The 144,179-nt window shown below is 43.0% G+C and overlaps 5 protein-coding genes across 13 annotated transcripts; 1 reads left to right on the forward strand and 4 right to left on the reverse strand.

Moving 5' to 3' along the window:
* The first annotated feature begins 11,279 nt into the window (after positions 1-11,279).
* Positions 11,280-19,541, forward strand: LOC121581212 (cold-inducible RNA-binding protein B). Of its 5 annotated transcripts, XR_006003174.1 has the most exons (8): positions 11,280-11,387; positions 12,118-12,227; positions 12,317-12,423; positions 12,647-12,794; positions 12,946-13,111; positions 13,889-13,950; positions 16,617-16,716; positions 19,128-19,541. XR_006003174.1 is itself a non-coding variant. In XM_041896667.1 (7 exons), the coding sequence occupies exons 2-7, from the start codon at positions 12,128-12,130 to the stop codon at positions 14,503-14,505; spliced, it is 597 nt and encodes a 198-aa protein (XP_041752601.1). In that variant the 5' UTR covers positions 11,280-11,387; positions 12,118-12,127; the 3' UTR covers positions 14,506-15,361. The 5 variants fall into 5 exon arrangements, 3 of the variants coding, with proteins under 3 accessions (XP_041752601.1, XP_041752603.1, XP_041752602.1); XR_006003175.2 differs by lacking the exons at positions 16,617-16,716; positions 19,128-19,541 and adding an exon at positions 14,492-14,549 and having other exon boundaries at positions 13,885-13,950; XM_041896667.1 differs by lacking the exons at positions 16,617-16,716; positions 19,128-19,541 and adding an exon at positions 14,492-15,361.
* A 1,567-nt stretch (positions 19,542-21,108) lies between these two features.
* Positions 21,109-22,412, reverse strand: LOC121581576 (yjeF N-terminal domain-containing 3-like). Its single transcript, XM_041897077.1, has 4 exons — positions 22,247-22,412; positions 22,051-22,158; positions 21,832-21,945; positions 21,109-21,639 (listed from the first exon to the last, which is right to left on the reverse strand). The coding sequence occupies exons 1-4, from the start codon at positions 22,286-22,288 to the stop codon at positions 21,529-21,531; spliced, it is 375 nt and encodes a 124-aa protein (XP_041753011.1). The 5' UTR covers positions 22,289-22,412; the 3' UTR covers positions 21,109-21,528.
* A 3,190-nt stretch (positions 22,413-25,602) lies between these two features.
* Positions 25,603-29,580, reverse strand: LOC121581213 (NADH dehydrogenase [ubiquinone] 1 alpha subcomplex subunit 13). Its single transcript, XM_041896672.2, has 5 exons — positions 29,312-29,580; positions 27,824-27,902; positions 27,641-27,712; positions 26,073-26,142; positions 25,603-25,861 (listed from the first exon to the last, which is right to left on the reverse strand). Exons 1-5 carry the CDS (start codon positions 29,403-29,405, stop codon positions 25,742-25,744), a joined length of 435 nt encoding a protein of 144 aa, XP_041752606.1. The 5' UTR covers positions 29,406-29,580; the 3' UTR covers positions 25,603-25,741.
* Positions 29,581-30,972: 1,392 nt separating this feature from the next.
* Positions 30,973-97,499, reverse strand: LOC121581214 (transcriptional repressor p66 alpha-like). Of its 4 annotated transcripts, none has more exons than XM_045224730.1 (10): positions 97,330-97,499; positions 63,147-63,686; positions 56,774-56,903; positions 51,124-51,252; positions 50,653-50,814; positions 50,114-50,323; positions 41,347-41,620; positions 40,593-41,029; positions 33,833-34,067; positions 30,973-33,406 (listed from the first exon to the last, which is right to left on the reverse strand). In XM_045224730.1, the coding sequence occupies exons 2-10, from the start codon at positions 63,680-63,682 to the stop codon at positions 33,270-33,272; spliced, it is 2,250 nt and encodes a 749-aa protein (XP_045080665.1). In that variant the 5' UTR covers positions 63,683-63,686; positions 97,330-97,499; the 3' UTR covers positions 30,973-33,269. The 4 variants fall into 4 exon arrangements, with proteins under 4 accessions (XP_045080665.1, XP_045080664.1, XP_045080666.1 ...); XM_045224729.1 differs by having other exon boundaries at positions 50,114-50,302; positions 51,103-51,252; XM_045224731.1 differs by having other exon boundaries at positions 33,950-34,067; positions 51,103-51,252.
* A 12,000-nt stretch (positions 97,500-109,499) lies between these two features.
* On the reverse strand, positions 109,500-123,507 carry LOC121581215 (MAU2 chromatid cohesion factor homolog). 2 transcript variants are annotated; one of them, XM_041896674.2, is made up of 19 exons: positions 122,801-123,507; positions 122,542-122,559; positions 120,572-120,637; positions 120,065-120,160; positions 113,625-113,719; positions 113,435-113,462; positions 112,969-113,124; positions 112,485-112,631; positions 112,297-112,387; positions 112,005-112,108; positions 111,837-111,914; positions 111,622-111,687; positions 111,431-111,514; positions 111,280-111,329; positions 111,099-111,176; positions 110,799-110,910; positions 110,581-110,671; positions 110,365-110,492; positions 109,500-110,110 (listed from the first exon to the last, which is right to left on the reverse strand). In XM_041896674.2, exons 1-19 carry the CDS (start codon positions 123,032-123,034, stop codon positions 110,033-110,035), a joined length of 1,800 nt encoding a protein of 599 aa, XP_041752608.1. In that variant the 5' UTR covers positions 123,035-123,507; the 3' UTR covers positions 109,500-110,032. The 2 variants fall into 2 exon arrangements, with proteins under 2 accessions (XP_041752608.1, XP_041752607.1); XM_041896673.1 differs by having other exon boundaries at positions 111,613-111,687; positions 122,801-123,505.
* Positions 123,508-144,179: the final 20,672 nt, after the last annotated feature.

Consider the following 144,179-nt stretch of genomic DNA (forward strand, 5'->3'; position numbering starts at 1 on the left):
GCAGGGTTGAGTAACCGTGTGGTAGCCGGCTAGTGATGGCTATTTAACAGAAGCTGTTTTTCAGTCTCTCGGTCCCAGCTTTGATGCACCTGTACTGACCTCGCCTTCTGGATGATAGAGGGGTGAACAGGCCGTGGTTCGGGTGGTTGATGTCCTTGATGATCTTTTTGGCCTTCCTGTGACATCGGGTGCTGTAGGTGTCCTGGAGGGCAGGCAGTGTTCCCCCGGTGATGCGTTGGGCAGACCGCACCACCCTCTGAAGAGCCCTGCTATTGTGAGCGGTGCAGTTTCCGTACCAGGCGGTGATACAGCCCAACAGGATGCTCTCAATTGTACATCTGTAAAAGTTTGTGAGGGTCTTAGGGGCCAAGCCAAATTTCTTCAGCCTCCTGAGGTTGAAGAGGCGCTATTGCGCCTTCTTCACCACACTGTCTGTGTGGGTGGACCATTTCAGATTGTCAGTGATATGTACGCCGTGGAACTTGAAACTTTTCACCTTCTCCACTGCGGTCCCGTCGATGTGAATAGGGGCATGCTCTCTCTGTTGTCTCCTGAAGTCCACGATCAGCTCCGACATTTTGTTGAGGGAGAGGTTATTTTCCTGGCACCACTCCGCCAGGGCCCTCACCTCCTCCCTATAGGCTGTCTCGTAATTGTTGGTAATCAGACCTACTACTGTTGTCATCTGCAAACTTGATGATTGAGTTCGAGGCGTGCGTAGCCACGCAGTCATGGGTGAACAGGGAGTACAGGAGGGGGCTGAGCACTCACCCTTGTGGGGCCCCTGTGTTGAGGATCAGCGTAGTAGAGGTGTTGTATCCTACCTTCACCACCTGGGGGCGGCCCGTCAGGAAGTCCAGGACCCAGTTGCAAAGAGCGGGGTTCAGACCCAAGGCCCCGAGCTTAATGATGAGCTTGGATGGTACTATGGTGTTGAAGGCTGAGCTGTAGTCAATGAACAGCATTCTTACATAGGTATTCCTCTTGTCCAGATGGGATAGGGCAGTGTGCAGTGCGATGGTGATTGCTTCGTCTGTGGATCTATTGGGACGTTATGCAAATTGGAGTGTGTCTAGGGTGTCAGGTAAGGTGGAGGTGATATGATCCTTAACTAGCCTCTCAAAGCACTTCATGATGGCAGAAGTGAGTGCTACGGGGCGACAGTCATTTAGTTCAGTTACCTTTGCTTTCTTGGGTACAGGAACAATGGTGGACATCTTGAAGCAAGTGGGGACAGCAGACTGGGATAGGAAGAGACTGAATATGTCCGTAAAGACTCCACTGAAAAGAATGACAATTAGAAAACAATGTGCACTCTCTTACCTCCATAGCAAAATTGCCTCTACTGTAAAATAATAATCTCTCTGCAGCATCCTCTCTCAAGCATCAAAGGACTTTCTTGACAACAGTAGAGGCATGTTTTGTTAGTAGTGGAGAATGTGAGAGGGCCAGCCTATCGGTATCACTAGACTGTGAGACAGCCGGGATGGTGGGCCGAGATTGGCAGACGGGGGCTTCAGGCTAATAGTGTGTGTGTGTGTGTTTACCACAACAGTCACCAGCTTCATTAATAAGTGCATCGACGATGTCATCCCCACAGTGACCGTACGTACATATCCCAACCAGAAGCCATGGGTTACAGGCAACATCCGCACTGAGCTAAAGGCTAGAGCTACCGCTTTCAATGAGTGGGACACTAACCCGGACACTTATAAGAAATCCTGCTACGCCCTCCAACGAACCATCAAACAGGAAAGGCATCAATACAGTACTAAGATCGAATCCTACTACACCGGCTCTGACGCTCGTCGGATGTGACAGGGCTTGCAAACTATCATGGATTACAAAGTTAAACCCAGCCACGAGATACCCAGGTGCATGTGCCTACCAGACGAGCTAAATGCCTTCTATGCTCGCTTTGAGGCAAGCAACACTGAACCATGCGTGAGAGCACCAACTGTTCTGGACGACTGTGTGGTCACGCTCTCCGTAGCTGATGTAAGACCTTTAACATTTTCACGCCTGAGTTCCAAATATCTCTGACTGTCCCCACACCCTGAGATTTCTTATGCGCGTGATGTCAGAATTCACTCACTGTTCCAAAATGAGATTGTTACACAACAGGACAGTTAACCCGCGCTGCCCTCAGGCCAAGGCACGCTGCCTGCTAATAATCTATAGGCTATGCTTAAACTTGTGAATTTCGAACAGTTTGAAATGAAGTGTTTTCCGCCTCCTAAAAAAAAAATATTTGATGTAAAGTCCCCTGTTTACGGGACCTGTGTGGTTCTAGTACCGGTTCTGACTGACATTTTTGCTTATAAATCAATCTGTGGACACCGTAGATTGAAATGGCTTGCATTGAGCGGTAGCCCTCATTCTCACGGACACAGGAGTATGGCTATTGATTCTGCCTGTGTGAAGCAGGATGTGAAATCTGACACCACTTGAAGCTGGGATGTCCCTCCTACCATTTCATTCGCTCTTCCGACTGTCCATCAACTCCTGGCTGAACCCTACGTCACAGCCACTAACAGCGCATATGCCTGGAATCCTTAAATCGTAACGCAGCATAAGAGAGTGGTTTTGTCACTGTAGCACATTCAGAAATAGATTTATAGCCAGTCATCTAAAATAATTCATAGATTTGAAACAAAACCCACTTTCTGTTTGTCATAGATGGACACTATTAATATGAGATGAAAGGCGAGATAATGTCAATATAATTGCATAATGGAACTGTATTAGATTTGTATGTGAACTGTATGTCCAATTACAAAAAACCTTGTTTATTAATCATCTCACTTGTTAGCTGACGGTGAACTATGCGGCCATTGAGGACAGCAATGTCAATCAGATTGAAGAATATCTTCTTATACCACTTGATGGTTTTCCGAGCGCATGCCACAAAGCTGTTTATCATGTCTGCCTTATCCACTGCCCCCATTTCGCAATTATAGTTAAGCACACAGTCTGGTTTGATCTTTCTCTTTCCCGTCAGGTGGTCCACCTTCCCTGTGTCTCTCTCTTCTCCTGTAGCACCAAGGCATAGTGATTGGTCTCCTCCACTATGTCTCCCACCAGCTCCTCTGTCAGAAACAGCTTGAAGCACTGTCAGAATGTGATTTCTCACTGTCATACTCAGAATCATTGTCAGAATTTACAAAAATCTCCAGAATTTCCACATTTGTGAGTCGTCTCCTTTTGAAAGACATTGCTAATGCTACAGCTTAGCACACTAGCTACATACATAAACAACAACCCTGAATGGCTCCAAGTGAGTGTCAGGGGTTTCGTGATTGGCTGCCGGTGTGGTGATACTGATGATTTGTCTCCACAGATGGTTTGTTTACATAGCAGGTTAGGATAACTAACGTGGTAGGTTAGGAGAACTAACGGCAGCAAGTTAGGTGAATTAACGTAGGAGGTTAAACTCTGTAACTGTTTTAAAGTCAACATTGATCTCATGGTGAATTCCCTGAGCGGTTTCCTTCCTCTCTAGCAACTCAGTTAGGAAGGACGCCTGTATCTTTGCAGTGACTGGGTGTATTGATACACCATCCAAAATGTAATCATCATGCTCAAAGGGATATTCAATGTCTGCTTTTTAAAAATGTATCTATCAATATGTTCCCTTCTTTGCGAGGCATTTGAACACCTCCCTGGTCTTTGGGAGGTGTTTGAAATTCCCTGCTCGACTGAGGGACCTTACAGATAATTGTATGTGTGGGGTACAGAGATTAAGTAGTCATTCAAAAATCATGTTAAACACTATTATATCACACAGAGTGAGTCCATGCAACGTATGTGACTTGTTAAGCACATTTTTACTCCTGAACTTATTTCGGCTTGCCATAGCAAAGGGGTTGAATACTTATTGACTCAAGACATTTCATTTTTTATTAATTTGTAAAAATGTGGAAATACATAATTCCACTTTGACATTATAATAATATGCCATTTAGCAGACGCTTTTATCCAAAGTGACTTACAGCTTAGCCCACTAGCTACATACATAAACAACAACACTGAATGGCTCCAACTGAGTGTCAGGGGTGACACTCCCCCTGTGTGCATACATTTTTACGTATGGGTGGTCCCGGGGATCGAACCCACTACCCTGGCGTTACAAGCGCCATGCTCTACCAATTGAGCTACAGAGGACCACTATGGGGTATTGTGTGTAGGCCAGTGACAAAAAAAATATCCCTGTTCACCCATGACTGCATGGCTGCGCACGACTCCAACACCATCATTAAGTTTGCCGACTACACAACGGTGGTAGGCTTGATCACCAATGACAATGAGACAGCCTATAGGGAGGAGGTCAGAGACCTGGCAGTGTGGTGCCAGGACAACAACCTCTCCCTCAACGTCAGTAAGACAAAAGAGCTTATCGTGGATTACAGGAAACGGAGGGCCGAGCACGCCCTTATTCACATCGACAGGGCTGTAGTGGAGCTGGTAGAGAGCTTCAAGTTCCTCTGTGTCCACATCACTAAGGAATTAACATGGCCCACACACACCAACACAGTCGTGAAGAAGGCACGACAACGCCTCTTCCCCCTCAGGAGGCTGAAAAGATTTGGCATGGGCCCTCAGATCCTCAAAAAGTTATACAGCTGCACCATCGAGAGCGTCTTGACTGGCTGCAACACCACTTGGTATGGCAACTGCTTGGCATCCGACCGCAAGGCTCTACAGAGGGTAGTGCGTACAGCCCAGTACATCACTGGGTCCGATCTCCCTGCCATCCAGGACCTCTATACCAGGCGGTGTCAGAGGAAAGCCCAAAATAATTGTCAAAGACTCCAGCCACCTAAGCCACAGACTGTTCTCTCTGCTACTGCACGGCAAGCGATACCAATGCACCAAGTCTGGAAGCAACAGGACCCTGAAAAGCTTCTACCCCCAAGCCATAACTTCTAAACAAGACTGTTAAATAGCTAATGAAATGGCTACCCGGACTACCTGCATTTACCCTTTTTTGCACTAACTCTCTTGCACTGACTTTATGCCCACACACTCACACATACATACACTGACACCCCAACACACACATAGACACACACACACTTAACATGCACACACATGCATACTGATGCAACGCACACACACTCTCACACACACACACACACACACACACACTTTCACACTCACCACACGTGCTGCTGCTAGTCACTTTACCCCTACCTATATTTACAGTACATAGCTACTTCAATTACCTCGTACCCCTGCACATTGACTTGGTACTGGTACTCCCTGTATATAGCCATGTTATTTTCTACTTCCTATATATAGCCATATTATATTCTACTTCCTATATATAGCCATGTTATTTTTACTCGTTATTCATTGTGTCACTATTTCTATTTTAATTTTAATTTTAATCTTATCTTTAACACTGCATTGTTGGAAAAGGACCCGTAAGCATTTCACTGTTAGTTTACACCTGTTGTCTACGAATAAAAATGTATTTAGATTAAATGTTTGATTCAATAAACAGTGGATATGTTTGTGATGCATTGAATGTCTCTGGATAGATTTGAACAATCTAGACCAGTATTCATAATATGCTGATCTAGAATAAGATTATATGGACAGGGGGGACCTGGTCCTAGATCAGCACTTTTACTCTGAGACACTTTATGAATATGGGCACAGATTTCCATCATGATTGCTTACTTTATCATCACAACATTGAATCAAAATTATTGAGTTGGTATTTGTTTGTCCCCCCTTTGTCACATAATTAAATAGAATATTTATATTGTATCTCATTACTCCTCTGGTCTCAGTAAACCGTTTCCCCATTAAGTAGCTCATTCGGATGGGTGAGGATAACATTTGGCAGTTATTTTGAATACAATGTTATTTTAACAGATATTTTTTTTTAAATAAACATTTTATGTGTAAAACTAGAAGCCATACAGGAAGGGAGGAGGGAGGAGGAAGATTAAGAAAGTGTGAGGACATCTAAGGACATAGAAGAATCCAGCTTTTCATACTGTCTGCCAGCAGAGAGCACTGTTGCACCATTTGGGGTATCGAGAGGAACACTTTGATGATGTACTTTGTGAAAAGAGAAAGGAATGGAAAAGTTCCACATTCCACATGTAAAGGATTAGATAGATAATGAAATACTTCAAAACTTCAGGACCTGCATTGTAATTGATGATTTTGCTGCCATTTAGAACACTGTCCCTCATGCTGCACCTATAGCCTGCCCTAAACCCCAACAACTTTACATTTACTGTATCTTCTGTGGAGGTTTTGCTGTTAATTTAAATGGCGATATCTTGGCCACATGGCCAGCATTGTCTCATTTCCATTCACACAATCAAGAGTTGACTGTGAATGGGACAGCCATCCACCCCAGTGTGTCTCACATTGTATTTAGTGATGTGAGGGATGGTCCCTTCTTTGTTGTTCTAGATTTGGGGGGGTAGATCTTTCACCAACTACCGACTGTCACCCCTGTAGGAACAATTATCCAAAGTACAGTCATGAACCTGAAGGGACCAACCTTCCCTGGTGGGGCGAAGAACCTTTCACACTTCCAAACAAAAACAACTCTTTGTGCATGTAAATCTTGGTGGGACAAACAAACAAACAAAAATTGAGATGCATGCCAACAAAGCCACTACACAACACAACACTAAACAATACATTAATTGCACTATAACGGTGACAAATGGTGCCCACAAACTGTTAGGGCCTACATAAAGCTGTCCCAACAGCAGAATCCCAACAGCAGTCCCAACACCTTACCGCTGCTACACCTGGCTACCAGCGGAGCCTTGTCTGGCAGCGAAACAGTTCATTCAGCCTCACTTACTGCCTTTTAAAAAAACATAGCTGATGTGGCTGACTTGCTTAAACAAATGTGGTTTCTACTGACAATTGAGATGTACAAACTATGGCATAAGGGGATGACAAGCAGATAAGAGGCAATCCGTAATTTCAATTAAGACATTAATGAGCGAGCTAGGACGGACGTAGTCAATATAACTATTTGTTCAGCACTTTTGAAATGTACAGCGACAGAATTCAGAACATGGGCCGTTCTTAAAGTATTCTCCCTGTACACCAAGTCAGAACTGTAGGATAAATAAAGGGGGCATATAAGCAGACAATGAAAGCTCTAACAATATTCGATGATTACATTTCTCTAAAACAGGTTATAGGCTACATTTGCACCACCAAGTCAGAACAGTAGGTGAAATTAAGAGGGGAAAATAGACCAAATTATTAGGGTGAGGCACATGGGCTACTAACAGCTTACTACACAACATACACTTAGTATTACTTTCTAAGCTACAGTATACATATCTCCCTGGCATATTACATCGTTTATGCAGCAGCGTACAATACATTTTTGGACTCACCTTGTTGTGCTGTGCTGACTTGAACAGGAAGGTGGCACGACAGTCCTTTGTGGGCAAATTCTGTCATCAAACTTTGTCATCAAAGTTTGGCATTCTCTGGATTTATGGTGCTTTCAAGACAACTGCGAACTCGGAAAAAAACAAGGTAGAATCATGATGACGTCAGTGATCTTCAGGTCGTAGCTCTAGAAAGAGGCCCGAGTTCCCGACTTACAATTCCAAGTTGGATGACCGTTCAAATCGTATTTTCCCAGTCAGAGCTCGTTTTTTTCCCGAGTTCCCAGTTGTCTTAAACTCACTTAAGTCAGATTTCCCAGTTCCGAGTGAACAGTTGTTTTGAGCGCGGCAGAAATCATGCTGGATTGACAGCATGGCCAATGTTGAATGTTTATAATTTTAAGCTTGGAAAAGAGACCCTTAAACCAAGACTTTGGACCACCCACTGATCCATTTGCGATTTCCAACTTGTTGTGTAATGTTTATGTCCAATGGCTGATGAGCACCGATACGTTTTATCTATAATTTCTCTTCATGATTTCTCTTCATATGATAAGGATTAAAAATGATTTTCCAGTAGATTGTCGACTTGATTCATGATGATGACTGCTAGCTAAGATTTTGAAAGTATTATGTTGACATGATCAGTCCATTCAAAGCTACTGTAGATATAACGTGATTTGACGTCATTTTATCTGTGGCCAATGACCTTGAGCCTTCTTGGATGGGCACTTCCATTGTAACTCTATGGCAGCACACAAGGGGCTTGAATTTCCGAACTCTACCCTTAGATTTGGCGGTGACTAGTGTCCCCATGAGTGACAGAACCAGTGGCGGCTCCTGAAAAAATTCTCAGGAGGGGCAATTTTTCTGATGATTTAGGTGACCTACACACGTGCACGAGTCCGTGCACGCGATTCCAGATATCTTTACCTCTGAATAAACTGCCTTTATTATACCATATCCACCCTGTCCAAAGTCTCTACTTGGTCTCAGTTCTCCAGTAAACTTGTGATTATCAACAGTACACAACGGTAACAAACAATTGGGGGGAACTCACGGGGCAGATAGTAACCACTTAAAAAGAAGCGATTCCCAAACCTTCCATAACAAAGCCATCACCTACAGAGAGATGAACTTGGAGAAGAGTCCCCTAAGTAAGCTTGTCCTGGGCCTCTGTTCACAAACACAAACAGACCCCACACAGCCCCAGGACAACAACAACAACAACAACAACAACACAATTAGACCCAACCAAATCATGAGAAAACAAAAAGAGAATTACTTGACACATTGGAAAGAACAAACAAAAAAACAGAGCAAACTAGAATGCTATTTGGCCCTAAACAGAGAGTACACAGTGGCAGAATACCTGACCACTGTGACTGACCCAAACTTAATGAAAGCTTTGACTATGTACAGACTCAGTGACCATAGCCTTGCTATTGAGAAAGGCCGCCGTAGGCAGACCTGGCTCTCAAGAGAAGACAGGCTATGTGCACACTGCCCACAAAATGAGGTGGAAACTGAGCTGCACTTCCTAACCTCCTGCCAAATGTATGACCATATTAGAGACACATATTTCCCTCAGATTACAGCGATCCACAAAGAATTCGAAAACAAACCCAATTTTGATAAACTCCCTTATCTACTGGGTGAAAAACCACAGTGTGCCATCACAGCTGCAAGATTTGTGACCTGTTGCCACAAGAAAAGGGCAACCAGTGAAGAACAAACACCATTGTAAATACAACCCATATTTATGTTTATTTATTTTCCCATTTGTACTTTAACTATTTGCACATTGTAACAACACTGTATATATACATAATATGACATTTGAAATGTCTTTATTCTTTTGAAACTTCTGAGTGTAATGTTTACTGTTAATATTTATTGTTTATTTCACTTTTGTTTACTATCTACTTCCCTTGCTTTGGCAATGTTAACACACGTTTCCCATGCCAATAAAGCCCTTAAATTGAATTGAATTGATAGTAAGGTCGCAATGACACAGAAAGCAGTTCAATGTCGGGGTACAGAGTCGCTCTCTTACCAGGATCGCGGTCCGCTCTGACCAGGGTGAAGGTGGCCGGCTCCACTTCTCTGTCCGGGACTCATCCAGCCAAGTCTCCCAGCTGTATTGGGATTCAGCTGCCAGCAGCGTTTTCATTATTTAGTCCGTTCGTAGACGGGTATGTACACGATCAACAAGATCAGTCCAAAACCAACCACTGGAAATCCATGGTTGGCAGAATGTTTGTAAACTAAGTCTACAAATTAAAAACATAAAATAACGCCGCACTGCAGGTCGCAACATAGACGCTGATAGCCGCCATTGTCTTAGTTACGTTCAACGTTACGTCACGTATGACGAGCGCGTAAGTGCAAGCCCACAGACACCCATAGAGAATGTATTGAAAGCTTTGAAATGTGAAAAAATAGATTTTACATGACAGGCTATGAGAGACTTCTGGGCGATTTTCAACTTGACTGAAATCGCCCCAAAAACGGGCGGGGCCATTTGAAGCACGACTTTAGCCTGATTTGACATTTAGTGGCTGGCAGATCAGACGTGAACACTGATAACTGCTGTTGCCGTGATATAATTGATTAGAAAAAAAATCCCTTCCTTTTTCCGTTTGGCAGTGCGTCGCCCATATCGCCCTATTGAACAAGCCGTCCCTGGACAGAACACTGAGCCAATTGTGGCGCAACTAAAGAACATTACCAACCCCTACGGTCTGTATTTTCCGCTGGCTGCCCCACCACCACCACCACCACCACAGAAAGCACTGAGCTAGGCTGAAACAACTGCATTTTGGAGCTGCCTTCCTCAAGAAAGCAAAAAAGAGACCATGTTTGTATGCGGCTTTATTAACTCAATGATTATTTTATTTTTTTCATTGCTTGCAAACTGATATGTGACATATATTAATGCAAAAATTAACATGCAAAACAGGCAACCCCACCTGCCCTGAATGACGGGTTGCCACTGATCTCTTCATCTTTCCAACTTCATTTTCCCTCTCAAAAAGGAAGAATAAAGAAGGTGATATAGAGGATCTCAGAGTAGGCAAGACAGAGATTTAAATATCTGCATTTTGTATAATGTCTTCTGTTTGCTAAATCCCCCTCACACACCTGCAAAAAAGTGCACGCACACACACACACACAGTCACAAGTGTAACGACCGTTCATAATTCAAAGAAATGTTGTGCAAAAGAGTTTAGAAACAATTTGCCTCTCCCACTCCTAACTATAAATGGAAAATCAAGTTATGTGACAAAAGTGGTCTACATTCCATTGTATCTTCTGCTGACCCAAGTGTAGTCTGAGATTGGCCTCATCTTATTACATCTCTCATGTTTAATCTTTTGGGAAAGTAGATACAGGCCAATGCCAAAGTTCAAACAATTCTGTAGAGGGATGCAGGCCTGCATCAAAATGTTGCAAGGTCTGATAGAAAGAAAAAAAATCATATGTAATGAATGAAAGATGTAAAGGAAAGAGTACTCAGAGAGTCCTTACTATTTTTTTTGTTTCAAGAATACTTTAGGAAGAAAAGCACAGTAGCTTGACTACAGTAGCAGAAACAAATAAAAAAGTATATGTGTCATACATGCAGAAAAAGTGCCATGCTTGCAGAAAAAGTGGACTGTGGGATACATGGACACAATTATAATTATTTGTCTCATTTCCACCTTAGGACAAATGTTTTAAAAAGTTGCCTAAATAAAACTAGTGTCTGCTTAATTGATAAATAGCAAACTCATATATTATTGAATAGCTGTTATAATTTCATCAATTCGTTGGATCCGGTCATTTTCAATAGAAGGTTACCGCCAAAAAGATGTGTTCATATTAAAATAAGACAAAATCACGCCCCCCCCAAACTCATTTAAATACTTCGCCAGCACTCTTCACCGAGTACGCGCTTCCATTTCTTTTGCGACGACGTGCCTCTCCAAGCACCAGCTCTTCTCGTTTGTCGGTAAAAAGGTACATTTTTATGAAAGTTTGTATATTTCTGAATATACAATGTTGTTATGATATTCTAAATAATATTTCATGTGTAAATGACAGATGACTTGAGTTATTGTTAAATGAACTTGGTTGGAATGCGGCTTTAACGTTAGCTGTTATCTAACATTAGCTAGCTATTTTTCACACGCACCAATTTGCCAGTTTACTTAAGCTGTGAAAATGTGTACGGGTTATATTAACATCTATTAAACACAATGCGGGTGTTTCACCTTTTTTTTTTCTTATTGCAAATATATAATTTATCTTATCTTTACCTACGCTAATTCTCAACGTCATTGTAAAGATGGCTGCATCTGTCTTCTTTAGCCAGGTAGTTTAGCACCAGGGGCGAAGCAGGCCAACAACGTGGTGCAAAATGGCGCTACATCCTTGGCCTGCTTTTTTCCAACATGCATTTAGCCATACTCATTTAGCCCCCTTAATCTGTTGTCCAAGTCGTAACACGTTATGTCAAATAACATTTAAATGGTTATTTGCCTGAATTCGGATAACAATGTACAGCAAACTAACTACAGCACCTTGGTTGGCCTAACGGTAGCAAGCTAATTCTGTGGTGCGCAATGTGGGTCAGACAATAGCTCGCGCACATGACGTGACCTACACTTCCAACTCCTAGCTACAGGTATCGGGTACACAATGTAAATAAGTAGGGGCTTTTATTTGACCCGGACTTTTTCCCCTGCAGACAAGGAATCATGTCCGATGAAGGAAAACTTTTCGTCGGTGGCCTGAGCTTCGACACCACAGAGGAATCTCTGGCAGAAGCTTTCGCCAAATATGGAAACATCGCAAAAGGTGCGTTCTAGCCAGGTCTTTTATTTGGTAAGTGATAGCTGACTAACGTTACTTCCAGAAATGTTTAATTTCCGGGTTTTCTCGCGCAGTTGATGTCATCAGGGATAAAGAAACGGGAAGGTCTCGTGGATTCGGCTTCGTAAAGTACGATAATGCCGATGATGCAAAGGACGCATTGGAGGGAATGAACGGCAAGGTATATCGGTATCGCTGCTTATATTTACCAATTATTGGAACTATTTTTTTATAACCTTAATGACTTCACTGACTAGACAACTAAGAAAGCATATGAACCAAAGTTATTTCTGGTTATCATATCAAAGTTGGCCAGCTAATTTATTAATCCTGATAACTCATTATCCCATTATGAAAAGCCACATTTTTATTGACCCACACTGAGCAACTCTTGTCTCTTGCAGTCTGTCGATGGCAGGACCATTCGTGTGGATGAAGCGGGCAAGGGTGGCGGTCGCTCTGGAGGCGGCGGCGGAGGCGGTGGATTCAGAGGTTCCAGAGGCGGTGGCGGATATGGTGGTGGAGGTGGCTATGGAGGGGGGAGAGGAAGAGGTGGGCGAGTTAACTCGCGTGGTATGGGCAGGCAATATGCAAGATGGTGTGCTCCCCATCATCCATTAGCATTTTGTCTTGCCCTCCCTCTTTGCTGTAGTTGTATTTCAGTGTGAGTTTGTTTTGAAGTGTTGTGCTTGTTTGTTCCCAGGTGGCGGAGGATATGGTGGCGGTGACAGGGGATATGGTGAGAGGAGCTATGGTGGTGGAGACCGCAGCTATGGAGGTGGAGACCGGAGTTACGGGGGTGGCGGTGGATACAGGAGCGGCGGTGGCGGAGGATACTCTTCTGGTGGCGGAGGATACAGAGACAATAGGTGAGGCGACCAATTGGATTTTATCGCATTCAAAAATTGGTGTTTGTAGACATTTCCCTCTTGCATCATTTACAATGGACTGTGTTAGTGAATGATTAACTGACACTAGAAATTCCATTTAGCTCAGGTTTTTTGAGGCCAACGTGTCATTTTTCTATAGAGAAATCAAATCATTCACGAGACATCAAGTCAATAGCTGTGGGACGCTGGGCTAAATGGAGTTGTAGTTTTCATTTTGAGCAAGTTTTCAACCTAGTTCAGCGCTGAAACTTGGTAATTAACTACAATGACCGTGTTTGTTGGGCAGTTTTTTTCTAACTCTGAGGCAGTGGTTTCTAAATGATTTCACATGTGCCAAAATAAGCCCAATGGGATATCATGCATTGTTGGGGCAAAGACATGATCATCTCGTCATTGTATACAGTTCACTGGACGGATAGGCCTACACTTTTATGCATGTTAGGTTGGATGCACACATAAGAGGGGGAGCAGAAATGGGACTATTACTTAAAAGAAGTCATCAAATTAACTACAATATATATATATATATATATACCTGCTATCTTATTTCAGAGTAATCTTCTATTGTCTAGTCAATGTGGACCTGACAGACAATGGAATATTTTCAATGTTTTGGCAATTGAATGCTTGGCTTTGGAATTTACATTTAAAGCGTTTATAATACAATTCAAACAGTGATCATTTAATGGCTGACCTGACCTCGAAGCACTAATGGACAGGGACCTTACCTATATTTCTTTTTTCCTCCAATGTTAGGGGCCAGGGAAGCTACGGGGACCGCTCTGGGGGTTCCTATAGAGACAGCTACGACAGCTATGGTATGTCTGAGTAATGTATTTGTTTCTTGCTTCATAGGCCTAGGCTGTGTTAGAACACTTCCTGATTCCAAGGTTCTGGACTTGAATCTTTTACTAGGTTGCTGATGAATAGTATAGAATGAGATATAGTTTACTTCGGTGTACCTTCCCTCCTACTCTGAACTCATTCATACCAATCTACAGGAGAATACATTTCCTCTATCTTACACCAGCACAGTTCATATAGGAACCCCCCAAGTTGGTTGAACTATTTGGGGCTGTTTACTGCAGGGCTCTTAACCCTATTCCTGGAGAGCTACTTACTATCCTGGAAGTTTTCGCTCCAACTCTAATCTAGCACACCTGATTCTAATAATTAAGCTGGCAGACTCAGGTTAGTTACAACTGGTTGGAGTGACTCTACAGGAGGGTGGCTCTCAGGAACATTGTTTGGAGAACCCTGGTTTAGTGGGTAACTGGGGATGTTATCAAGATCAAATGTTCGTGAAACTTGTTTCCTAAACTCAGTGTCTTTACCTGTGTGCCCACTTCTTGTCCTCAGCTGCACACGAGTAAAAAATCTGCCCCCGATTCAAGATCATCCCTTGGCTGGCTGTATTTAAAAAGCTCAAGAAATTTGTCCACGTGTTGTTGACCTGATTTTTGTAGTCCTATTCTGTGTTTAAGTAGCTCGGCGTCTTTAAATTTAGCCATGAGTTTTGGCCATTAATTTACCAACCATGTTTAAAAAGTTAATGTTCTCTAAACGATGCATCTCAATTTGCTCTTATGGCATTTAGTTCTATTGATAAAGTATAATGTCTGACTTGTTGGTGCTGTAAAAACAAACGTTGCTTCACATGGCTGTTTGTATATAAACACCCACTGTTCTTTACATTCTACGCCCTGTCCCTATCAGCACTGACATCACCATTTAAATCCTTGATATTAATATTGTGGACATCAATGAGGCTTGTTTACCTTTGTTTTAAACGAGAATATCCGACCTACCTCCTGCCAAGTTTTAAACTGAGTGAAAAAGAAAATTATTATTTTGACAAAACCTCTATACAATTGAGGTTCTTAAAATAGCTGAGGGTCCTGTATGTTCAGTTTCCAAAAAGAGTGAATTCCCTTCAGACTGGTGAAAATGCACACCTGATGTGGCTGGCTGTTCATGAAGTTGCAAATTGCAACATGCTACAGTCTGCCCACGGTATCTTGTTATTTTGCTCTGCTCAATGCCTGCATTTTTTAAATGTACTTGTTATAATCGATGGAACACAAAGATGATCCAAATGTTACACCTCTTGCCCAATAATATTCCACCTGGGAACGATTTTGTACTTTATGTTCTTTGTATCATCAACATTGAAGATTATTTTGTCAATTTTGGCTTCATGGAGCCTATTAAAACGATTTGTTGAAAATACTTTCTTGTGCCTTGAACATACTTATGGGGGAATTGGCTGGTTTATTGTCAGTGATTCAGGTACCTTCATAGTGTTTCCCTTTTACGTGGGGCTTTACAGCTACTTTCTATGGTATAGAAACTTCCCAAAAGTGAGAACAAGAACTTTGAAATTTTACTGAAATTCATAGGAAGTGACATGGTTCCAGTATTTGTCTAGTCTTTGGGCCTATTTAAGTGATGCTTCTCTGATGGCTTATGTTCCCACTTTGTCTTTGAGGCAAGTGTGGTGTTTGCCTTTTTGAGTGGCTAACGGTGAGTGGGGTACTGGTAGTCTAAAGTACAAATATAGTTAATGCACCTTTCCACTTTTCCTCAAAGCAAAATTTCACTGAAGTATTGTTCTCATTTTCTGATGGATTGCTGCTGCAGGGCACATTAGCAGTGGTTGGTAAATGGTACTATAATCCTCTAGTTGTAGTTTCCAAATGGGCAGTTCAGTATAACTTGATACGTTTCAATAGTTTGGCAAACAGTGCTAAGAGACATGCCTATGACATTGAGGGGTACATTTCAACCTCTATTGGGTTGACTTGTGGCCTACTAATACTGGGGGAGTAGGAGGTGTTGGACCTGTTAATGCTTCATTGCTCAGCTACAGAAAATGCCTACAAGTCCTTGGAGAATGAAGTGTTGCGCCTACCAACAAGTGCTCGTCAGAAGTGAAAGCTGCTCTCTTGCCTAGTTCATTTGTGGAGAATCGATATAGGCCAGTTCACGTGAGGTAAACTCCTTTTGCTCTCCTGCTCACATCCTTCAAACTGAGTTCTCATTTTATTTCCAGAAATATTTTGTTAGCCATTGTTCCCCCCTCTGCTGCAAAGATTGCCACAGTCCAACATCCCCTGGCCACTTCTGAATTTCAGAACTCTACACTCTTAAATCCACAGAACAACTGTTCCCCCTCTTGAAATGTGCCTTAGCGAAATGACCTTTCACATGGCCTCAGTCCGATTACTCTTGCGTCATATCCGCCATGTATTGCAGTCCTTCAGAAATTCTCAATTATGATCACCTCAATTGTCCCTCCTTTCAGGCCTGACTTACAACCTGTTTTTGTTTTTTTCCACCCCTCTTGTTTTTTTTTTTATAGTGTGGTTCTGAGCATTGTGTACAAAAGTCTGGGTAGATGACAATGTTATGAAACTGTTGCTTGCCAAAGTATTGCTGTTATTTTTGTAAGCTTCTGTTCTAATCTCATGACTCTTCTTGTTAGGGTGAATTTACCCTCTGGAGACTAACCTGTCCTGAACTCTCCAGTGTGTCAGATGGTGACGAGCCGGAATTGCAGTTACTGCTGCAGCTAAACTGACCAGGTTTGTCTAGAGCCCCCTATTGTTTACGAGCGGACGTTTACCGTTATTTTATATTTTAACTGAAAGATGAGACCCGTGGCACAGTTTTTTTCCAAAAGTCATCTATCTGGTTTTCGGCTATCGGATAAGATTAAATGCATAGAAATAGAACGGGGTCCCCATTCAAATCAATGATTTGTCTGTTCTATACATTTAATCCTATCCGGTAGGTGAAATCCAGATACATTTTTGACAAACTAGGCCCAGAGTTTACCCATGTTGCACAACGATTGAAGTAAAGTCATCGTTTTAGTCGAAAGTATGTTCTTTTTGGGCTTGAAGTTGGAAATGCAAAGGTTTATTTTCCAGTGACAATGCTGTGCTTTATCATTTCATATATGTTAGTACTTGTCAGTCTTTATTTTCAGGGCTGGGTTTTAATGTTACCACTCACCAGCATGGCATTGTTTATTAATCAAACACCTTAAGTTATTTGCGACTGATCCAAACAGCTTTTCATCATAGCCTACACTTGGCCGCCTGAGCCATGGAGCAAATTAAAATGGGTGCAAACTTGTTTTTGCCCCAAGAATGGTTTTGCTTCATTGTGATTCATTGCTTTGGTGCAGCTTAACCACAAGTGTCTTATTCTGTAATGAACAGGCAACTATTTTGTTGTGCTGTTATATTTTATTGGCGTTTCGGGTCTTTTGTGACGTGCATGAGCAAAGTCATTGTAGCTGATCATTTCACTTCCGCTGTGAGAACCATGAGCACAGGCTGGCTTGGCTTTGCTGTGCCGGAGCCTACCATATACAAGGTAGAAAAACACATGTGAGCCATGGCACAAATTACAATAGGGTTTGAAAACAACTTGTTTTTGCACCTTTTACCAGCGGCAAGCTAGCAGTTGTGTCCTGACTCTGGTCATTAAAAATCCTTCACCTAGTTGAGGTTTCTCCGGTCCATGTGGCAATCACTTTATTTCCCACTCCCAATTCGTGAATATGTATACTGAACAAAAATATAAACATGCAACAATTTCAAAGATTTTACTGAGTTATTATAAGGAAATCAGTCAATTTGAAATTAATAGGCCCTAATCTATGGATTTCACATGCATCTGTTGGTCACAGATACCTTAAGGTAGGGGCATGGATCAGAACCACTCAGTATCTTGTGTGACCACCATTTTGCTTCCATAAAGCGTGACTCATCTCCTTTGCATAGAGCTGATCAGGCTGATTCTGGCCTGTGGCATGTTGTCCCAATGTTCAATGGCTGTGCGAAGTTGCTGGATATTTGCGGGAACTGGAACACACTGTCGTAGACGTTGATCCAGAGTATCCCAAACATGCTCAAATGGGTGCCATGTTTGAGTATGCAGGCGACGGCAGAACTGGGACATTTTCAGCTTCCAGGAATTGTGTACAAATCCTTGTGACATGGGGCTGTGCATTATCATACTGAAACGTGATGGTGGCGGATGAATGGCACGACAACGGGCCTCAGGATCTTGTCACAGTATTTCTGTGCGTTCAAATTGCCATCGATAAAATGCAATTATGTTCGTTGTCCATAGCTTATGCCTGCCCATACATAACCCTTCCGCCACCATGGGGCACAGTGTTCACAACGTTGACATCAGCAAACCGCTCGCCCATACACGTGGTCTTTAGTTGTGGGGCTGTTTGGACATACTGCCAAATTCTCTAAAATGATGTTTGAGGTGGCTTATGGTAGAAATTAACAAAATTATCTCGCAACAGCTGTGGTGGACAAAACTGCACATTCTAGTGTCCTTTTATTGTCCCCAGCACAAGCTGCATGCATCTGTGTAATGATCATGTTTAAGCCGTTTCTTGATTATGCCACACCTGTCAGGATTATCTTGGCAAATGAGAAATGCTCACTAACAGGGATGTAAACAAATTTGAGCACAACATTGGAGAGGAGCTTTTTGTGCGTATGGGATCTTTTATTTTTGCTTATGGGACCGACACATGTTGCGTAAAACGCAATGGAACCTAAACAAGCATTTCCACTCTAGGGCAGGAATTGTCTATGGGTGACATTGCCCTCTGGTGGGCTCCTTTTCTTTTTAAAGGGGCATAATCTATAATGAAGTCCCCAAATGGAAACTAGGTGAATTGCAACAACACTGACTACAAACAACGCTTCCCCCGCAACCTCGTTGGAGACTCGCTCTTTAGTCTTCTGCTTTTGTCCACTGCTTTTGGTTTTGATAACGAGACGGACTAGCTTTGGTTGATAAATAGGACTGCACATTTAGAAGGCAATTTTTCATTAGAATGCAAAAAATATTAAATTTTAAGTGTATCCATTAAGCAGTCACTGTTCTAATGCTCTGACAATACATTTTATGCAATACATTGATTATAATTGGTTTCTTTCTTTCGTCTCAATTCCAGTGTATGGCGGGGTGTGAGTGTGCGCAGAAGTGGAGTCCATACATCAGCCCAGAAATCTGCATTGGCAGACAGCTGTCTCTAATGCAGTCACTGGGGCGGAAGAATTTTGTACCAAAAAATTCCTATGAATGATCGTGAACAAGTAAGATCCTACAAGCTGCACCTCATTTGGGAAACTGCTGGTAGGGGATGGAATTTCGCTATGGGATGCAATACTGACATGTTACAGAATAGACGCAATAAAAATGCGCTTCTGTTTTAATGAGTTTCAACATTTCGCATTTAGTTGTTGGTGTTCATGGCTCTTGAAACATGTTGGAGCATGTTTCAATGTAATCAGTTTGTATATGGTGATGTATTGTGAATTCAAGTATCTTCAATAAAGGTGCAAATCATTAACAGTGCCCAATCCCATATTGGCTATCTATCAATTATTTCTCTTTTAGGATATAGATGGGGTCAAACCTCAATTTTGTGAGTCTTTCAATTAGACATTGAATTAATGTTCAACCATTGACATGTACTCATGTTAGTTTGTGAACCTCTTGTGCAATGCCCTTTTAGTGTTCACTTGACACATTTTCCACGTGTCATCACAAAACATGAACACTGATAAATGTAACAGCTCAAATTTATTTTGGCAAACTTAACACCATGTTACATCTTGTACAGTAACTCAATAAAATCTTTGAAATTGGTGTATATTAAACTAGAATACACACTAGCATAGTAAACCAGAATACACTATATATACTACAATCCCTTGAATGTGTAGTACTTACTTTAGAATGTGGTAGTATACCTAAATACACTACAGTATTTAATTTGCATATAGCCTGCCCCTTCCCCATATTGCAATTTGTGCCACCCAATAAGTGAAAAACCTACATACCAAGTATAGACCACATTGTTTTCCCTACAGGTTATAGTTGAGCTTCTGCTCTTTTCTGTCTGTTCAGACCCATGTCCTACCTACTACACAGGAGGCTTTCTCCTTCAGGAAACCTATGGTAAAACTAAAACCCAGTGCTTAATTTGTAAATTGGTAGGTGCCGGAAGAGAGAGAGTGGGGTGACCTGGGAATCTGTGAGGTACCAGAACGCATGAAAGAAATCACTTTTATAATAAAGCATTGCATTATCGCTTTTGCGTACTGGTATAGAGCAGAGAGGCGCTTGCAGATGGGGAACATCTTTGGTGGCCTAGGGTCTGGATTTTTAGCAACGCATTTCATACAATTCTACATTTTAGATGACTGGAGACTTTAGCAGAATCTTTGTTAATACCTCACCAATGATCGAAATGACAGGCTATACTTCGACTCTGAGATCAATGAAAACGACATTGTCTTGAATCAATCAATAGCTTAGGTCTGTGGAGACACGTACAATATGAGGAAATTATAGTCCTAAAAAAGCTTTCCAGTTTCACTGACTCGCAGCACACTCACCTGTGAGGGCCGATGCGCTCGTGCCAAAAGCTTATCTCTCGTTTTACTTTGTAAAACAATTCTCTTCGCTCAATAGGTCTATTTGGAAGTTGATAACTTGGTAGCCTACAGACATTAGTCTTCTCCTTTCAGCAGGATCTGTGTTTTTGCGGAAGGCCTGTTTTGGCTGACAGTATATAACTTTGGCAAATGTATTTCAATTTATCAGGGGTGCTGCGGCACCTCCAGCGGCTATGTTTCTATAAGGAAATAAATGATTAAGTGTAACGCTGGAAAGATGAGTTTCATGCTCATGTCTCTCAGCAGGGAGAGGGATGAAAGAAAGTGAATCTCATTCTAGTTCTGTGAGATGGAGGCGCACTTCTCTCACACCACAGTGATGGCCACGCGTTGGTCTATATAGGCTACAATGTTGTGCAAACCATAAACCCGGGCCAGCCCAACACGAATCAATTCTTAGAATATCAGGCACTGTTTTCACAATACATTTTTTAGGGGACAGCCAGAAGAATTACAGAGGAGCAATTTGAATTAACTCTGCTTTAATTATAATTTTTACATTGCGAACAGTGAAAATAATGTTTAATGTCAGGAGAGGTACTGGATCCTGGCAAATGGGTTCCAGAACGAAACAGTCCAAAACTGAGCGGTGCTGGATCCTGTTCCGGCAGGATCCGGCTCAAATTAAGCACTGGTATATGTCTGAGTTTATCTTATACTGTACTGGCAGTAAAAGAACACATCACGGCATCATCAGACAAGTCCATGGTATCAGTCCAACCCTATCAAATAACACTAACCTTGGATAGCTTTTTAGGCCCCTGGTAATCCTGCAGGTAGATATCATATCAAGCATTTTATTATTGATTAGGCTGTCTTGATGCTCTCAGCCAGGTTTGTGTATATGTTGTGGTCACCTGAGGGGATGTCCATGCTGGCGATGGGGATGCTTCAGTGTCTGAGGGAGCGCAAGATGTGCTGTAGGACTCTATCAGATGGCTCTGTCTCCGGCCCCAAGATGGCATCCACCCCCAGTTTATATGCATAGTTTATAAGTTGCACCTGTAGGACAAGACAAATACATGTCAGTCAGACCACTAACAAGTAGAAATGCATTCACACAAAACTGTTATGTGAACATTCCTCATTTTAGTCTCTAGTTTCTGTTCCCAATATCATGGTACGGTATGTAATCGGCCAGACAATAAAAATGAACCTTAGTTAGCGTTAGTTGATTCATAGTAGTTCCCTTACCTCTGCGGGGAGAAATGAGAGGAAAGAGATGTCAGTTCTTTCACACTGTACTGTAAAGTCCCGGTGCATGGCCAGAATAGAGCGCTTAGGGTAGTACACCGTGGGTATATAGTCCTGACACAAATACAGAGATAAGTGGAGAAGAAGAGGGACTGGGTGTCAAGGAAGTACCTTTTAGTTAGTTCAGAAAAACACGTGCTCCACTGGCACGTTACTCACAAACATGCGTAGGTGGCAAGTGCAGGCCAGGCCAATAAAGCCATTCTGACTGGGACCACAGATCACCAAGACCGTAGGACGCCTCTTTAGGGAACTCAGGGGGAAGGCCTGTACACGAGAATGAAGTTGTATATTCATGTTATTCAATTCCCTAGTTCAAAACTACCCTAAATAGGTAAGAAGGGACAGCACAGACCTTGGTGATAGCGATGGCACAGGCATGGCCCCAGATTTCCATCAGCTGCTGCGGTCCAAAGTGATTCTCTCCCAGCAACTCTGCTGCCTCCTCATTACTGGGGGAGAGAGAGATCAGGAGGAACAGTTGGAGAGATAGAGATCACTTAAGTGTCCTTTAGGAGGTAAAACTCTAGAGGGGGGTGTTACAGTATATCACTGCTGTCTAATCAATGGCCACTGTGTGAGATCAGGAAGCAAGGAGCTGAACTTTCAGTGCATCCTGCTCTAATAGTAAGCTCTATTAACAGCATATACACAGTGTACAAAACATTAGGAACAACTTCCTAATATTGAGTTGCACCCCCTTCTGCCCTTAGAACAGCCTCAATTCCACAGGGATGCTTGGCCCATGTCGACTCCAATGCTTCCCACAGTTGTCAAGTTAGCTGGATGTCCTTTGGGTGGTGGACCATTCTTGATACACAAGGGAAACTGTTGAGTGTGAAAAACCCAGCAGCGTTGCAGTTCTTGAAACACTCAAACCGGTGCGCCTGGCACCTACTACCATACCCCGTTCAAAGGCACTTAAATCTTTTTTCTTGCCTTTCACCCTCTGAATGGCACACATACACACTCCATGTCTCAAGGCTTTAAAATCCTTCTTTAACATGTCTCCTCCCCTTCATCTACACCAGGGATCATTAACTAGATACAGCCACGGGCTGATTTTTTTCTTGATTGGATGGTCAGGGGCCAGAACATAATTACAAATAATTTGTAGACTAAATTGACTGCAAGAAGCCCAAACAGATCATATTTGACTAAAACATAATTCCATATGATCACGTGTCTCTCTATTATGCATGGAAATACTTGGGAACAGATTTCCCAAATAAAACACTTGGAGCCGAATTCCTGGTGTAACAAAAAAAAAGTATGTCCAACATTGAACATTTAATTGAAAAACATTTGGGGAGCTCAGAAAACATGGGGGGCAAAATAAAACGACCCAGAGCTGCCAGTTGGGAAACCCTGATCTACACTGATTGAAGTGGATTTAACAGGTGACATCAATAAGTGATCATAGCTCACACCTGGATAGTCTGTCATGGAAAGAGCAGGTGTCCTTAATGTTTTGTATACCCATTAGGAATGAGTTATGCTGGAGGGTATCTAGCACTGCTTCTTTGCCCCAGATTGGAAGCCGGTGGTGGGTAGGGGAAACAAAGGGGAGTGTGACATGGAGGGCTGGACTGCTGCAACTGGTTCCTCTAAAGCAGGGTTCTTCAATTCCGGTCCTGGAGGGCCGAAACACTTCTGTTTTTTATTTCTACCTGGTAGTTAATTGCACTCACCTGGTGTCCCAGGTCTGAATTAGCCCCTGATTAGAAGGAGAGGATGAAAAACAGAGGTGTTTCGGCCCTCCAGGACCGGAATTGAAGAACCCTGCTCTAAAGGTTTCTTCCTCCATAGGGAGTTTTTTCTTTGTCTGATGTTGTACTAAACTTGCTCTTTTAGAGGTTTAGAGGATTGGTTAGGAATTCTGTGAAAACAAATATTTTTAAACACTACTAAATTTGAATTAGATTGAAGGGCTGATTCAAAAGAGAACATCTAAAACCAGGTAAAGACCTCCCAACCCCTCTACTAATCCCTATGGGGCCACAGTAATCCTCAGATGTCACACAGTGGGATTATTCATAAAATACGATCAATCTGACACCTGTCTGTCAAATTTTTTACAAGAATATTCACATAAATACTTGTAACAGGAATGTGAGAATTTTTAGAGAATTACAGCAAATCATAATGTGGAAACAAGAGTAGCTACATGAGTGAGATGGTGTTCAGTCTCACCTGAGGTAGCAGAGAGGCTTTCTGGGCATTTCCTCCAGGTCAGAACAGCTGTAGTTCATCTTCAGAATGTGTGACAAATTGGTATTTTGTTTGTCTCGTCTCTCAAACTCACAGTGATGCACACCTCCTGTCTTGAGTGTTGATGCCCTTTCAGGACTCAACCTGGGTGAATCTGATTGGTTCAAAGTAAACAGCTCAGTCCAACTAAGATAAAGTAAGGGGTAACATACCGCTGGAAAGCAAAGCAGCTGGGAGGGGTATGTGGGTGTGTGCCATATGCAGGTACCTAGTTACCAATTTTCAAGATCCCACTGATGAACCGGACATCAAAGCATTGAGCTCTCTCACTCCATCTGCACACATAATGAAGCAGTGTTTCCAACAGAAGATAGGTGTGTCATCCAGAGACAGCAAGAGGCTGAAAAGAACTCAAGGAAAGGGCATCTGTCACGGTTTTTTCTTTCAGTGTGAATGTTGAACATAGTATAGGTGTAGTGATCTTTGTTGAATGGGACAAAATAACTGAGAAAGACATTTCCACTGGAGCAGATGTAGGATCAGTGTTTTATTTAATTTAAATGTATTGTATTTTAAAACATACAATCTACCTGCAGTGAAGCCGCTCAACATTTACATTACATTCAGTCATCTAGCAGACACACCCATCCAGAGCGACCCACAGGAGCAACCAGGGTCAAGCGCCCTGCCCAAGGGCACGTGGACAGATCTCCAGCCAAGTCAAATCGGGACCCAAACCAGAGACCTATCGGCCACCAACCCAAGCCCCCAACCGCCAGGCCAACCATCCGAGACCCATCCACAGCTGTCAACATCCTGGTCCTCAAATTAAACTGGTTTACTTTCCTATTTATGTTATTTTTGTACCTCCGCCAGTTGATCCTTTATATTGGGCAGACAGACCAGTTCCCTACCTCTTGCCCCAATCTTAACTATAAGGAAATAATAAATAACATGCACAACTGGCTTAAGATCAGAGATGTTGGCCTGTTTGGACTGGATTTTAGTTGCAAATAGAGAAGCAATGTGTAGTTGATAGACACGGTTCTCCACATGACAGAGGCATGTCTGTTCTACACAACACATTTCTATAATGCAGCTGGGCATTCTGTTACATAGAGTGCTCCTGAATAAGCTTGGAGATGGTCCATGCCTCCACTGACCGCTGCACAGTCAGGCTTCCTGTTGTAACAAGTGCCAGCACAATGAAGAGCAGCTTAACACGGGGCAATTTCCACATTGCATGGACAACATCTTTGCCTATTCTATTGCATATTGTTATAAGGGAAGAATTGTTGTCATGTGCTTTGAAAATGTGCTTACATGTTGGGTATATTACACACTTTCACTAACCTGAAAAAATTAAATAAAAAGCATCACCTCGATGACATAACCATGTAGGCCTGCCTATAGAATTTAATATACCGGTATTCAAGATCCTGTTTATCCTGTAATATTCCTTCAGTAATTAAAATAAACAAAACCGACAGAGAATCAGTATGGGGTACAGAAAAGATAACTTTAATATAGAACATTTACAAGCTGTGTGGAGTTGTGGACTCCGATCAACAGGGTACTGGCTGTGGCTGGGATGGTAGCGGAGGTGTACTGGAGTGACACGGTTGGACTGGGGGGGCGGCTACACGTACCACAGGAAGCCAAAGCGCTTGTGGAGAAGCTCTTCCCGGGGTCGAAGGTTAAACAGCTCCTCTGTGAGGGGGGCCACCCAGCGGTCTGTGTGGAAGACATTCTCGCCCACCTAGACGGAAACACAAGCACAAAGAGGAGCTTAGTATTCATCATCACCGTAGAATAAGCAGCATTGCAGTTATTTGCTATTCTTGCTTTCATTTTAGTGCAGATTCTAGAACATTTTGAACTAAAAACTACCATTTGCAGCTTCATGACAATTGACAAATAAAACAAACATCTGTCTGTCTAGACTGAAATGGAACCAAGCTTCTCTTTACCTTCCAGCCAGGGACATCTTTCATTACAACTGCTTCCTCCTCCAGATTCTCCCTCAGCATTCGTAGTTGCCTAGTGAGAAAAAAAAATCTGCTAAATTCAGGGCTCCTAAAACAGATCATTCATGGGCAGTAGCTAGGTTTCCATCCAATTGGCGACAGATTTATGTGAATATTCTAAATTATGCATAAAGAAAATATGCACGTTTCCCCACAGGTGGTGTGTTTCCACCAAATTGACTTAAAAAATCCTTGCGTGCCTACTCTGGTCTTTGCACGTTCGCTCTAGCCAATAGCTCGCAGATACAGTGCGGGTATGTGCAGGTAGGCTAGTCTACATGATGAGATTATTATGTATAAGAGTGAGAGTATTTATATTTTTCAAATGGCAGTCAAGCATCGACCATCATGTCAACAGAATAAAACCCTTGATATTTATTGGAAAGGAGCATCAAGCTCATCACCCGTGCACTTTCCCCACCATGTGAAGTTCCTCATAACTTATTTCATTGGTAGCCTAAACTGTTACGAGTCGTAACTCCAACTTTACTTCGGTATGATGGTTATTATATCAATATTTGCACATAAAGGCGTTTCCACCACCATTTCTCACATTATTAATTTTACCAACATAAAAAGATCCAACCATGTCGAACGAAATTATCTGTCGGCATTTATAAAATTGTACCGAAACGTCCTGTTTCCATCACAATTGGCGAAATAAATGTTTTATACGGTATGAATTTACTCGCATAAAAACTGGATGGAAACATGGTTCATGTTGGGTTTAGTTATTTGAACAGGTAATATATTACATATTCCTTGTTGCATTACTTTACAGTATTACTTTGTGTGGAATATAACTTGTTATATTCATGAAAAAAATCTCACCGTTTGTCTAATGGAGGGAGCAAGGCGAGCCGCCAAAGATAGGCTACTTACTAACTCAGGTTTGATCACTAGTTTCTCCTTTCATCTGTGGCGTTGCTTTCCTGTGGTAGTCTACAAGTGCTGCGCTATCATATCGGCTGCTTAATTAGCCATATATACTGTAAGCAAAACATCTGTACAGATTTCCTCGCGAGCTGCCAGTTCTGGTTATAGACCTCACGCAGGCTAAATGGACCCATAGAGCTGTATAGAGTACGTCCTCTATGGCCTTTGCTATCACAGAAGCGATCAATGGCAAAGATCAGAGATGCGCCCTCTATACATTTTCATGGAGGCAACTGTCATTACATTTCTCCAAACAGCCTTTCTCCACTTGCTCGAAAACTAAATGAGGAAACATGTCAAGATCGGATCATGCAAACGCTCGCCCGGTAGAGATATTATTCTTAAAGTAAAGCACGCGTTAGTTGACAAAGTAACTGTAATAATTTTACCCAATTAGGAAAACGAATGCTTTACTTTACTCCCTTACTCATAAAAGTAATCTGATTACATAATGCGTTAACTCCAACACTGTTCATGGGCAAAATTGGTAAATCACCTTTACCCCTGTTGAAGTAGCCTTTGATTATCACGTGTGCATGTGTCTCTCTCTCTCTCAACGTTGGTGCTTTTCTTACCTCCGGTCCTGCTCTGCTTGCAGCAAAGGCAGAAGAGCTATCCTTGCTTCCAGCTCCTCAATCTGCAACCGCCTACAACACACCAGCAGAACATATAAGGACATTGACCAACAAGAACCAATCACAATGATCTGAATTGGTACAATGAATCAGTGACATTAACTGGATTATGGCAATTCTTACCTCCTCTCCCTGTTCCATTTGAAGAGTCTCCAATAACCGAAACACATGACACCAACTCCAATGGCGAGCATGCTATACCCTGAAAATGAGAATGTATATTAATTGTCTGCCATTTATTTCAGCAAGATAAGAATCTCCACAACCAATTTGACCACTAATGCAACTCGCCTAATCAGTTTTCCATCCAACCTTTTTATGCCAGTAATATCACTTGAATACACATTAGCTTTAAAGCGGCAATATGTAACTTTTTGGGTGACCCGACCAAATTCACATAGAAAGTTGAGTTATACATCTGTTATTCGCTCTGAAAGCAAGTCTAAGAAGCCATAGATCTATTCTATGTGTGCTATTTCTATGCTTTCCATGCTTAGGATTCATTTTTTAAATCTTTTACTTTCAGTTTTGTACACCAGCTTCAAACAGCTGAAAATCTAATATTGTTGGTTATGGAAAACATATTTCATATCGGTTTAGATTGTACAATGATTCTCTACACTATACTTGCTAGTGTTGTCACAAACTGAAATTAGGCAAACTGTCATGAACAGTGCTTGTGCCCATAGAAATGGTGGTGGGGGGGGGGCAATGCTGGAAGGGGGGCCTGAGTGAAAAAGTTTGGGAACACCTGATGTAGGCTATCCTACCTGCACTTTATCTGCGAGTTGTTGGCTAGAGCGCATGTGCCAATATACCAGAGTGGGCACACACTATATAACGCAACATCTTTTGTAGAGAAAACCATCAGTAGAGTTGAAAATGCGATGGAAACCCATTTAACTTGTATTGTTTTATTCGGTCCATGGGAATTTCACCGCAAAATGTATTGTTATGTGCACTACGTAATCATGCAAAGCCTTTTATCCGCAACAAGTCAATTTGATGGAAACACATCTCTGGTGGGAAAATGCACATTGTTTTTATGCGGATTTTTGAATATTCGCATGAAAATCTGTCGCCAATTGGATGGAAACCTAGCTACTACTGTTTTGTTGTTAGATCTATTAAGTTGAACTTGGACTGATCTGCAAATTGTTTACATTACTGCACCATGCATGGCATACATTCTAATAATGAAGCCAACACAACCCTAATTTTCAAACAACTGACAAGGGGGAATGCACATGTACAAGATGTTTCACTGATTAGACCTCACCATAAAGCTAGGCAACTGATTAGTTAGCCAGCTAACGTTAGCTAGCTAAACTAGTTGGCGCTATGCGGTGAAATGTTAGCGCAGCTAAGCTAGCAAGCTAAACGAACCAACTAGTTAGCAACTACACTTTGCTACATCGGTTGCCATATGAATAAAGTACAATACTGGGATAATAAACATGGCAACGACTATTTAACATGTAGAAGAAATAGCTAATATCACTAGCTAGCTAAAATATTAAACTTGTTAGCCACTAGCATTAGCGTCCTTGTTTGACTGTAAAATGATCTACTCAAAACTTCACCCATTACAAATATAACTAGTATACTGACCAGAAAGTCCCCGTTTCGGGAGATTTCTCTTGTAATCGACAGGGCCATAACCTCCCGGAGGAGGCATGTCCTGCTTCACCTTGGACGCCGCCATCTTCCACTCCTTCCCTTCTCCAAAACAGACCGGAACGTGACGGTTTTGACTAGGTGGTATACGGCTGAGCTATAAGGTATACAGCTACGACCGGAAGTGACTTTTTCGTAGAAGGTTACGCTTCGAACACACCGACTGTACTTTTGCGTTTTGCTACACCAGAAGTACATTCATTTCCAATGGAACGCTGCGTTTGCCTTACAGCATTGCGTTGCAGAGGCAGTTGCTGTTGGTTCTGTGTGGTGCAAACCCCAAACAGCAAGCAATGCATATGTAGAAGCACGGTGGCTAGGAAAAACTCCCTAGAAAGGCAGAAACCTAGAGAGGAACCAGCCTCTGAGGGGTGGCCCCTTCTGGCTGTGCAAGGTGGAGATTATAACAGTACATGGCCATTAAGGCCAGATTTTTCTCCAAGATGTTCAAACGTTCATAGATGACCAGCAGGGTCAAATAACAATCACAGTGGTTGTAGAGGTTGCAACAGGTCAGTACATCAGGAGTAAATGTCACTTGGCTTTTCATAACCAGGCATTTAGAGGTTGAAATAGCAGGTGCGGTAGAGAGAGAGAGAGAGTTGAAAACAGCAAGTCTGGGACAAGGTAGCACCATTTCTTTCAAGCCTTCAACACATACAGTTTGATGCATATGTTCGATAACACCTCGATCACACCGACAGCATCATTGCATTTTGGTACACCAGAAGTACATTATTTTCCAATGGAAATGGTAGCAGAAGGTGAATGTTGATCTTTTGTTGCACACATATCAAGATGAATCTGGGTACCATTTTGCGCAATGACGTTGTAGGTGTGATCGAGGTGTAAATCCAATGTATGCACCACACAGAACATACTGCCTCTGCAAGGCAATGCTGCAAGGCAAACGCAGCGTTCCATTGGAAATTAATCTACTTCTGGTGTACCAAAACGCAAGAACGCTGTCGGTGTAATCGAGGCGTTAGGATCATTTGTGCAGCAGGTTAGAATAATTGAGGTTGCAGGTTAGGAGAATTAGGTTATGTTAGGAAAAAGGTTAGGGTTAGGTAAAATGCTATCCTAACCTGCTACGAAGTCACTTTCGGTTATTGTTGTACTTCATCTAGCCACAACTGAGCGTGACATCATATTAGTCTACGGCGACAAGCCACAGGAGCTGAATGGGCTCTATCGCCCCCGGCCGAGCAAAAGTGTCATGGAAAATCAAGCCCTGAAAAATAATGCTATGACTGGCAGAATCAACAATTTAATGACACATTCCCACTAAATGAAAGGGTTCAAATTACTTGTATTTGTATTATTACTTCTTGGAGTTCAGAAACATTAAACCAAACCAATTGGACCATCAGTTTCCATGAAGGGATGGGAGGGTTACGCTTGACAGTGAAGAGCCCAAGCTACCCTAAGAAACAGGGAGGTTACTGGCGGTCAGTGTTGTGTAGGGGTTCTGTGAGCCAACTTCAGTTCTTGCACTGGGTGTAATGTTTTTCATAGTTCTCAGCGATGGCATCTGAACTAGCACTGAAAATGATTACCTAAACAATTTTGACAGCAGTAGACAGAAACCCAAACACAGATGTTAATTCATTTATAAACCACATAGCAGGCCTATGGAACTTTTACAGAAGAGAATTACAGTATTATAAAGAGAACAAAACTGAGAAGAGAGTATGAGACTGTACTTGAGGAAGTAAAGGAGCACTGTAGTAAACCCAGTTACCTCACCACAGGCCTGTCTGGGATACAAGTTATTGGTCCTGATGCCAAGCATACAAAATCAATGAGTGATTTCAATATAGGACATGTTTATTCTCTCCTCTGTCTTTTGTACATCCTCAAATCTGTTAAACTTCACCAAAGAGTTGCTGTACCTAACCAAGCTTCATGACGTGGCAACCAGAAACCTAAACTTGAGATGTACCCGAGCAGGTGACAATACCTGCAATGTAAACTTTTTTAAATCACCAGATGAGAACATTTTGTAAAATGACTGGTGTCATTGATTGCTACCGTAGGTTTGACCATATTAAACCAAATACGATCAATATTCAATTACTTTATCAGACCAATGATGCTCGTGTATTGACATTTGATGAGTCTTAACCTTTTCAGCAAACATATGGAAACTTTGATCAATTATCAAAACTGAACAAATTCACTAAATCATCAGGAAAATTGAAAATCGGTGCAAAACAGAGAAAAGATCTGGGATATGACTCCTGTGAGTCTATAATTTTTTTATGTGTCATTTTTTTATTTTATTTTTATAATCTTGTGTCTTCCACTGAAACTTTGTTTGCATGTAATCAGACAGTCTTTATTATACCACTAGTTCTCTTTACAGACATGTTATTACACATATTAAGGGACAACTCGGAATTGAATAATGGAAAACCAAAGCAGAGGCTACAGACAAAAATATAATAAAGAGATCCTCTCTGTGTTCTGCTTATGTGAAACATATGAATGGAGAGAAGCACTGTCAAACTCTGTAAATAGCTGAATAACATACATGGTGGGGCAAAAAGCTTCACTTAAAAAAAATAAAAAATTGTGTATGAGGCTATTAATTGTTCAGTTGTTAAAACCATAACATCAGGACAGGAATTGTTCATTTATACATCAGTCCCAAAAAATAACCAATAACTTACTGTAAATACAAAAAAAAATCCAAATCAACTGCTACTGAGGTTATGTACTGAAAACATCACTGCTCAGTTTTTCCTTTTAACTTAAAGGATCATTTTCCTTTTCTATAAGCAAATAGCATGTTATAGAAGGGTCTAGACACTTCTTTTGCAATTTCACTTGTTTTTGAGAAACTTTCCCCAACAGCGATTAAATTCCTCATCCTCATTGTGCCGTACGGGGGCTATGAAAAAACATGAACAAATGCTCCAAAAACACCAAAGTCCTTTTAGAAACTGAAAAGCTCTATAGTGATGCAGGTCTTTAGATGTTGTTGCTCGAGTCGCAACAAAATGGAATATAACGTTGAGGATAAAGTTCGGAATGACACAATTTCATGTGTACAACGTCTAAAGTCCTGCATCACTATACTGAGAGCATTTCTGTATTTGGATGTTTTTGGAGCATTTGTTCATGTTTTTTCAGAGCCCCCGTACTGCACAATGAACATGAGGAAGTGAATCGCTGGTTCGGGGTAAGTAAAAAAATTAAAAAAGGGAAATAGCAAAAGTGTCTGGACCCTTCTATAGAACATGCCATTTACATCAAAAATAGAGATTTGGTTCTCATTTTAAGAGAATGTTTGTTGGAGATCATGTTTTTTTTCTTTTATCTTTTTTTGGGGTACTCTTGAATATAAGGCAAACAGTTCAAGCTAGTCAGTCATTTCATCTTGAACGCACCCCAACAGTTTGTCTGCATCCCATTGCTGAGTCTATGATGACAGAATCGGCTCATTGTTCCGTCCAATAGGTAAAGAGCCATACATCGTTTTTATGATGGGATATCAACGCACAGTTGGCAGAACGCCAACATGAGTTATTGAGAGAAAAGCAACATTCTCAAACCATCATGAACTCGCAGACATCATGGCTGACGAACATATTGAAGGAAGCCCTTTATGCTTTTTTTTCCTTTTTTTTTTCTCTCGAGTTCGGAGTAAATCGCTGTTTATGCACACTGATCAAACATCAGTGAACTTCATAAGAAACAATAGAGTTGAAAAACAACATATGAGAAACAAACACTATAAAAAAAAAAAAAGGACAATGTTTCTCCTAACAAGTTTGACGACTGCGTTTTCATAACTGTCCTCAGGGTGGGGCTGTAGACTGCATTGTTGGCATTGACAACAGTAGCTATTGGTAAAAGGTTATTGATAATGGTAATGAGTATGAGATTATTTCCATGTGTTAGCCGTCTGGGAGATGGAGCGCGAGGGGATCATGTCCAGGAGGTACTCTCTCTGGCGGGCGTCCACTGTGGACGAGGTCTTATGGACTGGCAGGCTGGGGTTCACATAGGCCATGGTCACACCTGCAGAGAAAGAGTGGAGAGGGGTCAGTCTCTGAATGGGAGGGTCCACTGAACAGAATAACACACACACACACACAAAACACGTCAATAACATTGATATCATAGCAGAAATAAGGAAACAGAGCATTGTGGACACAGAGAGCAGTCAGATGCCTAGTCCAAAACCAATCCCTAGCCTCTTACGCAGGTGTAAGCACTATTGTGATGCCTCCATCTAACCCTCAGATGGGTGTAAAGGAGCTTCAGCCATATTGCTTAAATACTTGTAGTTATTCATTCAGACCTGCAAACACCACAGTGGAGGTGACTAGTAAAACGGGCTAGGGGATGTTTTTGGACATGACAAAAGTCCAGGCTGTAGAGGTAGAAGTTGGGGGGCCAGTGTGGTATGATGGTGGGTTGGGGTCCCGGACGGGATTAGTCTACCTGTGTTGAGGTTGTTCTGCTTCCTCCATGCAGTGGCTTGGCCGCTACCACTGCTGCTGTTCCCACTGGAGCTGCCCTTTGAACTCTGGGCAGCGGGGCGCACATGGGCATGCTTACCTGGCCGGCTGACCAAGGCTGCAGCGGCCACTGCGCTCTGCAGCTGAGAGGAGGAGGAGAAAGAGTGGGACACGCCCCTCACCCCCACAGACGGGACACCGCCACGGGAGAGCTGGCCCTGAGGTGGAGGGGAGGGGGGAGAAGGAAAAATAATATTGAGTGACAAGTGACAACATCTGTGTGACAAGAACAGACCACACAAGCCAAGGGAACCATTGGGCTCTTGGATAAAATGTTTATTTTTGGGTCAATTTCAGCAGACATTTTGCAGATAGGGAGGTTCAAGTCCGTAGTGAGACACCATGGTAGAATGGAGGGATGTATTGAATGGAGACAAGCAGTAAACACACCAATAGACTGCAGAGTTCAGAATCCCCAGTGGTACATGTGACGAGATTTGACGAGATTTGACGTGACTTCCGTCTCGCTTCCGCATTGTCTCCGTACTGCTGTGCTGTTTTGTTGCTACTTGGCTACCTGCCAAACTATTCACGTTTTACTTTTAATAAACGTTTAATCAATCTTTGTGTTCAACAAATTTACCAACTTTTTAGTTTTGTCCTCACTCATCTTTTTTCGTTAAACTTTTTCACCCCGGACGTTTATCCCGAGACAGAAGAGTCATTTTCCTGTACGTTTTAGCTGCCAACTTTACGTTATTTTCCTTTTTTCCATCGCAACTTTTTTCCCTTATTCAACTTTTTCACTCCGGACGCTTTATCTGGACATGGTTCATCAACATCTTCAACAGCCGAAGCTAAGTAGTAACATTAACATGATGTCTTCTAATTGCAGTCGCTGTACTCATAATATACAGGAGAACGATCGCCTTACGGCGAAAATAGCTGTGCTACAAGCCCAGCTTCAGACGCATGTCGTTAGGCAAGGGTAATCTCAGTGTAGGAAAGGAAGAAACAGCGTCTGTGCCACCAGTAAGTACAGACAGTAACGTTAGTATAAATCCCCCCCGCACAGTCCCCCGCAGCCGGACAACTTTCTCATGGCTTCTGGAGGGAAATACTGTTGGAATGCTCAACCGGTGTCGCTCATTCAGCCGACAGAAACCTTCAACCGGTTTTCCCCATTATGTAGCGAGTCGGAGTCTGAGTCTGAGTCTTCTCTAGTCTCTACTCCTCCCGTTACGGGGTCTGAGACGCGAAGGCTCCCACCATTAGCTCTGACAAATTGAAAACCCTAGTCATTGGCGACTCCATTACCCGCAGTATTAGACTTAAAACGAATCACCCAGCGATCATACACTGTTTACCAGGGGGCAGGGCTACCGACGTTAAGGCTAATCTAAAGATGGTGCTGGCTAAAGCTAAAACTGGCGAGTGTAGAGAGTATAGAGATATTGTTATCCACGTCGGCACCAACGATGTTAGGATGAAACAGTCAGAGGTCACCAAGTGCAACATAGCTTCAGCTTGTAAATCAGCTAGAAAGATGTGTCGGCATCGAGTAATTGTCTCTGGCCCCCTCCCAGTTAGGGGAAGTGACGAGCTCTACAGCAGAGTCTCAGCACTTAATCGCTGGTTGAAAACTGTTTTCTGCCCCTCCCAAAAGATAACATTTGTGGATAATTGGCCCTCTTTCTGGGACTCACCCACAAACAGGACCAAGCCTGACCTGCTGAGGAGTGACGGACTCCATCCTAGCTGGAGGGGTGCTCTCCTCTTATCTACCAACATAGATAGGGCTCTAACTCCTCTAGCCCCACAGTGAAATAGGGTGCAGGCCAGGCAGCAGGCTGTTAGCCAACCTGCCAGCTTAGTGGAGTCTGCCAATAGCACAGTCAGTGTAGTCAGCTCAGCCATACCCATTGAGACTGTGTCTGTGCCTCGACCTAGGTTGGGCAAAACTAAACATGGCGGTGTTCACCCTAGCAATCTTATTAGGATAAAGACCTCCTCCATTCCTGCTATTATTGAAAGAGATCGTGATACCTCACATCTCAAAATAGGGTTACTTAATGTTAGATCCCTCACTTCAAAGGCAGTCATAGTCAATGAACTAATCACTGATCATAATCTCGATGTGATTGGCCTGACTGAAACATGGCTTAAGCCTGATGAATTTGCTGTGTTAAATGAGGCCTCACCTCCTGGTTACACTAGTGACCATATTCCCCGTGCATCCCGCAAAGGCGGAGGTGTTGCTAACATTTACGATAGCAAATTTCAATTTACAAAAAAAAAATGGCGTTTTCATCTTTTGAGCTTCTAGTCATGAAATCTATGCAGCCTACTCAATCACTTTTTATAGCTACTGTTTACAGGCCTCCTGGGCCATATACAGCGTTCCTCTCTGAGTTTCCTGAATTCCTATCAGACCTTGTAGTCATAGCAGATCATATTCTAATTTTTGGTGATTTTAATATTCACATGGAGAAGTCCACAGACCCACTCCAAAAGTCTTTCGGAGCCATTATCGACTCAGTGGGTTTTGTCCAACATGTCTCTGGACCTACTCACTGCCACAGTCATACTCTGGACCTAGTTTTGTCCCATGGAATAAATGTTGTAGATCTTAATGTTTTTCCACAAAATCCTGGACTATCGGACCACCATTTTATTACATTTGCAATCGCAACAAATAATCTGCTCAGACCCCAACCAAGGAGCATCAAAAGTCGTGCTATAAATTCTCAAACAACACAAAAATTCATTGATGCCCTTCCAGACTCCTTCTGCCTACCCAAGGACGTCAGAGGACAAAAATCAGTTAACCACTTAACTGAGGAACTCAATTTAACCTTGCGCAATACCCTAGATGCAGTTGCACCCCTAAAAACGAAAAAACATTTGTCATAAGAAACTAGCTCCCTGGTATACAGAAAATACCCGAGCTTTGAAGCAAGCTTCCAGGAAATTGGAACGGAAATGGCGCCACACCAAACTGGAAGTCTTCCGACTAGCTTGGAAAGACAGTACCGTGCAGTACCGAAGAGCCCTCACTGCTGCTCGATCATCCTACTTTTCCAACTTAATTGAGGAAAATAAGAACAATCCAAAATTTCTTTTTGATACTGTTGCAAAGCTAACTAAAAGCAGCATTCCCCAAGAGAGGATGGCTTTCACTTCAGCAGTGATAAATTCATGAACTTCTTTGAGGAAAAGATCATGACCATTAGAAAGCAAATTACGGACTCCTCTTTGAATCTGCGTATTCCTCCAGGGCTTAGCTGTCCTGGATCTGCACAGCTCTGCGAGGGCCTGGGATCGGGAGAGACACTTAAGTGTTTTAGTACCATATCTCTTGACACAATGATGAAAATAATCATGGCCTCTAAACCTTCAAGCTGCATACTGGATCCTATTCCTACTAAACTGCTGAAGGAGCTGCTTCCTGTGCTTGGCCCTCCTATGTTGAACATAATAAACAGCTCTCTATCCACCGGATGTGTACCAAACTCACTAAAAGTGGCAGTGATAAAGCCTCTCTTGAAAAAGCCAAACCTTGACCCGGAAAATATAAAAAACTATCGGCCTATATCGAATCTTCCATTCCTCTCAAAAATTTTAGAAAAAGCTGTTGCGCAGCAACTCACTGCCTTTCTGAAGACAAACAATGTATACGAAATGCTTCAGTCTGGTTTTAGACCCCATCATAGCACTGAGACTGCACTTGTGAAGGTGGTAAATGACCTTTTAATGGCGTCAGACCGAGGCTCTGCATCTGTCCTCGTGCTACTAGACCTTAGTGCTGCCTTTGACACCATCGATCACCACATTCTTTTGGAGAGACTGGAAACCCAAATTGGTCTACACGGACAAGTTCTGGCCTGGTTTAGATCCTACCTGTCGGAAAGATATCAGTTTGTCTCTGTGAATGGTCTGTCCTCCGACAAATCAACTGTACATTTCGGTGTTCCTCAAGGTTCCGTTTTAGGACCACTATTGTTTTCACTATATATTTTACCTCTTGGGGATGTTATTCGAAAACATAATGTTAACTTTCACTGCTATGCGGATGACACACAGCTGTACATTTCAATGAAACATGGTGAAGCCCCAAAATTGCCCTCGCTAGAAGCCTGTGTTTCAGACATAAGGAAGTGGATGGCTGAAAACTTTTTACTTTTAAACTCGGACAAAACAGAGATGCTTGTTCTAGGTCCCAAGAAACAAAGAGATCTTCTGTTAAATCTGACAATTCATCTAGATGGTTGTAAAGTCGTCTCAAATAAAACTGTGAAGGACCTCGGTGTTACTCTTGACCCTGATCTCTCTTTTGACGAACATATCAAGACTGTTTCAAGGACAGCTTTTTTCCATCTACGTAACATTGCAAAAATCAGAAATGTTCTGTCCAAAAATGATGCAGAAAAATTAATCCATGCATTTGTTACTTCTAGGTTAGACTACTGCAATGCTCTATTTTCCGGCTACCCGGATAAAGCACTAAATAAACTTCAGTTAGTGCTAAATACGGCTGCTAGAATCCTGACTAGAACCAAGAAATTTGATCATATTACTCCAGTGCTAGCTTCCCTACACTGGCTTCCTGTTAAGGCAAGGGCTGATTTCAAGGTTTTACTGTTAACCTATAAAGCGTTACATGGGCTTGCTCCTACCTATCTTTCCGAGTTGGTCCTGCCGTACATACCAATACGTACGCTACGGTCACAAGACGCAGGCCTCCTAATTGTCCCTAGAATTTCTAAGCAAACAGCGGGAGGCAGGGCTTTCTCCTATAGATCTCCATTTTTATGGAACAGTTTGCCTACCCATGTGAGAGACGCAGACTCGGTCTCAACCTTTAAGTCTTTACTGAAGACTTATCTCTTCAGTAGGTCATATGATTGAGTGTAGTCTGGCCCAGGAGTGTGAAGGTGAACGGAAAGGCTGGAGCAACGAACAGCCCTTGCTGTCTCTGCCGGGCCGGTTCCCCTCTCCACTGGGGTTCTCTGCCTCTAACCCTGTTGCAGGGGCTGAGTCACTGACTTGCTGGTGCTCTTTCATGCCGTCCCTGGGAGGGGTGCGTCACTTGAGTGGGTTGAGTTACTGACGTGATCTTCCTGTCTGGGTTGGCGCCCCCCTTGGTTTGTGCTGTGGTGGAGACCTCTGTGGGCTATACTCGGCCTTGTCTCAGGATTGTAAGTTGGTGGTTGGGGATATCCCTCTAGTGGTGCGGGGGCTGTGCTTTGGCGGAGTGGGTGGGGTTATATCCTTCCTGTTTGGCCCTGTCCGGGGTTTCTTCGGATGGGGCCACAGTGTCTCCGGACCGCTCCTGTCTCAGCCTCCAGTATTTATGCTGCAGTAGTTTATGTGTCGGGGGGCTGGGGTTAGTTGGTTATACCTGGAGTACTTCTCCTGTCTTATCCAGTGTCCTGTGTGAATTTAAGTATGCTCTCTCTAATTCTCTCGTTCTCTCTTTCTCTCTGAGAACCTGAGCCCTAGGACCATACGTCAGGACTACCGGGCATGATGACACCTTGCTGTCCCCAGTCCGCCTGGCCTTGCTGCTATTCCAGTTTCAACTGTTCTGCCTGCGGCTACGAAACCCCTACCTGTCCCAGACCTGCTGTTTTCAACTCTTTAATGATCGGCTATGAAAAGCCAACTGAGAGACCTGAGCCCTAGGACCATACGTCGGGACTACCGGCCGTGGTGACTCCTTGCTGTCCCCAGTCCGCCTGGCCTTGCTGCTATTCCAGTTTCAACTGTTCTGCCTGCGGTTATGGAACCCCTACCTGTCCCAGACCTGCTGTTTTCAACTCTTAATGATCGGCTATGAAAAGCCAACTGAGATTTATTCCTGATTATTATTTGACCATGCTTGTCACTTATGAACATTTTTGAACATCTTGGCATGGTTCTGTTATAATCTCCACCCGGCACAGCCAGAAGAGGACTGGCCACCCCTCATAGCCTGGTTCCTCTCTAGGTTTCTTCCTAGGCTTTCGCCTTTCTAGGGAGTTTTTCCTAGCCACCGTGCTTCTACACCTGCATTACTAGCTGTTTGGGGTTTTAGGCTGGGTTTCTGTACAGCACTTCGAGATATTAGCTGATGTAAGAAGGGCTATATAAAATAAAATTGATTGATTGATTGATGTATTGCAAGAGGAAATGGTAGAATTACTATTTACTGGGAAAGATGGGGTGATCTGTGGCTGTCTGAAGGTTGGAATGAATGAGTGTTGGAATAAATACATACACACATGCATAGTATACATGTTTGAGGTCCTCCAATCAGGGGTGAGGGTGGGGATGCGTTTAGTTCTGTATGTTTAGTGTTTTGGTTTCACGCTGTGACTGGTGTGTGTGCTGGTCCTGGTGGTTATGGGTGCGCTTGCTTCCATGCCCGCCCGCCCGTCGGCGGGTCTTGGTCCTTCCCGCCCTTGGAAAATCCCTTTCAGCCGGGGGCTTCGCCCTGCCAGCATCTCGGGGCGGGTGAGGGCGAGCGTACCCACTGATCAGAGCACCAACTGATGGGAGCAGCCATTTGTATTAAGCAGCCTTTTGTATTGATTTTGTATTGTAGTTGTTAAAAAATTAAAAAGGAACCATATGTACGAGAATATTATAACCGTCTGTATCTAATTGAATGTGATAGGACCTGTAATTGAGTGTGACAGTGCCTGGAGTGGCACAGGTGATGATGTGAGTTTCAGGGAACTGCTGAGAAGTGTCACCCCTACCTGTTTGATGTTGGTGGAGTGGTGGCGTGCGATGCTCTGTCCTCTGTTGTGCTGCTGGTGCAGAGAGGAGGCCCTAGCCTGGGCCTGAGCCTGAGCCTGTTTCAGCTGCTGGGACACTAGATGCTCCGCCTTCACCGACGGAGAGGAGGAGGAGGAAGAGGAAGAGGGGGTGTGAGAGACGGGGGACGCAGCCTGCTGGAAGATCTGCTGCTCTATCTCCTGTTCCTGCTGCAGGGCCTTGACAAATGCAGCCTTCAGCCTATTGGTGTGCTCAGCCTTCAAGGCCTTCTTCTGATTGGAGGACATGCAGTCTGCACAGAGGATGGTCCCGCCCTTGGCTTTGTCTTGCCTCCAACGGCAGGTAAAATCAGTGCTGCACTGGGTGCAGGTGAAGGGCTCTTTGATGGCAGGCTTGACTGGGGGCATCCCTGTTTTAGCTGGGGTGGATAGAAAGGATAGCGGGGGGGGGTTAGACAGCGGACAGAAGAACACTGGTTTCAATATAAAGCCTACTGATCAAATGCTGCTCGAGGTAAGAAAAAATCATCAAGGGGGAGGAAACCCATCTGAGCGGTATTGTAATGTTAGTGTTTGAATCTCTGCTGGAGTAGTGATATTATTGTGTAAATGAAGCGTCTGTAATATGATGGAATACTGTATGTAGTGTTTATAACAGTGTAATGTGTTTGCACCTCTGCCACCTCTGATGGTATAGTGTTATATAGTGTTTACACAAGCATAATATGTATAGTACCTCTCATCATGGAGTCCAGCAGGTTCTGCACCACATCCTCCAGGCCCACCAGGTAGATGAACTCGTTGTTGGCTGCCGAGGGCAGGAAGTTTAGCTCTGGGGTGGGAAGTTTGGGAGGAGGGATCTCCAGAAGGGTCTTCTCCAGCTGCTTACGCAGGGCTAGCTTAGCCGCAGCCTGACAGGCGGCAGAAGAGTCGTTCACGTTGACCACAGACACACTGCTGTTTCCAGACTGGGAGGTAATAGAAGGAACCTTCATGTTGGTTGGGGAGGCCTGGGGGAGAGAGAGGAATGAGAAGGGGTTGAGAGGGAGAAAGAAGGGTGTAAGAAATAGAGGAGACAAGTGGGGAGGTGTCCAGTTGAGGTTTGATGTCACGCAAATACAGCATGACAGATCAGATTAATTAAAACTGTTGCAAATTCAGGGGGAAAGGGTAGCTGAGTTTGAGTGGTTCAATATATCTGAAACATGAATGCAACTGGGTTGATTAATCAAATCTGCAAGTCTCAAATGCACCACTCTATGATCCTGCACAAGCCAGAGATTCTGCACAAGCTAGCTGGCTACAGTTTGTGTGCACACTACAGGGAAGGCCAGAAAAGGTGCAACAGTATTGAGTGGCTAGCTAGATAATTAGAAATTGCTAAAAGTATACATGCAAAAAGTTACTTCGTGCAATATGTTGATATCATAGACAGTAGGTTGAGACGTGATAAATATTGTTTTGACTTGTGTAGTATCGGGTCAATGCTGGCAATTATTGCTGATAAACAAAGGAGTCCGCTCATACTGAACCTTTGATCATAAGTTTTATTCATATCACAAGAATTCAGCATGAGGTTACAGGTGTCAAGATCACCCGGAGAACGGCGTCCCAGATTGCAATGGCCGCTCTAACCTCTTCTTCGCTTTTACCCAGTATATATAATCTTCCCAAGATATGGGTGGCTCCCTCTACTGTCCAATCCCCTGGCTACAACACACACTTCCTGTCTGTTGTATGTGGCGTTACACTAAAACATTCCCTCTTGACACTAAAATAAACATCCTCAAAGGTTCCACTTAAAACCATTAAGAAAGTCATAATCTTAATACACTACACTTGCTACATGACATGGACAAGTACTGTATCTTGCTAGCAAGCTCGCGCTAGCAATGCTAGCTAGCTAGCAATGAAAAAGTTCAGACAACATCATGCTATGAGTTTATTAAATGCATTGCGTGTGTGTTATAATTTATAATTATATAAATTATCATATTTTATGTAATTTACCGTAACCTTTTGACCATACTTTTCGGTGAAAAAAAATGGAGATCAGTAGTTGTGCCATTTTCGAGATTAGGCAAGTGCGACCCACATCTAGTGGGCATCAGCTGATCGCAACCAGAATGTTGCAAAAACTTCACGCATTTAATCTTTCATAAACAAGATCTGTTTTCAAATTCAATGCACTTTTCGTCAAATGATTACTACTACTATTAGAGCTTCCTCTCCCAACTTCACAAAATTATTGCTAGTAATTGCTTAAATTACGTATCTAACGTTAAAGGTAAAATCCACCAAAAAACAATTTGGGTATTTTTTTAATTAGTCTACTGATACAGTAGATAAAGTCCTCAAATGTTTTGCATGTCAGCAGTCAAGTTTTCAAGATATTGAACTTTCAAGAAGCAAAGTATCACCTGCCACGTCATCGGTACTTTAGTCCTCCATAACATTTTTTGTTATGGAGTTGAAAAAGTTTTACTTTAATATTTAAAGCAAAGCAGTTACATCTAGTCAAAGTTAAAATAATTGGTCTGATTACTTTGATAGACTACTTTATCAACCTTTATAACTTTGGATTGTGTGGCAGTTAGATCACAAAAATGTCTAAACTACAGTTGTTGTGTGTGAAAACTGAAAGAAGAAAGACAAAGTGATCTTCTGTCAGAAGATGGGAATAAAGGGCACGATCATGTGGACAACACTCTTAGGAAAGCAAAGCAACTCTGAATCATATTCATGTTGTGGGTTTCAGATAAATAGATGCACGATTTACTTTTGTAAAACGTTCAGTGTAAATGAAGTTTGATTTTAGTTGAATGATAATGTAATGATTAGAAAGTTTTCGGCTATTATTTGGGGAGAGGAATATGATGGTACATCTAGTGATGACAGCTGTTTAAAAGTATTTTTGTGGTAGTTGAAGAACTATGTAGAATACGTTTGTATGTAGACCTACTGATAGCTAGCTGTAGTTCTCTCTAATAAATAAACTCTTTAGGCTAACAGAGATCACTGAAAAGTACATTTCCTGAAGAAAATGTTGTGTGCTTGCTAGCTTGTTTTAAAGTATGTATGGTTTTAAAATACGTTATAGTAGTGGTAGTGTCTGCAGTAGTAATGGTGGTGACTGGTTATGCAGTGCGTTCAGAAAGTATTCACACCCCTGGACTTTTCCCACATTTTGTTGTGTTACAGAGTGGGACTAAAATGGATTTTCATTTTAATTAAATGGAAAATAAAACACTAATATATTTTGATTAGATAAGTATTCAACCCCATGTTAGAATCACCGTTGGCACCGATTACAGCTGTGAGTCTTTCTGGGTAAGTCTCTAAGAGCTTTGCAAACCTGGATTGTAAAATTTTTGCCCATTATTATTTTTTAAAATTATTCAAGCTCCTGAAGTTGGTTGTTGATCATTGCTAGCCAGCCATTTTCAAGTCTTGCCATAGATTTTCAAGCCGATTTAAGTCAAAACTGTAACTAGGCCAGTCAGGAACATTCAATGTCGTCTTGGTAAGTAACTCCACTGTATATTTGGCCTTCCGTTTAAGGTTATTGTCCTGCTGAAAGGTGGATTTGTCTCCCAGTGTCTGTTGGAAAGCAGACTGAACCAGGTTTTTCCTCTAGGACTTTGCCTATGCTTAGCTCAATTCCTTTTAATGTTATCCTAATCTTTGTCCTAGTTGGATTTGCCCCAAACATAATGCTTTGTATTCAGGACAAAAAAATGTTGTGCCCACATTTTTTGTAGTATTACTTTAGTGCCTTATTGCAAACAGGATGCACGTTTTGGAATATTTCTTCTATACAGGCTTCCTTCTTTTCACGCTGTCATTTAGGTTAATATTGTGGAGTAACCACAATGTTGTTGATCCATCCTCAGTTTTCTCCTATCACAGCCATTTAACTCTGTAACTGGTTTAAAATCACCATTGGCCTCATTGTGAAATCCCTGAGTGGTTTCCTTCCTCTCCGTCAACTGAGTTAGGAAGGACGCCTGTATCTTTGTAGTGATTGGGTGTATTGATACACCAACCAAAGTGTAATTAATAACTTCCCCATGCTCAAAGGGATATTCAATGTCTGCTTTTTATTTTAACCCATCTACCAATAGGTGCCCTTCTTTGCGAGGCATTAGAAAACGTCCCTGGTCTTTGTGGTTGAATCTGTGCTTGAAATTCACTGCTCGACTGAGGGAACATACAGATAATTGTATGTGTGGGGTACAGAGATCGGTAGTCATTTAAAAATCATGTTAAACACCATTATTGACCACAGAGTTAGTCCAGGCAACGTATTATCTGACTTGTTATGCACATTTTTACTCTTGAAGTTATTTAGGCTTGCCATACACTATCATGAATCTAGCAAATACGTTTTGTGGGTTAGAGTGCAGTATTTATTTAGTTACAAAGCAAAAAACGTTTGTTAGCATGTTTCTCACACTGGCTTTAGCCATGGAGGGAGCAGGCCTGCCAAAACAACTTTTGTCCAGCAACAACTGCCTCGGACAACAACTGCCACCGTTCACTCTCTTCATATTTCCCCCAATCACTTCTCATTGTACTTCTTTCAATTTTCACACACAACAACTGTAGTTTAGACACTGACCACAATCACACAACTACTGACCACAACTGCTGACCACAACCTCACAAAAACTGACCACAATCACACAACAATTACTGACCACAACTACTGACTGCAATCACTGACCACAACCACACAACTAGTGGCCACACAACTACTGAACACAACCACACACTACTGACCACAACTACTGACCACAATTACTGACCACAACCACACAACTAGTGACCACACAACTACTGAACCACAAAACTACTGACTACAACTCCTGACCACAACCACACAACTAATGACCACAACTACTGACCACAACCACACCACTACTGGAATAACTTACAGAGCTCTCTGAAATTAGATGCTCTGGTCCCCATGGATCAGTTCAGAGTAATGATCGGAGACCTCTATGTTGATAAATGTGTCAGTTCTTCTTAATATGTTTTGTAATTTTTTATATTGTATGTGTTTATGCAGAGCCTATCTGTAAAATAGACCCTAGTCTCAGTATGATTTCCCTGTCCAAAATATATATATCATTTTTACAAAAACACCACTCCTGACCACAACTACTTAACACCACTCCTGACCACAACTCCCCACCACAACCAAACTACTGACCACAACCACACAACTATTGACCACAAAACTACTGAACCACACAACTAATGACCACAACAGAATTACTGACCACAACTACACAGTAGGGCCCAAATAACCTGCAACACAACCACACAATTATTGACCTCAACTGCTGACCATACAACTACTGACCACAACTACACAACCAATGACAATAACTAGTGACCTCACCTAGTGACCACAACTACTGCTCTGGTCTGCACTAGCTCCGACCCAGCTCTGGTTCAGCTCTGGTCCTGGGTGTAGCTTGCTAGCTCTGGTTCGCACTAGCTCTGGTCTGCACTATACATTATAACTACTTAAATGTGCATAAATTAGCATATAATAGCCACCAACAATACTTCTAACTCTCTAACTGTTCAAGCTAGAGACACCAAACCAACTTTCACATGTTCAGGCTATCCTATCCTATCAACCAATCAATCAATCAATCAATCATTTTCTCAATCTACCTACTATTTCAACTATAACCAGTCACCACCATTACTACTGCAGGAACTACCACTACTATAACTCTTTTCAAAACCATACATACTTTAAAACAAGTTAGCAAGAAAACATTTTCTTCAGGAAATTTACTTTTCAGTGATCACTGTTAGCCTAAAGAGTTTATTTATTAGCTAGAACTACAGCTAGCTATCAGTAGGTCTACATACAAACCTATTCTACATACAGTGGCTTGCAAAAGTATTCACCCCTCTTGGCAGTTTTCCTATTTTGTTGCCTTACAACCTGGAATTAAAATGGATTTTTGGGGAGGTTTGTATCATTTGATTTACACAACATGCCTACCACTTTGAAGATGCAAAATATATTATTTTGGGAAACAAACAAGAAATAAGACAAAAAAAACCTGAGCGTGCATAACTATTCACCCCCCCAAAGTCAATACTTTGTAGAGCCACCTTTTGCAGCAATTACAGCTGCAAGTCTCTTGGGGTATGTCTATAAGCTTGGCACATCTAGCCACTGTGATTTTTGCCCATTCTTTAAGGCAAAACTGCTCCAGCTCCTTCAAGTTGGATGGGTTCCGCTGGTGTACAGCAATCTTTAAGTCATACCAAAGATTCTCAATTGGATTGAGGTCTGGGCTTTGACTAGGCCATTCCAAGACATTTAAATGTTTCCCCTTAAACCACTAGAGTGTTGCTATAGCAGTTTGCTTAGGGTCATTGTCCTGCTGGAAGGTGAACCTCCGTCCCAGTCTCAAATCTTTGGAAGACAAACAGGTTTCCCTCAAGAATTTCCCTGTATTTAGCACCATCCACCATTCCTTCAATTCTGACCAGTTTCCCAGTCCCTGCCGATGAAAAACATCCCCACAGAATGATGTTGTCACCACCATGCTTCATTGTGGGGATGGTGTTCTCGCGGTGATGAGAGGTGTTGGGTTTGCGCCAGACAGCGTTTTCCTTGATGGCCAAAAAGCTCAATTTTAGTCTCATCTGACCAGAGTACCTTCTTCCATATGTTTGGGGAGTCTCCCACATGGCTTTTGGCGAACACCAAATGTGTTTGCTTATTTTTTTCTGTAAGCAATGGCTTTTTTCTGGCCACTCTTCCGTAAAGTCCAGCTCCGTGGAGTGTATGGCTTAAGGTGGTCCTATGGACAGATACTCCAATCTCTGCTGTGGAGCTTTGCAGCTCCTTCAGGGTTATCTTTGGTCTCTTTGTTGCCTCTCTGATTAATGCACTCCTTGCCTGGTCTGTGAGTTTTGGTGGGCGGCCCTCTCTTGGCAGGTTTGTTGTGGTGCCATATTCTTTCCATTTTTAAATAATGGATTTAATGGTGCTCCGTGGGATGTTCAAATTTTCAGATATATTTTTATAACCCAACCCTGATCTGTACTTCTCCACAACTTGTCCCTGACCTGTTTGGAGAGCTCCTTGGTCTTCATGGTGCCGCTTGCTTGGTGGTGCCCCTTGCTTAGTGGTGTTGCAGACTCTGGGGCCTTTCAGAACAGGTGTATATATACTGAGATCATGTAACACTTAGATTGCACACACAGGTGGAATTTATTTAACTAATTATGTGACTTCTGAAGGTAATTGGTTGCACCAGATCTTATTTAGGGGCTTCATAGCAAAGGGTTTGAATACATATGCACGCACCACTTTTCCGTTATTTATTTTGTATAATTTTAAATTATATTTTTCATTTCACTTCACCAATTTGACTATTTTGTTTATGTCCATTACATGAAATCCAAATAAAAATCCATTTAAATTACAGGTTGTAATGCAACAAAATAGGAAAAACGTCAAGGGGGATGAATACTTTTGCAAGGCACTGTAGTTATTCAACTACCAAGAAAATACTTTTAAAGAGTTGTCATCACTAGATGTACCATCATATTTCCCAAATAATAGCCTGAAGTTCTAATCATTACATCATCATTCAACGAAAATCAAACTTCATTTACACTGAACGTTTTACAAAAGTAAATTGTGCATCTATTTATCTGAAACCCACAGCATGAAGGATTCAGAGTTGCTTTGCTTTCCTAAGAGTGTTGTCCACATGATCGTGCCCTTTAAGATCACTTTGTCTTTCTTCTTTCAGTTTTCACACACAACAACTGTAGTTTAGACATTTTTCTGATCGAACTGCCCCCACCCAATCCAAAGTAATAAGGTTGATAGTGTGGTCTATCAAAGTAATCAGACCAATTACCAATTTACTACTGCTACGTCTGCTAAAATGACTAAAATGTAAAAATGTCCCACCAATTGTACTTCATGTACAATTACCATCTAGTTATTATTATTATTATTATTATTATTATTATTATTATTCGGAACACTACTCCTCTTAACCGTTTAAATTAGAAACGCCATTCAAACTTTAAAACGTGCAGACTGGTCTGGAATAGTGTGCTTGCACACAACTTTTTGATACTATCTATATTTATTAAACTATTACACTTTTATAAAACTTCATCCAGATTCATGGGATTTCTTTAACATTCTAAAGCTTCCATTGTGACATCATGACTTCCAACATTCCATTCACTGTGAACGTAATAATGTAAATGTGGACACAAATCAGCTACTTTGACCACTTTCCCAACAAGTTAGACAAAAAGTGTATGAAATCTTCCTCTACTTCTCTTCTATTAAAATCAGAAATTGGAACAAAAGTATTTCATACCGTTCAAACAATACAGCTGTTTTACTAACCACGTCAATTACATTTCCTCTAACTTTTTATTTAAAAATATGACATTTTGACCACTTTCCCAACAAGTTAGACAAAAAAGTAGAGGGTATGCCATATTGGTCTACTTCTCTGCTATTCAAATCTGGAATCAGAACAGAATTATATTCTACCAATCAAAAGTTATAGTTGTTTGTCGGCTTTTAGAGTGACGAAAACTAGCTAGCTAATGCCAGCTAACAGCGCTCTCATGTCTCGTCATTGAGCAGCCCAAACGGAGCCATTGCTATGGATACCAGGGCATTTCAACAGCAAAAAAATCTCCTCTTTCACCATCTAAGCTATCAACTCCAAACCAACGTTGAGATGTTCAGACAGACCCTACTTAGATTGCTTGTCAAAATATTTTTGATACTATATACTTTTTGAACTATAACCATTTAAAATGTGCGTAAATTAACATGGGTTTGAATGAGAACCATAGGAATCCTATTAAAACTGGTCCTGCTCCTTAGCCAATTAAGCTACAAGACCAACTTCAAAACATTCAGGCTACCCTAACTTCAAGTTCTTTAGAATCTTTATCAACTACATACATTGACATTTGCATAAATTAGCATAAAGCAACTCACCAACAGTAACTATTGAACCGTTCAAGCTAGATACACCAAACCATTTTTCACATGTTCAGGCTATCCTATCCACTGCCACAAAAATACTGAAGGAAGTCACACAATTTATATTCATGGAATATTACCATCTAGTTGTTATTATTATTATCATCACAAACTTGATGCTCTTAAAGAGGCAGTGTACAATTCTCAATGCAATACATCTCAACAGGAAAATAGTGCTTTTAAATCATGTAGAAACCTAATATTCCACAAATTACTTTCTAATTTCAATGACAGGTATTTGTATCAACATTTTAGGCTTTTATAATAAACAAATGTATTTACAGGGTTACATATTAGTTTCGAGGGCACAACATGTGCTTCAGAAGTAGCTAGAATTCATATAGGCTGTATTTGAATCGATAAAAAAAAAATAAACGTATTTTCTGGTGCTACCAATTAAACATTTTAATTTAGAGCCCTGCCTCTGACCCACCTGTGAGATGTTGACCAGCAGGCTGGCATTGTTGACGTTTCCCACCCTGATGAGGCCAGACTGCATGAGGCCTCTCTGGGCCTGGGAGCCGGGTACGTTGGCCCTGGGGGCCAGCAGCAGGGGAGGGGGGCCAGAGCCCCCAGAGCCAGACCCTGACAGTTGCTGTTGCTGCCGGAGAGACTGGATCTGCTGAGGAGACACAGCAATTGGCTACAAAGGACAGAGATGGGAGACAGGGGAGAGAATTGGAGAGAGTAGACCGAGGAGGAGAAGAGGGAAAGGGCATGGATAGAGAGGGCCAACATTGGACAGAGAGAGGGCATATAGAAAAGGGCATGTGTCGGTCAACAAAAGACAGAAAAGGATGAGGGCGCAATATGTGAGGAAGGGTGGAGAGATAAGGGGGGGGTGAGAGAAACAAAGAGAGAGAGAGAGAAAAGAAAACAGGTGAGCGTAGTCTAAGACACAAAAAGTAATTAGTAGTGAGAATTGATATTAGCTGATGACCAGTTTGGCAGGTAGATTGTGGCCTGTCTTACCTTTGCCCCTCTGACCAGGGGTGGCATAATGATCTGGGAGTTGTGGGAGCCATGTTTGGAGGAGATCTGCTGCCCGCCCCTCACCAGAGGAGGAGGAATGACTGTGCCCGAACTCCTACGGATCAGAGATGGAGGAGCCGCAGAACCTGACAATACTGAGGGCTGTGGAACAAGACAGAGATGGAGAGAATGAGCTGGGTATGTGTGTGTCTATTTGTAAGTGTTTGGAGGTATGCATCTGGATGAGTGTATATGTTTACCTGTGTGGCTTTTTCTGTATTGTGTGTGTGTGTGTGTGTATGTGTGTGAGCAAGCGAGAGAGAGAGAGAGACTGTGATCTGAACTCCAGTTTTCCGCTCTTGGAAACCAAATTCCTTCTTGGGCAGAGGGTGACACTGATTTTATGTCACAGGCAGGGCTACCTCATCACGACAGATGAGTCCAACTCACCTTGGCTACATGTGTCCATACCTTCTGCAGTGTGTCCTTCTGTATCTGGCTCTGGCGTAGTTTCTTCAGCAGCACCAGCTTGGCCCCCTCCAACCTCAGCTCCTCTTTCAACTGCTTTATGATGCGATCCCTCTCCTCTGGACTGCTCTTCTACACACAGACACCAGATAAAGACCAGTTAGACCAGAGAGAGAGAGACCAGTGCAGCAGACAGAGAGACCAGGGCTTATATCCACAAAGCATCTCACAGTAGGAGTGCTGATCTCAGATCTGTCCATCCAATCTTATTCATTATGATCTAAAAATAAAAACTGATGCTACATTAGCACTCCTACTCTAATATGCTTTGTAGATACAGGCCCTGGGCCCGGATTTTAAAAAGTTATTTAGAGTAGGAGTGCTGATCTAGGATCAGATGGCCAGAGAAGGAACATGTTACAAGGAACATCATGGGAGGTCAAAAAAATGTCTGGTATACTTCCAATAAAATTGTATTGGTCCCGTACACATATTTTGCAGATGTTATCGCAGGTATAGTGAAACGCTTATGGTCCTAGCTCCAACAGTGCAGTAATACCAAACAATACAAAACAATACACATAAATCAAAAAATAAAAATAAAGGAATTAAGCAATATTAAAACGAGCAATGTCAGAGACCGGAATATAAATATACACTACCGGTTAAAAGTTTTAGAACACCTACTCATTCAAGGGTTTTTCGTTATTTTTACTATTTTCAACATTATAGGAAAATAGTAAAGACATCAAAACTATGAAATAACACATATGGAATCATGTAGTAACCAAAAAAGTGTTAAACAAATCAAAATATATTTTATATTTGAGATTCTTCAAATAGCCACCCTTTGCCTTGATGACAGCTTTGCACACTCATGGCATTCTCTCAACCAGCTTCATGAGGCAGTCAACTGGAATGCATTTCAATTAACAGGTGTGCCTTCTTAAAAGTGAATTTCTTAATGCGTTTCAGCCAATCAGTTGTGTTGTGACAAGGTAGGGGGGGTACACAGAAGATAGCCCTATTTGATAAAAGCCCAAGTCCATATTATGGCAAGAACAGCTCAAATAAGCAAAGAGAAATGACAGTCCATCATTACTTTAAGACATGAAGATCAGTCAATACGGAAAATGTCAAGAACTTTGAACGTTTCTTCCAGTGCAGTCGAAAAAACCATCAAGCACTATGATGAAACTGGCTCTCATGAGGACCGCCATAGGAATGGAAGACCCAGAGTGCCCTCTGCTGCAGAGGATAAGTTAATTAGAGTTACCAGCCTCAGAAAATCCAGCCCAAATAAATGCTTCCCAGAGTTCAAGTAACAGACACTCAACATCAACTGTTCAGAGGAGACTGCATGAGTCAGGCCTTCATGGTCGATTTGCTGCAAAGAAACCACTACTAAAGGACACCAATAAGAAGAAGAGACCTGCTTGGGCCAATAAACACGAGCAATGGACATTAGACCAGTGGAAATGTGTCCTTTGGTCTGGAGTCCAAATTGGAGATTTTTGGTTCCAACCGCCGTGTCTTTGTGAGACGCGGTGTGGATGAACTGATGATCTCTGCATGTGTATATCCCACTGTAAAGCATGGAGGAGTAGGTGTTATGGTGTGGGGGTGCTTTGCTGGTGACACTGTCTGTGATTTATATAGAATTCAAGGCACACTTAACCAGCATGGCTACCACAGCATTCTGCAGCGATACGCCATCCCATCTGCTTTGGGCTTAGGGGGACTATCGTTTGTTTTTCAACAGGACAATGACCCAACACACCTCCAGGCTGTGTAAGGGCTATTTTACCAAGAAGGAGAGTGATGGAGTGCTGCATCAGATGACCTGGCCTCCACAATCCCCTGACCTCAACCAAATTGAGATGGTTTGGGATGAGTTGGACTGCAGAGTGAAGGAAAAGCAGCATATGTGGGAACTCCTTCAAGACTGTTGGAAAAGCATTCCAGGTGAAGCTGGTTGAGAGAATGCCAAGAGTGTGCAAAGCTGTCGTCAAGGCAAAAGGTGGCTATTTGAAGAATCTCAAATATAAAATACATTTGGATTTGTTTAACACTTTTTTGGTTACTACATGATTCCATGTTTTATTTCATAGTTTTGTTGTCTTCACTATTGTAGAAAATAGTAAAAATAAAGAAAAACCCTTGAATGAGTAAGTGTTCTAAAACTTTTGACCGGTAGTGTATATGTATAGAACGTGGTCTCAGAGCATTTCATATTATTCTGAACATAAATCCGAGACACTCCATTTAGTATATGTTACGTTTCGTATGGTATGGTATGTATTAATATGTGGATGTCCATCATCCATTTCGTATGATATGTTATGAAATACAATTCGTATGATACTGTTTGTTACGAATTGCAATTAGTTCAATACAAATTGTTACGAATTTGCAAAATGTACAATATGTTACGAATTTGCTAAACGTATATGTTACAATTTCCAATTTGTTGTGGCTAACTTTGGCTAGGTGGCTAACGTTAACTAGCTCTAGGGGTTAGGGTTTAAGGTTAGGAGTTAGGTTAAAGGGTTGTGGTTAGGGATAGTCTTAGGGGAAGGGTTAGCTAACAAGCTAAGTAGTTGCAAAGTAGCTAAATAGTAGTTGCAAAGTAGTTAATTAGCTAAAATGCAAAAGTTGTCTGTGATGAGATTCGAACACGCAACCTTTTGGTTGCAAGACCTTCGCGTTATACCTTGCCTTAAGTAACCTTCTATCTTATGTAACCATACCAAACATAACATATCATACTAATTTTGAGTGTCCCGGATTGACATTTACTATGCTACGTCTAGTCTCAGTGTATGAATAGAAAAGGTGTATACAGCAATAGTTACATAGGATGAGCCTTCTCTAGAATACAGTATACAGTGATCCCTCGCCACTTCGCGGTTCACTTATCGCGGATTCGCTATTTCGCGGATTTTCATAATGCATTTTTTTTTTTTTGGTGCATTGTGCTCTGCATTCTGATTCGCTAAAAACTCACTCCCGCTTCTTGTATCAAAACATGCTACGAATTGTGCTATCATTTTGTCGTCTCGTGCAGTTATGTGTACGTACATAAAACAGCTTGGCAAATTTACATTAAGTTGGCCAAATTATCTTGTAATTTCGAACATCTCCTAATGAAATGGGACCCTTTGATGAGCCGTTCGTTACAGTTCTCCAACGTAATCGATGGTGGCATGTCGGTGTACAAGGATCTTTTTGCAAAGAAGAAAAAAGAGCGACAACAGCTGCCTATCACTATGTTCTTCTCCCGAACAAACACACCTGCACCGCGGGCTTCAGAAGAAGAGAACACTGCAGAGCGCAGTCAGGATGCAGCGGCCCAGTCTGAAGAGCAGTGAAACGGCCTACACGTGAGTCACTGTATTTGTATACATGTAATAGTTGCTAATTGTAAAAAAAAAAAAGTTTTCTATTTCGCGGATTTCACTTATCGCGGGTCATTTTCGGAACGTAACCCCCGCGATAAACGAGGGATTACTGTATACAGTGCATTCTGAAGTATTCAGACCCGTTGACTTGTTGTTACGTTACAGCCTTATTCTAAAATGGATTTGTTTGATTGTTTTCCTCATCAATCTACACACAATACCCCATAATGACAAAGCGAAAAACAGGTTTCTAGAAAGTTTTGCAAATAAAAATAAATAAATAAATACCTTCTTTACATAAGCGTCTGCTAAATGACTAAAATGTAATGTAAATGTATTCAGACCCTTTGCTAGGAGACTCCAAATTGAGCTCAGGTGCATCCTGTTTCCATTGATCATCCTTGAGATGTTTCTACAACTTGATGGTAGAGAATTGATCCAAATAGCTCCCTCCTCAATATCCTCCCCTATTCCCCCTGTCCCAAAAGACTCCTGTTCATTAACACTCTTCAATGACTTGATAATGTGCTATACATACAGTGCATTCGGAAAATATTCAGACCCCTTCCCCTTTTCCACAGTATGTTACGTTACAGCCTTATTCTAAAATGGATCAAATTAAAAATGTACCCTCATCAATCTACACACAATATATCATAATGACAAAGCGAAAACAGGTTTTTAGAATAAAAACAGATACCTTATTTGCATAAGTATTCAGACCGTTTGCGATGACACTCGGAATTGACCTCAGGTGCATCCTGTTTCCATTAATCATCCTTGAGATGTTTCTACAACTTGATTGGAGTCCACCTGTGGTAAATTCAATTGATTGGACATGATTTGGAAAGGCACACACCTGTCTATATAAGGTCCCACAGTTGACAGTGTGTGTCAGAGCCAAAACCAAGCCATGAGGTCGAATGAATTGTCCATTGAGCTCCGAGACAGGATTGTGTCGAGGCACAGATCTGGGGAAGGGTACCAAAACATTTCTGCAGCATTGAAGGTCCCCACAACACAGTGGCTCCATCATTCTTAAATGGAAGAAGTTTGGCACCACCAAGACTCTTCCTAGAGCTGGCCACCCAGCCAAACTGAGCAATCAGGGGAGAAGGGCCTTGGTCAGGGAGGTGACCAAGAACCCGATGGTCACACTGACAGAGCTCCAGAGTTCCTCTGTGGAGATGGGAGAACCTTCTCAGCAGCACTCCACCAATCAGGCCTTTATGGTAAAGTGGCCAGACGGAAGCCACTCCTCAGTAAAATACACATGACAGCCCGCTTGGAGTTTGCCAAAAAGCACCTAAAAGGACTATCAGACCATGAGAAACAAGATTATCTGGTCTGATGAAACCAATATTGAACTCTTTGGCCTGAATGCCAAGAGTCACGTCTGAAGGAAACCTGGCACCATCCCTACGATGAAGCATGGTGGTGGCAGCATCATGCTGTGGGGATGTTATTCAGCGGCAGGGACTGGGAGACTAGTTAGGATCAAGGGAAAGATGAACGGAGCAAAGTACAGAGAGATCCTTGATGAAAACCTGCTCCAGTGCTCTCAGAACCACAGACTGGGAGGAAGGTTCACCTTCCAAACAGAACGACGACCCTAAACACACAGCCAAGACAACGCAGGAGTGGCTTCGGGACAAGTCTCTGAATGTCCTTGAGTGGCCCAGCCAGAGCCCGGACTTGAACCCGATCTAACATCTCTGGAGAGACCTGAAAATAGCTGTGCAGCGAGGCTTTCCATCCAACCTGACAGAGCTTGAGAGGATCTGCAGAGAAGAATGGGAGAAACTCCCCAAGTATAGGTGTGTCAAGCTTGTAGCGTCATACCCAAGAAGACTCAAGGCTGTAATCGCTGCCAAAGGTGCTTCAACAAAGTACTGAGTAAAGGGTCTGAATACTTATGTAAACGGTTTATTTAAGTTTGTTATTTGTAATACATTTGCTAAAATTTATTTGCTTGGTCATTATGAGGTATTGTGTGTATATTGATGTGGGAAAAAAACCAATTAAATTCATTTTAGAATAAGGCTGTAACGTAAGGGGTCTGAATACTTTCCGAATGCACTGTACATAAATGGGTAAAAAAAACATTGTAACATTATTAAAGTGACCAGTGTTCAATGACTATGTACATAGGGCATCAGTCTCTAAGGTGCAGGGTTAAGTACCAGGTGGTAACCGGCAAGAAACAGTGACTAAAGTTCAGGGCAGGGTAGTAGTATAGTTATTTCACTAACCATAAGTAGGTCTGTGTCCAGCTCCTTGAGGTGGTTCAAGCCGTTCATCGGGGGACTGCAGGAGTCATTATCCGACAGGACGATGACATCATCGTCTGGGGACAGGGGACACTTCTCCCTCTTTAAAGTTCTAATCGAAAAAGAAAAGAGAGATTAATATACAAAAATTAAATTGAATCTGAAATTGGGTAAAAAAAATAAGTGTAGTAACCCATGTTGTCCAGAAGATGGTAACAAGTGTAAATTCATAATATCTTCTGTTATGTAGTTTCACTTCTCAGAAAGTGGCACCTCAACAATAGAGATATAGATATCACTTGGCTAGCCTCCTTGCTTCCCATAGATTCACTAATAATGTAGGCCTACACATCAGATGTAGCCTACATATATATATATTTTTACCCATATTTTACCAGGTAAATTGACTGAGAACACATTCTCACTTACAGCAACGACCTGGGGAATAGTTACAGGGGAGAGGAGGGGGGATGAATGAGCCAATATCTTATCCATACTCAGATACAGTGCATTCGGAAAGTATTCAGACCCCTAGACTCTTTCCACATTTCGTTACGTTACAGCCTTATTCTAAATGGATGAAATAGTTTTTCCCCCTCAATCTACACACAATACCCTATAATGACAAAGCAAAAACTAACATTTACATAAGTATTCAGACCCTTTACTCAGTACTTTGTTGAAGCACCTTTGGCAGCGATTACAGCCTAGAGTATTCTTGGGTATGACGCTACATGCTTGACACATCTGTAATTGGGAACTTTCTCAATTTCTTCTCTGCAGATCCTCTCCAGCTCTGTCAGGTTGGATGGGGAGCGTCGCTGCACAGCTATTTTCAGGTCTCTCCAGAGATGTTAGATCGGGTTCAAGTCCGGGCTCTGGCTGGGCCACTCAAGGACATTCAGAGACTTCTCCCGAAGCCACCCCTGCGTTGTCTTGGCTGTGTGCTTAGGGTCGTTGTCCTGTTGGAAGGTGAACCTTCACCTCCCTGACCAAGGCCCTTCTCCCCCGATTGCTCAGTTTGGCCGGGCGGCCAGCTCTAGGAAGGGTTTTGGTGGTTCCAAACTTCTTCCATTTAATAATGATGGGGGCCACTGTGTTCTTGGGGACCTTCAATGCTGCAGAAATGTTTTGGTATCCTTCCCCAGATCTGTGCCTCGGCACAATCCTGTCTCAGAGCTCTACGGACAATTCCTTCGACCTCATGGCTTGGTTTTTGTTCTGACACACACTGTCAACTGTGGGACCTTATATAGACAGGTGTGTGCCTTTCCAAATCATGTCCAATCAATTGAATTTACCACAGGTGGACTCCAATCAAGTTGTAGAAACATCTCAAGGATGATTAATGGAAACAGGATGCACCTGAGGTCAATTCCGAGTGTCATCGCAAATGGTCTGAATACTTATGCAAATAAGGTATCTGTTTTTATTCTAAAAACCTGTTTTCGCTTTGTCATTATGAGATATTGTGTGTAGATTGATGAGGGTACATTTTTTATTTGATCCATTTTAGAATAAGGCTGTAACGTAATATACTGTGGAAAAGGGGAAGGGGTCTGAATACTTTCCGAATGCACTGTATGTATAGCACATTATCAAGTCATTGAAGAGTGTTAATGAACAGGAGTCTTTTGGGACAGGGGAATAGGGGAGGATATTGAGGAGGGAGCTATTTGGATCAATTCTCCGTTATCTACAGTGCGTCTACAAAAGCAGACAGCCAGCAGCAGCTCCCCCTTCCCCTCAACCCCTCTTTTTCATAAACAAAAAGTTTTTATTTTATAATTTCTTGCACACTCAGTGGACTCTAGTACCCACACACTCAGACATACTTCATTGACACTAAAACACACACAACATACACTCACACACTACATACACTCACACACTACATACACACACACACACACACACACACACTTTCACACTAATCAAATCAAATTTTATTTGTCACATGCGTCGAATACAACAGGTGTAGACCTTACCGTGAAATGCTTACTTACAAGCCCTTAACCAACAATGCGGTTCAAGAAAGAGTTAAGAAAATATTTACTAAATAAACTAAAGTAACACAATAAAATGACAATAAATAGTCCGGGTGGCCATTTGATTAATTGTTCAACAGTCTTATGGCTTGGGGGTAGAAGCTGTTAAGGAGCCTTTTGGACCTAGACTTGGTGCTCCGGTACAGCTTGCTGTGCGGTAGCAGAGAGAACAGTCTATGACTTGGGTGACTGGAGTCTTTGACAATTTTTGGGGCCTTCCTCTGACACCGCCTAGTATATAGGTCCTGGATGGCAGGAAGCTTGGCCCCAGTTATGTACTGGGCCGTACGCACTACCCTCTGTAGCACCTTACGGTCGGATACCGAGCAGTTGCCATACCAGATGGTGATGCAACCGGTCAGGATGCTCTCGATTGTGCAGCTGTATAACGTTTTGAGGATCTGGGGACCCATGCCAAATCTTTTCAGTCTCCTGAGGGGGAAAAAGTGTTGTCGTGCCCTCTTCACGACTGTCTTGGTGTGTTTGGACCATGATAGTTTGTTGGTGATGTGGACACCAAGGAACTTGAAACTCTCTACCCGCTCCACTGCAGCCCCGTCGATGTTAATGGGGGCCTGTTCGGCTCTCCTTTTCCTGTAGTCTACGATCAGCTCCTTTGTCTTGCTCACATTGAGGGAGAGGTTGTTGTCCTGGCACCACACTGCCAGGTCTCTGACCTCCTCCCTATAGGCTGTCTCATCGTTGTCGGTGATTAGGCCTACCACTGTTGTGTCGTCAGCAAACTTAATGATGGTGTTGGAGTCGTGCTTGGCCACGCAGTCGTGGGTGAACAGGGAGTACAGGAGGGGACTAAGTACGAACCCCTGAGGGGCCCCAGTGTTGAGGATCAGAGTGGCAGATGTGTTGTTGCCTACCCTTACCACCTGGGGGAGTCCCGTCAGGAAGTCTAGGATCCAGTTGCAGAGGGAGGTGTTTAGTCCCAGGGTCCTTAGCTTAGTGATGAGCTTTGTGGGCACTATGGTGTTGAACGCTGAGCTGTAGTCAATGATCAGCATTCTCACATAGGTGTTCCTTTTGTCCAGGTGGGAAAGGGCAGTGTGGAGTGTGATTGAGATTGCGTCATCTGTGGATCTGTTGGGGCAGTATATGCAAATTGGAGTGGGTCTAGGGTTTCCGGGATGATGGTGTTGATGTGAGCCATGACCAGCCTTTCAAAGCACTTCATGGCTACCGACGTGAGTGCTATGGGGCGGTAGTCATTTATGCAGGTTACCTTCGCTTTCATGGGCACAGGGACTATGGTGGTCTGCTTGAAACATGTTGGTATTACAGACTCAGTCAGAGACATGTTGAAAATGTCAGTGAAGACACTTGCCAGTTGGTCCACGCATGCTCTGTGTACATGTCCTGGTAATCAGTCTGGCCCCGCGGCCTTGTGAATGTTGACCTGTTTAAAAGGTCTTGCTCACATCGGCTACGGAGAGCGCGATCACACAGTCGTCCGGAACAGCTGGTGCTCTCATGCATGCTTCAGTCTTACTTGCCTCGAAGCGATCGTAAAAAGGCATTTAGCTCGTCTGGTAGGCTCGCGTAACTGGGCAGCTCGCGGCTGGGTTTCCCTTTGTAGTCTGTAATAGTTTGCAAGCCCTGCCACATCCGACGAGCGTCAGAGCCAGTGTAGTAGTATTCAATCTTAGTCTTGTATTGACGCTTTGCCTGTTTGATGGTTCGTCTGAGGGCATAGCAGGATTTCTTATAAGCGTCCGGATTAGTATCCCGCTCCTTAAAAGCGGCAGCTCTAACCTTTAGCTCGGTGCGGATGTTGCCTGTAATCCATGGCTTCTGGTTGGGATATGTACGTACGGTCACTGTGGGGACGACGTTGTCGATGCACTTTTTGATGAAGCCGGTGACTGAGGTGATATACTCCTCAAAGCCATTGGATGAATCCTGGAACATATTCCAGTCTGTGCTAGCAAAACAGTCCTGTAGCGAATCATCCGCGTCATCTGACCACTTGCTTTAGTTTTTCTTGTAAGCAGGAATCAGGAGGACAGAATTATGGTCAGATTTTCCAAATGGAGGTTGAGGGAGAGCTTTGTATGCGCCTCTGTGTGTGGAGTAAAGGTGGTTTAGAGTTTTTTTCCCCTCTGGTTGCTCATGTGACATGCTGGTAGAAATTAGGCAAAATGGATTGAAGTTTGCCTGCATTAAAGTCCCTGGCCACTAGGAGCGCCGCTTCTGGATGAGCATTTCCTTGTTTGCTTATGGCCTTATACAGCTCGTTGAGTGTGGTCTTAGTGCCAGCATCGGTTTGTGGTGGTAAATAGACGGCTACGAATAATATAGATGAGAACTCTCTTGGTAAATAGTGTGGTTTACAGCTTATCATGAGGTACTCCACCTCAGGCGAGCAATACCTTGAGACTTCTTTAATATTAGACATCGCGCACCAGCTGTTATTGACAAATAGACACACACCCACACCCCATCTAACCAGACGTATCTGCTCTGTCCTGCCGATGCACGGAAAACCCAGCCAGCTGTATAATCTATGTGTCGTTGTTCAGCCACGACTCGGTGAAACATAAGATATTACAGTTTTTAATGTCCCGCTGATAGGATAGTCTTGATCGTAGATCATCCAGTTTATTTTCCAGTGATTGCACGTTGGCCAATAGAACGGATTGTAAAGGCGGTTTACCCACTCGCCGACGAATTCTCACAAGGCACCCAGACCACGGCCCCCTGTATTTCTGTCTTTTCTTCACGCGAATGACGGGATTTGGGCCTGGTCTCGGGGAAGCAGTATATCCTTCGCGTCGGACTCATTAAAGAAAAAAATATTTGTCCAGTTCGAGGTGAGTAATCGTACAAAATAAGTTACAAACAATGTGAAAAAACTAACAAAATAAAACGGCAGCCATTATCCATTACGCTGCTGCTACTCTGTTTATTATCTATCCTGATTGCCTAGTCACTTTTTCCCCTACCCACGTGTACATACTGTATTACCTGAATTACCTCAACTACCTCGCACCCCTAGCACATTGACTCGGTACCGGTACTCCTTTTATATAGTCTCGTTATTCTTATTGTATTGTGTTACTATTTCCTTTTTTGTTTTTACAAATTGTCGTACTTTTTAACTGCATTGTTGGGAAAGGGCTCGTAGTAAGCATTTTATGGTAAATTCTACACCCATTGTATTCGGCACTTGACAAATAAAATTCGATTTGTATGAAAAATGTATGCACTCACTAACTGTAAGTCGCTCTGGATAATAGCGTCTGCTAAATGACTAAAATGTTTTTTTTTTTAATTATAACGAGTAGCAGTGTTTGTATTGGAAGGCTACCAGTTTATATTTGTTGTATGTTAGACCTAGGTCAAAAACCTTGTGTGGGCTTGCCCGTTGCCACTAGTCTAATGACATTCTGTTTGAGTTTAATAATAATAATATGCCATTTAGCAGACGCTTTTATCCAAAGCGACTTACAGTCATGCGTGCATACATTTTTGTGTATGGGTGGTCCCGGGGATCGAACCCACTACCTTGGCGTTACAAGCGCCGTGCTCTACCAGCTGAGCTACAGAGGACCAGTTTGATCAGCATCAATGAAATGTGGATTGCTGTAAACCTTTATCGATATGAATAACCCAGTTTAGACTGGAAAATGAAAGTTAGATGTAGAGTAAATGATGAATTCTAATGAGACGGATTGTCAATTCTCAGAAGTGGGCATTACAATAAGCAGCCTCGTCCTCCTCAGGGCTTAGCACCTTGAGAGTGTGTGTGTGCATGTGTGTCGCCCCATTACCACTTCCTGTGGATTAATCACTCATCCAAAGCAGGTCACATGACCCTCCACTCAGGCATCATCACGTGACCCTGCCTCTCACACCGCCCCCCCTCCCCTCACTGTTCCTTCCACTGTGGAAACCATGGCAATGGCTGGTTGGAACCGGTTTGTGACACACAGGCTTCATTTTGTGGAGGGGAGTTTTAGGGTTCAGGTGGTGACAGGGGAAAATGGAGGGAGGGCCAGGCACTGGAAGTTTTGAAGGACAGTTTTCTTTTGAAAAATAAAAATAAAACTGCCCCCCCCCTCCTTGCCCCCCACACCGCAAATAGTAGGTACTCCGTTCAATAAGAGCAATGAAGATTCCAATTACAAAATCTTCTTAAAAACAACTTTCTTTTTATCTCATTGATCTCTCACTACGCCCCCCCCCCCTGACCTCAAGTCAGTTTTGAATGGCATAGAGTAAATGGTACTAGAACTATAGTAAAAGGAGCTTCTCTCACATCAGTTTTTAGGAGAATAAATACAGTGTGGTCTCACCCTCTAGACGTGCTCATATCCAGCGCCTGCTCTCTTGTCTGGACCTCCACTTTAATGGTAGCCTTCACCTCCGTTGCTGCCATCATACCACTAGCCACCTTCGGTTCCGACCGCACAGTCCTGTTCCGCCCATCTAGAGGCACCACCCCCTTCACCCTGACCCGGTCGCTGTGGTCATTCCACTCAGTCCGGTTGTCTAAGCTCGGTTCTGACCATTTCGGGGCCCGGTCCCGCTCTGGCTCCTTTGTTGGTTGGGACGGTAACACTAGCGGTAATGTTAACTGGGGTAGTTCTGGTTCCTTCTCAGGCTTGACCACAGGTTTAAACTGGTCTAGGTCATCTTTTGTGGTTTCGGGTTGTGGTTGTGGTTTAGTTGAGCTCTCATCATCCTGGTCTGGAGCTCCAGTCTCTGCCCGGTCTAATTTGGGCTTCTTGCTGTCGGACTCAGTGGGAGGGGCTTCGGAATCAGGGGACGGGACTTCTCTCCCCAGCGCCCTCTTCTGACTGCGCGTCTGACGAACAGCCTCCTCAGACATCCCCCTACAAAGAGACGGACAGAAGACGAGTTGGTCAGACATTCACTTGAATAGACAAAGCTGACATCAATAGACAGTAAAGCATATAGCCTTGGACCAGGATGGGTATAGCTGACCTCAAATCAGTTGTAAAACAAAGTGTATAGAACTTGGACAGGCATAGCTGACCTTGAATCCATTTTTAGAGATAAAGCCCAGATGACCTTGAAGCATTTACTGAGGACAGAGGCAAAACACCACGCCAGATTCAGTCCCTCTCTATTAAGCTAGCTAAGTGGGCACCAGATGCTGTCCTGTGGGACAGAATGGAGAGAGACTTACAGTAGTTCCCTCTCTCCCTCTCTCTCACTCTTGTCTGTCAATGGGACTGATGGCTATGGGATTGGAACACACATGACCACCTTGGTGCCAGCTACCCAGATGCTAGCTGGTCTTAATCCCTGCTTCCCATTTATACACACACACACACGCATGCATGCACGCACACACAGAGGAAGACAGCTATAGGGAAACAGTTAGACAGACAGACGAGGTGCCAGGAAACAAGTAGAGAGACTTGACTAGACTGAGACAAGACTAGACTGTCTGTAGGAGATACTCCGAGACTAATCACAGTCATACTAACAGACAGACAGACACTATAGACAGACAGTACAGTGAGGAGTTGTGTCCTGCGTCATACATGCGGACTGGGGTCCCAATGCTGACCTCCATAAATAAACAGAACACTCACTCAGGCCCCTTGTCTGCCCAGTGACGCACGGCAGGAAGCTACGGCTTTGGGAAAAAACAGCCACATTAACCAGAATAGGGTAGTTTGGCGGCAAACATGCAGCACACACTGCCACACTCATTACTGTACCTGGGCCACACACACACATACATCTCATCTGATAAAAGAAAGCTGACTCAAGTTTTTTTTCAACCTCTCTGACATCACTGAGGCACACATGACCCTTCCCAGGATTCATAGGGAGACAAAGCACTTTTTCTAAGAACCAGTCTAAACCGGTTGGCGAGTGATTGTGTGTGAGCATGTGTGTGTATGTGTGTGTGTGAGAGAGAGAGAGAGAGAGAGAGAGAGAGAGAGAGAGAAGCAGTTTTTAACCCTTTGAGTGCCAGAACGGAAACTCAGTTTCTACACTAACAGACGCTTGTATAAGTGGTAGGGCGTGAGAGAGAGGGGGGAGTGACGAGAGGGAGGGGGAAAGACAAGGGGGGGGTGAGGGCGGTAGCATTCCAAAACACACGTCTGCCGGGAAGATGAGGGAAGAAGAAAAGGAGGGAGGGAGGGAGGGAGGAATGAAACGCCCAAAATACTGATGCACACTCATGTCTGCTGCTGTCACCACTACAACTCTGGGTAGAACTTTTCTGTAGGCACTAGGTAGTAGGGCCTACAAGGCACATGTCTAGGATCAGCTCACTCTCCCCAAATCCTAAACTCATCTATTAGGGCAGAAAATGCAAAACTGACTTCAGATTAGTGTCTAGAGCAGGGATGTCAAACTCATTTTCCATGCTCCCTGACTGTCTATCAATGTAGGTCCATTATCATTTCTACACAGTTTCGATTTGGTTTTAGTCATTTAAAAGTATATTTAGTTCATTTCCCACCCCCCTCGCGGGGCTGTACGTTTGACACCCCTGGTCTAAAGGCTACTTGATCCTATTGTTACAGTGAAAAGTGCAATGTCACTGTCTACAGAGTGTAGTGGAAGTTGACCCTATCAGCAGCCGGTCCAAGGGCAGTTCAGCTTTTTAAAAGGGAAGGTCAGGATCTGAACGACTTAATGGCTGACAGGTTTCAGGTTACATCTCTATGGCAGCTCACACACATCCACCAAGATGATATATCCATCCATCAGAAAGCTCTCCCCCTTCGCCACACACAGGAAAGGCCTACATTGGCATGATCTTCATTATCTCCACCATCACCATCACAGACCTTTGGAAGTCTACCGCTGGTTCTCTTATACAACAGTTATCAGCCAATAACAACACACAATCAGGCCCCTGCACAATAACCTAACGTAGCAGGCGTATATGAAACGCCTGAAACTACATGCCCCACATTCTGGTCATGACGAGAATATTTTTTTTTTTTTAAACTGTTGGGGGAGGTTCTCTTCTGCAGTGTTCAACAAATCGAGTAAATGTGAAGGAGGAGTTAAGATGAGGTGTCGCAATTCCGGATGGAAACCCCTTCAGAGAGCCAGCTAGCAAACGTGCCGTAGCTAACTGCTATATGTTTCACCGTGGACTGTAACCAGCGAGGCGCACGTCCAAAAGCACAAGTTGAGTCACAGGCTCGCTTCCTTTTCCCCTGAAAACCAGACTTCTGCACAACCACCACCGACCAATAGGAGATAACACGGTGTCTCCGTCTGCAACTCCGCATCTGTTTGTTTTGTGGCATTTCAGTCCTTTGTCTCCGTGACCTCTTGTCCTTCCTGACCAAATGCTACTCTTTTTGTTTACTCCACTGTATGTCCCTGTCTAACTAGGCCTAATTGTATACAAGATGTTGAAGATAAAATAAAACTTGCTTTATTTTATTGAGTATCGTACCTTATAATTTTTTCATGATATCCAAGTATCAACTTTAGGACATCAACACACAACAAAAGGCTACTTGACAGGTTGATTCCAACTATAGGATACAGATGTAGGTATGCTATGCAATGATATTGCAGATTTTCCAAGATCAGATAATCAGCAAAAACTCAGTCTCTGCTGTAGCTATCATGTCCAAGCCCAGGTCCAGTTTGGATTCTGTAGCCTAAAACCAGACTGAGTAATCACTTCTTCTCAGCAGCAGTTATCTGCAGCCGCATCAGTCTTCAGCCTGCTGTTTACTCACTAATACAGACCTTAACCCTGGTGAGAATATATTTTTTCTATCCACACTGCGGGATTCGACCCATCTCAATGGATCTATGCAGAGCCACACATTACGATAGCTCTAGAATCAACGATGGGCCTGGCTATAGCCAAAATAAGGCTCCCTTAAAACACATGTAATCTTTAAAGATGACAAACACACAGGGGGACTGAGACCCTTCTCTATGTATCAAACCATATGTCTAATCTGCTCTTTCAGACTAGATTTTAGGCCTATAATGACAGACAAAAAGACAAACAGACATTTTTTGTCACACACTCTTAATAACCCTTTCCGCCGCCTAATTGATCGGCTAACGGATGAGATGGGGTTTTACATAGTGTGTGAGTGGCAGATCTTCAGAGTCTTAAGGCGTCAGCATGCTTCAGTGTGCTCGCATACTCCATTAAAATACCTTCGCTTGAAAAATTAGAAAAAGGTGGCAATAGTACTGTTTGTCCATTTTGAGATGCCATAGCCAGTATACACTTCCTCAAAATAGTCCGAATTAATTTAAGATAACTCAAGAAATCTGTCATTAATTTTGACGTTTCTGTGGAGGAGATCTTAGTTGCGCAATTTTACATCCAACTAAGATGTTTGGTGCAGTATTTCGCAATGAAAAAATTTGCATGAAAACGAGTTGTCTCCTTGAATTACAACAAAGACTTTATTGAATAATCCCTACTGTTGACCAATCACCGATGAAGGGGCGTAGACTTCGGCTCCGAACTTTGGCTTGCCTCAAGAAAAAATGTAATGTGCGCAAAGAGCCGAAAAAACCCTTACTGAATTACAAAACGTCACAAAATGTTGTCGTAATATATGCACGAACATCTTCCGAACTGTTTCGGTTGGGAAGCATGCGGACGCCTTCAGCCAGCCCTGTGTCTGTGTGGGGTCAGGGCCAACACAGAGGAGCCAAAAGTTGGGCCTTTCACCATAGGCTTTAACATGTTAAACCTATGTCCAATGGTATGTTGGACAGAAAAGTTGGTCAAAGGTGATAGTAGAGAGAAAATGTATAGTATTTCAACGAGCTGCTTGGATGAGCTACAGTACCTCTCTCTGAGCTACTTCAACATTCTACACTGATAGCTGACGGCTAGGTTTTTCGGAACTGTGCAATTCAATGGTTTACTTTTCGAGCATCTCTCTGAATGCTGCAAGTAAACTACACAGAGTCTAGAATTTGAATTGCTGGCATCATTGCATTTGCATAATAAAAATTTACATAACGGCATTGTTGGGTAGATTACTTTTTAAATGTGATCAGTTACAGTTACTAGTTACCTGTCCAAAATCGCAATCAGTAATGTAACGTTTGGATTACCCAAATTTAGTAACATAATCGGATTACTTTATGTTACTTTTAGATTACTTTCCCCTTAAGAGGCGCAGGTTAGCGTTTTTCGTCATGAATCTTGTTCTGGTGGTCACTAGCTGGCACTGCCCCAAGTCATAAAATCAGATTTTTTAAAACCCTAACCACACTGCTAACCCTAATGCTTAACCCTAACCTTAAATTAAAAACCAAAAAAGCACATTTTTGTTTTCAGAATTTTTACAATATACCCATTATGACTTTACAGCTGGCCCATTTAGAGGAAATCGCTCAGTTCTGCCTAAAGGACAAAACTCATCCCAATAAACTTCAACCTGCTTAAGAGGCATTAAAAGAAGACCAAAATGAATATTACCAACTGAACAACATCTATTCCAGGATAAATCAATGTTCGAGTTTACATAGCTGGCCATAAATGGATGTTGCATTTTACTTTATGGGTTGGTTCTGTAGGCTTCTTCTAACCCATTGCTTTCTACTACAGATAAGCCTAATAATACGATTAGGCTAGATCTTTACATAAAAAAAATCTGATTTCCAGTCGTTCCAACTAATTGAATACCCCTTGATCTTCAAGAATAGGACTTGGAAATATCGATTGTAGGAGTCAAAAGGCCCTTTAAAGAAGAATTGTAATTTATGATTAATTTGAAGGATATGCATTATTATTTAGATGAGCTTCCCATATTATGGCTACTTATTTACCTGAGCCATAATTGACCGCTTGAACCCGCCCACTCTACTGGGAAGCAAAAGTCAATATGGGGAGGTAGTTTAGGAAGCTAGGGGGGAAGTCCTAGCACTGGTTGGAGGCTACACAATTTCCAACCACCACCAACATTTCATATTATACTTTACACATAACACACTGATGTACTCCCGAGTGGCGCAGTGGTCTAAGGCTGTGCCACTAGAGATCCTGGTTCGAATCCAGGCTCTGTCGTAGCCGGCCGCGACCGGGAGACCCATGGGGCGGCGCACAATTGGCCCAGCGTCGTCCAGGGTAGGGGAGGGCATGGCGTTTGCAACGCCAGGGTTGTGGGTTCGATTCCCATGGGGGGCCAGTATGAAAAAATTAAAAAATAATGTATGCACTCACTAACTGTAAGTCGCTCTGGATAAGAGCGTCTGCTAAATGACTAAAATGTAAAAATACGGATACGATAACTACATGGAATAAATAAATGTTTGCAAATGCTGTTGATTGTTGCTACTTGTGGGGATTGTGAATATTATGAAATAGTTTAAATGTGTTTGTCGTTCTAGGCTGCTCAATGCCTGCTCATGGAATGGAAACACTAAATCAGTGTGCCTGATCAACACAACTGAAACAAATACTAGATTGCAAATACAAAGTTTGGATTGCAAATTATCGTGATTGAAGTGTGACTTTGCGTAAATGATGGATGACAAAACCGAAGATAATAATAATAAATAATATGCCATTTAGCAGACGCTTTTATCCAAAGCGACTTACAGTCGTGCGTGCATACATTTTTTGTGTATGGGTGGTCCCGGGGATGACATGGAAAAAAATTGTGCCAATGGCTGCAGAGCAAAAACGGACTAAGTTTTGCCCTACAAGGAAACATATTAAAATAAAAGCGCTCATGGTTAATAAAGAAAATGTTGACTAAGTTACTTTTCTTGCGGATGGGTTTCAAAGTATACTGAATGAATTCATACAGCATAAATCCGTTCAAGCTCTATTATTAGATGATGACAAGGGATTGGTTTGACCCCCAAATTATAAGGTTTGATGGATTTCTGGATAATGTGGATAAATAAGTTGGTGATGCAAAATCTCTGACCACTGAACATCCCCCTGAAATAGATGTCGATGACAGTGCATCAAAAAACTCTAGGAGACCCTCAAAAGCTTCATCCACAACTTCAAGTAGGATACGAGCTGAAGCTAAAAGAGCTGCTCTCTTGGCCAAGGCAGAAGCACTCAGAAGCAAAAATACTAGCTGAGCTAAAAGCCAAAAAGGAAAACCTGAAAATGCAAGCCCAAATAGCAGCATCTAATGCCAAAGTCAAAGTTCTGGAAGAACATGAAGATTCCTTACAAATGGGAACAAAGACGCCAAAGGATGGTATGAATTTATTTCATGAGGAGTCCAGAAGAATGAGGCCTCTTAGAACCCTGGAAAAGTTCAATCCATCTTCTGTGGAGAACTCACCAGAGGAGGATGAAATGTACACTAGTCCTCACCTGAACCCAAAGCGCAGTAAAGACGTATGGCCTAGGAGTAGCCACCAGCATATATCATTATTGCCAGCAGGTGGCACCAATATGCCAAACAATTCTGAGCAGGTTATATTTGCTGATGTTCTACACAGACAAAGCAAAGTGACTGAACCCATTGTAAAGCAGCAAAGGTTGTCACTACTTCCTGTCAGAGAAATTCCGGTATTTACAGGTGACCCACTTCAATAACAGTCATTCATAAGAACCTTTGAGCACAGTATTGACAGCAAAGCTGACAGCAGTCAAGACAAGCTTTATTTCTTAGAGCAATATACAAAATGGTCAAGCAAGAGAACTAGTCCGCAGCTGTCATCATATGGAACCTGGGGTGGGTTACAGGGAAGCTAGGAGGCTATTAGAACAGCATTGTGGAAATGGAATGAGAATATCAACTGCTTACATGGAGAAAGCTTTGGGCTGGTCTGCCATTGAAACTGAGGATGGTAATGCTCTTCACGCATACACACTTTTCTGGCGAGGATGCTGCAATGCTATGCAACATATTGGATTTATGGATTAAATGAATATCACCTCAAACATGAGAATAATCATTTTAAAATTACCATTCAAACTTAAGAGACAAGTGGAGATCTGTAGCCTGTGATATTCAAGAATGAACTAACAAACAAGATTGTTTCAGAAACCTTGTGCTTTTCATTGAGAGCCAGGCCTGCATCACCTCTGATCCAGTTTTTGGAGATATCCAAGACCCTTTCAATGGGAATAGAACTCCAAAACCCAAACCCTAAAACCAAAGCTTCCGCTGAAGTCAGGAAGCAAGGGAAGCTATGCTACACTTGTCAGTCCTGTGACTGAAAAAGAGAAACCTCACCAAAGTGAAAAGGAAACAAGTCAGAAGGTTGCACTGTAGAAACCATGCATGTTCTGTTCTGGCAACCACACTATGGAAGCATGCAAAAGGATGTCAAAGCCACATAAAGAAAAGGTTGAGTTTCTGAGGTATAAAGGCATCTGCTTTGGATGCTTGATTAAAGGTCATATGAGCAAAGATTGCACGAGGAAATTAACATGTGATATTTGTGAGAAGAAAACACCCCAGTGTGCTACACACTAAAGTGGAGGAGAGAGTTGAAAGTTCTTCCAGAGAGTCTGCTGGAGAGACAACTGAGGACACTGTGTGCAATGCTATGGTTTCTCTTTCCACAAGTGGCCACACTGGGGCCGGCAACAAAGGCTGTAGTTTCGCCATCGTGCCTGTGCAAATCAAACATTAAAGAAAGAAAACTAAATCATACAGACCTATGCTTTTTTAGATCCCGGCAGCTCAGCAACATTCTGTACGGAGAAGCTTATGTCAGATCTCAATGTCAGGGGAAAGAGAACGGGCATTCTGTTAAAGACAATGGGACAGAGGAAACCAGTGGGCTGTTACAAAACAAACGGACTTGAGGTATGTGGTCTTCGAACTTCGAGAGGTATACACTGATAGCGAAATTCCTGTCACAAAGGAAAGTATCCCCTTACAAGATCACATCAGGTAATGGTCATATTTGAATGAGGTCACTCTTTAACAGTATTGATGCAAATGTGGGACTTCTCATTGGTGTTAATGCCCCCAAGGCATTAGAGCCCTGGAGAATCATTAGGAGTCAAGGGGTGGTAAATGGACCACTCGGCAGCAGTAGCTGTCATGATGGAAACGACGGGCCATGTGTGGCAGTGAACAGAGTATCAGTTGAGAGCTTAGAACAGCTGCTGATCAAACATTACAACAGAGACTTTCCAGAGCAAGTTCACAATGAAAAAAGATAATCATCTGTTGAAGACCAGTGCTTCCTTCAAATTGCATCTAACTCTGTTACACTTAAAGAAGGACACTACCACCTTCAACTACCCTTTCGGAAGGAGAAAGTGAATATGCCACACAATCGCCACATTGCAGAGCAACGTGCTCACAACCTCTAAAGGAATTTTGAAAATAACAAAGTGTTCTTCGAGGACTATAAAGGATTTCTAAATGATGTGCTAAAGCAAGGGCACGCAGAAAAGGTGCCTCAGAACCAGCTTCTCCAGCAGGATGGATCAGTGTGGTACATCCCACACCATTGGGTGTAACACCCAACAAAGAAAAATATCAGTGTTTTTTGACTGTAATGCTTTGTTCAAGGGCACTTCACTCAACAAAGAGCTGCTGCAAGGCCCAAATCTTTCAAACACCCTCCTAGGCGTTCTGCTGAGGTTTCGCAAGGAGCCCATTGCTGTAATGGCTGAAATAGAGGGCATATTTCACCAGGTCAGAGTATCCCCACAAGATGTGGACTTCCTGTGATTCTTCTGGTGGCCTGATGGAGACACAAGCCAACCACTGGCTGAGTACCGGATGACAGTTCATCTGTTTGGAGCGGTCTCCTCTACCAGTTGTGCTAGTTTTGCACTAAAGAAAACCGCAGATGACAACAGGGATAAGTACGATGATAAGATCAGTAAAACTGTAAAAATTAACTTTTATGTGGACAACCTTCTAAAATCAGTGCCCTCAGAATGTGAAGCTATCACTCTTGTCAAGGATCTGATGGCAGTCTGTGCAGAAGGAGGATTTAAGCTCACAAAATGGATCAGCAACAGCCGTGCTGTCCTGGGCTCATTGCCTGAAGAGAGAGCCAAGGATGTTAAGGAGCTCGACCTGGATAGAGAGACCTTACCAGTAGACAAAGCACTTGCAGTGCAGTGGGACCTCTCCATCAGAACAGCCATGAAAGACCAAACTATCACCAGAAGAGGCATACTATTAGTCGTCTGCTCTGTGTATGACCCTCTAGGATCTTTGGCTTCATTTGTCCTGACTGGAAGAAAAATACTCCAAGCGCTATGTAGACTAGACTGTGGATGGGATAGGGAGATCCCAGCGGTCTTTGCTGTGCAGTAGAGGAAATGGCTTTTTGATTTAGAACAATTGACTTGTTTCCATGTGTCCAGATGTATTAAACCTGCTGGTTATGGAAAAGTAAACGACCATCCCCAGGCTGGAGTTGGGGCTGCTGTTTTGGCTGTGAGGATGGATTCAATGCTGAGAGATGAGCATGAAATCAAGTTGGAGGAGTCTGTATTCTGGACATTTCAAATGAATCAAGAAGATTCCACACATTCGTCTTAGTCATAAGGGAAAGGTCCAGACCCTCTCAATTGAGGTACGGGACATCAAAGCTCAACCCAGCAGATGATGCTCCTCGAGGAATGAATGCAGAGACATTTCTCCAATCAAAGCGATGGATAACTGGCCCAGAATTTCTGTTAAAGGGTGAGGTTCAATGGCCAAAACTGCAAGGGGAAATCAAAGAGATTTCAGTAGATGACCCAGAGGACAAGAAGATCACTGTGAATCATGTAACAGTCAAGGGACTTCAGGATCCAACAGCCACACTGCTGGAACACTTCTCTGAGTGGAGGTGTTTTTAAAGAGATGTAGCTAGGCTACTGAAAGTAAGATTTGTTCTGCAGCAACTGTGTCAGAAAAGAACTGACACAAAGTTAAAATGAAAAGGCTGTAGAAAAGCATATGAAGTAGTTCAGAGCTTTTTGGGTGCGCAAAGCTTGTCTGTTAAGGACATGACACAGGCTGAGAAATCCATTGTAAGATGCAGCCAGTGGCAATCTTTCCCTCAGGAGATTGCTGATCTGAAGGAATATGGGCATGTCAAAAGACTGGATTCTATTCTGCAGGATGGACTACTGAGAGTTCGAGGAAGGTTGAGGAGGGCTGCAATGCCAGAGGATATCAAATATCCTGTCATTCCTGGTAAAGGCAGCCACCTCGCCACATTCATCTTGAGAAACATACACAAGCAGATTATACACAGTGGACGGAATCATATGCTCTCCAAATTAAGACAGAGGTATTGGATAGTGCATGCTAACTCTGCTACAAGAAAGATCTTAAAATAATGGCTAACCTCCCCAAGAGCCGTGTATCACCTGACCTGCCACCATTTACATGTGAGCACGGACTACTTTGGACCGATAGAGGTGAAGCGTGGCCGCTGAAGGGATTGAATCATGGAAAGATTCAAAATAACTTGTTGCCTGATGGAATAAAGTGGGTATTCAACCCACCCACTGGATCCCACCACAGAGGTGTGTGGGAGCGACTGATCCATCAGGTGAAGTCCATACTAACATCGGCCCTGAGACAGCAGCCATTGGATGAAGAAGGCATGCAAACAGCTTTATGTGAAGTGGAAGCCATCTTGAAAGATCGCCCAATTACTGCTGTATCTGACGATCCCAATGACCTTGAAGCTCTCACGCCTAATCACTTACTGCAGTTGAAAGGAAAACCCATCATGCCACCTGGACTATTCAGGAAGGACGACTCATATTCCAGACGGAGATGGAGACAGATACAATACCTTGTGGATCTGTTCTGGACTAGATGGATAAGGGAGAACCTTCCTTTGATGCAAGAAAGGCAAAAGTGGAACCTCAAGAAAAGGAGTCTCAGAACAGATGATTTGGTGCTTATCGTGGACAGCACAACACCCAGGGAAACTTGGATGATGGGAAGGGTCATTAAACCTATTCAGGACTCAACGGGTCATGTAAGGAGCATAGTCCTTAAGACCAAAACATCTGTCTTGGAATGACCCATCACCAAGCTATGCTCCAGGAAGTAGCAGATTATTAAATATACCCGAAAAGTACACCCTCATTCAGAATTATGGATTAAATAGCTTTTGGGGTGTACAGTATGATATTAGGAAGAAAGAAGAAATTGAGTTTTGAATATGAAGATTTACAGTGCATTCGGAAAGTATTCAGACACCTTGACTTTTTCCACATTTTGTTCCTTTACAGCCTTTTTCTCAAATTGATGAAGTTGTTTTTTCCCCCTCATCAATCTACACACAATACCCCATATTCAGACCCTTTACTCAGTACTTTGTTGAAGCATCTTTGGCAGCGATTACAGCCTAGAGTCTTCTTGGGTATGAGGCTACAAGCTTGGCACACCTGTATTTGGGGAGTTTCTCCCATTCTTCTCTGCAGATCCTCTCAAGCTTTGTCAGGTTGGATGGGGAGCGTTGCTGCACAGCTATTTTCAGGTCTCTCCAGAGATGTTAGATCGGGTTCAAGTCCGGGCTCTGGCTAGGCCACTCAAAGACTTGTCCCGAAGCCACTCCTGCGTTGTCTTGGCTGTGTGCTTTGGAGCAGGTTTTCATCAAGGATCTCTCTGTACTTTGCTCCGTTCATATTTGCCTCGATCCTGACTGGTCTCCCAGTCCCTGCCGCTGAAAAACATCCCCACAGCATGATGCTGCCACCACCATGCTTCACCGTAGGGATGGTGCCAGGTTTTCTCCATGCGTGAAGCTTGGCATTCAGGCCAAAGAGTTGAATCTTGGTTTCATCAGACCAGAGAATCTTGTTTCTCATGGTCTGAGAGTCTTTAAGTGTCTTTTGGCAAACTCCAAGTGGACTGTCATGTGCCTTTTACTGAGGAGTGGCTTCTGTCTGGCCACTCTACCATAAAGGCCTGATTGGTGGAGTGCTGCAGAGATGGTTGTCCTTCTGGAAGGTTCTCCCATCTCCACAGAGGAACTCTAGAGCTCTGTCAGAGTGACCATCGGGTTATTGGTCACCTCCCTGACCAAGGCCCTTCTCCCCCAATTGCTCAGTTTGGCCGGGCGGCCAGCTCTAGGAAGGGTCTTGGTGTTTCCAAACTACTTCCATTTAAGAATGATGGAGGCCACTGTGTTATTGGGGACCTTCAATGCTGCAGAAATGTGCTGGTACCCTTCCCCAGATCTGTGCCTCGACACAATCCTGTCTCGGAGCTCTACGGACAATTCCTTCGACCTCATGGCTTGGTTTTTGCTCTGACATGCACTGTCAACTGTGGGACCTTATATAGACAGGTGTGTGCCTTTCCAGATCATTTCCAATCAATTGGATTTACCACAGGTGGACTCCAATCAAGTTGTAGAAACATCTCAAAGATGATCAATTGAAACAGGATGCACCTGAGCTCAATTTGGAGTCTCGTAGCAAAGGGTCTGAATACTTATGTAAATAAGGTATCTGTTTTTTATTTTGTATACATTTGCAAACATTTCTAAAAACCAGTTTTTGCCTTGTCATTATGGGATATTTTGTGTAGATTGCTGGAAAAAAAATGTTTTAATCAATTTTAGAATAAAGACTAACGTAACAAAATGTGGAAAAAGTCAAGGGGTATGAATACTTTCCAAAAATCAAATCAAATCAAATTTTATTGGTCACATGCGCCGAATACAACAGGTGCAGACATTACAGTGAAATGCTTACTTACAGCCCTTAACCAACAGTGCATTTATTTTAAACAAAAAAAGTAAAAATAAAACAACAACAAAAAAAAGTGTTGAGAAAAAAAAGAGCAGAAGTAAAATAAAGTGACAGTAGGGAGGCTATATATACAGGGGGGTACCGTTGCAGAGTCAATGTGCGGGGGCACCGGCTAGTTGAGGTAGTTGAGGTAATATGTACATGTGGGTAGAGATAAAGTGACTATGCATAAATACTTAACAGAGTAGCAGCAGCGTAAAAAGGATGGGGTGGGGGGGCAGTGCAAATAGTCCGGGTAGCCATGATTAGCTGTTCAGGAGTCTTATGGCTTGGGGGTAGAAGCTGTTGAGAAGTCTTTTGGACCTAGACTTGGCACTCCGGTACCGCTTGCCGTGCGGTAGCAGAGAGAACAGTCTATGACTAGGGTGGCTGGAGTCTGACAATTTTGAGGGCCTTCCTCTGACACAGCCTGGTATAGAGGTCCTGGATGGCAGGAAGCTTTGCCCCAGTGATGTACTGGGCCGTACGCACTACCCTCTGTAGTGCCTTGCGGTCGGAGGCCAAGCAGTTGCCATACCAGGCGGTGATGCAAACAGTCAGGATGCTCTCGATGGTGCAGCTGTAGAATTTTTTGAGGATCTGAGGACCCATGCCAAATCTTTTTAGTCTCCTGAGGGGGAATAGGCTTTGTCGTGCCCTCTTCACGACTGTCTTGGTGTGTTTGGACCATGATAGTTCGTTGGTGATGTGGACACCAAGGAACTTGAAGCTCTCAACCTGTTCCACTACAGCCCCGTCGATGAGAATGGGGGCGTGCTCAGTCCTCTTTTTTTTCCCCTGTAGTCCACAATCATCTCCTTTGTCTTGGTCACGTTGAGGGAGAGGTTGTTGTCCTGGCACCACACGGCCAGATCTCTGACCTCCTCCCTATAGGCTGTCTCATCGTTGTCGGTGATCAGGCCTACCACTGTTGTGTCGTCGGCAAACTTAATGATGGTGTTGGAGTCGTGCCTGGCCATGCAGTCATGGGTGAACAGAGAGTACAGGAGGGGACTGAGCACGCACCCCTGAGGGGCCCCCGTGTTGAGGATCAGTGTGGCAGATGTGTTGTTACCTACCCTTACCACCTGGGGGTGGCCCGTCAGGAAGTCCAGGATCCAGTTGCAGAGGGAGGTGTTTAGTCCCAGGATCCTTAGCTTAGTGATGAGCTTAGAGGGCACTATGGTGTTGAATGCTGAGCTGTAGTCAATGAATAGCATTCTCACGTAGGTGTTCCTCTTGTCCAGGTGGGAAAGGGCAGTGTGGAGTGCAATAGAGATTGCATCATCTGTGGATCTGTTGGGGCGGTATATGCAAATTGGAGTGGGTCTAGGGTTTCTGGGATAATGCTGTTGATGTGAGCCATGACCAGCCTTTCAAAGCACTTCATGGCTACAGACGTCAGTGCTACGGGTCGGTAGTCATTTAGGCAGGTTATCTTAGAGTCCTTGGGCACGGGGACTATGGTCGTCTGCTTGAAACATGTTGGTATTACAGACTCAGTCAGGGACATGTTGAAAATGTCAGTGAAGACACTTGCCAGTTGGTCAGCACATGCTCAGAGTACACGTCCTGGTAATCCGTCTGGCCCTGCGGCCTTGTGAATGTTGACCTGCTTAAAAGTCTTACTCACATCGGCTACGGAGAGCGTGATCACATAGTCATCCGGAACAGCTGGTGCTCTCATGCATGCTTCAGTGTTGCTTGCCTCGAGCGAGCATAGAAGTGGTTTAGCTCGTCTGGTAGGCTTGTGTCACTGGGCAGCTCGCGGCTGTGCTTCCCTTTGTAGTCTGTAATAGTTTTCAAGCCCTGCCACATCCGACGAGCGTCAGAGCCAGTGTAGTACGATTCAATCTTAGACCTGTATTGACTCTTTGCCTGTTTGATGGTTCGTCGGAGGTCATAGCGGGATTTCTCATAAGCGTCCGGGTTAGAGTCCCGTTCCTTGAAAGCGGCAGCTCTACCCTTTAGCTCAGTGCGGATGTTTCCTGTAATCCATGGCTTCTGGTTGGGGTATGTACGTACGGTCACTGTGGGGACGACATCATCGATGCACTTATTGATGAAGCCAGTGACTGATGTGGTGTACTCCTCAATGCTGTCTGAAGAATCCCGAACATGTTCCAGTCTGTGCTAGCAAAACAGTCCTGTAGCTTAGCATCTGCGTCATCTGACCACTTTTTTATTAACCGAAAGTCACTGGTGCTTCCTGCTTTAGTTTTTGCTTATAAGCAGGAATCAGGAGGATAGAGTTATGGTCAGATTTGCCAAATGGAGGGCGAGGGAGAGCTTTGTATGCGTCTCTGTGTGTGGAGTAAAGGTGGTCTAGAGTTTTTTTCCCTCTGGTTGCACATTTAACATGCTGGTAGAAATTAGGTAGAACGGATTTAAGTTTCCCTGCATTAAAGTCCCGGCCACTAGGGAGCGCTGCATCTGGATGAGCGTTTTCCTGTTGATTAATGGCCTTGTACAACTCATTCAGTGCAATCTTAATGCCAGCATTGGTTTGTGGTGGTAAATAGACAGCTATGAAAAATATAGATGAAAACTCTCTTGGTAAATAGTGTGGTCTACAGCTTATCATAAGATACTCTACCTCAGGCGAGCAAAACCTCGAGACTTCCTTAGTATTTGGTTTTGTGCACCAGCTGTTGTTTACAAATATACACAGACCGCCACCCTTGTCTTACCGGAGTCAGCCGTTCTGTCCTGCCGATGTAGCGTATAGCCTGCTAGCTGAATGTTATCATTGTCGTCGTTCAGCCACGACTCGGTGAAACATAATATATTACAGTTTTTAATGTCCCGTTGGTAGGATAACCGTAATCTTAAGTCGTCCACTTTATTTTCAAAAGATTGAACGTTGGCTAATAGGATTGATGGAAGAGGCAGTTTACTCGCTCGCCGTCGGATCCTTACAAGGCACCCCGATCTGCGTCCACGATATCTCTGTCTCTTCCTCACGCGAATGACGGGGATTTGGGCCTTGTCGGGTGTCTGTATGATATCCTTCGCGGCCGCCTCGTTGAAGAAAAAATCTTCGTCCAATACGAGGTGAGTAATCGCTGTCCTGATATCCAGAAGCTCTTTTTGGTTATAAGAGACAATGGCAGAAACATTATGTACAAAATAAATTACAAATAACGCGGAAAAACACACATAATAGTACAATTGGTTAGAGGGCTGTAAAACGGCAGCCATCTTCTCCGGCGCCACTTCAGGCACTGAAAGCACTGTAAGTTATGGCTCCTTGAAGATTTCAGTTGAAAATATAATTGTTTTGTTAATGGCAGCCACAATTAGGGGCCGGTAATGTAGGAGCCAAAAGGCTTACAATTACAATTTATGATGAAAGGATATGCATTATTATTTAGATGAGCTTCCCATATTATGGTTACTTATTTACCTGAGCCATGATTGACCGCTTGAATCCGCCCACTCTACTGGGAAGCAAAAGCCAATATGGGGAGGTAGTTTAGGAAGCTAGGGGGGAAGTCCTAGCACTGGTTGGAGGCTACCACAGGAGGTTGGTGGCACCTTAATTGGGGAGCACGGGTTCGTGGTAATAGCTGGAGTGGAATTAGTGGAATGGTATCAAATACATCAAACACGTGTTTGATGCCATTCCATTTGCTCCGTTCAGGCCTTTTTTATGAGCCGTTCTCCCCTCAGCAGCCTCCTGTGGAGGATACAGTTTTCAATCACCACTAACCACCACCAACAAAATGTAATATTATACTTTACAAATAACACACTGATGTACAAAAGGCATTGCATTGTTCTTGAAAGTTTAATTTTGTTATGAATGAAGACGTGTGGCAAACTACGGAACCCTGGATCTAAAGGAGAACAAAGGAACAAAAGGTGCATTGAAATTTAATCAACTATTGCTAGGGCAGTGGTTAATTTAGACTTTGATGCCACTACATAGATTAGCCAAATTGTTTTACCTGAGCATAACCCAAAAACGAAGGACTAATTAGCCTACTCTGTAGTTTATTTTGTTGTCATGGAGGACTGATTGGGCTCATTGCTTCGAGTTGAAAAATAAATGCTGCTCTCGGAATGGCATGCTTTGAGCACTACCAAAAAGTGCTTTTTGCATGTGAAAAATGAATGCCAAATGCTGCATTTTCTATAGTCCTATTGTTTACGTTTTTGTTGGTGACACTTTGATATCTCGATAATTTGCAGCGGTTTAAGTCTATCAAAAGTGAGCGAGTTTGAGTATGTGTCCGTTTAATCAGCACAAATAAGATTGAGCAATAAAAGCCCCACTCTTGGTGTTATTAAATTAAACTAGTTTTTGACAGTATGGAGAACAATCCCACAGGGGAGTTTAGAAGGGAGGAACTCCCTCAAACTTTTATTCCATAGGCTGGGATCTGCACTATGCAGATGTTGCAAGAGCACATTTTATAGTGGCTGTCCACTTGGGCATATTCATTACACTGATTCTGCTGAAAAACGTATCTTAAATGGAAGCCAACAGAACGGGGAGGGACCTAACTGAATTTGTCCAATAGAAACTCTAGTTTTGCCCTGTTTGCTTCTGTTCTTCTGTTCTTAAATGGTAAACTGTTTCCTTAATTAATACACTCCTGGTCGCAAAAACAATAATTGATAGGCAGCTTAAACTGCTTCAATTCAACCATTTTGGGTTAAAATACAAATACATTTGTGAACAGCCATCAACAACAACCACTTCCATCCATAACGTGCAAATAACTAAATGTGATTCACATCAATGCGCTATGCAGCCTAGATATCAATAATAAATTATATTCGTATCACCGTAGGCTACACCACTGCTGTCGTCCTTACCACCAAGCGCTTATTCAAGTTGGATAATCTTTGGATGCTGACAGAAGTTGCACCATCGGAAGACAGCTTGGACTGTAGCCTACAAAAGCCTAGTCCTGCTCTTTTCTAGATCCATCAAACACATTTGGTGCGTCATCATAGTGGTCTCTGACTTGTGGTCAGACTCGCTTAGGCGGAACAAACCTAAACTTTCACCTTTTTTCAATGCTGATTTTAATGTCATTGAGAAAACAGAAAGGTGTCAATTTATTCGCAAACATCCGTTCTGAATTTAAAAGTAATCCTAGAAGTAATCATCTAGTCTTACCAAATTTTAGCTGGTAACGTAAGGGATTTCAGTTAGTGTTTTGCAATCCGTTAGGCCTACATGTAACAGGATTACATGTAATCCATTGCTCCCCAACCCTGCATACCGGCAGGCTAACGGCAATTGAGTTGAGAACCAGTATCAGACACACACACAAAAAAATCCACCAGGATAAGTGTTTGTTTAGACCAGGGGTTCTCAAACTGTTTGGGGCAGGGGGCCCTTTTTGTGATAGCAAATTCATCGTTGACCCCCTTGTAATTAGATTTTTTTTTTTTTTTATCTGGCCAACCCCTCTTTGAGAACCCCTGGTTTAGACAATGTAATTAGTGTCTGGGACAGGGCTCTAAAGTGCGACGAATCTGGTCGAATATGCATCTAAATATTTTGCTCTGCAACCCGCAGTTCATTTGGGATCACCAATGCGACAAAAAATAAATCTAATATACAGTACCTTCAGAAAGTATTGGCAAATCTGACCATAATTGAATCCTACTACACCGGTTCTCACGCTCGTCGGATGTGGCAGGGCTTGCAAACTATTACGGACTACAAATGGAAACCCAGCCGCGAGCTGCCCAGTGACTCGAGCCTACCAGACAGGCTAAATGCCTTTTATGCTCGCTTCGAGGCAAACAACACTGAAGCATGCATGAGAGCATCAGCTGTTCCAGACAACTGTGTGATCACGCTCTCCGTATCCGATGTGAGTAAGACCTTTAAACAGGTCAACATTCACAAGGCCGCAGGGCCCGACGGATTACCAGGATGTGTACTCAGAGCATGCGCGGACCAACTGGCAAGTGTCTTTACTGACATTTTCAACCTCTCCCTGACTGAGTCTGTAATACCTACATGTTTCAAGATACAAAGATCACGCCACAGACCACCATAGTCCCTGTGCCCAAGAACACGAAGGTAACCTGCCTAAATGACTACCGCCCCGTAGCACTCACACCGGTAGCCATGAGGTGCTTTGAAATGCTGATCATGGCTCACATCAACACCATCATCCCGGAAACCCTAGAACCACTCCAATTCGCATACCACCCCAACAGATCCACAGATGACGCAATCTCAATCGCACTCCACACTGCCCTTTCCCACCTGGGCAAAAGGAAAACCTATGTGACAATGCTGTTCATTGACTACAGCTCAACGTTCAACACCATAGTGCCCACAAAGCTAATCACTAAACTAAGGACCCTGGGACTAAACACCTCCCTCTGCAACTGGATCCTGGACTTCTTGACAGGCCGCCCCCAGGTGGTAAGGGTAGGCAATAACACATCTGCCACGCTGATCCTCAACACGGGGGCCCAGCAGGGGTGCGTGCTCCTGTACTCCCTGTTCACCCACGACAGCGTGGCGAAGCACAACTAAAACACCCTCATTAAGTTTGCTGACGACACAACAGTGGTAGGCCTGATCACCGATAACGATGAGACAGCCTATAGGGAGGAGGTCAGAGACCTGGCAGTGTGGTGCCAGGACAACAACCTCTCCCTCAACATGAGCAAGACAAAGAAGCTGATCGTGGAATACAAGCCTCAATACTATACGTGCTCAGCCATGCATTGAACAGTATTTTTTGCGAACAGTAAATGAGTTCTATTACTTGCCTAAATTATGACTATCCAATCTACTCATCACATTAGGAATAGTAGGCTATCTTACATAAGTCTGCAAATGTGATGAAGCAAGGAATACTTTATTTTAAAAAGATGAATTTTTATGGTGACAATTTGCTTACCCAAACTTAACTCACGCACCGCCTATGCATAGGCTAGTGATTTTGCTGTTCGTTACTTGTTTTGCTGTTCGTTACTTGTTCTATTCATCCCGGGGGCTGCACCAAAATGCCAAAATGCCGATACCCGGAGAAGAGGTAGGAGTGGGGACCTAGTCAGACTCAGGCAGTGTGCATACCATCCACCACTTCCGAGTATATTACTCGATAACGTTCAGTCCCTGGACAAGAAAGTAGACGAGCTCAGGGCGAGGATATCCTTCCAGAGAGACATCAGGGACTGTAACATACTCTGTTTTACGGAATCATGGCTCTCTCTGGATATATCGTCCCTGTCCATTCAGCCAGCGGGGTTCTCTATCCATCGCGTGGACAGGAAGAAAGAACTCTCTGGGAAAAAGAAAGGTGGAGGGGTTTGTTTCATGATTAACAACTCATGGTGTGATTATGTTAACGTGCAGGAACCAAGAACAATGAGACAGCCTACAGGGAGGAGCCTGGCGGAGTAGTACCAGGAAAATAACCTCAACAAAACGAAGGAGCTGATCGTGGATTTACAGGGAAAGCAGAGAGAACATGCACCCATCCACATCGACGGATCGCAGTGGAGAGGATCAAAAGTTTCAAGTTCCTCGCCATGCACATCACTGACAACCTGAAATGATCCCTTCTAGTGTTGTCACGATACCAGTATCGCAATACTAGGAAGTAAGGAAGCAAAGGAAACAAAACATGAAGCGGACTAAATCTCTTGTCCTAATGTTGGAAAAAACAGCCTTCCTTATGTTGTCACCCAGAGTCATTTGCTTATTTTGCAAGCTATAGCACAATATTTTACAAAAGTAGGTTTCGTAGTATCACAATACCACACAGACAGCGTGGTGAAGAAGCCGCAACAGTGGCTCTTCAACCTCAGGAGGCTGAAGAAATTCAGCTTGGCCCCTAAGACCCTCACGAACTTCTACAGATACACCATTGAGAGCATCCTGTTGGGCTGTATCACCGCCTGGTATGGCAATTGCACTGTCCGCAACCGCAGGGATCTCCAGAGGGTGGTGCAGTCAGCCCAACGCATCACTGGGGTCACACTGCCTGCCCTCCAGGACATCTATAGCACCGGTGTCACAGGAAGGCCAAGAAGATCATCAAGGACCTCAGCCACCCGAGTCACAGCCTGTTCACCCGCTACCATCTAGAAGGCAGAGACAGTTCAGGTGCATCAAAGCTGGGACCGAGAGACTGAGAATCAGCTTCTATCTCCAGGCCATCAGACTGTTAAACAGTCACCACTAGCCTTAGTCACTGTTACTAGCTGGCTACCACCCAGTACTATACCTGCACCTTAGAGACTGCTGCCCTATGTACATAGTCATTGAATACTGGTAACTTTAATAAAATGTTCACATACTGTTTTACCCTATGTACATAGTCATTGAATACTGGTAACTTTAATAAAATGTTCACATACTGTTTTACCGACTTTATATGTACAGTGCATTCGGAAAATATTCAGACCTCTTCCCTTTCCCCTCATCAATCTACACACAATACCCCATAATGACGAAGTGAAAAAAGGTTTTAAGAAATTTTTGAAAATGTATTCAAAATAAAAAAAACAGAAATACCTTATTTACATAAGTATTCAGACCCTTTGCTATGAGACTACTCAAAATTGAGCTCAGGTGCATCCTGTTTCCATTGATCATCCTTGAGATGTTTCTACAACTTGGAGTCCACCTGTGGTAAATTCTATTGATTGGACATGATTTGGAAAGGTACACACCTTTGTCCGTAGAGCTCCGAGACAGGATTGTGTCGAGGCACAGATCTGGGGAAGGGTACCAAAACAATACTGCAGCATTGAAGGTCCCCAAAACACAGTGCCCTCCATCATTCTTCAATGGAAGAAGTTTTAAACAACCAGGACTCTTCCTAGAGCTGGCCACCCGGCAAAACTGAGCAATCCGGGGAGAAGGGCCTTGGTCAGGGAGGTGACCAAGAACCCAATGGTCACTCTGACAGAGCTCCAGAGTTCCTCTGTGGAGATGGGAGAACCTTTCAGAAGGACAACCATCTTTGCAGCAGTCCACCAATCAGGCCTTTATGGTAGAGTGGCCAGACGGAAGCCACTCCTCAGTAAAGGCACATGACAGCCCGCTTGGAGTTGGCCAAAAGGCACCTAAAGGACTCTCAGACCATGAAAAACAAGATTATCTGGTTTGATAAAACCAAGATTGAACTCTTTGGCCTGAATGCCAATTGTCACGTCTGGAAGAAACCTGGCACCATCCCTACAGTGAAGCATTGTGGTGGCAGCATCATGCTGTGGGGATGTTTTTCAGCGGCAGGGACTGGGAGACTAGTCAGGATTAAGGGAAAGATAAACGGAGCAAAGTACAGAGAGATCCTTGATGAAAACCTGCTCCAGAGCACTCAGGACCTCAGACTGGGGCGAAGGTTCACCTTCCAACAGGACAACGACCCTAAGCACACAGCCAAGACAACGCAGGAGTGGCTTCGGGACAAGTCTCTGAATGTCCTTGAGTGGCCCATCCAGAGCCCGGAATTGAACCTGATCGAACATCTCTCGAGAGACCTGAAAATAGCTGTACAGCGACGCTCCCCATCCAACCTGAGAGCTTGAGAGGATCTGCAGAGAAGAATGAGAGAATCTCCCCAAATACAGGTGTGCCAATATATATATATATATATATATATACACACACACACACACACACACACACACACACACACACACACACACACACACACACATACTACCAGTCAAAAGTTTGGGCACACCTATTCATTCAAGGGTTCTTCTTTATTTTTACTATTTTATACATTGTAGAATAATAGTGAAGACATCAAAACTACTTAATAACACATATGGAATCATATGGTAACCAAAATATATTTTATATTTGAGATTATTCAAATAGCCACCCTTTGCCTTGATGACAGCTTTGCACGCTCTTAGCATTCTCTCAACCAGCTTCATGAGGTAGTCACCTGGAATGCATTTCAATTAACAGGTGTGCCTTAAGTTAATTTGTGGAATTTCTTTCCTTCTTAGTGTGTTTGAGCCAACCAGTTGTAATGTGATAAGGTAGGGTGGGTATAGAGAAAATAGCCCTATTTGGTAAAAGACCAAGTCCATATTATGGCAAGAACAGCTCAAATAATCAAAGAGAAATGACAGTCCATCATTACTTTAAGACATGAAGGTCAGTCAATATGGAACATTTCAAGAACTTTGAACGTTTCTTCAAGTGCAGTCGCAAAAACCATCAAGCGCTATGATGAAACTGGCTCTCATGAGGACCGCCACAGGAATGGAAGACCCAGAGTTACCTCTGCTGCAGAGGATAAGTTCATTAGAGTTACCAGCCTCAGAAATTGCAGCCCAAATAAATACTTCAGAGTTCAAGTCACAGACACATCTCAACATCAACTGTTCAGAGGGGACAGTGTGAATCAGGCCTTCATGGTCGAATTGCTGCAAAGAAACCACTACTAAAGGACACCAATAAGAAAAAGAGACCTGCTTGGGCCAAGAAACATGAGCAATGGACATTAGACCGGTGGAAATGTGTCCTTTGGTCTGGAGTCCAAATTGGAGATTCTTGGTTCCAACCGCCGTGTCTTCGTGAGAAGCTGTGTGGGTGAACGGATGATCTCCGCATGTGTATTTCCCACCGTAAAGCAAGGATGAGGAAGTGTTATGGTGTGGGGGTGCTTTGCTGGTGACACTGTCAGTGATTTATTTAGAATTCAAGGCACACTTAACCAGCATGGCTACCACAGCATTCTCCAGTGATACGCCATCCCATCTGGTTTGGGCTTAGTAGGACTATAATTTGTTTTTTCAACAAGACAATGACCCAACACACCTCCAGGCTGTGTAAGGGCTATTTTACCAAGAAGGAGTGTAATGGAGTGCTGCATCAGATGACCTGGCCTCCACAATCACCCGACCTCAACCCAATTGAGATGGTTTGGGATGAGTCGGATGGCAGAGTGAAGGAAAAGCCGCCAACAAGTGCTCAGCATATGTGGGAACTCCTTCAAGACTGTTGGAAAAGCATTCCAGGTGAAGCTGGTTGAGAGAATGCAAAGAGTGTGCAAAGCTGTCATAAAGGCAAAGGGTGGCTATTTGAAGAATCTCAAATCTCAAATATATTTTGATTTGTTTAACACTTCTTTGGTTACTACATGATTCCATATGTGTTATTTCATAGTTTTGATGTCTTCACTATTATTCTACAATGTAGAAAATAGTTTTAAAAAATATGCATGTTTTTATTACTGCACTGTTGGAGCTAGAAACACAAGCATTTCGCTGCACCTGCAATAACATCTGTAAATCTGTGTACGCGACCAATAAACTTTGATTTGAAAAACTAGCAAATCTGTTCTGAAAACAAACTGAAACTAAACTGAATTCAAAAAATCATAAAATAAAAAAACTAATAGAAATAAAAACGAATCTAAAAACACAAACCTATAACGGTAGCTAACTTAGTTCCGTACATATGTGGGCAACCGCGGCATTCAAATGAGGCTGCAATGAAAACTAATGGGACTGTTGCAACTGTGTTGGCATCAAAATCCGGGATGTGAACTAAGTTTCGATTCAGCGTTGATTGACATGGTAATGGCCCATAAGTATTGGAGAAAAGTTTTTTTTTAAATGACCCCGCTGACGCTGTACGTTAAAGTGTCACATGTCACGACGTAACGTACGGCACACATTATTCAGTCATTCTGTGCCGTATAGCCTCTTTCCACCAGGTGTAGCGCTTCTCTCGCAGATTAAAAACATTAATTATCAATGGTGAGTGTAAAGTTAATTACTTGTGAGTTCATCAATAGTTAATTCAATCAATTGTAAATGTTTTGCGTAATCACTGCGAGCCATCATGACTCTCAAAACGTGACACCCACAGTTTAATTGTGAAGATAAATTTAGCGCCGCCCTAAAAACCTTATTCAAATTCGACACAAACCTTCAAATAGGTATGTAATGAGACATTATATAAACTATTTTTAGTGTTTTATTTACATTTTAGAGGTGATAAGTTGGACAAATCAGGTGAAAAAAGCCGGTTCCCCACATGACAGATCTCTCCCTTTCACTATGACGCCGTAGCTTTCACTTCCCCACCTGCCTTTTTTTTTTTTTTTTTTATTTAACCTTTATTTAACCAGGTAAGCCAGTTGAGAACAGGTTCTCATTTACAACTGCGACCTGGCCAAGATAAAGCAAAGCAGTGCAATAAAAACAACACAGAGTTACATATGGGGTAAAAAACATAAAGTCAAAAATACAACAGAAAATATATATACAGTATGTGCAAAATAGCAAGTTATGGAGGTAAGGCAATAAATAGGCTATAGAGCAAAATAATTACAATATTATTAACACTGGAATGCTAGATGTGCAAGAGATTATGTGCAAATAGAGATACTGGGGTGCAAAAGAGCAAAATAAATAACAATATAGGGATGAGGTAGTTGGGTGGGCTAATTTCAGATGGGCTGTGTACAGGTGCAGTGATCGGTAAGGTGCTCTGACAACTGATGCTTAAAGTTATTGAGGGAGATAAGAGTCTCCAGCTTCAGAGATTTTTGCAATTCGTTCCAGTCATTGGCAGCAGAGAACTGGAAGGGAATGGCGGCCAAAGGAGGTGTTGGCTTTGGGAATGACCAGTGAGATATACCTGCTGGAGCGCAGACTACGGGTGGGTGCTGCTATGGTGACCAATGAGCTAAGATAAGGCGGGGATTTGCCTAGCAGTGATTTATAGATGGCCTGGAGCCAGTGGGTTTGACGACCGAACATGTAGTGAGGACCAGCCAACAAGAGCGTACAGGTCACAGTGGTGGGTAGTGTATGGGGCTTTGGAGACAAAACGGATGGCACTGTGATAGACTACATCCAATTTGCTGAGTAGAGTGTTGGAGGCTATTTTGTAAATGACATCGCCGAAGTCAAGGATCGGTAGGATAGTCAGTTTTACGAGGGCATGTTTGGCAGCATGAGTGAAGGAGGCTTTGTTGCGAAATAGGAAGCCGATTCTAGATTTAACTTTGGATTGGAGATTCTTTATGTGAGTCTGGAAGTTGAGTTTACAGTCATTTTTAAAAAGACCCGGAGGAGCTCCATTGCTTTCTTCGATCATGCAGAGACAAGCAGCATGAAGGTCTCGTCATTGACTTCGCTAGAAAGGGGAGAAAATGTGCCCTACAATGGTATTCATATTACAGTTGACCTGGAAGTATTATGTTTTTTGGGCACTAAAATAAGGTCAAATGTACGGAACGGTGCGATGTACAAAAGTGTGTTAGCTACCGTTAATAACCTTGGCTTGCACCATTACTACAGCCTAAACTGCTTGTTTCTAGCCCAAACAGTTCAAAAGATCTGACCTATATTACAGGCGCAATGTTTTTTTCTTCCTGTCGAGGATTGGGTGCATTTTACATTCATGTCACAGGTCATTCATGTCACGGGTCATTCTACAACTATTTGCGGGCCATTAACCATTTGTTTTACACCTTGTTCAGTCATGTTTGTTACCTCATTAGCTAGCTAGCTACCAACCTGGTAACTTGATATCCAAACATATGGGGACAGAGAAAGAAAGGAAAAGGGATAGCTTCTTCAGGAGATCAATGATCATAGCAATGAATGAATGACAAACTGGTTAAATCAACGTTGTTTCAACAGAATTTGTCAACATATTGTGACGTGGAATCTACGTGGAAAATACATTGGATTTGAAAAACCTCAACTGTTGTTGTGAGGGTAAAATTTCAACCACAGGATTATGTCATCATGGTAACCAATTTTCAACATAGACAAACCATGTAAAAAAAATTGAATTTGTACTTTTGAAACATTAGATCTTCAATGTAATATCCACTATAAGAAAAAAAAACAATTGGCTGGGCAGCACCTCCTACTGGAGAGTTAATCTATCTACAACTCTGTAGCTCAATTGGTAGAGCATGGCGCTTGTAATGCCAGGGTACTGGGTTCGATCCCCGGGACCACCCATACGTAGAAATGTATGCACACGACTGTAAGTCTCTTTGGATAAAAGCGTCTGCTAAATGGCATATTATTATATTATTATAACTATCCCTTCGGTGTCCAATCCAGGGTTCTAACCAAGCCCAGCCCTGCTTAGCTTTGATATTTGTCACTGACTATTACCAATGTGCTATCGTGAGAATGATTGTTGGAAAATCTCCACTTAATAGTCACTGTTGCTATCGAAGTCATTCCAAAGGATAGGTTCTACAGAACAAATTAAATGGAACTATACTTTATCATATATCATAAATGTTGCTATTTAGACCTATTTAGCAATCAAAACTAACTGTATTTCAAGTGCATTTAAAGTTTGATTTAGTCCTATTCTTTAACTTTGATTTTTGGTTGAAATGGAGATGTGAATTTAAAAAACTGGAATTAAAGCCAGACTCTGTGGCACAGATGGAACTATCCAAGCAGAAGATACATCTCCTTCAAATGTTGATGTTTGGTTGCATTGACAACCAAACACAATTCAATATCACCTTTGCAATACGGTAAATAGCCTATTAACTTGTCGACAAGTTAACAAATGATATGTTGGATTCACGTCTCCATCTCAACCAAAAATACAAGTTAAAGAATAGGATTAAGCCAGTGGCTCAGATGGAACTATCCAAGCAGTAGATACATCTCCTTTAAATGTTGATATTTGGTTGTGTTGTCAACCAAACACAATTCAATTCTACTTTTGTAAGATAGCCTTAACATTAGGCTATTGACCATCTTACAAACTAATATAACAGTATTTTATTCAAACTTAAAAAATGAGTCCATGGCCACATTTAGAGTTTACTGTAACAATAAATGTCTTCTTATCTAATCATAGAAAGTGTGCATGTTCAGGGTCGCAGGTCTGTGGAAATCTTCACAATTGCTATAATTTGCACAGAATCTCAAACGGCATTGATCACATGCAACATGTACTGTACTTTAAGGTAATCTCAACTAACTGCAATTTACTTTTTATTTTTTTTATTTTTAGTAATTTAGCAGACGCTCTTATCCAGAGCGACTTACAGTTTGAGTGCATACATTATTATATACTTTTTTTTTTTTCCATACTGGGCCCCCCGTGGGAATCGAACCCTGAGCTACATCTCTGCCGGCCATTCCCTCCCCTACCCTGGACGACGCTGGGCCAATTGTGCGCCGCCCCATGGGTCTCCCGGTCGCGGCCGGCTACGACAGAGCCTGGATTCGAACCAGGATCTCTAGTGGCACAGACCACTGCGCCACTCGGGAGGCCATCCAGGTCATTTGGTTGTGCTATTACATCAAGCACAGTAGTAACACATTAAGTTGTTGTATAAATAAACAACATCTGAAATTGTACTCCCATTTAAACTTTGGTGTGCTTTTAAAATGGTTGAAGGCTAAACCACAAATTAGACATTGATTTTCCATTGGAATTTGATTGTGCTTTTAGATGGTTGAAGGCATAGTGATAACACATTGGGAATTCAACAAACTTTTTGAAGTTTCTTTTTGAAGTGTGTGAAAATAGGTTGGAATCTCATTGATCATCATATCTACCAAATATTACCCAATTTGCCAGGTTGAAATTACGTGGTGTGCCCAGTGGGAGATCATATGTCATCATCACAAACTTGACACTCTTAAAAAGACATCGTACAATTTTCAATATAATGCTTCTCAACAGGAAAATAGTGCTTTTACATAATGTAGAAACCTAATATTCCACAAATGACTTTTATATTTTAATGACAGGTATTTGTATCAACAATTTAGTTTTTTTTTTAAATAAACAAACAAACGTATTGACAGGGTTACATATTAGTTTATAGCAGGGGTGTCAAACGTCCGGCCCGCGGGCCGGATCAGGCCCGCAAACGGGTTTAATCCGGCCCGCGAGATGATTTTGAAAATAAAAATAAAAAAATAAAATAAAATGTAATAATAATAATTTTGTAAAGTATAAAAATGCGCTGCAATTTTTCAATAAAACAAACTGCTGTTCCAATTGCGTCCACTGGATGGCGCAATAGCAATTGTGTTAAGCAAGCAAACTGTTTATACCGGGGCAGAGCAAGTAGGTCAAGCACGTGCAGCCAATGAGCTACTTTGTTTTGCCCGCGATATTTATTACGGCTTCTACTTTTAACATTATGTGCTTTGGCACCCTCATTGCCCCAATATGTCTCTGTCAAAAAAGAGAAAAGTGGACGCAGAGTGCAGAGTGTTCCAAGAAAAATGGTCATCCTATTTATTCACGGAATTGAATGGGAAAGCTGTATGTTTGGTGTGTTCAGAGCATGTTGCAGTGAGGTGAATGAACTGTTGGCGGGTCTGAAGAAACAGCAGTCTGTGTTTACTCACAGCCGAGACATCAGTGACGCTGCAGTGAAAGCTAGCTACCTCATTGCTAATGAAATCGCAGTGGCTTCAAAACCATTTAGTGAGGGTGAATTTGTAAAAACATGCATGATGAAGGCAGCGGAGATTGTGTGCCCTGAAAAGCGGCAGGCTTTTGCAAATATCAGCCTGACAAGAAACACAGTTGCAGACAGGATTTCCGATCTTTCAGTGGATTTGGACAGCCAGTTGAAGCAAAAAGTAAAGTCATTTATTGCGTTTTCGGTTGCAGTTGATGAAAGCACGGACATTACAGATGTTGCACAACTGGCCATTTTCATCCAGCGGAGTTGATGACACATTGACCGTCACCGAGGAGTTCGTGGAGTTGGTGCCGATGACAGATACAACGACAGCAGCTGATATTTTTACCGCACTCGATCGGGCGCGCTGGACAGGGTCGGAGTGGACTGGTCCCGCGCTGTCAGCCTGGCTACAGATGGTGCGCCCTCAATGATCGGGAAAAAAGCAGGCGTTGTGACAAAGTTCAGAGAGAAAGTGCAATCTGCAAATGGAGGACGTGATTTTTGACTTTTCACTGTATTTTGCACCAGGAGGCTTTGTGTTGCAAGTCATTAAAGATGGATAACGTCATGAAGGTGGTCATCCAAACTGTTAATTTCATCCGATCCAGAAGCCTGAATCACCGTCAGTTTGACAGCCTTCTCAGAGAGAAAGACCACATCTATGGCCTGCCATACCACACCGAGGTAAGATGGTTAAGCCGAGGTGCTGTGCTGAGGCGTTTCTTTGATTTACGAGAAGAAATTGAACAGTTCATGGAAGAAAAGGGCAAACCAGTGTTAGAATTTCATTCCGCAGAATGGATGCAGGACCTTGCATTAATGGTGGATGTTACAGAGCACCTGAATAACTTGAACAAACAGCTACAAGGGCGCAACAAAGTTGTCACGCAGTATTATGACTGCATACGTTCTTTCAAGTTGAAGCTGTCATTGTGGGAGACGCAACTTGCCGGTGGTGATGCAGCTCACTTCCCCTGTCTGAAAAATGTGTGCGCGACCCAACATGTGGCAGACATGAAGCGGTTCAAAGATAAAATAACGGGACTGTTACGGGAGTTTGAGCAACGCTTTCAGATTTATGTTTATATGTTTTTATGTTGATGTGCTATTGTTTTTAATTGATTTTATTTTATTTGTATATTTAACCTATTCTTGACTCTGTGGTTCTTGCACTTGTTTGGGGAACAGGATTTCATTCTTTTTATCTACATTTCTGCCTGAGAAATGACACCCTGATATAGTTCTGTGATCTGTGATATACTTCTGTGAATCACTGAGGCATCGTGTGTTTGTGTGTTCTTTTTCTTTAGAATTTTCAAATAAACTTGACGTGTTTTATGATTAATAGTGATGTTGTGCTTGTACTATTTTGGAGACACTGTCCTCAGGCTCCAGCTTTATGTTGTATGTTGATCATATTAAAACAAAGAAAACAATCTGAAGTTATTGTTTTTAAGTTATATATATACCATGATTTTTCCGGTCCGGCCCACTTGGGAATAGATTTTCCTCCATGTGGCCCCTGAGCTAAAATGAGTTTGACACCCCTGGTTTATAGGGAACAACATGGGATGTAGCTCAGTTGGTAGAGCATGGCATTTGCAACGCCAGGGTTGTGGGTTCGATTCCCACGGGGGGTATACAAAAATAATGTATGCACTCACTAACTGTAAGTCGCTCTGGATAAGAGTGTCTGCTAAATGACGTAAAAAAATAAAAAATAAAAATAAACATGGATTAGCTAGAATCAGAATTATCTAGAATTCCTTTAGGGGCAATTCCACAGTTAAGGAATTACGCTTTGACTCTCTTTAAAATATATGACAAACAAAAACCATTGATTTCAAAGTTTAACAAACCGTACCACTTGGTAATGGAATTTCAAGGCACAAGGCAATGTTTCTTAAACTTACAGAATGTAAAAATGTTCTCCAAAACGAAATATAAAAAAGTGTTCATATTAGTTGGCAGGGGTCTTTATCAACATTGTGCTTTGATATATTTCTGAATACTTTTTCTGGTAGATGTTTTCGAAGACCCTTTTTCCATGTTTTTTCAGAAATCAAAGCCTTTACTTATGCCTAATTTCTAAGATGGGAAATTGTTGAAAAATGTATCCCAAAAATATATACTCAGCTTTCACTTGACACCCAATTTGATATGCTCCTATGAATTTCACGTTGGTGATCATGGGTCCTTTTCGATGGAAATTCCCATAGGCTATATCTAAATCGATTTAAAAAATATTAAATGTTATCTTGTGCTCTTAATATTTGATATGCATTTCCACACTATGAAGTTGGAATAATACTGTGAAAATTACGATAATGCCCTTTTAGTGTAAGAGCTGTTTGAAAAGACCGCCTGAAATTTCAGCCTGCCAGGTGATACAAAGTCTCTACTCTGGCACTCTCCATCCAAGTCCATATTACAATGTGCCCAGAATGTCTCACTGGCAATGTGAGGACAACTATAAGGTCCTCTTGATTAAAGAAGCCCCCGTCAGAGAGGAAGAGGCAAAGCAAGAGGTTGGAATCTCACCAAAATCTGTCCAAAATAAGCCCAATGCGTTTCTATGGGTTTATTTTGAACCTATGCTTGTTGCCTGCCTTCCTGCCTTTGGGACAACGACTCCCATTGCTAGGGCGGAGACCTGAGCATCTCATCATTGTATACAGATCTCTGCCTCCGTTGGGGGGCTTATCAATGCAACCATGTGATATCACATTGCAAAGAACCCCCAAAGCTATTGTTCTGATGAACAACTGATTGACCATTCCAAAACCTTTCTTTTACATCACTCTAGAAGCCCTAAGAGAAACCAGTTAGCACTACAGCAGGCAGATAGCCTTATCATGCAAACCATTTTCATATGCTAATTGTTGAAAAAACAGGAGCCTGTAGTGTACTACTTGGTTACACATAACTAGGGGCCTGAGAATTTCCTGACTATGTGACCTGACCAGGAAAAACTCAGGACACATACCCAGAGGCTACTCTTTGTTGACACTCTGGCTACAAGAATCATCAGTATGAAATATGTGAACAAAAAAGCACATTAGGCCTATTCCTTTCTGACCAGCCGAAAGAAAACTGAACACACCTGAGAGGTGTATAGGTACCGGTCACTGACAACTGAACAAAACTCACGGAATATGTGCATGCAGTACAAAGTGACAGAGGCTGGCTCAGATACATTTGCACCGCACCAGCCGACTCATACCGCTAGGCTGGAGAGAAAGAGTGTGTGAGTTTGTGTAAATGTGTGTGCGTTCAGCTTTAAGAGGAGGAAGACCATGGTCGTCGCAGAAGTAGGAAGATTACCAGGGACTCTTATTTTGATACAGTAGAACAGTGGCAGCCTGTAGGGTTAAGTGCCACGACTAGGGCAGGGGCTCAAACCAAGGAACAAATACCGTCCACCATTACTCCACCGTCAAACCCCCATTAACCATAAGAATTCCGAACATGCAAACTCCCCCCTTTAAAAACTAAACATAGCCCACGCTGTATTCTGACCGGCGTTACGTTCGACCACAGCATGTGTATAAATCGCGCAACCATCAAAATAACCTAGCTGCCAGCTAGCATAAATAATGCCAATGAATTATCATTAGCCACCTTGCTAGCTTAACGTTACTAGCTACCAGTACCTGTCCAGTTATTTATTTGCCCAGAAAAGTGAAACACCAACACGCACTTAACGAAACCGCAACTTGGTGCATTTACATGGAAAGCTAAACTTGAGTTATGGTAACTACGTTTTTTTGTATTACAAAATAAACAACAACCAGGTACCCGGAACTACGATCAAGCCAATCAAGTAATAACCTAACGTAGCAACCGTAAATTAAACAAGTAGCTACTGGAACGTTAACTGGGGCTAGCTTGCCTTCGTTGGGGAGAAGGTGGCCAGGGGAAAATGTCAACTCCAAAGCTGACAAAATGTCTTAGCTTTCTATTTAAATAATAGTATAACAAATTACATGTGTTTAGTAATTCGTGATAAGGAATATTCGCATTGGCAAGCTATCTACCTGGGTTGTCAAAAAGATAACTAAGTAGCTAGCCAAGTAAGGTTTGCGAAGTGCTGCTCTAAAAAGAATTCGAACTCCCTGTCCACGACCAGACACTCGACAATCCAGATTCAGATTGACAGTCTCTGTTCGGTCGACCCCATTCTAAAATTATATTGGCAAAGTGACATTAAAATACGAAATGTCGTCAAACTATGTGTGGACACAACAATAAAACCTCGAGATGCAACTTCTATAAACGTATGAAGCCCGTTCCCAACAGTAGCGCTTTCACTCTGCATGAGAAGTGCTACTTTTCAACAGCCCATCAGCTTCTCTATCGTCACAGATAGGTGGAGGAAGAGGAGCTGGCTCGCGATAAGTCCGAATAAAAGGCTTCCCTCAATCCACTTCCCCAAAAAACTTCGGGACACCTCAATCAACTTACTCGGTCGATTCAACAGCGATCCGTCGACTGCAGGTAGTCCAAGGTATTTAGGGTGACAATCTGCTCCGATTATTCGATGTATTTTTTTTAATTCAGGGTATACCCTGTATTTTTTCGGCCCTCCCGGCTGCCGCCTCTGTTGCCAAATAATGCGCTTCTCAACACACATGGAGCTGCGGCGTCACCGCAGTGGGCATGCGCGCTTCAACACGCCAGGGGGACCAAGTGCATATCTATAACCACTGACCATCAAGGGGCAAAGCAGCACCACCATGCCAGGGTCCCCTAGGTCTTGTGGTTGCTTCTTGCCTTCAATACCTGTAACAGCTGATCCAGGATCTGAATGGCCATAGTGAGGCAATACAGAAGCAAAGTGTCTCAACATCAGCAATATCATACCATCGTGAATAGCCTGCCCTTGGGCATGTATGGTTGAGACCCAAATGGGAAATGACCACAGCTCACCTAAATTCATCCTCTGTGTGAGAGAGAAGTGGGGAGATTTAAGTTGCCTCTACAAACAGATCTCAGATCAGCTTAGTTTACCTTGCTCTGCCCATATGCTACCCATACTGACCTTAGACCAGTGTCAACTTCATCCTACTCCAAAGTACTCAGGTTGTGTGTGTGTGTGTGTGTGGGGTTGGGGGGTGTAGCCTAGCTCCAAAAGGTTGCTGGTTTGAATTCCTGAGCCGACTAGGTGAAAAATCTGTCGATGTGCCTTTGAGCAAGGCACTTAACCCAAGTTGCTCCTGTAAATCGCTTTGGATAAGAGCATCTGCTAAATGAATAAAACATACATTTAATGTTAGTTATGGATTAGGCTGTGCTTATGGGCAACTCTTACCTGAAGTACAAAAGGCCCCTGATATATCCTGTAAGATGCAGGGTAGTCTTATCTTTGGCCCTAAATTGCTACACACATCTCTATCATCTCTTCACAGGTTTCTGTGTCTGCTAGTGTCAGAGTTGTGCTTGTGATGTAAGTTTGTTCATGTTATGTTCCCCTTTTATAAGTCCCCTTACATTTCCTGACTCCTTCTCTCTCTGACTCACTCTCCCTGTTTTTTTCTCTATTTATAGTAAGCATTAGTGAGAAAACAGACCACATTCATTATGCGTCTTTCATAAAGACGTGAAAATGTGAATGAATGCTCTCTGCTAAATATTAATCAACCACAACACATTATAATGATCAATCGATGAGAACAAAGAACCACGTCCTAATTTCAGATTCACACAGAGTTTCTTTCACTGTGGTCTGGTCAGGACTGTGGCTTCTCTACTCTCCCTGCATGAGGTAATGGCCGCCAGAAACAACATGACAGCTTCAACTTAATTCCCATTAAGTACTGTAACAAAGCACAAAGTAGCTGTCGCAGTCACGATCAGCCCCACTCACTATTTGGCAGGAAGTGGCTTCCTCCTCATAGCTTTGCTAAGAAGACACCTATTACCTAATAAGTATCAGTGGCTAGTATCACACTCACAGCAGTGCCTTGGAATATCTCCTCCCTCCTCCTCCTCTCCCTTTCATTCTCTCTCTCTTCCTCGCTTTCCAAGCTCATTTCTTTTCACTCTATCCTTTCAAAAACCATTGGAGGGTAAACATTTGCATTGAGATGAAGCAGATTCTATGTGGGGGTATTGGTGTTTTTCTCCTACCCTTTCAGTGGAGGTGTCTGAGGGGGTAGAAGTGGCCTCTACACTCTGATACAGGTTCAGATATCTTGTCATCTCCCTAACAGTTAAGATTTAGATCAGGGGTAGGGTAGTCAGATCCTAGACCTGCGGTTAAGTGCAACTTCTACCTTAAACTGCGGTGTCACAGTCTCAGCTCTGCAAATCAGACATAAAGAGAATCATGTGACTAGTCTCTGAAGGACTGATCTCAGTAACTGGCTCATGTCCGCTCGAGGTAGAAGATGCCTCTAACTACAGATGTAGGATCAGTTTACGCCACTACAACCCTAGCCATAGTAGTACGGCATATTTTCCACCTTGACGGCTCAGGTATTCGAACCAGTGACCTTTTGCTGTGGGTTTCTGAGGTTACTGGCCCAATGCCCAACCATTAGGGGATGGTAATATGTGACCCTGTTTCAGTACGGGGGTACTTCTACCGACTTCTTCAGTGTCAATGTGGTAGCACAACCATGAGATACATCTCAAATGTCTTTCCTTGATTCCTTGTGTCCTTGATTCCTCAACCTCCTTCTCAAAACACATTGGAGGAGAAGGTCCGAGGGGAGGAACCTACGTTTTTTGAAAGAGGTTGAGGAATCAAGGACACTGAGAAATAAGGTAAGACTAATAATAATATGCCATTTAGCAGACGCTTTTATCCAAAGCGACTTACAGTCATGCGTGCATACATTTTTGTGTATGGGTGGTCCCGGGGATCGAACCCACTACCTTGGCGTTACAAGCGCCGTGCTCTACCAGCTGAGCTACAGAGGACCACTAGAGATTTATAGGGAATAAGAATTAGAATTCTGTGTACAACAACCTCAAATACAGATTGTACGCCACACAGCCAAGAGACAGGGCCACTGGTATTTAGGGTGACAATCTGCTCAGATTATTCAATGTCTTTTTTATATTTCAGGGGATAGCCTGTATTTTTTCTGCCCTCCCCACTGCTGCCTCTGTTGACAAATAATGTGCTTCTCAACACACATGGAGCTGCGGCGTCACCACAGTGGGCATGCGCGCTTCAACACGCCAGGGGACCAAGCACATCTATAACCACTGACCATCAAGGGACAAAGCAACACCACCATGCCAGGGTCCGCTAGGTCTTGTGGTTGCTTCTTGCCTTCAATACCAGAAACAGCTGACCCAGGATTCGACTTGCTTTTTAGCCTAAAATGGCCATAGTGAGGACTTGAATAGGTAAAACTGATCACAGATCAGTTGCCATAGGCATGGGTCTGAGGAGCCCTATTCGCATATACAGTGAAGGATGCCATATCCCCTTCTCTCTTCATAACAGGTCAGAAGACAATACAGAAGCAAAATGTCTCAACATCAGCAATATCATACCATCGTGAATAGCCTGCCCTTGGGCATGTATGATTGAGACCCCACCCTTGGTATAATGTTCAATTTCAGTGTTCTAATCTAGTTCATCTCCAAATGGGAAATGACCACAGCTCACCTAAATTCATGCTCTGTGTGAGAGGGAAGTGAGAAGATGCCTGAATTTAAGTTGCCTCTACAAACAGATCTCAGATCAGCTTAGTTTACCTTGCTCTGCCCAAATGCTAACCATACTGACCTTAGACCAGTGTCAACTTCATCCTACTCCAAAGTACTCAGGGTATGAGTGAGGGGGGAGAAGTGGGGAGATAGATACTCCAAAAGAGCAGGGGGACCGGTGGAAGGATACTCAAGAAGGGAAAATCAAAGTGAATGCTTTGTCAGCTAATTGTCCTGCTGTTCTTCCCCAAAGACACAAAAGGAGGAGCAGGATGAAGTTGCCTTATATAATAATAATAATAATAAATAATATGCCATTTAGCAGACGCTTTTATCCAAAGCGACTTACAGTCGTGCGTGCATACATTTTTGTGTATGGGTGGTCCCGGGGATCGAACCCACTACCTTGGCGTTACAAGCGCCGTGCTCTACCAGCTGAGCTACAGAGGACCACAATATACTGATCTGAGGTCAGCTTTGTGTTTCCCCTCCCTAATGAAGGCGGCATATAGCCTAGTGCTTAAGAGCGTTGGACCAGTAACCAAAAGGTCGCTTGTTTGAAACCCTGAGCAGATGTGCCTTGAGCAAGGCACTTAACCTTAATTGCTCCTGTAAATTGCTCTGGATAAGAGTGTCTGCTAAATGACTAAAATATAAATGTAATGTTAGTTATGGATTAGGCTGTGCCTATGGGAAACTCTTATTTAGGGAACAAAAGGCCCCTGATATATCCTGTAAGCTGCATGGTAGTCTTACCTTTGGCCCTAAGTTACTACACACATCTCTATCATTTCTTCACAGGTTCCTGTGTCTGCTAGTGTTAGAGTAAAGCCCTGTTGCTTGTTTATAAAGCAGTGAATGGGACCGTTCTCCCTTTGCCTGGATGATGTCAGACCTCTTCACTCTTTGAGCCTACCAGACGAGCTAAATGCCTTTTATGCTCGCTTCGAGGCAAGCAACACTGAACCACGCATGAGAGCATCAGCTGTTCCGGATGACTGTGTGATTACGCTCTCCGTAGCCGATGTGAGCAAGACCTTTAAACAGGTCAACATTCACAAGGCCGCGGGGCGAGGTGGATTACCAGGACGTGTATTCAGAGCATGCACGGACCAACTGGCAAGTGTCTTCACTGACATTTTCAACCTCTCGCTGACCGAGTTTGTAATACCTACATGTTTCAAGCAGACCACCATAGTCCATATAACCAAGAAAGCTAAGGTAACCTGCCTAAATGACTACCGCCCCGTAGCACTCACGTCGGTAGCCATGAAGTGCTTTGAAAGGCTGGTCATGGCACACATCAACACCATCATCCCGGAAACCGTATACCCACTCCAATTCGCATATACCGCCCCAACAGATCCACAGATGACGCAATCTCAATCGCACTCCACACTGCCCTTTTCCACCTGGACAAAAGGAACACCTATGTGAGAATGCTGTTCATTGACTACAGCTCAGCGTTCAACACCATAGTGCCCACAAAGCTCATCACTAAGCTATGGACCCTGGGACTAAACACCTCCCTCTGCAACTGGCTCCTGGACTTCCTGACAGGCCACCCCAGGTGGTAAGGGTAGGCAACAACACATCTGCCACGCTGATCCTCAACACGGGGGCCCCTCAGAGTTGCGTGCTTAGTCCCCTCCTGTACTCCCTGTTCACCCACGACTGCGTGGCCAAGCACGACTCCAACACCATCATTAAGTTTGCTGACGACACAACAGTGGTAGGGCTGATCACTGACAGCGATGAGACAGCCTATAGGAAGGAGGTCAGAGACCTGGCATTGTGGTGCCAGGACAACAACCTCTCCCTCAACATGAGCAAGACAAAGGAGCTGATCATGGACTACAGGAAAAGGAGGGCCGAACGCCCCCATTCACATCGACGGGGCTGTAGTGGAGCGGGTCGAGAGTTTCAAGTTCCTTGGTGTCCACATCACCAACAAACTATCATGGTCCAAACACACCAAGACAGTCGTGAAGAGGGCACGACAACACCTTTTCCCCCTCAGGAGATTGAAAAGATTTGGCATGGGTCCCCAGATCCTCAAAAGGTTCTACAGCTGCACCATCGAGAGCATCCTAACCGGTTGCACCACCCCCTGGTATGGCAACTGCTCGGCATTCGACCGTAAGGTGCTACAAAGGGTAGTGCGTATGGCCCAGTACATCACTGGGGCCAAGCTTCCTGCCATCCAGGACCTCTATACCAGGCGGTGTCAGTGGAAGACCCAAAAAATTGTCAAAGACTCCAGTCACCCAAGTCACAGACTGTTCTCTCTGCTACCGCACGGCAAGCAGTACCAAGTCTAGGTCCAAAAGGCTCCTTAACAGCTTCTATCCCCAAGCCATAAGACTGCTGAACAATTAATCAAATGGCCACCCAGACTATTTACATTGACACCCCCCCCTTCCCTTTGTTTTTACACTGCTGCTATTTGCTGTATTTATCAATGCATAGTCACTTTACCCCTACCTACATGTACAAATTACCTCGACTAACCTGTACCCCCGCACATTGACTCGGTACTGGTACCCCCTGTATATAGCCTCGTTATTGTTATTTTATTGTGTTACTTTTTATTATTATTTTTACTTCAGTTTATTTAGTAAATATTTTCTTAACTCTAATTCTTGAATTGCATTGTTGGTTAAGGGCTTGTAAGTAAGCATTTCACGGTAAGGTCTACACCTGTTGTATTCGGCGCATATGAGAAATAAAATAGGATTTGATAGGATTTTTTTTCTTCTGTTTGCCTGGTCTTTCCTGTGAATAACCAGCATTATGGCCCCCGAGGGCCATGGTGTGTGCTATGCTTTTCTGCCCGCCCCAGCGACAGAGTGTAGTTTTCTACGTAGTTATACGTACTTCTGTCCAGCTCAAATTCTGTAACGAACCGTATATAACAGTCCGTCTCTCCGTTTGCGTAGAGTGTTTAATTGTGGGATTTAGCTATGTAGCATTAGGATGAGACAAAAGCCTACAGCCCCCCCAAGACTAGGAGCAAAGACTAGGATATTACTATAGAAGACTACTGCAGACAGTCAGGTTGCTTCTTTGTTCTGGTCTCTCAGTGGGAAACTACCTACTGCAGTCGGAGAAGCGACCCATCCATCGAAGACTGAATACCACTCTCTTCACACAGCAACTGGGTTTCTTTAACACTCTCAGCCCTCCTCCTAGCACTATCGTGTCATTACATTTTTTTGTCATTTAGCAGATCATCTTATCCAGAGCGACTTACAGGAGCAATTAGGGTTAAATGGCTTGCTCAAGGGCACATCGACAGATTCGGACCAGTGACCGTTCGGTTACTGGCCCAACGCCCTTAACTGCTAAGCTACCTGCTGCCCTGTCATACGACATTATATCCCATAGTAATACAATGGAAGTGTTGTGCTTGTGACGTAAGTTTGTTCATGTTATGTTCCCCTTTTATAAGTCCCCTTACATTTCCTGACTCCCTCTCACTCTCTGACTCATTCTCCCTGTTTTTTTCTCTATTTATAGTAAGCATTAGTGAGAAAATAGACCACACTCATTATGCGTCTTTCACAAAGACGTGAAAATGTGAATGAATGCTCTCTGCTAAATATTAATCAACCACAACACATTATAATGATCAATCGATGAGAACAAAGAACCACATCCTAATTTCAGATTCACACAGAGTTTCTTTCACTGTGGTCTGGTCAGGACTGTGGCTTCTCTACTCTCCCTGCATGAGGTAATGGCCGCCAGAAACAACATGACAGCTTCAATTTAATCCCCATTAAGTACTGTAACAAAGCACAAAGTAGCTGTCGCAGTCATGATCAGCCCCACTCACTATTTGGCAGGAAGTGGCTAGGGCTTCCTCCTCATACCTTTGCTAAGAAGACACCTATTACCTAATAAGTATCAGTGGCTAATATCACACTCACAGCAGTGGCTTGGAATATCTCCCCCTCCCCCTTTATTTCTCTCTCTTCAAGCTCATCTCTTTTCACTCCATCCTTTCAAAAACCATTGGAGGGTAAACATTTGCATTGAAATGAAGCAGATTCTATGTGGGGGTATTGGTGTTTTTCTCCTGGCCTTTCAGTGGAGGTGTCTGAGGGGGTAGAAGTGGCCTCTACACTGATACAGGTTCAGATATCTTGTCATCTCCCTAACAGTTAAGATTTAGATCAGGGGTAGGGTAGTCAGATCCTAGACCTGCGGTTCAGTGCAACTTCTACCTTAAGCTGCGGTGTCACAGTCTCGGCTCTGCAAATCAGACAAAGACAATCATGTGACTAGTCTCTGGAGGACTGATCTCAGTAACTGGCTCATGTCCGCTCGAGGTAGAAGATGCCTCTAACTACAGATGTAGGATCAGTTTATGCCACCACAACCCTAGCCATAGTAGTATGGCACCACTGGAGCAAATTAGGCTTAAGTGCCTTGCTCAAAGACAAAAACAGATTTTTCACATTGATGGCTCGGGTATTCGAACCAGCGACCTTTCGCTGCGGGTTACTGGACCAATGCCAAATCCATTAGGGGATGATAATGTATTTGGACTTCTACCAACTTCTTCAATGTCCCTGTGGTAGCACAACCGAGAGTAAATCTCAAATGTCTTTCCTTGATTACTCAACATTCTCAAAGCACATTGGAGAAGGTCCGAGGGGAGGAACCTGCCTTTTGTGAAAGAGGTTGAGGAATCAAGTACACAGAGTCAAGGTAAGACTAGAGTTATTTTGAATTTAGTAAAAAAAAATTTGGGGGGTAGATCAGCTTTAATATTGCAGATAGATTTTAACTTCCATCATTGTAATTGTCTGCATCACTTCCAATCCCACATGTTTTTTTTCTCACAAATATATACACACACATACAGTTGAAGTCGGAAGTTTACATACACATTTTTTACATTTTTTTTTTTACACCTTAGCCAAATACATTTAAACTCAGTTTTTCACAATTCCTGACATTTAATCCTAGTAAAAATTCCCTGTTTTAGGTCAGTTAGGATCACCACTTTACTTTAAGAATGTGAAATGTCAGAATAATAGTAGAGAGTGATTTATTTCAGCTTTTATTTTTTTCATCACATTCCCAGTGGGTCAGAAGTTTACATACACTCAATTAGTATTTGGTAGCATTGCCTTTAAATTGTTTAACTTGGGTCAAACGTTTCGGGTAGCCTTCCACAAGCTTCCCACAATAAGTTGGGTGAATTTTGGCACATTCCTCCTGACAGAGCTGGTGTAACTGAGTCAGGTTTGTAGGTCTCCTTGCTCGCACACGCTTTTTCAGTTCTGCCCAAACATTTTCTATAGGATTGAGGTCAGAGCTTTGTGATGGCCACTCCAATACCTTGACTTTGGTGTCCTTAAGCCATTTTGCCACAACTTTGGAAGTATGCTTGGGGTCATTGTCCATTTGGAAGACCCATTTGCGACCAAGCTTTAACTTCCTGACTGATGTCTTGAGATGTTGCTTCAATATATCCACATAATTTTCCTTCCTTATGATGCCATCTATTTTGTGAAGTGCACCAGTCCCTCCTGCAGCAAAGCACCCCCACAGCATGATGCTGCCATCCCCGTGCTTCACGGATGGGATGGTGTTCTTCGGCTTGCAAGGACCCCCCTTTTTCCTCCAAACATAACGATGGTCATTACAGCCAAACAGTTCTATTTTTGTTTAATCAGACCAGAGGACATTTCTCCAAAAAGTACGATCTTTGTCCCCATGTGCAGTTGCAAACCGTAGTATGGCTTTTTTATGGCAGTTTTGGAGCAGTGGCTTCTTCTTTGCAGAGCGGCCTTTCAGGTTATGTTGATATAGGACTTGTTTTATTGTGGATATAGATACTTTTGTACCCGTTTCCTCCAGCATCTTCACAAGGTCCTTTGCTGTTGATCTGGGATTGATTTGCACTTTTCGCACTAAAGTACGTTCATCTCTAAGAGACAGAACGCGTCTCCTTCCTGAGCGGTATGACGGCTGCATGGTCCCATGGTGTTTATACTTGCGTACTATTGTTTGTACAGATGAACGTGGTACCTTCAGGCGCTTGGAAATGTCTCCCAAAGATGAACCAGACTTGTGGAGGTCTACCATTTTTCTTCTGAGGTCTTGGCTGATTTCTTTTGATTTTCCGATGATGTCCAGCAAAGAGGCACTGAGTTTGAAGGTAGGCCTTGAAATACATCCACAGGTACACCTCCAATTGACTCAAATTATGTCAATTAACCTATCAGAAGCTTCTAAAGCCATGACATAATTTTCTGGAATTTTCCAAGCTGTTTAAAGGCACAGTCAACTTAGTGTATGTAAACTTCTGACTCACTGGAATTGTGATATAGTGAAATATAAGTGAAATAATCTGTCTGTAAACAATTGTTGGAAAAATTACTTGTGTCATGGACAAAGTAGATGTCCTAACCGACTTGCCAAAACTATAGTTTGTTAAGAAATTTGTGGAGTGGTTGAAAAACGAGTTTTAATGACTCCAACCTAAGTGTATGTAAACTTCCGACTTCAACTGTACATATATATATATATATACATACACATACATATAAATACACATACATATCCTTTAAAAATATATATTTCCCTTTATTACTTTCCAACCCCACCACCCCTTCCCTAATCGAAGTAAACTAGTGAACAACAATGCTTAGGCCTCTACTTCCAGCTTATACATACTATATACATTTTATGGACACAGTCAATTTTACAATAATTCAATTTTGTTTGTTTTTACTCCTGAACTTCCCCTACCCTCAACCTCTCCGATCATTTTCATGATGTCCATCCGATTTGCTTCTATATGCCATATCTTTCTAACTGTGCTCTTTCACAAAAGCGCTCAACCTATAACCTATATACTTATAATGGACACAGTATGCTTTACATTAGTTATCTTGTTGTTATTAGTTGTTGTTAGTCCCATCCTTAAACTTCATTCAACACCACCCATCTATCTCTTAACACCATCCATATTGGATTTCTATTTGCCATATATTTTTCAACTGTACTGTGATGTTTTACAAAAGTTCTGAACCTTTCTATCCTCATTGTTTCTACAGATTGTCAATAAACATTTTTGCTAAAAGTATTATTATATTATTGATCGATTGACTATGACTTTTCAGATCACCCAGTAGTGCTATCTGCAGGGTTAGCTCCAGGTAAATATTGCAATCCTTTAGCCATTCCTGGACCTGTGTCCAAAAACAAGCTACAAATGGACAGGTAAGACTATAGTTTCATATGGAATAAAAATTAGAATTCTGTGTACAACAACCTCAAATACAGATCGTATGCCACACTGCAAAGAAACAGGGCCACTGGGACTTCTATACCCTTCCCTCTGTTCGCATCTTTAGTCATTTAGGTTTGATCAATATCTGGAGGACAAAATCAAGACCATTGAGGGGCTGGGCTCTCCCATAAGCTTTAGAATATTAACATGGAAACCTCCAAAAAGGTAAAGAATGTTAACATTGGTCTGGCCAACAATCTTTGAATGTGTAATTCAAACCTTGGTCAAGACACTACACACAATTAGACCTTTGGTTTTACCCTTCTCTCAGGAAGGGGCATAGAGGGGAGAGCCATTTCCAATGCAGAAACGATCCCCATATACCGGTACACTGATTTATGCTCTTAATAGTTTAATTCAAAGTGCCATTTCCACCATTGCCCAGCCTTCACCAGACATTCCCACACATCTCTTCCAGCATACATTGAGGGCATAAATGTGCCCTCAAGCATAAATTTGAAAATGAGCATTTAAAGTGTTGTGTATATCCAATTCTCATAGGATTGGGGTCAAGGTGTGTGTTACATGGGTTGAACAGAGCTGTTAGATGATTTGTTATGTCTCAGGACCAATGCTCTAGAGTGTAATAGCCTATTTTTTTGTCTTTGGATCAGCATAAAATACAGTGGATGCAAGAAAACTCAATTTCCTTTAGCAATTTTATTTGAAACTTTTCTTGACAATGTGTTGAAAAAATGAAAAACACAATACCTATTATAACCCCATAGTATAAAATAGACATGAAAACAATTGAAAACTTAAGGCTGTCGTAGCTCTAGCATTTTGATTCACAACTGACAAAATCTAGCCTTTACATGTTTAAATCATTATTCATAAGAAACATAAAAATACACATTGGGGAAAAAGTCACAAAACGTTTACATTTTCTGTCATATTACCAAAACATATCTGCAAAAAGGAACAAAATAGTGAAACTGATAATAGTCAAACATGGTATATAAATAGTTAAACTTTACAAAATCTAATAAATGATTCATTTGGTAAAAATAAAGAGGTCAATATTTACAACACATGTGTCATTTCAAAATGGTTTGTTTGGCTGCGAAAATAAGAGTCTGCATTGGGATAACCATACAGTGACATTCAAATATAATTAGACAGTGAATAAGAATTGTGGTATTCTTGAAAAACCTATCACTCATTAAAAACAGTTCTGTAAAATACAAGTAAAAGTGTCCTTTGCAATTTCACCAACAGGTTGCTCAAATATGACTCAGCAGTGCCCCCCTCTGGTTGCAATGGATATGGTAGGAGAGTTCAGACGGTACTTTTTAGATTCCTAAAAAAACATGGAGATTTACAAAGGTACATACAAAACATGAAAGGTATAACAAAAAGGTAAAATATGAGTAGGAATAACATATCTAGGTAAAGTTTGAGTTTAGTTATCACCTAGTGAAAAAACAGGTGCAAACACTGCTGCCCCCCCAAATTCTATTTGCCATTAAAAATGAATAGAGTAACAATATGACATTAAAATATTCACCCAATCCAATGCCTTTATTTCCAACTCTAGGACTGTTGTTAGAGTGTAAGACCTAACCATTGTTTAATAATAATAATAATAATAATATGCCATTTAGCAGACGCTTTTATCCAAAGCGACTTACAGTCATACATTTTTGTGTATGGGTGGTCCTGGGGATCGAACCCACTACCTTGGCGTTACAAGCGCCATGCTCTACCAGCTGAGCTACAGAGGACCACAGTTTAAAGTTCTCTCTCGCATGTGCTCCAGTATCCCAGTGACCGTCTTCTCACTGGTTTATTGTTCTGCCTTGAGCTTGGGGTACAGGTGGTCTTTTCGCTCTGTCAACCATACACACCACCAGCTAGACCAAAAAGCTAGCTTTGACTGCCATGTGGATATCAGTAAAATATGTGAGGTTAGATTAGATGTGAGGTTTCAACTCTATAAGGTACTCTACTTTCATTATGTGTCCAGTGGCAGTCTGAGGTACTCGCTCTCTGTCGTATTCCATTTCAGCATTAGTTAGCTCTTCTCGTTGGCATGGTAACACCAATGTTCAAACAGACCGGCATCCAGGCTGTATGCAGATCAGCGGCATATGAGTCTTCCTCTTCTTTTCTTTCCCTTCAATGCTCGATCCTCCTTCTATCCCCTCTACCGTTCCCTTCCTCTCTCGCCCTTTCATGGCGTGGTGGTGCTCAGAGCAGGCTGGCCAGGCTGGTAGTGGGTCCGTTCTGGGCCTGGAACTGGCCCACTGGAGGTGGTCCATCCGTCCACTGCAACAACAACAACAACAACACTCAGTCCATCAGCTCACTGTCTCACATTCATTCCTCTAGCTGTGCATGTAGGGCATTTTCTGTGGATAGATATTCACCATGGTGCAGTACAAAGATATTGATGGATGATGACTAACTGATATATGTCGATTGATTAATTGATTGATGAGTTCTTATCCTAATGAAGTTATGCTTTAGAAGGCTGTGCAGGGATTATATCCATATTGATAGCTTGATTGATGGATCCTTACACTGATGAGGTTGTGCTCAGGGAGACTGCAGGCAGCGATGTGGTCCTGCAGGAGCTGCTGGGAGAAGTTCTGGTGCATCTGAGCCGCCTCGTGGGCGTCTATCGTGTTCCCACAAGCCTTGTTCAGATCTACAGGGAGGAAAACACACAGTCCCAGTCAGTATGTCACACACACACAGACACACACACACACACACACACACCTCTGTCGTCTTACCCTTGAGCAGAGCTGAGGACCAGAGCTGGACTGACATGTCGGGGATCTTGCTGGCCAACTGCATAGCTGGAACCACCATGTTGTTGCTCTCCTGGAGGAAACAAAGCACCAAATGCATAGTTCAGATTGACGCACACCTCCTAGCATTGCTCTGAGGCATTATGTGGTTTGGGAAACACTGCTATAAAACCCTGGAGTGCCCTTTGATGTGATCTCACCCGGTGGTTCCCCAGCACGTAGAAGATATGGCCCAGTAGGACCAGAGAGCATGCAGTCAGACGATTCAGGTCTTCAGCATTGGACATCTTCAGAGTCTCCCTCAGGAACCGCCTAATGGGACACACAGTCATACGCTCATTTTTGGTTTAGGCTTCACAGTTGTGCTCTTAGGCTTTCTTTCCAACTGAGCAGGGTATTCAAAATGTGTGTGGTGAAGATATTATTTGTATGCGATGTATTGGAAACATACATAAAGAAATTGTGCTGTTGCTACAATGTCTGGTGAGCCATAAACTTACTTAGCCTCATTGTATCGTCCCTGGAAGAAAGAGAGGAGTCCACGGATGTAGAAGGCTGCTGCTCGCAGACAGTGAGAGCTGGAACGCAAGGGGCGGAGGAGTCAATTTAGATTCAAACATCGCAAGAATGCACTTGGAGCTGCCAAAATACATAGATAACCATATAAACACATTTTCTTACCTGACAGGGAAGTTGTGATCTGGGTTTATCCTCTCCAACAGACTATACAGCTGTTATAACAGAAAAAGGGATGTTAGACCCAAGTCAAGAAGTGCCATTCCCATTCATCACCACAACCCTGCGATCCTGAATGCACCCGATGCCCTCTGACCTCCTGGTGCCTGTTGCCCTCCCTGATGTAGACGCTGGCCAAGTTGGTCACGATGAACGCCCACAGCTCCTGGTGCGTCGTCAGCTGGAAGAGTGAAACAGGTATTTCAGTAAACACACCAAGAAATATAAAACTAAGAGGTTACTAATTTTGCCAATAGGTATCTTAGTAGAGACACTCACGTCACTCACCCGCAGGGCAGCAGTGAACTGCGCCTCTGCGTTATCCATGCAGTTCACTGAGATGCAGTACAGACCCTGGAACAGACCACAAGCGTGATAAGGGATGTGATTGGCACAACATAGAACATCTGGACAAAATTACTACCTGTCCATTTAATTTATAACATACAGATATAACAAATCACATTAGAAGGCCTGAAAAACGGAACATCTCTGATACTCACTAGCAGAGTGTGTAGCTGGGATGCGTGGTTGGTGAATAACCTGGGGGACTGAGCGCACAGCTGACACACCTGAGAGATCTGAGAATAGGGAAACATCATCAAAAATGTGTGCTTCAGTCTAACTATCTGTATACATGAATGAATGTGCATGTTAAGCCTGTTCCATACCTCTTGCAGTGCCGTGGCCTTGTGACCAGTGACAAGTCGGCACATGATGATGTGCTCCAGTAGGATGACTTGGAATGTGGAGAGGATGGGGCTGGAGTCCAGCACTAGAAAACACAACAATACAATCAATAACAACAGAAAGTTACCCACAAAACACATGAATACTACTACTGCTAAAAAAAAAATCACTGGGAGCTGTTGAGAGAGGGTGAGGTTCAGAGAGTGAGGATCACAGAGATCCTATGAAATTACTTCTATATGTAACTCTATGGTGAGGATTCCCATGACTTACTTTTGAGCTTTTCCAGCTGCATGAGAGCTTTGTCTGTGTATTTCTGGGCCTTCTCCAGGTAGCCTGCTTGCATGGAGTGCATGACTGTCACCTGTGTGAGAAAAAAGTAAAGTCACTGTTTTAACATATGTAGTGACAACAATATGACCCATAGAGGTCAAAGGTCATGTACAGTGTCTGTATCCCACCAGGTAGACGAGGACACACATGTGCTCCTTGGGCAACCAGTGGAACAGGTCAGCAGGGTTACTGGGTAGGATCTCATCATCGTGGAGTGTAGAGATGGTCTGGATGCACTGCTGGAGCTGCTTCAGACACGGCTTCACACTCTTAACCTATCAGCCCAAATAAATGTATTCATCACATCAGTTATGTGCCTTTACAAGTGGGGCTGCATATGGAATAATTCCTGCGCGTTGTATGATGAGTTCATCTCTGCTTGCTTATTGCTCTTAATTCCTGTCGTGTTGATTAAGTCCCATTTCAAACATGTTTCAATAACAGGCCCTTCTCTTATATTTTGTGACCAGTGACCACACTCAAATACAGTAAGTCGATTGCGTAAATTCCTGTCTATATATACTTTGTCTGTTGCTGGCGGAAACACTTCAAATCAAATTCCAGGTATGCGTAAATGTTCTTGCCGAATAAAAGTGATACTGATTTCTGTACCTGTCCAGCGTCCAGGTAGTGTGTGACCTGCAGCACCAGGAAGAACACCCTGAGGGACTCCTTCTGGATGGGGTTTCCCTGCCAGTTCTCCACGATGGTCCCACACAGCGTCAGCAGAGGATGCACCTCCCCAAGCTTCCTCTCCATCAGCAGCAGCTTCAGACAAACACACAGGGTGACATTTCACTCTTCTTAAAACAGGTAACATAGTGTTATTTAACACTGTTCATTTTAGGAATTAGTGGATTGGGGTGGATTATCCCTTTCATTAAACAGCACAAAATTAGCATTTGTTTTGTTTATTAGGTGGGCATCAAGACTTTCATTAAAACAGTCAAGGAAGTAATGGTCTAAGTGGCTCCAGCAGAATTTTATATTGAATTTACTTCATAGAAATTATCATGACTTAATTTGAATTCATCATCATGAGAGAATCTTGAGATGATCAGTATGTTTCTCAACTTACCATTCCTTTACTCAAAAGAAAGAGGGCTCTGTGCGAGAGGAAAGAACATAAGAATATCAGTAACATCTTATAACCAGACTACAACACTAGTCGTCATCAGAGCAGTAAAACAACACCTTGACAATGTACGGACATGACGAGAACTGCTCAAATGGTTTGACTTATGTTGTGTTGTACCATGATACACTACCTGGTGTATTCGGAGCCCACTACCCGGGCATACTCTGCCCCAACCCCCAGGAGGTCACAGGCTGACACTAGATCCTTCTCCAGCGTGTGCAGTTGCTGAGGGGAAGAAACAGGACCATTGAGGAAAGTAACTAATTATCAATATATAAGTACAGTGCCTTCAGAAAGTATTCACACCCCTTTACTTTTTCCACATTTTGTTGCGTTACAGCCTGAATTTAAAATTGATTACATTTAGATTTTGTGTCACTGGCCTAAACACAATACCCCATAATGTCAGTGGAATAATATATATACAGTGAGGGAAAAAAGTATTTGATCCCCTGCTGATTTCGTACGTTTGCCTACTGACAAAGAAATGATCTGTCTATAATTTTAATGGTAGGTTTATTTGAACAGTGAGAGACAGAATAACAACAACAAAATCCAGAAAAACGCATGTCAAAAATGTTATAAATTGATTTGCATTTTAATGAGGGAAATAAGTATTTGACCCCCTCTCAATCAGAAAGATTTCTGGCTCCCAGGTGTCTTTTATACAGGTAACGAGCTGAGATTAGGAGCACACTCTTAAAGGGAGTGCTCCTAATCTCAGCTTGTTACCTGTATAAAAAGTCACCTGTCCACAGAAGCAATCAATCAGATTCCAAACTCTCCACCATGGCCAAGACCAAAGAGCTCTCCAAGGATGTCAGGGACAAGATTGTAGACCTACACAAGGCTGGAATGGGCTACAAGACCATCGCCAAACAGCTTGGTGAGATGGTGACAACAGTTGGTGCGATTATTCGCAAATGGAAGAAACACAAAATAACTGTCAATCTCCCTCGGCCTGGGGCTCCATGCAAGATCTCACCTCGTGGAGTTGCAATGATCATGAGAATGGTGAGGAATCAGCCCAGAACTACACAGGAGGATCTTGTCAATGATCTCAAGGCAGCTGGGACCATAGTCACCAAGAAAACAATTGGTAACACACTACGCTGTGAAGGACTGAAATCCTGCAGCGCCCGCAAGGTCCCCCTGCTCAAGAAAGCACATATACAGGCCCGTCTGAAGTTTGTCAATGAACATCTGAATGATTCAGAGGAGAACTGGGTGAAAGTGTTGTGGTCAGATGAGACCAAAATCGAGCTCTTTGGCATCAACTCAACTGTTTGGAGGAGGAGGAATGCTGCCTATGACACCAAGAACACCATTCCCACCGTCAAACATGGAGGTGGAAACATTTTGCTTTGGGGGTGTTTTTCTGCTAAGGGGACAGGACAACTTCATCGCATCAAAGGGACGATGGACGGGGCCATGTACCGTCAAATCTTGGGTGAGAACCTCCTTCCCTCAGCCAGGGCATTGAAAATGGGTCGTGGATGGGTATTCCAGCATGACAATGACCCAAAACACACGGCCAAGGCAACAAAGGAGTGGCTCAAGAAGAAGCACATTAAGGTCCTGGAGTGGCCTAGCCAGTCTCCAGACCTTAATCGCATAGAAAATCTGTGGAGGGAGCTGAAGGTTCGAGTTGCCAAACGTCAGCCTCGAAACCTTAATGACTTAGAGAAGATCTGGAGTGGGACAAAATCCCTCCTGAGATGTGTGCAAACCTGGTGGCCAACTACAAGAAACGTCTGACCTCTGTGATTGCCAACAAGGGTTTTGCCACCAAGTACTAAGTCATGTTTTGCAGAGGGGTCAAATACTTATTTCCCTAATTAAAATGCAAATTAATTCATAACATTTTTAACATGCGTTTTTCTGGATTTTTTGTTGTTGTTATTCTGTCTCTCACTGTTCAAATAAACCTACCATTAAAATTATATACTGATCATTTATTTGTCAGTGGGCAAACGTACAAAATTAGCAGGGGATCAAATACTTTTTCCCTCACTGTATACTACCGTTCAAAAGTTTGGGGTCACTTAGAAATGTCCTTGTTTTCGAAAGAAAAGCAATTTTTTTGTCCATTGAAATTTATCAGAAATACAGTGTAGACATTGTTAATGTTGTAAATGGCTATTGTAGGTGGAAATAGCTGATTTTTTATGGAATATCTACATAGGCGTACAGAGGCCCATTATCAGCAACCATCAGTCCTGTGTTCCAATGGCACATTCTGTTTCCTAATCCAAGTTTATCATTTTAAAAAGGCTAATTGTTCATTAGAATACCCTTTTGCAATTATGTTAGCACAGCTGAAAACTGTTGTGCTGATTAAAGAAGCAATAAAACTTATTGAGACTAGTTGAGTATCTGTAGCATCAGCAATTGTGGGTTCGATTACAGGCTCAAAAACGTTCTTCTGAAACTCGTCAGTCTATTCTTGTTCTGAGAAATGAAGGCTATTCCATGTGAGAAATTGCCAAGAAACTGAAGATCTCGTACAACGCTATATACTACTCCCTTCACAGAACAGCACAAACTGGCTCAAACCAGAATAGATAGAGGAGTGAGAGGCCCCGGTGCACAACTGAGCAAGAGGACAAATACATTAGTGTCTAGTTTGAGAAACAGGAGCCTCACAGGTCCTCAACTGGCAGCTTCATTAAATAGTACCCGCAAAACACCAGTCTCAACGTCAACAGTGAAGAGGCGACTCCGGGATGCTGACCTTCTAGGCAGAGTTGCAAAGAAAAAGCCATATATCTGACTGCCCATCTTAATCTTTTCTTTTTATTGGCCAGTCTGAGATATGGCTTTTTCCTTGCAACTCTGGAATCATGTAGTAACCAAAAAAGTGTTAAACAAATCAAAATATATTTTAGATTCTTCAAAGTAGCCACCCTTTGCCTTGATGACAGCTTTTCACCCTCTTGGCATTCTCTCAACCAGCTTCACCTGGAATGCTTTTCCAACAGTCTTGAAGGAGTTCCCACATATGCTGAGCACTTGTTTGCTGCTTTTCCTTCACTCTGCGGTCCAACCATCTCACTTGGATTGAGGTCAGGTGATTGTGGAGGCCAGGCTAATTGTCAAATAGCCCTTACACAGCCTGGAGATGTGTTGGGTCATTGTCCTGTTGAAAAACAAAACGATAGTCCCACTAAGCGCAAACCAGGTGGGATGGCGTATCGCTGCAGAATGCTGTGGTAGCCATACTGGTTAAGTGTGTGATTTATTTAGAATTCAAGGCAGACAGTGGCTCCAGCAAAGCACCCCCACACCATCACACCTCCTCCATGCTTTACGGTGGGAACCACACATATGGAGATCATCTGTTCACCTACTCTGCGTCTCACAAAGACACGGCGATTGGAACCAAAAATCTCAAATTTGGACTCATCAGACCAAGGGACAGATTTCCACCGGTCTAATGTCCATTGCTTGTGTTTATTGGCCCAAGCAAGTCTCTTCTTCTTATTGGTGTCCTTTAGTAGTGGTTTCTTTGCAGCAAATCGACCATGAATGCCTGATTCATGCAGTCTCCTCTGAACAGTTGATGTTGAGATGTGTCTGTTACTTGAACTCTGAAGTATTTCTTTGGACTGCAATTTCTGAGGCTGGTAACTCTATTGAACTTATCCTCTGCAGTAGAGGTAACTCTGGGTCTTCCATTCCTGTGGTGGTCCTCATGAGAGCCAGTTTCATCATAGCGCTTGATGGTCTTTGCGACTGCACTTGAAGAAACGTTCAAAGTTCTTGTAATTTTCCGGATTGACTGACCTTCATGTCTTAAAGTAATGGTCTGTCGTTTCTCTTTGCTTATTTGAGCTGTTCTTGCCATAATATGGACTTGGTCTTTTACCAAATAGGGCTATCTTCTTCTGTTTACCAACCATACCTTGTCACAACACAACTGATTGGCTCAAACGCATTAAGAAGGAAAGAAATTCAACAAATTAACTTTTAACAAGGCACACCTGTTCATTGAAATGCATTCCAGGTGACTACCTCATGAAGCTGGTTGAGAGAATGCCAAGAGTATGCAAAGCTGTCATCAAGGCAAAGGGTGGCTACTTTGAAGAATCTCAAATATATATTGATTTGTTTAACACTTTTTTGGTTACTACATGATTCCATATCATTTACGTTTTAGTCATTTAGCAGACGCTCTTATCCAGAGCGACTTGAGTCAATGTAGTGAGTGCATAATTTTTTTTCTTCTCATACTGGTCCCCCGTGTTACTTTATAGTTTTGATGTCTTCACTATTATTCTACAATGTAGAAAACAGTAAAAAAAAAAAAAAAATCCTGGAATGAGTAGGTGTGTCCAAACTTTTGACTGGTACTGTATGTCTTTTTTAAAATATTTTTATATACAAATTAATTAAAAATGAAATGCTGAAATGTATTTAGTCAATAAGTATTCAACCCCTTTGTTATGGCAAGCCTAAATAAGTTCAGGAGTCAATTTGCTTAACAAGTCACATACTGAGTTGCATGGACTCACTCTGTGTGCAATAATAGTGTTTAACATGATTTTTTCAATGACTACCTCATCTCTGTACCCCGCACATACAATTATCTGTAAGATCCCTCAGTCGAGCAGTGAATTTCAAACACAGATTCAACCACAAAGACCAGGGAGGTTTTCCAATGCCTCGCAAAGAAGGGAACCTATTGGTAGAAAAAAATAACATTAAATATCCCTTTCACCATGGTGAAGTTATTCATTACACTTTGGATGGTTTATCAATACACCCAGTCACTACAAAAATACAGGTGTCCTTCCTAACTCAGTTGCTGGAGAGGAAGGAAACTGTTCAGGGATTTCACCATGAGGCCAATGATGATTTTAAAACAGTTAAGAGTTAAAAACTGAGGATAGATCAACCACATTGTAGTTACTCCACAACCCTAACCTAAATGACAGAGTAAAAATACAGAACAAAAATATTCCAAAACATGCATCCTTTGCAATAAGGCACTAAAGTATACTGAACAAAAATATAAACGCAACAATTTTACTGAGTTACAGTTCATATAAGGAAATCAGTCAATTGAAATACATTCATTAGGCCCTAATCTATGGAATTCACTTGACTTGGAAGGGGCGCAGCCATGGGTGGACCTGGGAGCGCATAGGTCCACCCACTTGGGAGCCAGGCCCAGACAATCAGAATGAGTTTTTCCCCCACAAAAGGGCTTTATTACAGACAGAAATACTCCTCAGTTTCATCAGCTGTCCGGACGGCTAGTCTCAGACGGTCCCGCAGGTGAAGAAGCTGGATGTGGAGGTCCTGGGCTGGCGTGGTTACCTATGGTCTGCGGTTGTGAGGCCGGTTGGACATACTTCCAAATTCTCTAAAACGACGGAGCCGGCTTATGGTCGAGAATTTAACATTCAATTCTCTGGCAACAGCTCGTGGACATTCCTGCAGTCAGCATGCCAACTGCATGCTCCCTTAAAACTTCAGACATCTGTGGCATTGTGTTATGTGACCAAACTGCACATTTTAGTGGCCTTTTATTGTCCCCAGCACAAGGTGCACCTGTGTAATGATCATGCTGTTTAATCAGCTTTTTGATATGCCACACCTGTCAGGTGGATGGATTATCTTGGCAAAGGAGAAATGCTCAATAACAGGGATGTAAACAAATTTGTGCACAAAATTTGAGAGAAATAAGCTTTTTGTGTGTATGGAAAAATATTTCTGGGATCTTTTATTTCAGCTCATGAAACATGGGACCAACACTTTACATGTTGCGTTTGTTTAGTATAAAACTGGATTTAAAAAATGTGGCAAAGAAATTAACTTCATGTCCTGAATACAAAGCGTTATGTTTCGGGCAAATCCAACAAGACATCACCGACTACCACTTCATATTTTCAAGCTGCATTTTGTTATGGGTATGCTTGTCATCGGCAAGGACTACTGAGTTTTTTAGGATAAAAATAAACGGAATAGAGCTAAGCACAGGCAAAATCCTTGAGGAACACCTGGTTCAGTCTACTTTCCAACAGACACTAGGAGACAAATTCACCTTTCAGCAGGACAATAACTTAAAACACTAGGCCAAATATATAGTGGAGTTGCTTACCAAGACGACATTGAATGTTCCTGAGTGGCCTAGTTACAGTTGACTTAAATCTACTTGAAAATCTGAGGCAAGACTTGAAAATGGCTGTCTAGCAATGGTCAAAAAACAACTTGACAGAGCTTGAAGAATATTTTTAAGAACAATGTGCAAATATTATACAATCCAGGTGTCAGAAAGACTCACAGCTGTAATTGCTGCCAAAGGTGGTTTTAACATGAGATATCTGTATTTCATTTTCAATAAATTAGCAAAAATGTTAAAAAAACACATTTGAACTTTGTCATTATGGGGTATTGTGTCTAGATGGGTGAGATTGTTTTTTGTTTTAATCCATTTTGAATTCAGGCTGTAACAACAAAATGTGGAATAAGTCAAGGGGTGTGAATACTTTCTGAAGGCACTGTAAATAGAGGTTATTTCAAAGCTTAAATACATTTACAGATTGAGTTATTAGTTTGACTTACCGCCAGTTGGAAGAGTAATCTGCAGTGCCAGTAGGGAGTTTGTTGGGAGATCTGGATGGCCTTCCGCAGCAAGGGCTTTGCAGAGTCAACCAGATTCTTCAAAAAAAGACCAGAGATAATCAGTTCAATAACTTAAATAACTTTTACTACAATACAGAAACCTACATTTAGAAGTGTTTTTTAAACAAACTACCATATGCTACTTTATCTTAGTTTCAGAGTTCACTTACATGCAAAAGCAGCTCAATGAGGAAAAAGACAATGTAAGGATTACTGATCAAGCTTATTTTATGATGACATAACAGCCAAAAAGTAAAATGAATGAGTATGACATTTTGACACATTAATGAGTATGACATTGTATTGAAAAAAGGCTGATAACTGCAGAAAGGATGACAAATAAAAATGCAAAGACAAGAGTGAACAGAACTGTTTAAATTCAGGAAATGGCCAAGTGCAAGGTGAAGGAAGGCCACAGGGTGCCAAGGATAACAACACTTCACTTACCTGTTGGCAATAGAGCTCTGACAGAAGACTTGCAGCCTCAAATTTGACATCTTCAAACTGAGGGATCTGGTATTGTTTGTAAAGGAAATGTATTTTTCTGCAATCTGAACAATAACACTAGTATTAATGAAGACGTAAAAAAAAGAAATGAAAGCATGGTCATCTTTTCTTCAGTTAGATCAGTGGTTATCAAACCTCCCCTGGGCACCCTTCTTTAAATTTGAATATGGCGGATAGCAACCGAGAGGTGCATACACCGCCACCTACTGTATTGGAGTATGAGGCCGGTCACGGCCTCCCTATTCATACATTTTTCTTATTTAGTGTGAATTGTGTGAATTCATTAAGTGTGAATTCATTAAACTTTGTGAAGGGAAAATGGAAGAAAGATTGCTGGGAGGACGGGACACTATCGTTCAACACACCTTATAACTCTTCTGCAGCAAAATCTCGTACACCCAAGTATACTTCTCTGCAGCTGCCACCACATCTATTTTCTGTGATTTACGTTCCATTTCTGCACTACAGTTGATAACCACGGCTATGAAAGGGAAGAAACCAACCTTTCTGAAGCACATTATTCCTATCACTCTCGATTGGTCTCTGCCTACTCACAGGGAGCCTCTTAGGATCCATCTTCCTCTACTATTCTCTTCACTGCCTCAGCATACGACACCTTCTGTAATACTCTGATCCTGGCAACCTCAACCTGCCCCTCCCTCACCGGACACTTCTGCTCTCCAGTACCATGGGTACCCCTACAGTTAAACCACACACACACACACACACACACAACTCTTTCCACCAAAACTACACATTCCTTTGTCTCATGCCCGGACTGCACACTTCTCACATTTAGGAATCTCCCTCCTACACAATGCTGCAACATGACATAAGACTTGGCACCTAAAACACTGTAATGGGTTCAGGACAAAAGCTCTCATGGGATAAGAGTGTCTTCTCTGTTTCGCCACGCTCTCCACCGGGTCTGCGTCGCACTAAATGACGGGCGTCAGACACTGGGAATCTTCCATTTCAGTTGATCATCCTTAACACTTAACGTCACCCCAGGTATCACTCCTTTCAACGACTCCCTGCTCCGGAGAGCAAAGCAAGTCACAGTTCTTGTCCCTAGGCACGTGGTGAGAAGTGCCCGCTCCCTCTGGACAGAAGAAACACAAAAAAATCATCACAAGTCCACTTTGAGTTACTTTCACCGACTCAACAGTCCCCAAACTCTTCTTCACCCAACCTGACACCACATATGTAATCAGCCAGAAGGCAAGGATGCATTCTCTCCAAAATTCTCAATCCCACTGGGCCAGAATCATCTTTGTCATCCTTTTCTTTCTTCACAGACACATCAACCTCCACACCTTGCAGCTCCGAATCCACTCCTCCTTTTTTCACATTATCCTCTCCCTACATGTCTACATGTCACGCATCAGTTTCACATTCTGAGCTACTAACGTACATACCGGTATTCTATTTTTCCTGGTTCCCTCAACCCTGCCACCATCTTCCTCTTGTCAGTTTCACCTTCCGAACTGCTGTAGCATGATTTCCCATTTTGGTACTTCTCTCTCTCTCAACATCATCTCTTGTCCCAGGTTTTTCCCCCTTTGTTTCTTCAACTTTTCCAAAATACGGATTTCCATTTTTGTGCTAAACTGAACGATGCTTATTGACTAAGTGGCTCGCAACAACAACCATATAAACAGTCCCTCCCCTCCCTGGGGGGAGCCCCAATGTTTCACAATTTTGTCGTAGCCCAGAACTAGCTCACCTGATTCACTTTTTCAAGGGCTTGATGATTAATTAACAAGTTGAATCTTGATGATTAATTAACAAGTTGAATCAGGTGTGCTAGTTCGGGAATAGATCAAATAAATGGAACGAGGAGACGTTTGAGAACTACTGAGTTCGATGCATGTTCTCACACACGAAATCATTCTAATGCAAAAGGATACTTGTTGTGATATGAACCACTGTGGAAGAAAACAGAGTGCGAAAGTTAGTTTCAATATCAGTTTTGTACATGGAATGTTGCATTGCTTTATTGATATCCTAACAATTATTGTAAGCTGTCACGCGATAATGTAATATTCTCACTGATTAAATCAAGCACGTTGGTTCACTTTTCTGATTTGTAACACAGACCGCTTTGCCCTAACTGCGGCCTTCCTTTCCCCTCCACCACATCCACGAAGTTTCCTAGGAAATGCTCACCGCTTTCTCCAAGTGGCTCCGGGCGAGTTCGGTGTTCTTGGTGTGGTGGTAGAGTACCGAGCCCAGTTGTAGATGGGTTCGGGCTTCGACCCTCTGCGGCGGCTTGAACTGAAACACCGCCTGCAGACAGTGGACGCAGAGACGGATCTTGGGGGGACTTGAGGTGCGAAAATGTTCCGCAAAGCCGAGCAGAGCCAGGTACCAAGATTCAGGGGCTTCTCCGCTTGTCGCCATTTTGCTGACAACAAAAGCAACAGTCGCTATAACACGACTGCCGTTGTTCAGCGATAGTTTGCTCCAGAGCGCTGATCTAGGATCGGTTATGCTCTCTGACTTCTGAATGTTGTGGTTAAATTGGGTAAACTGTCATGGACAACGATTATGGATATACTGACAAGATGCATGTCTCTCTGCCCTAACAATGGGAGTCGACGTTATCCACAAAGCGGCCTGTCCAGTTTATCCTTTCTTTGGATTGGTGGATACATCTCATTATTGTAATACCTTTTTTAATATTCGATAAGGGTTTTACGTCAACCGCCTGTTTTCAATGGAGAGAGATGCTATGCTACTAGCCTTATGACATGAATATGCATAACCATCGCCGAGACAGCTCTGATATAAAGTGTTTTTTCTCAAAGTTGCCTGGGAGTCACGTGTCCTACTTACATCAGTACACTCGTAACAAATTAAGCATTACGAAACTTATATTCGATCAAATAAACCTCACGTAGCAAATAAGCCATTCCTTTTTTCTTGTTGACCTACTTCGACACTCAATGACGTCATACAAAAACTCCTTGCTTGATAGGCGAAACAACGAAAAAACACCACCTGCTGGAGGGAGACAGCATTCCCTCCCCCATATGCCCCCCTAGGCACAACTACGACAACATAGCCAACAAAAACGGGTCACAACTCCCGCAGCTCTGTCCCACGCTGGGTATGTACATAGTCAACGGTAGGCTTCGAGGGGAGTCCTATGGTAGGTACACCTATAGCTCATCTCTTGGGAGTAGTACTGTAGACTACTTTATCACTAACCTTAACCCAGAGTCTCTAAGAGCGTTCACAGTCAGCCGACTGACACCCCTATCAGTCCACAGCAAAATCACAGTCTACTTGAACAGAGCTATACTCAATCATGAGGCATCAAAGCCAAAGGAACTGAATAATATTAAGAAATGCTATAGATGGAAGGAAAGTAGTGTCGAAACCTACCAAAGAACTATTAGGCAACAACAAATTCAATCCCTTTTAGACAACTTCCTGGACAAAACGTTCCACTGTAATAGTGAAGGTGTAAACTTGGCAGTAGAACACCTAAACAGTATATTTGACCTCTCAGCTTCCCTATCAAATTTAAAAATCTCTAACAGAAAACTGAAGAAAAGTAACAACAGTGACAAATGGTTTGATGAAGAATGCAAAACCCTAAGAAAGAAATTGAGAAACCTATCCAACCAAAAACATAGAGACACAGAAAACCTGAGCCTACGCCTTCACTATGGTGAATCACTCAAACAATACAGAAATACACTACGGAAAAAGAAGGAACAGCATTTCAGAAATCAGCTCAATGTAATTGAAGAATCCATAGACTAACCACTTCTGGGAAAATTGGAAAACACTAAACAAACAACAACACGAAGAGATATCTATCCAAAATGTAGATGTATGGGTAAACCACGTCTCCAATCTTTTTGGAGCTATAACAAAGAACAGACAGCAAAAAAATATTCATGATCAAATGCAAATCTTAGAATCAACTATTAAAGACTACCAGAACCCACTGGATTCTCTAATTACATTGAATGAACTATAGGACAAAATACAAACCCTCCAGCCCAAAAAAGGCCTGTGGTGTTGATGGTATCCTCAATTAAATGATAAAATATACAGACCACAAATTCCAATTGGCTATACATAAACTCTTTAACATCATCCATAGCTCTGGCATCTTCCCCAATATTTGGAACCAAGGACTGATCACAATCCACAAAAGTTGAGACAAATTTGACCCCAATAACTACCGTGGGATATGCATCATCAGCAACCTTGGGAAAATCCTCTGCATTAACAGCAGACTAGTTCATTTCCTCAGTGAAAACAATGTACTGAGCAAATGTCAAATTGTTTTTTTAACCAAATTACCGTACCACAGACCACGTATTCAACCTGCACACCCTAATTGACAAACAAACAAACAAAAACAAAGGCAAAGTCTTCTCATGCTTTGTTGATTTCAAAAAAGCTTTTGCCTCAATTTGGCATGAGGGTCTGCTATACAAATTGATGGAAAGTGGGGTTGAGGGAAAAACATATGACATTATAAAATCCATGTACACAAACAACAAGTGCGCGAAAAACACAAATTTTTTCCACAGGGCCATGGGGTGAGACAGGGATGCAGTTTAAACCCCACCCTCTTCAACATATATATCAACGAATTGGCGAGGGCACTAGAACAGTCTGCAGCACCCGGCCTCACCCTACTAGAATCTGAAGTCAAATGTCTACTGTTTGCTGATGATCTGGTGCTTCTGTCACCAACCAAGTAGTGCCTACAGCAGCACCTAGATCTTCTGCACAGATTCTGTCAGACCTGGGCCCTGGCAGTAAATCTCAGTAAGACCAAAATAATGGTGTTCCAAAAAAGGTCCAGTTGCCAGGACCACAAATACAATTCCATCTAGACACCGTTTCCCTAGAGCACACAAAAAACTATACATACCTCGGCCTAAACATCAGCGCCACAGGTAACTTCCACAAAGCTGTGAACAATCTGAGAGACAAGGCAAGAAGGGCCTTCTATGCCATCAAAAGGAACATAAAATTCGACATACCAATTAGGATCTGGCTAAACATACTTGAATCAGTTATAGAACCCATTGCCCTTTATGGTTGTGAGGTCTGGGGTCCGTTTACCAACCAAGAATTCACAAAATGGGACAAACACCAAATTGAGACTCTGCATGCAGAATTCTGCAAAAATATCCTCAGTGTACAACGAAAAACACCAAATAATGCATGCAGAGCAGAATTAGACCGATACCCACTAATTATCATAAATCCAGAAAAGAGCCGTTCAATTCTATAACCACTTAAAAGGAAGCGATTCCCAAACCTTCCATAACAAAGCCATCACCTACAGAGAGATGAACTTGGAGAATAGTCCCCTAAGTAAGCTGGTCCTGGGGCTCTGTTCACAAACACAAACAGACCCCATAGAGCTCCAGGACAACAACAACAACACATTTAGACCCAACCAAATCATGAGAAAACAAAAAGAGAATTACTTGACACATTGGAAATAATTAACAAAAAAACAGAGCAAACTAGAATGCTATTTGGCCCTAAACAGAGAGTACACAGTGGCCGAATACCTGACCACTGTGACTGACCTAAACTTAAGGAAAGCTTTGACTATGTACAGGCTCAGTGAGCATAGCCTTGCTATTGAGAAAGGCCGCCGTAGGCAGACCTGACTCTCAAGAGAAGACAGGCTATAAACACACTATCCACAAAATGAGGTGGAAACTGAGCTGCACTTCCTAACCTCCTGCCAAATGTATAACCATATTAGACACACATATTTCCCTCAGATTACACAGATCCACAAAGAATTCGAAAAACAAACCCAATTTTGATAAACTCCCTTATCTACTGGATGAAAAACCACAGTGTGCCATCACAGCAGCAATATGTGTGACCTGTTGCCACAAGAAAAGGGCAACCAGTGAAGAACAAACACCATTGTAAATAAAACCCATGTTTATTTGTTTTCCCATTTGTACTTTAACTATTTGCACATTGTTACAACACTGTATACAGTGGGGGGGAAAAGTATTTAGTCAGCCACCAATTGTGCAAGTTCTCCCACTTAAAAAGATGAGAGAGGCCTGTAAGTTTCATCATAGGTACACGTCAACTATGACAGACAAAATGAGATTTTTTTTCTCCAGAAAATCACATTGTAGGATTTTTTATGAATTTATTTGCAAATTATGGTGGAAAATAAGTATTTGGTCAATAACAAAAGTTTCTCAATAATTTGTTATATACCCTTTGTTGGCAATGACACAGGTCAAATGTTTTCTGTAAGTCTTCACAAGGTTTTCACACACTGTTGCTGGTATTTTGGCCCATTCTTCCATGCAGATCTCCTCTAGAGCAGTGATGTTTTGGGGCTGTCGCTGGGCAACACGGACTTTCAACTCCCTCCAAAGATTTTCTATGGGGTTGAGATCTGGAGACTGGCTAGGCCACTCCAGGACCTTGAAATGCTTCTTACGAAGCCACTCCTTCGTTGCCCGGGCGGTGTGTTTGGGATCATTGTCATGCTGAAAGACCCAGCCACGTTTCATCTTCAATGCCCTTGCTGATGGAAGGAGGTTTTCACTCAAAATCTCACGATACATGGCCCCATTCATTCTTTCCTTTACACGGATCAGTCGTCCTGGTCCCTTTGCAGAAAAACAGCCCCAAAGCATGATGTTTCCACCCCCATGCTTCACAGTAGGTATGGTGTTCTTTGGATGCAACTCAGCATTCTTTGTCCTCCAAACACGACGAGTTGAGTTTTTACCAAAAAGTTATATTTTGGTTTCATCTGACCATATGACATTCTCCCAATCCTCTTCTGGATCATCCAAATGCACTCTAGCAAACTTCAGACGGGCCTGGACATGTACTGGCTTAAGCAGGGGGACACGTCTGGCACTGCAGGATTTGAGTCCCTGGCGGCGTAGTGTGTTACTGATGGTAGGCTTTGTTACTTTGGTCCCAGCTCTCTGCAGGTCATTCACTAGGTCCCCCCGTGTGGTTCTGGGATTTTTGCTCACCGTTCTTGTGATCATTTTGACCCCACGAGGTGAGAACTTGCGTGGAGCCCCAGATCGAGGGAGATTATCAGTGGTCTTGTATGTTTTCCATTTCCTAATAATTGCTCCCACAGTTGATTTCTTCAAACCAAGCTGCTTACCTATTGCAGATTCCGTCTTCCCAGCCTGGTGCAGGTCTACAATTTTGTTTCTGGTGTCCTTTGACAGCTCTTTGGTCTTGGCCATAGTGGAGTTTGGAGTGTGATTGTTTGAGGTTGTGGACAGGTGTCTTTTATACTGATAACAAGTTCAAACAGGTGCCATTAATACAGGTAATGAGTGGAGGACAGAGGAGCCTCTTAAAGAAGAAGTTACAGGTCTGTGAGAGCCAGAAATCTTGCTTGTTTGTAGGTGACCAAATATTTATTTTCCACCATAATTTGCAAATAAATTCATTAAAAATCCTACAATGTGATTTTCTGGATTTGTTTTTCTCAATTTGTCTGTCATAGTTGACGTGTACCTATGATGAAAATTACAGGCCTCTCTCATCTTTTTAAGTGGGAGAACTTGCACAATTGGTGGCTGACTAAATACTTTTTTCCCCCACTGTATATACATAATATGACATTTGTCTTTATTCTTTTGGAACTTCTGAGTGTAATGTTTACTGTTAATATTTATTGTTTATTTCACTTTTGTTTACTATCTACTTCACTTGCTTTGGCAATGTTAACATACGTTTCCCATGCCAATAAAGCCCTTAAATTGAAATTGAAATTGAATTGATTGTCCGCGGAGTTGGGTCTCTCTCATCATGGATCTGTGGGTAGGCGCGAGCGAACCCGTGCGATTTCAGTGGAAGCGATAACGGATATATCCCTTGCAGCTTGGGACATGTAGTTGCTAAACTGAAGATGGCGGAAGTGGATGATGAAGTGGAATCTGTATACAATGGCGGTAAAATCAAGGAGAATTGGAGTATTGTTCAAAAGAATGGAAAACGGAGCAAAGTAGGGTACAGTGATGAGAATAACCCTTCATATCTAGTAGGAGTACGGTTTGTTAATAAAGAGCAGCTGAGCAGAGTACCAATCTTGAAGAAACCATTTGAGTTATCCAATCTGGTGGAGAGAGTGCTGGGTAAAGTGAAGGATGTGAGAGGATCACGAAAGGCGGGCTTGTTTAGATTTTTTGTGATTCTGCGGATCAGAAGGAACGTGCGTTGTGTCTTAATCGATTTGATACGTTTTAAGTGTTGTGTGTGTCGCTTCGGAACAGGGCACCCCTTAAGGGGGTTATATCTGCCGTTTTGTGGGAAGTTGATTTGGAAGAAATGAAAAATATTCCTGGAGTGATTGAAACACGTTGGATGAATCGAGTGGTGAATTGGGAAAAAGTTTATTTGTTATTTTGTTTTTTGAAATGGAGTCTCTCCCTAATGAAGTGCAGTTAGGGTACACTACCCGTCAAACATTTTAGAACACCTACTCATTCAAGGGTTTTTCTTTATTTGGACTATTTTCTACATTGTAGAATAATAGTGAAGACATCAAAACTATGTAATAACACATATGGAATCATGTAGTAACCAAACGCATTAAAAAGGAAATCAATTCAAAATATATTTTATATTTGAGATTCTTCAAATAGCCACCCTTTGCCTTGATGACAGCTTTGCACACTCTTGGCATTCTTTCAACCAGCTTCATGAGGTAGTCACATGGAATGCATTTCAATTAACAGGTGTGCCTTCTTAAAAGTTAATTTGTGGAATTGATTTCCTTTTTAATGCGTTTGAGCCAATCAGTTGTGTTGTGACAAGGTAGGGGTGGTATATAGAAGATAGCCCTATTTGGTAAAAGACCAAGTCCATATTATGGCACGAACAGCTCAAATAAGCAAAGAGAAACGACAGTCCATCATTACTTTAAGACATGATAGTCAGTCAATACGGAAAATGTTAAGAACTTTGAAAGTTTCTTCAAGTGCAGTTGCAAAAAACATCAAGTGCTATGATGAAACTGGCTCTCATGAGGACCGCCACAGGAATGTAAGACCCAGAGTTACCTCTGCTGCAGAGGAAAAGTTCATTAGAGTTACCAGCCTCAGAAATTGCTGCTCAAATAAATTCTTCACAGAGTTCAAGTAACAGACACATCTCAACATCAACTGTTCAGAGGAGACGGTGTGAATCAGGCCTTCATGGTCTAATTGCTGCAAAGAAACCACTACTAAAGGACACCAAGAAGAAGAAGAGACTTGCTTGGGCCAAGAAACACGAGCAATGGACATTAGACCGGTGGAAATGTGTCCTTTGGTCTGGAGTCCAAATTGGAGATTTTTGGTTCCAACCGCCGTGTCTTTGTGAGACGCGGTGGGGATAAACGGATGATCTCCGCATATGTGTTTCCCACCGTAAAGCATGGAGGAGGAAGTGTTATGGTGTGGTGGTGCATTGCTGGAGACACTGTCTGTGATTTATTTAGAATTCAAGGCACACTTAACCAGCATGGCTACCACAGCATTCTGCAGCGATACGCCATCCCATCTGGTTTGCACTTAGTGGGACTATCATTTGTTTTTCAACAGGACAATGACCCAACACACCTCCAGCCTGTGTAAGGGCAATTTTACCAAGAAGGAGAGTGATGGAGTGCTGCATAAGATGATCTGGCCTCCACAATCCCCCGACCTCAACCAAATTGAGATGGTTTGAGATGAGTCAGACTGCAGAGTGAAGGAAAAGCAGCCAACATGTGCTCAACATATGTGGGAACTCCTTCAAGACTTTTGGAAAAGCATTCCAGGTGAAGCTGGTTGAGAGAATGGCAAGAGTAGGTGTTCTAAAACTTTAGACCGGTGGTGTCAAATCAAATTAAATTGTATTTGTCACATTCGCCAAATACAACAGGTGTAGACCTTACAGTGAAATGCTTACTTACAAGCCCTTAACCAACAATGCAGTTTTAAGAAAGAATACCAAAAAATATCAAAGAAATCCAATATAAAAAAATATGAAATAAAAGTATCAAATAATTAAAGAGCAGCAGTGAAAATAACAATAGCGAGGCTATATAGATGTCACGGTTTACTAAGCCAGAACCCAGAAGCAGACCAGGACAAGGTGAGTTGAAACGAAGGTGAGTATTTATTTAACAGATTCAAAAAAACGATGCAGAATAATCCAGGGGACAGAGCGGGCGGCGGAGATGAGTTGGTGGAGGTGCAGTGGCAGATCCAATAATGGCTCGGCAGCCGCCGACAACCAGGCAGGGGTTGGGTGAAGGTTCCGGGAGATTGACTGCAGATAGAAACAGAACGGAGGTAAGTACACGGAAAGCCAACAAGGTGCAAAACAACAAAACTAACGCTAGAAACTCCAAGACTGATACACTGACAAACATACTGTTCATGGCTAACGATCCGGCAGGGAATGGATGTCAGGTCAGAGCTTATGAAGGGTGATGATCAGGACCAGGTGTGCAGACCGCTGATGAGATGCAGGTGCGGTTAATCGGGAGATCTCCCGCCTAGCAACGTTGCCCGGCAACCAGGCCGGGAGCGTTCAAGAACCCTCAGGAAACTGGAGATTCTGAGCGGAAAAATGGCAACACAGGCAGGAACCGACTCAGGATGCAGGGTTCATTACAATAGAGGGGGTACTGGTACCGAGTCAATGTGGGGGGCACCAGTTAGTCGAGGTAATTGAGGTAATATGTACAGTGGGGGAAAAAAGTATTTAGTCAGCCACCAATTGTGCAAGTTCTCCCACTTAAAAAGATGAGAGAGGCCTGTAATTTTCATCATAGGTACACGTCAACTATGACAGACAAATTGAGAATTTTCTTCTCCAGAAAATCACATTGTAGGATTTTTAATGAATTTATTTGCAAATTATGGTGGAAAATAAGTATTTGGTCACCTACAAACAAGCAAGATTTCTGGCTCTCACAGACCTGTAACTTCTTCTTTAAGAGGCTCCTCTGTCCTCCACTTGTTACCTGTATTAATGGCACCTGTTTGAACTTGTTATCAGTATAAAAGACACCTGTCCACAACCTCAAACAGTCACACTCCAAACTCCACTATGGCCAAGACCAAAGAGCTGTCGAAGGACACCAGAAACAAAATTGTAGACCTGCACCAGGCTGGGAAGACTGAATCTGCAATAGGTAAGCAGCTTGGTTTGAAGAAATCAACTGTGGGAGCAATTATTAGGAAATGGAAGACATACAAGACCACTGATAATCTCCCTCGATCTGGGGCTCCACGCAGTGGCGGCTCCTGAAAAAATTCTCAGGGGGGGCAATTTTTCTGATGATTTAGGTGACCTACACACATTTTAAAAATGATATGTCCAGCAACAACATGAAGACAGGGGCAGCATATAAGTCAATACTGATATACACATTACTTGCTTCAAAAAGGCCTCATGGTTGAATTGGAAATATGTGCACCTGAGCATAATTCACAACAAGCAAGCAGGAGCTTTTGATAGAGGCTACTGAAAACATTGATGCAAGTTATTGGTAATAAGAAATTGTTATAGACTTCCATATTCTGCCCTCTTGTATAGATTTGTGAAAATGAACAGTGATAGACATTTTGCCTGAAAACAGAATTTGAAAATAATTTCTAGAAAAGGTAAACACAGCTATCTGTATGGCTTTGTAAAAATGAACAACCATATTCTGGCCAATTGTATAGATTTGTAAATATGAACAACCATATTCCGGCCAATTGTATAGATTTGTAAAAATGAACATGAACAGATTTTTATAAAAAAAAAAAAAAAGAAAAATAACTATTTTAAACAACATCAACTGTGAACTGATTTGGGCGTGTGTGTGTTAAAGAGACAGACAGGGAGGGACAAATAGAGAGAGAGGCTACATTACTTGTACTGAAACTGTTCTAGCTTGCTGCATGATCAAATTCAGCTGATGCGCATAGCAATGCACGTAATGGGCATTCTTGAAATGTTCACGCACCTTTTGCTGCACAGCAGCCTTCTCTCCCCTCATCACACTGGCTCCATCGTAAGCTTGCGCAATGAGTTTGACTTTCTCGTCGTCGGCAAAAAGACCGTTCAGTCTCTCCAAAAGCACACTGGCGATTGAGACTGAGGTTGATTCCGAGATGGGAAGGAACTCAAAAAAGCGCTCCTGCACTTTGTGGTTGCTATCTATGTACCTCAGCACAAGCACCAGCTGTGTCTGTGTAGAAACGTCCGTGGTCTCGTCAGCTTGGATAGCTACGAAGTTCGCCGACTTCACCTCCTCCACAATATGTTCCCTCATGACCGCTAGCATACACTCCAGTAGCTCGTTTTGAATGGTCTTTGATGTGCCCTTGAAAACTTTAGCATTTTTAAGATGGTCATCAAACACCTCATCTAATTGTGCCACAAAGTTGACAAGTCCAAGAAAAATACCAGGGTTGGTGGAGCCCTCAGTTTCATCTTTGCCTCGCAAAGCTAGCCATCTTGACAGTTGTACGTGAATTGATTGACGCTGCTACCCGCTCTTTTCTTAGTTATGTTCATGGTTACTTATGTTACGTATGACGAAAGCACGTAAGTGCAAGCCCTCCCGGAACCCATAGAGATTGTATTGAAAGCTCTGATATTTGAAAAAATATATATTTTACATGATAGTCTATGAGAGACTCCTGGGTGATTTTCAACCTGACTGAAATCGCCCCAAAAGGGGCGGGGCCATTTGAAGCACGACTTTAGCCTGATTGGACATTTAGTGGCAGATCAGACGTCTAGATTAGAACACTGATAACTACTGTTGCCGTGATATAATTGATTAGAAAAAAAATCCCTTCCTTTTCCCGTTTGGCAGTGCGTCGCCCATATCGCCCTAATGAACACACCGCCCCTGGCTCCACGCAAGATCTCACCCCGTGGGGTCAAAATGATCACAAGAACGGTGAGCAAAAATCCCAGAACCACACGGGGGGACCTAGTGAATGACCTGCAGAGAGCTGGGACCAAAGTAACAAAGCCTACCATCAGTAACACACTACGCCGCCAGGGACTCAAATCCTGCAGTGCCAGACGTGTCCCCCTGCTTAAGCCAGTACATGTCCAGGCCCGTCTGAAGTTTGCTAGAGTGCATTTGGATGATCCAGAAGAGGATTGGGAGAATGTCATATGGTCAGATGAAACCAAAATATAACTTTTTGGTAAAAACTCAACTCGTCGTGTTTGGAGGACAAAGAATGCTGAGTTACATCCAAAGAACACCATACCTACTGTGAAGCATGGGGGTGGAAACATCATGCTTTGGGGCTGTTTTTCTGCAAAGGGACCAGGATGACTGATCCGTGTAAAGGAAATAATGAATGGGGCCATGTATCGTGAGATTTTGAGTGAAAACCTCCTTCCATCAGCAAGGGCATTGAAGATGAAACGTGGCTGGGTCTTTCAGCATGACAATGATCCCAAACACACCGCCCGGGCAACGAAGGAGTGGCTTCGTAAGAAGCATTTCAAGGTCCTGGAGTGGCCTAGCCAGTCTCCAGATCTCAACCCCATAGAAAATCTTTGGAGGGAGTTGAAAGTCCGTGTTGCCCAGCGACAGCCCCAAACATCACTGCTCTAGAGGAGATCTGCATGGAGGAATGGGCCAAAATACCAGCAACAGTGTGTGAAAACCTTGTGAAGACTTACAGAAAACATTTGACCTGTGTCATTGCCAACAAAGGGTATATAACAAATTATTGAGAAACTTTTGTTATTGACCAAATACTTATTTTCCACCATAATTTGCAAATAAATTCATTAAAAATCCTACAATGTGATTTTCTGGAAAAAAAATTCTCATTTTGTCTGTCATAGTTGTGTACCTATGACAGGCCTCTCATCTTTTTAAGTGGGAGAACATGCACAATTGGTGGCTGACTATATACTTTTTTTCCCACTGTGTAATATAATATACAGTGGGGAGAACAAGTATTTGATACACTGCCGATTTTGCAGGTTTTCCTACTTACAAAGCATGTAGAGGTCTGTAATTTTTATCATAGGTACACTTCAACTGTGAGAGACTGAATCTAAAACAAAAATCCAGAAAATCACATCGTATGATTTTTAAGTAATTAATTTGCATTTTATTGCATGACATAAGTATTTGATCACCTACCAACCAGTAAGAATTCCGGCTCTCACAGACCTGTTCGTTTTTCTTTAAGAAGCCCTCCTGTTCTTCACTCATTACCTGTATTAACTGCACCTGTTTGAACTTGTTACCTGTATAAAAGACACCTGTCCACACACTCAATCAAACAGACTCCAACCTCTCCACAATGGCCAAGACCAGAGAGCTGTGTAAGGACATCAGGGATAAAATTGTAGACCTGCACAAGGCTGGGATGGGCTACAGGACAATAGGCAAGCAGCTTGGTGAGAAGGCAACAACTGTTGGCGCAATTATTAGAAAATGGAAGAAGTTCAAGATGACAGTCAATCACCCTCGGTCTGGGGCTCCATGCAAGATCTCACCTCGTGGGGCATCAATGATCATGAGGAAGGTGAGGGATCAGCCCAGAACTACACGGCAGGACCTGGTCAATGACCTGAAGAGAGCTGGGACCACAGTCTCAAAGAAAACCATTAGTAACACACTACGCCGTCATGGATTAAAATCCTGCAGCGCACGCAAGGTCCCCCTGCTCAAGCCAGCGCATGTCCAGGCCCGTCTGAAGTTTGCCAATGACCATCTGGATGATCCAGAGGAGGAATGGGAGAAGGTCATGTGGTCTGATGAGACAAAAATATAGCTTTTGGTCTAAACTCCACTCGCCGTGTTTGGAGGAAGAAGAAGGATGAGTACAACCCCAAGAACACCATCCCAACCATGAAGCATGGAGGTGGAAACATCATTCTTTGGGGATGCTTTTCTGCAAAGGGGACAGGACGACTGCACCGTATTGAGGGGAGGATGGATGGGGCCATGTATCGCGAGATCTTGGCCAACAACCTCCTTCCCTCAGTAAGACATTGAAGATGGGTCGTGGCTGGGTCTTCCAGCATGACAACGACCCGAAACACACAGCCATGGCAACTAAGGAGTGGCTCTGTAAGAAGCATCTCAAGGTCCTGGAGTGGCCTAGCCAGTCTCCAGACCTGAACCCAATTGAAAATGTTTGGAGGGAGCTGAAAGTCCGTATTGCCCAGCGACAGCCCCGACACCTGAAGGATCTGGAGAAGGTCTGTATGGAGGAGTGGGCCAAAATCCCTGCTGCAGTGTGTGCAAATCTGGTCAAGACCTACAGGAAACGTATGATCTCTGTAATTGCAAACAAAGGTTTCTGTACCAAATATTAAGTTATGCTTTTCTGATGTATCAAATACTTATGTCATGCAATAAAATGCAAATTAATTACTTAAAAATGTGATGTTCTGGATTTTTGTTTTAGATTCCGTCTCTCACAGTTGAAGTGTACCTATGATAAAAATTACAGACCTCTACATGCTTTGTAAGTAGGAAAATTTGCAAAATCGGCAGTGTATCAAATACTTGTTCTTCCCACTGTATATATATAAAACATGGAGGATTGGAAATGATGCAGACAAGTACATTGATGGAAGTTACAATCTATCTGCAATATTAAGCTGATCTACCCCCCCCCCCAAAGTGTCTCATGACACTTTGCTACAATGTAAATTAGTGAGTGTAACAGTGTAAATTTGCTGTCCCCTCAAAATAACACAACACACAGCCATTGTCTAAATCGCTGGCAACAAAAGTGAGTACACCCCTAAGTAAAAATGTCCAAATTGGGCCCAAAGTGTCAATATTTTGCAGCACTGCCTTAACCCTCTTGGGCATGGAGTTCACCAGAGCTTCACAGGTTGCCACTGGAGTCCTCTTCCACTCCTCCATGATGACATCACGGAGCTGGTGGATGTTAGAGACCTTGCACTCCTCCACCTTCCATTTGAGGATGCCCAATAGATGCTCAATAGGGTTTAGGTCTGGAGACATGCTTGGCCAGTCCAGCACCTTTACCCTCAGCTTCTTTAGCAAGGCAGTGGTCGTCTTGGAGGTGTGTTTGGGGTCGTTATAATGTTGGAATACTGCCCTGCGGCCCAGTCTCCGAAGGGAGGGGATCATGCTCTGCTTCAGGATGTCACAGTACATGTTGGCATTCATGGTTCCCTCAATGAACTGTAGCTCCCCAGTGCCGGCAGCACTCATGCAACCCCAGACCATGACACTCCCACCACCATGTTTGACTGTAGGCAAGACACACTTGTCTTTGTACTCCTCACCTGGTTGCCGCCACCATGCTTGACACCATCTGAACCAAATAAGTTTATCTTGGTCTCATCAGACCACAGTACATGGTTCCAGTAATCCATGTCCTTAGTCTGCTTGTCTTCAGCAAACTGTTTGCAGGTTTTCTTGTGCATCATATTTAGAAGAGGCTTCCTTCTGGGACGACAGCCATGCAGACCAATTTGATGCAGTGTGCGGCCTTTGGTCTGAGCACTGACAGGCTGACCCCCCACCCCTTCAACCGCTGCAGCAATGCTGGCAGCACTCATACGTCTATTTCCCAAAGACAACCTCTGGATATGACGCTGAGCACGTTCACTCAACTTCTTTGGTCGACCATGGCGAGGCCTGTTCTGAGTGGAACCTGTCCTGTTAAACCGCTGTATGGTCTTGGCCACTGTGCTGCAGCTCAGTTTCAGGGTCTTGGCAATCTTCTTATAGCCCAGGCCATCTTTATGTAGAGCAACAATTCTTTTTTTCAGATCCTCAGAGAGTTCTTTGCCATGAGGTGCCATGTTGAAAAATGTGAGGGGTGTAGTCACTTTTGTGAGATACTGTATATAAATAAATAAATAAACACCATCAATGTTTAGTTTATGGATAGTGTTATTTGTAGAGTGACATTTCTCAAGTCTAAAGAAATAGTAAGAATTCTGTTCTCCCTCAAGCCATTTTTGCCTAGATCTAATAAAGGCTCCTTCTGTTTTTAATCTATAAACTGAGTGTACAAAACATTAGGGACACCTTCCTAATATTGATTTGCACCCCCTTTTGCCCTCAGAACAGCCTCAATTCGTCGGGGTATGAACTCTACAAGGTGTCAAAAGCGTTACACAGGGATGCTGACCCATGTTGACTCCAATGCTTCCCACAGTTGTGTCAACTTGGCTGGTAGTGGATCTCTACTCCGAATAGCTAGTTCCAGCTCATCCCTCAGATGCTCAATTGGATTGAGATCTGGTGACTGGGCAGGCCACTGCAGTAAGCTGAATTCACTGTCATGTTCGAGGAACCATTCCTGGCCTATCCTAGATTGTGGTATGGGGCATTATTCTGCTGAAAAAATCAATTTGCAGATGGAAACTGCTGCCATGAAGGGATGCACCTGATTGGCAATGATGTTCAGATATCCCGTGGCATTCAAATGTTGCTCCACTTTTATTAAGGGGCAAACTGGTGCGTCTGGCACCTACTACCATGCCCCGTTCAAAGGCACTTAAATATTTTGTCTTGCCCATTCACCCTCTGAATTGCACACATACATATCCATGTCTCAATTGTCTCAAGGCTTAAAAATCCTTATTTAACCTGTCTCCTCCCCTTCATCTACACTGATTGAAGTGGATTTAACAAGTGACATCAATAAGGGATAATAGCTTTCACCTAGATTCACCTGGTCAGTCTATGTCATGGAAAGACATAGACTGTGCTGCTTTCTCTGTCCTTGCTCTGTGAAAACCCAACAACTGCCAATCCTAGTAAATGGCCTCATCAAGTTTCTGGTATGCCTGAGAAGCAGAGTACAGAATTCTAGAGGGGGGGTAAATAAAGCTGTTGGGCTTTTAGTATTTTTAAATACATACTGTATATTTGTGTTACTTTACGTAACAAGAGTACTTGTTGGAGTTGTTATTAGTTGTATTTTCACTTTTACACACATTTTATTTGATCAGCATTTGTATCATATTTAAATCCTAAAAATGATGTCTTATTTACCAGGCAAGTTCTAAAGTCTAATTGAGTGTACTTATTTCAATACAAACATGCTTTGTAGCACTCCCTTCTACATTTACATTTACATTTTAGTCATTTAGCAGACGCTCTTATCCAGAGCGACTTACAGTTAGTGAGTGCATACATTTTTATTTTTTTATACTGGAATCGAACCCACAACCCTGGCATTACAAATGCCATGCTCTACCAACTGAGCTACATCCCTGCCGGCCATTCCCTCCCCTACCCTGGACGACGCTGGGCCAATTGTGCGCCGCCCCATGGGTCTCCCGGTCGCGGCCGGCTACGACAGAGCCTGGATTCGAACCAGGATCTCTAGTGGCACAGCTAGCACTGCAATGCAGTGCCTTAGACCACTGCGCCACTTCTCTCTGTGCTGTTTCATTGTCGCCTGGCTTTTGCCTGTACGCCCTATTCTTTCTTTGCCGAGCTGGACCTTTGAAATGTATAGTCAATGAAAATAGATGCCAATTTTTCAATTATTGAATTGGAAATTCCGTGAACTTCCTAAACTGACTTCAATTTGATCCCAACCCTGCAACACTTGTACCCTTTTTAAGTTGACCTTTTAATAAATCTATCTGTTTATCCCTTACAGCATTGTCTTCCAAAAGGTGGCGTCATTCTAACGAGATGTGTTGCATGTGCAGACGGCCACCGCGTACAGTACAGTAAGACAATGCTATAGATGCTTCGCTCCCTCTTCCTCAGAGACCTGCACATGAACTGAATGACAAACAGTGTAATAAAACCATCAACTGAGTCATGATGATGTGTGCATTTTTTTCCAATCTGATCTAGATCATCACTTTGTAGCTTCACGATATCAATCTAAAACATTTAATCTGATGGGTGCGTCTAAAGACTGTCCAATGACCTGAGTATGTGCTACATACATCTGCTTGTATTTGTGTGAGAGATTGTGGTGAATCAAAGTAAACTTTATTTAACTGGGCAAGTCAGCTAAGAACAAATTCTTATTTACAATGACTGCCTACCCCGGCCAAACCCTCCCCTAACCCGGACGACGCTTGGCCATTTGTGCAACGCCCTATGGGACTCCCAATCACGGCCAGATGTGATACAGCCCGGGATCGAACCAGGGTCTGTAGTGACGCCTCTAGCAGTGAGATGCAGTGCCTTCGACCATTCGAGCCTTGACTCACTTGAGAGTGCATCCTAACTTCCATTTAAAGGGGCAATCAGCAGTTGCTACATAGATTGTTTGACATATAAATTAATGATATGTGCCCATTGATTCTTGAAGAATATAACTTATAAATGTCTCATGACCTTAGTTCATCTGTGGTACCCCATCAGCACCCTCAGCTTTTTACCGAAATGGGCCGAGAGCACCCTTTGTTACTGTTTCTACTGCTGATTGTTTAAGTGAACATTTTCACTTAGCAATGCACGGTCAAAATTCAACCGAAGTGGAAGTTATGATTCACCCTTAAATGAACTGTGGAGGCATTCAGCAGTGTGCTGATGTCTGTTTTTCTTTCATGACTTTAGCTTTGGTACCCTGCAGCTGAAAGTATCTAAGCCGGGTGGACACTACACTACCTTCAAAATCCTAACATCGCTGAGCCTCACATTAAACAACTGTCTTTCACATAGTATTTTTTGTGTTGACAACGTAATGGTGCGCAGGGGTGAAAGTAAGGCGGTATGGTCCGGCATAGCGTCCTGGCAAAATAATAGTGGGGGTACACCGCACCAGTAAAACATGAGCCTATCACAATAATGAAAACAAAATGTTAAGAAAACTGTAGGCTATTACACCATTATTTATCATTACTGCATGTCAGAGACATGGAAAATGAGCGAATGGACATGAAAACGGGTGGTATAGCTTAAGCTCTAAAATACGATGTGGTTTGACAAGAACTCTGACATTTTGCCAAGGCAGAGATGAGTGGCCGAAACCGAGACGCGCGTGGACAGCAGTGGAGGCATTAATTCTGGCCTAATGACAATTGGCAAATGTCATTACACTTTTTGGTGTTTTGTGTAACAGATGTCTGTTTCTATTCACCACTTTGTTTGGAGGCTTGAAATATGTTGTGAGTGGATGAACGTGTGCGGGTAACCTAGTAAAGGAGCCCTTTGAAGTGATTGACAATCATATGAAAACATTATGACTGGTTGCTTTTACGCCACAATAAAAGGTAATACATTTTAAAAGTCAAATGACAATTTTGTATGACTAGTGTCACATCTGCACCTGCAACGCCCTCTACTGCTCATCCTGTGTCTCCTTGACCTGCCGCCACTCCCCCAGTACTCTCTCCCTCTCCCTCGCTCTCTGTGTGTGTGTGTGTGTGTGATTGTGTGGGCAGAAACAGGTGTGCTGGAGTCAGAGCAGATCCCCACCAGCTGCAACCTGTTCCATAATCAAGACCTCTACAAATACTCAGTCCTGCCACTTCCACACTGCCAGATTGTAATCTCTGCTCAGTCAGTCTATGGTTCTAGCCGTTTGTTACTGTTCAGATCCTGTTGTGCTTGTTTTCCTTGCCTGACGCTGTTTTCTTCACCTGACGCTGTTTTCCTCTCCGCTACAGTTCTGCCCGCTCTGACTCTGGTCCCTGTCTCCGGTCCCACGTCTCGTCATGCTGCTAATCTGTCCAGGATTCCCCACTCTCCTACTCCCTTGGATTCCCCTCTGGACCAGCTCACCCTGTCCCAACCCCTCTCGCTCCAGCCTCAGCCTCCGCACCTGGTTTCCAGCAGTTTCCCCTGACCTGCACTCCATCTTCCCCCTGTGTTTCAATAAATACCTTGGTTACTTCATCCCAGTCTCCTCATCTGAGTCTGCTCTTGGGTTCCCCTGTTCCACTCCGCGTAACAGTACGATCTGGCCAAAGAGATGAACCCAGCAGACTCTGCTACTCTCCACCAAACCCTCGTCAGCCAAGGTGCCCTGCTCGAGCAACATGACCAAGCCCTGAAGCCCCTTCTGGAGCACATCAAGGAGTTTTCACAGAGCCTGTCTGACCTACAGGGCCGACCCTTCGCCCAGAGCTCACAACCAGTTCAAAATCCTTCTCCTCTGCTCCGGGAGCTGTTTGTTCCGACTCCCGAGTGTTACGATGGCAACCTTGGAGCTTGCAGAGCCTTTTTGGTACAATGTTCACCAGTATTTGAGCAACAGCCCTACTCATATGCTAGCGAACGGGCTAAGATGTCCTTTCTGATTGGCTGCCTCCGTGAAGCAGCGCTTTCCTGGGCCACAGCGGTGTAGGAGAGACAGTCCCCCATCTGCTTCTCCTTCTCCAGATTCACGGAGGAGATGAAAGTCACCGACCACCAGGTCTGTGGTAAGGATGCCACTAAACGACTCCTGTCCCTCCGTCAAGGCCCCCATAGTGTTGCTGAGATGGCATGTGAGTTCCACACCCTCGCCGCTGAGAGCGGCTGGAATGAGGAGGCCCTTCAGGGAGCATTCCGGAACACGCTCACTGAGACCCTCAAGGACGAGTTGGTGTCCAGGGATGAGCCTGATGGACTTGATGAACTCATCTCTCTCGCTATCCGCATCGACAACTGTCTCCGTGAGCGTCGAAGGGAGAGGGTAGGTAGGGTTGCATGTCCCATAACATCTACTTCAGTGCCTTGTCCTGTAAATGCACACTAAATAGGTGTAATGAACACGTGTAAAAATGACCATAACAAGCGTTCTAATCACCTATACATGCACACTAAACAGGTGTAATGAACACGTGTAAAAATGACCATAACAAGTGTTATAAACACCTGTAAATGCACACTAAACAGGTGTAATGAACACCTGTAAAATTGACTTTTGACACTTCAAAAAAGCAAGTGAAAAATGATCATAACAAGTGTTCAAATCACCTGTAAACGCACACTGGACAGGTGAAAAAAATCATATGTACAAAAAATGACATTTGACACTTGAAAAAAGCAAGTGAAAAATTATAATTACAAGCGTTAAGACGTCTTCCGGGTAAGACGATTTGAACCTTTGGGCTTTCCATAAGGGTGGCAATTTTTGTGTCGCCTATGTGTCACGCCCTGGCTCTGGGGACTCTTAAATGTTGAGCCAGGGTGTGTAGTGTCTATGTTTTGTTTTCTATGTGTTTCTTTCTAGATCGTTTCTTTCTATGTTGGCCAGGGTGGTTCCCAATTAGAGACAGCTGTGGCTCGTTGTCTCTGATTGGGACCATACTTAGGCAGCCTGTTTTGCACTTGTCATTTGTGGGATCTTGTTCCGGAGAGGTTTGTGTTTTGTTAACCTTAGGACTTCACGTATCGTTTTGTTGTTTTTGTATATTTGAAAAGTACTCATTAAAAGATGTACGCATATCACGCTGCGCCTTGGTCCGCTTCTTACGACGATCGTGACAGAAGATCCCACCAATTAAGGACCAAGCAGCGTGTCCAGGAGCAAACGCCGGAGGTAACGCTAGTGGATGTCCTCCTCGGTTGGGGGAAGATCACAGAGGAGGAGGCCGTCCGCTACCGGAGGGCGATGAGGGAGGATGTCCAGGCAGGAGAGGAGAAGCGGCGCCAACCGGGCCGTCGTCGGACAGGCGAGAGGCAACCCCAATCAATTTTTTTGGGGGGGCACACGGCATGGACGACGGGGCTGCTGGAGGCAGCTACAGGGTGAGTTTGTGGACTAGGAGAGGAGGCCACCAGGTTACGGGGGCCATTGGTCAGGAGGGAGAAGGAGAGTGTGGAGGCACGGCGAGAGGAACTGAGTAGGCAGCAGAGGGAGCGGAGGTTTATGAGGAAACCCAGTCCCGCTCCTCGCACCAAGCAAGTGGTGTGTGTCACCAGTCAGGTCCGGCCCGTTCCTGATTCCCGCACAAGGCCAGTGGTGTGTGTTCCCAGTACGGTCAGGCCCGTTACTGCTCCCCGCACTAAGTTAGTGGTGCGTGTTCCCAGTACGGCCCGACCCGTTCCCGCTCCCCGCACTAAGTTAGTGGTGCGTGTTCCCAGTCCGGCCCGACCCGTTCCCGCTCCCCGCACTAAGTTAGTGGTGCGTGTTCCCAGTACGGCCCAACCCGTTCCTGCTCCCCGCACTAAGTTAGTGGTGCGTGTTCCCAGTCCGGCCCGACCCGTTCCCGCTCCCGCACTAAGTTAGTGGTGCGTGTTCCCAGTCCGGCCCGACCCGTTCCTGCTCCCTGCACTAAGTTAGTGGTGCGTGTTCCCAGTACGGCCCAACCCGTTCCTGCTCCCCGCACTAAGTTAGTGGTGCGTGTTCCCAGTACGGCCCAACCCGTTCCTGCTCCCCACACTAAGTTAGTGGTGCGTGTTCCCAGTCCGGCCCAACCCGTTCCTGCCCCTCGCACCAAGCCAGTGGTGCGCGTCGCCAGCCCGGTCCGGCCCGTTCCTGCCCCTCGCACCAAGCCAGTGGTGCGCGTCGCCAGCCCGGCCCGGCCTGTTCCTGCCCCTCGCACCAAGCCTGTGGTGCGCGTCGCCAGCCCGGTCCGGCCTGTTCCTGCTCCCCGCACCAAGCCTGGGGTGCGCGTCGTCAGCCCGGTTCGGCCTGTTCCT

Source organism: Coregonus clupeaformis, chromosome 14 (assembly GCF_020615455.1).
Source record: "Coregonus clupeaformis isolate EN_2021a chromosome 14, ASM2061545v1, whole genome shotgun sequence".
Classification (NCBI taxonomy): Eukaryota; Metazoa; Chordata; class Actinopteri; order Salmoniformes; family Salmonidae; genus Coregonus; species Coregonus clupeaformis.

Coding starts and splice junctions, on each gene's coding strand:
- LOC121581212 (XM_041896667.1), top strand. CDS start 12,128: ATGTCCGATGAAGGAAAACTTTTCGTCGGTGGCCTGAGCTTCGACACC. Junction 12,228..12,316: donor ATATGGAAACATCGCAAAAG/GTGCGTTCTAGC, acceptor TTTCTCGCGCAG/TTGATGTCATCAGGGATAAA. Junction 13,112..13,888: donor GGAGGATACAGAGACAATAG/GTGAGGCGACCA, acceptor CTCCAATGTTAG/GGGCCAGGGAAGCTACGGGG.
- LOC121581576 (XM_041897077.1), bottom strand. CDS start 22,288: ATGGAAATCTGGGGCCATGCCTGTGCCATCGCTATCACCAAG. Junction 22,159..22,246: donor GTGCCATCGCTATCACCAAG/GTCTGTGCTGTC, acceptor TCTCGTGTACAG/GCCTTCCCCCTGAGTTCCCT. Junction 21,946..22,050: donor CTTGCCACCTACGCATGTTT/GTGAGTAACGTG, acceptor TATTTGTGTCAG/GACTATATACCCACGGTGTA.
- LOC121581213 (XM_041896672.2), bottom strand. CDS start 29,405: ATGGCGGCGTCCAAGGTGAAGCAGGACATGCCTCCTCCGGGAGGTTAT. Junction 26,143..27,640: donor CAAGCAGAGCAGGACCGGAG/GTAAGAAAAGCA, acceptor TTTTCTCACTAG/GCAACTACGAATGCTGAGGG. Junction 25,862..26,072: donor AAGATGTCCCTGGCTGGAAG/GTAAAGAGAAGC, acceptor GTTTCCGTCTAG/GTGGGCGAGAATGTCTTCCA.
- LOC121581214 (XM_045224728.1), bottom strand. CDS start 63,682: ATGTCTGAGGAGGCTGTTCGTCAGACGCGCAGTCAGAAGAGGGCGCTG. Junction 50,815..51,102: donor TATGGACACATGTAGCCAAG/GTGAGTTGGACT, acceptor CTTGTTCCACAG/CCCTCAGTATTGTCAGGTTC. Junction 50,324..50,652: donor CCCTGGTCAGAGGGGCAAAG/GTAAGACAGGCC, acceptor TGTCCTTTGTAG/CCAATTGCTGTGTCTCCTCA.
- LOC121581215 (XM_041896673.1), bottom strand. CDS start 123,034: ATGGCGACAAGCGGAGAAGCCCCTGAATCTTGGTACCTGGCTCTGCTC. Junction 113,463..113,624: donor GTGGGCTCCGAATACACCAG/GTAGTGTATCAT, acceptor CCTCTCGCACAG/AGCCCTCTTTCTTTTGAGTA. Junction 110,493..110,580: donor GTCCTCAGCTCTGCTCAAGG/GTAAGACGACAG, acceptor TCCTCCCTGTAG/ATCTGAACAAGGCTTGTGGG.